The sequence below is a fragment of the Quercus lobata genome, chromosome 7 (assembly GCF_001633185.2).
Source record: "Quercus lobata isolate SW786 chromosome 7, ValleyOak3.0 Primary Assembly, whole genome shotgun sequence".
Taxonomy (NCBI): domain Eukaryota; kingdom Viridiplantae; phylum Streptophyta; class Magnoliopsida; order Fagales; family Fagaceae; genus Quercus; species Quercus lobata.
In genome coordinates this window covers 34086046-34205142 of record NC_044910.1, presented here as the reverse complement: position 1 = coordinate 34205142, position 119097 = coordinate 34086046, and the positions used below count along the sequence as shown (strand labels likewise).

The 119097-nt window shown below is 34.8% G+C and overlaps 13 protein-coding genes and 2 non-coding genes across 16 annotated transcripts; 8 read left to right on the top strand and 7 right to left on the bottom strand.

Moving 5' to 3' along the window:
* Window positions 1-3251: 3251 nt before the first annotated feature.
* Window positions 3252-3333, bottom strand: TRNAS-CGA. The gene has a single exon. It is a non-coding gene; the product is annotated as a tRNA-Ser (tRNA).
* A 98-nt stretch (window positions 3334-3431) lies between these two features.
* LOC115952383 (kinetochore protein SPC24 homolog) lies at window positions 3432-7494 on the top strand. The gene is made up of 5 exons (XM_031069544.1): window positions 3432-3858; window positions 5201-5342; window positions 5436-5537; window positions 6852-6925; window positions 7054-7494. Exons 1-5 carry the CDS (start codon window positions 3681-3683, stop codon window positions 7158-7160), a joined length of 603 nt encoding a protein of 200 aa, XP_030925404.1. The 5' UTR covers window positions 3432-3680; the 3' UTR covers window positions 7161-7494.
* Window positions 7495-11325: 3831 nt separating this feature from the next.
* LOC115954077 (gamma-interferon-responsive lysosomal thiol protein-like) lies at window positions 11326-13403 on the bottom strand. 2 transcript variants are annotated; one of them, XM_031071936.1, is made up of 5 exons: window positions 13096-13403; window positions 12462-12527; window positions 12141-12281; window positions 11667-11759; window positions 11326-11591 (listed from the first exon to the last, which is right to left on the bottom strand). In XM_031071936.1, the coding sequence occupies exons 1-5, from the start codon at window positions 13396-13398 to the stop codon at window positions 11496-11498; spliced, it is 699 nt and encodes a 232-aa protein (XP_030927796.1). In that variant the 5' UTR covers window positions 13399-13403; the 3' UTR covers window positions 11326-11495. The 2 variants fall into 2 exon arrangements, with proteins under 2 accessions (XP_030927796.1, XP_030927797.1); XM_031071937.1 differs by having other exon boundaries at window positions 12141-12248.
* A 1658-nt stretch (window positions 13404-15061) lies between these two features.
* Window positions 15062-18937, bottom strand: LOC115951371 (gamma-interferon-responsive lysosomal thiol protein). The gene is made up of 5 exons (XM_031068590.1): window positions 18415-18937; window positions 16686-16751; window positions 15972-16109; window positions 15745-15837; window positions 15062-15558 (listed from the first exon to the last, which is right to left on the bottom strand). The coding sequence occupies exons 1-5, from the start codon at window positions 18697-18699 to the stop codon at window positions 15412-15414; spliced, it is 729 nt and encodes a 242-aa protein (XP_030924450.1). The 5' UTR covers window positions 18700-18937; the 3' UTR covers window positions 15062-15411.
* Window positions 18938-23089: 4152 nt separating this feature from the next.
* On the top strand, window positions 23090-26951 carry LOC115953595 (protein TIC 56, chloroplastic). The gene is made up of 5 exons (XM_031071330.1): window positions 23090-23934; window positions 24479-24676; window positions 25239-25524; window positions 25939-26101; window positions 26548-26951. Exons 1-5 carry the CDS (start codon window positions 23241-23243, stop codon window positions 26740-26742), a joined length of 1536 nt encoding a protein of 511 aa, XP_030927190.1. The 5' UTR covers window positions 23090-23240; the 3' UTR covers window positions 26743-26951.
* A 650-nt stretch (window positions 26952-27601) lies between these two features.
* LOC115953685 lies at window positions 27602-29944 on the top strand. The gene is made up of 2 exons (XM_031071443.1): window positions 27602-29116; window positions 29648-29944. Exons 1-2 carry the CDS (start codon window positions 28597-28599, stop codon window positions 29707-29709), a joined length of 582 nt encoding a protein of 193 aa, XP_030927303.1. The 5' UTR covers window positions 27602-28596; the 3' UTR covers window positions 29710-29944.
* Window positions 29945-31394: 1450 nt separating this feature from the next.
* LOC115951946 (receptor-like protein 7) lies at window positions 31395-32813 on the bottom strand. The gene has a single exon (XM_031069060.1). It carries the CDS (start codon window positions 32811-32813, stop codon window positions 31395-31397), a length of 1419 nt encoding a protein of 472 aa, XP_030924920.1.
* Window positions 32814-32906: 93 nt separating this feature from the next.
* Window positions 32907-34483, bottom strand: LOC115951945 (receptor-like protein 7). Its single transcript, XM_031069059.1, has 3 exons — window positions 33883-34483; window positions 33438-33815; window positions 32907-33247 (listed from the first exon to the last, which is right to left on the bottom strand). Exons 1-3 carry the CDS (start codon window positions 34481-34483, stop codon window positions 32907-32909), a joined length of 1320 nt encoding a protein of 439 aa, XP_030924919.1.
* An 11665-nt stretch (window positions 34484-46148) lies between these two features.
* Window positions 46149-50737, bottom strand: LOC115952341 (ferritin-3, chloroplastic). The gene is made up of 8 exons (XM_031069500.1): window positions 50306-50737; window positions 48469-48552; window positions 48313-48373; window positions 48117-48204; window positions 47395-47456; window positions 47191-47256; window positions 46548-46611; window positions 46149-46435 (listed from the first exon to the last, which is right to left on the bottom strand). The coding sequence occupies exons 1-8, from the start codon at window positions 50647-50649 to the stop codon at window positions 46383-46385; spliced, it is 822 nt and encodes a 273-aa protein (XP_030925360.1). The 5' UTR covers window positions 50650-50737; the 3' UTR covers window positions 46149-46382.
* A 9202-nt stretch (window positions 50738-59939) lies between these two features.
* Window positions 59940-63238, top strand: LOC115952982 (mitoferrin-like). Its single transcript, XM_031070379.1, has 2 exons — window positions 59940-60884; window positions 62524-63238. Exons 1-2 carry the CDS (start codon window positions 60111-60113, stop codon window positions 62716-62718), a joined length of 969 nt encoding a protein of 322 aa, XP_030926239.1. The 5' UTR covers window positions 59940-60110; the 3' UTR covers window positions 62719-63238.
* Window positions 63239-64089: 851 nt separating this feature from the next.
* Window positions 64090-64160, top strand: TRNAG-GCC. The gene has a single exon. It is a non-coding gene; the product is annotated as a tRNA-Gly (tRNA).
* A 2916-nt stretch (window positions 64161-67076) lies between these two features.
* On the bottom strand, window positions 67077-69849 carry LOC115952983 (uncharacterized protein At5g01610-like). The gene is made up of 3 exons (XM_031070380.1): window positions 69617-69849; window positions 68129-68183; window positions 67077-67634 (listed from the first exon to the last, which is right to left on the bottom strand). The coding sequence occupies exons 1-3, from the start codon at window positions 69701-69703 to the stop codon at window positions 67264-67266; spliced, it is 513 nt and encodes a 170-aa protein (XP_030926240.1). The 5' UTR covers window positions 69704-69849; the 3' UTR covers window positions 67077-67263.
* Window positions 69850-82216: 12367 nt separating this feature from the next.
* Window positions 82217-83292, top strand: LOC115953314 (abscisic acid receptor PYL4). Its single transcript, XM_031070917.1, has one exon. It carries the CDS (start codon window positions 82505-82507, stop codon window positions 83156-83158), a length of 654 nt encoding a protein of 217 aa, XP_030926777.1. The 5' UTR covers window positions 82217-82504; the 3' UTR covers window positions 83159-83292.
* Window positions 83293-91302: 8010 nt separating this feature from the next.
* LOC115953546 (protein trichome birefringence-like 34) lies at window positions 91303-94607 on the top strand. Its single transcript, XM_031071271.1, has 5 exons — window positions 91303-91677; window positions 92089-92260; window positions 92941-93137; window positions 93423-93581; window positions 94152-94607. The coding sequence occupies exons 1-5, from the start codon at window positions 91349-91351 to the stop codon at window positions 94492-94494; spliced, it is 1200 nt and encodes a 399-aa protein (XP_030927131.1). The 5' UTR covers window positions 91303-91348; the 3' UTR covers window positions 94495-94607.
* Window positions 94608-107532: 12925 nt separating this feature from the next.
* Window positions 107533-111284, top strand: LOC115951233 (protein trichome birefringence-like 35). Its single transcript, XM_031068420.1, has 6 exons — window positions 107533-107893; window positions 108079-108355; window positions 109139-109310; window positions 109441-109637; window positions 109740-109892; window positions 110744-111284. The coding sequence occupies exons 1-6, from the start codon at window positions 107701-107703 to the stop codon at window positions 111072-111074; spliced, it is 1323 nt and encodes a 440-aa protein (XP_030924280.1). The 5' UTR covers window positions 107533-107700; the 3' UTR covers window positions 111075-111284.
* The last annotated feature ends 7813 nt before the right edge of the window (window positions 111285-119097 follow it).

The window sequence follows — 119097 nt, the reverse complement described above, 5'->3', positions numbered from 1 at the left end:
ATGGCATATATTTCAAATTAGTTGAACTGAATCAATAAAATAAGTAAGTAAACAGCTAAACACAATTGGCTAGTGCCAATGACATTTGCGTCAATTGACAATTCTTCATATTTATTATAAATTAAATAAGATTATTTATCACTTAAGGGTCCGTTTGGATACAGCTTATTTTGCTGAAAACTAAAAACACTGTAGCAAAATAATTTTTAAATGTATGAATAGTGCTGTGGGACCCATTTTTTATTTTATTTTCTAAATAAAGTAGTTGTGGATCCCGTGAACAGTACATGAATAATGCTTAAGGGTCCGCTTGGATACAGCTTATTTTGCTGAAAACTAAAAACACTGTAGTAAAATAATTTTTAAATGTATGAATAGTGCTATGGAACCCATTTTTAAAATTTTTTTTTTAAATAAAGTAGTTATGGATCCCATAAACAGTGCATGAACAGTACATGAATAATGCTTAATAATGCATGGATAGTAATAGTTGTCCCCTCAAGCTGAAAAGTGAAAAAAAAAAAAAAAAAAAAAAGGAGGCATGAAACCACTGAAATGCTAGAAACGTAGACGTATGTAGAAATAATTTCTATCTAAATGCACACTAAATTGTATTATGTATATAAATGATTATCTAATATGAATTTATACATTCACAATTATAAACACTTAAATCTCTATGTCACAAACAGGAATGAACAAGAGTATTTAATTTGAGATAAATTTGGAGTAATACTTGTAAACCCTATTTATTATTTGAGTTTGAATTTAATAAGGATATTTAGTAAAATTCATGGTATACAGTATACACCATCTAATCAAGCAATGTTGTTTCTCAACAAAAAAAAAAAAAAAATCAAGCAATGCCACATCGATTTTTGTGCAGTAACAAGCATAAGCCTCGTTACAAACAATCCAAACCTCATTAAAACCCTTGAATCAAATTTTAATTAGTCACATACCACATCGTAACAGTCACAATACTATTATCAACCTCACCCAATCGCCAAATACATTGCAACTAAATTAGCACTTTTTTATACACAGGTGCTTTTAGGAGCTAGGGAAAAAGTGTTCGAACTAAAGATGTCGACAAAATAAAATAAAACCTCACCCAATCTGTACCAGTTTCCAACAAGGCAACAACTATCACTGACCACCCTCCACCATACCCTACCATAAAACAAACCCAATAGTCTCGACCATTGTGCACGCTGATTGAATTACTTTTGCCCACCTAAAACCCCCCACAAGGCCATGAGAGGTTGAGGTTAACTAGAGAGAAAGGGGATTCGCAGCAAATGATAGAAAAAATAAATAAAATAAACGTGATTATGAATAGTGTGATTCTTGGGAACTTGGAAGTTATGGGGTGTTGAAGAATGCTACTGAGAGGAACAATGTGATTCTAGTTTTGATGAGGCTCTCGTGGATGAGAAAAAGTGGAGTCTACAGCGGTTGAGTTTGGAGCAGGGGTTCGGCAGTATTTTTATTTTATTGGTTTGTTTGTTTTCTTATCCTACTCTTGTTTCAATAGAAAATCTTATGTGAATTAGTTTTTTGTATTTTCTTATATTTGGTAGTATAAAAAAAAGTCAAATAAAAACTATTTATCTCTCTCTTAACTTCTTTTATTTAGCTAGACATAAGATAAAATTGTTTTTAACTAAAATTTTATGGGAAACAATTATATCTCATGCTAAGCTAAATAAGAAAAACAATTCTATCTTATGTGAAGTTAAATAGGGGAAGTCAATAAATAGTTTTTTAGCTCATTTTAAGGTAGCTACTAGACATAAGAAAATAAGGTAGTTTTTTAGAAAATGTTTAAAAAATAATAATAATTTTCTATAAAATGTTAATATTGAATCAAACAAAGCATTAATACAATATTTGTTTATACCTTAGATCACTGTTTTAAAATCGAACTAGACCAATTGGGAACTAGATTGAGAATCGGTCCAGTCAAAACCTTGAAAACTGGTAAAACAAATCAAGAAAAACTGGTCAAGAATTGGGTTAAATTGGGAACCAGCCTCTTTTTTGGTTCTTTGACTAGTCTAGTTTTTAAAATCATGCTTTAGACTATTAGTTTTTAATGGGTTGTTATCATGTGTTTTGGTCACTAGGCTGTTATCATTTGGAAAAATATAACATATCGATGTTTTATTAAAGAGTGTAAGTAGGGTATTTTACACCACATTCTTATTAAATTTAATCTCTTATTATTTATGTGGGAGGCTAGAAAGATTAGCCCTATTGGGCTTGATCTGAGGAGTCCGAAAGCCCAACCATCAACCCCTCAATTCCAAGTGGGCCTAAGAAAACCCAAAAAGAGATATGTGGCCAAGGAAGCAGTTTGCCTGAGGAAGGTGCTTGGACGAGAGTAGCCATATGAAAGTTAGAGAGAATCGACACGAGGGCAAAGGCTGTGATTTGAGGAAGGTGGTGTTAGCCAGTGTAGATAAGAAGAAGAGGAAACTTTTCAGAAAAGTAATCATCACCTCCGCATTGAACACACTACACCAACCATGCCAACCGTATTTATGGCTGAATGACACTTGAATAGTGCTAGTACATCTTATAACTTACTCAGCATGGCCTTAAAATGAGGGATGGTACAAGTTTATTGATGGAGAATCAACAACCTTACATGTGGAGGGTCAAGATTGAAGTAAGAGCACTATAAGAGGGAATAGATCCCCAATAAACAGGGATCAGATCCCAGATATTAGAAAACATAATACTCACATTTGTATCTTATTGAGTGTAAAAGGTTTCATCGGCCATTCTTAGGACTATAAGTTGGATATTTTTATCCTTAATAAACAATTTGTATGTTAATCTCTTGCCATATTTTCTTATTTAAGTTAGGATTATCATAGAGCAATCCAATTGTTGGTTTGAACACCCATCTTTATAAATTAATTGTGATGGGCCTTGACCCAAGCTCAACTATCTTTTGAGCCTCAAATCTTTAGCCCATACAGTTTCTTTCATCCAATTAGTAAAACAAGGGAGGTAAAATCAATCAATCAACAAATATATCATAGAGATAAATTTGAATAAAATGTAATGCAAATATGAGAAAGATGAGAAATACACTTGAAGGATAAACAATTAGACATCAGATGATGGTTACAGTTTATTTATTTTTACAAATTACCAAAAAAAGAAGAAGGAAAAGCATTAATGCCAATGTTGCACTAAAAATTTGCAGATAAACGAAGCAAAGCAAAAAATAGCAAAAGCGTCGACAGCAGGATTCGAACCTGCGCAGGCATAGCCCAACAGATTTCGAGTCTGTCTCCTTAACCACTCGGACATATCGACCCTCGCGAAGAAAGTAAACTACTTAAATTATCTAACCTTAAACCAAAACGGCTTCATTTTAAATCATACTTATCATCATTTTCGTTCGCAATTAATATTCCATTTTATTTTTTTCATTCAAATCATTTTCCACAAATTCCTTCCCTCCCATTTCCTCGCTTTCCCGCAAAAAAACGATTTCAATTTCCGCCCCCAAAATCCAAATCCGAAAAAAAAGCAAACCCATTTTTTCTCACTTTACTCGAACAAAAACCCAATAACCTTTACCTCTCTTTTCTCTTTGAAATTCAATTACAACTCGGAAAAAGAAAAATCTGAAACCCTAGGCAATCACATTCTTAGGAAAAATGGGTGATTCTTCAAAAAACGTGGACGTGGAGCAGCTGATAGCGTACAGTGACGACCTCGTTCGAGTTCTGAAGGACAAGAGAGACATCAACAGCTTCTCGCAGTGTCTAGAACATTCCAAGTCCCTTCGCTCTTCTTGTGACTCTGATTTCAATCAGCTCCAGAGCTCACTCCAAGGTCCGGTTCTTCAATTTTCATTTTATTATTTTTTTTAAATGAAAAATGTCGTTTTGTGTTCTGTTTTTCCTTTGTGATTATATTTTAGAAATCGATAATAAGTATAGTTAAACAATAATTTTCATAAATGCTGAGGTGTCATGAAGGGATTGGTGCTAATGAAAGCGGTGTTAGTAATGGGTACACATGAAAGTAATGTTAGTCAAGGCCCAAGAGCGTTGTAGCTTAATTGACACCTCTTAGCGATTTCAATGGAGACGTCAATGGTTCAATAAAGCGCACCCAAAAATTGTAAATATTGAATTATCACCCAAAAAAATGGAAGGAATTTGGGCTTGCCTAGTACACTACAATTCCTAGTTAAGCTTTACATGGTTATTGTTAGAATTATGGTTAAATGATTAAATTCACAATTTCCTAACAACTTAAGCTTTTGGGGAGAATTGGTAGTTTAACTGTTGTAATGTTAGAAGAAGAATTGAGGCTTCTCTGTGTTCAATTTGAGTTGCTACGCACTATCATAGTGTGTACTGACAGTAGAGGACTTACAGAAATTTCAGAAAGGTGGATTTTTGTGATAGTATGTGCATATGGAGCTCACTTTGATATGATTCATAGCAAAAGAGGAATTATTAACAGATTGCTCCATAGTAAGATATAGGACAGAAGGTTCCCCATTTTTTTTCCCTGGGGGGTTGGGGTGGGATTTGTTGACTCTTTTTGTTTTGTTGTTCCAAGGCAGTTGAATTGGTTTCCTTTATCCTTTGAAGCTCGTGGGCCGTGATAAACTCTTTCTTATTTTATTGAAGATCTTCTATTATATCTGTTTCTCGTTATCTTTTCTCGATCGGTGAGTCACACACACACCTGTTGGGACACCCTCCACTATGTTCTATATCATTTCTCTTAAAAGTTTTCATCCTAACCTCTAAAGCTTGTAAATATTTTTTATTGTTAAGAGTGGGAGTGTTGTTTTGAGTATATTAGTTGGGATTTGAGAATATAGATAAAGATACCCTTTGTTCTGACTTGACAGAATTGGAAATTGTAATGAACGGTTCAACTTGGGCATATATATTTTTAACTTTGATCCTGGGGTTTTGTAAAGATGTAGTTGAGTATAAGATGTTAGTGTGTAGTTTAGTTTGCTTTGAAAATTCTTTCAAGCAATAAGCATTTTGACAATTGTTTTGTTTCCATGCTAGTCAACATCATGCGCTGAGGTATAGGTTTTCACTCTAGCTAACAGGATGGATCTCAATTGCTTGTATACAAGTCTTGTTCATTTGAATTCAGATCCCGTTGTTGCTATATCATACAGTTTACCTCTTATGTGAAGCAGATTATCAGAAAAAGATAGATGTATGTAAGAAGAAGACAGAGGAGGCAAAATCTGAGGTTGCTGCAGATGCAGAAATTGACCTCCTTCAGAAAGAATTGGAAGTGGAAATGGAGAAAGAACATTTGCTTATGGATGAGCTTAGATAAGTATATTGTCAATTTTAACTGAGTTTTTTCAGATAATTGGTTTTATTTTGATGGTGTTGATTGGCAAGTCTTTGTTTTCCATACAACACAAGGATAAACAATGAGATTAATGATCTGGAACTCCAAAGTATTCCCCTTCAAGAGCGAAGGCAAGCTCTGAAGAGACTTGAGCAGGATGAGATGAGGGCAGAGTAAGTATATATTTCTTGGTTTATGGCATCATGAGAATTTCATACATGTATGTATTCTTACTCAGAATGGTAAGAGTAACAGTGAGAATCTAGCAAAAATTAAAATAACTAATTCTTGAGTGCTTATTTGTTTAAGTATCTAACATTAATGTCTCGAGAAAGAAATTGTGTTCATTTATCAGTGTCAAGTTCTGTAGTCCACCATTGCTATGGCTTTTTGAATCTCTAACAATTGCCGTCACATCTTTATGTGTAAGCATTTGTTTGGATGAGCTTGTTTTCACTCTTAAAACAAACTGCACAGCCTTTTAAAACATTGCCTTTTTCAATGCACAACTGTGCTTTTGCAAACGGAACAAAATAAACAGATAAACTCATCCAAACACACTAACATAACAAGTCAGTGAGGTTGATTTAACTACTGTAAGCTTGACAAATATAAAAACCTTATAAAGTGAATTAAGTTTGTGGGATATTCTTGTCTTTATGAATTTTTTATTGTACACCATAATTTAGGTTCATGAACTTTACTTTTTGAATATGTTATAATAGTTCTGTCCAGCATTTTAGAGATTTGGTTCAAGGCAGTCCATGCTCTTACAACAAGACCACACAGGAGTTGGCAATTGGGTTTTTGTGCAGTTGGATTTTCTTGTATAAGCCTGTACTAGTTATGTTTGTGTTAGTTTCATGAATCTTCATGTTTAAGTCAATGGTTTTGTTCTGTCTTTTTATGTTCATTTTTAGATATGACATCTGTTCATATTTAGAAAACATTTTGGTGCTTGAATGATCAATGCAAGCAAAAGAGCAATTGTGATGGAATAGAAAAGGCTTTTTCAAAACCCAATTCACATGAAAAAAAAAAAAAAAATCCAAGGCACACTTTTCATTTAAATATCTTTTTAGGAACTTTTTCTTGTGTGAGTCTTGACAGGCTAAGTTTATCCCACTAGGAGATGTTTCAGATTCACAAAATATTGCTCAAATTAACTCATATGAAAGATGTAGCGATGTTCTCTAGTATTTGACAATGCTAGAAGACAGCCCTGGTGTTACTTAGTACCACTGGCGTGCCCTTAGAAGTTTTCAGGTTGAGGAATATTGCGATCTTTTGTAGCACTCAACAAGCTATTATTCTTATAAAACGAACTTGAGGGTTGTATCACATTGCCCATGAAAAATACTGTCCTGAATCTTTTGTTGCATTATTTGATGATCTCTCTCCCACTCTCTGTGTGTGTGTGCGAATAAGAGACTAACAGTTGAGTTCCATAAATCCAAAAAATGAAACATTTTTGTGTTGTCTTGCAGGAGGATGCTTTCATTGTATGCTTCTGTCACAAACATTATTCCAAACTTAGATGATCAGTCTAAAATTTCAGGCCGTATCCTTCTATTGTGGTTTGGCATTATTTTTTCATTTGATAGACTTTCTTTTGCATGGGCTATTTTCAGATTCAAGGCTGCCTAATATTGTAACAACTGTGTTCTCCTTAAACCTTATTAATTGCAGATATTGTGGATAGGGAGAAAAAGGTGGTTGAGAGGTTTGAATTTGACCTGACAAAGATAGATCCTGTTGATGCATGTAATGGCATTTGGAAAATGATAAGTTCGTGATAAATATGGGACATTCTTCCTTTCAGACAGTATGTGTAATATAGTGTGCTAACTACCTTTAGAACTTTTTGTCTGGTAATTTTAGGGACTGCATTTTGCAAATTTCAAATCTTTAATCTTTAGTTAGGTTTGTGTTTGTAATAAGTTATTGTAGAGCCATATTTTCCAGTGTTTATTCTAGAATGGTTCTGGTGCCTGCAAGAGGAATTTTAGTTTCAGTTTCCACTTGTATTTTGTTGAAGAAACGTAGTCATGTTTTGTGGAAATGTATCATTCTAGTTTTAAGTGCTACAGACAATTTTGATTAAGAATAAAATAAAGTGAGATTAGCCATACTTATGATACACAATTCTTTGGTGTTAAGGTTGTCACTTCTAATTTCCACAACAACAAGCATTGTCTAGTTACATCATTACAATCCCACCATAAACATTGCTTGCATCTCTATTGTATTGTGATTGGATGAGAATGAATTAGTATTCTCTAGAGTTATTACTATTAGGGTAACTCTACTATGGAGTTCTTAAAATTTTATCCATTTATCTTGAAAACATATGATTGGATTTTATCACATCATCAATAATTTAAATAGAAACTAAAATGGTGATGGTTGATGTTTTCTTAAATGTTGAAGACATGATAACATCTAATACATTTATTTCCAAACTAATGGATAGGATTTTAAGAACTTTATGGTGGAGTCATCCTAAGAATTTTAAAGGATCTTATTACGACAATAATGTGTTCAATATGCTATGACTGACAAGATTTGTTGCAAACTTGCTGGAATTCTTTGAGCAAGGTGTTCAAATGACATAGCGAGATAGCAAAGATATAAATGGCTTGATGAAATGTTTGTAAAAAACATTTATTGTTTGATGTCTTTGGTTTGTAGGGTATGTCTTTTAATTTATTAATTAGTGTTCCCCTCATTTGGAGTCAGGCATGTAATTTAAATTTGAGTAATGTTAGGGTGACAACATTCTTACAATTTTTAAGGTAGTAAGTTGTGACTAGAGCAATATCATTTTCACATAGATATATATTTGATATCAATTTATTATGCATCAATTACAATAGGTCATGTGAAAAATTGTCCCTAGATTTATAGTTTCAATTTAGTGAGTTCTGTAACTGAAGATTATATTATAACTATCAATTAATGCGGGGAGATTCTAAAGGCTTACCAAAGTTACATATGACCCACATAAATTTCTAGTAGAGCCATAAGTACATCCACTATGACATACAAACAGTAGTTCCCTCTTCTCATAAGCTTGCTATATATCCATCTAAACACCATAAACAAGCTGGCAAGGTATTATTATAATAGTAGTAGACCAGCCATGATTGACAGAGCAGAAGGTGATGTAGAACGATATCTGAAATAGGCCAGAGGTTCCATCTTCATATGTCGCATCCATGAAGCTGTTGGTGACCCATGCATTTTCTTTGTTTCACTAGCATTACACAGCGGTTGGATTGAATTGGCATTCTCATCTAAGTTGATCTCTTCTGGAAGTGATTTGCAAGCCTTTATTTGAAGGTGGCCTTTGTAAGCCTTGCAAACATAGGTGACAAAGTTTTTGAAGTCCTGCATCGAGAAGTAAAGAATTAGCATGAATGCACGCGCATGTGTGACACAGAGAGATTAAAAGCTAACTTTGTACAGTGGTTGGTTATCCAAGATCAACCATGGTACAAATGTATGAGGTGGATTAAGATGATTTGTGCAAAAAAAAAAAAAAAAGATTAAGATGATTTGTTTCATCAGTATGACGTAGTAAAAGCTGCATATCGATTCATTACACAAATAGATTAGAGGTTTCTCACTAATGAATCTAATTCAATAAACCATAACATAACCTGATAACCTGATGATACTTTACCTCTCTCCCAAGGCCACTATTGTAGCAATCTGAAACAGGCCTTGGACTCACTCAGTTTTTGACAACAAGATTTCCATGTGTTTTCCCCTATTTGCCTTCCTTCAGAGGCTTGACTCTCAACACACTTGATGAAATTTGAAATGTTGCTTCTGCATTAGAGTTACAATTCATTGTATCTTAGTAGTTCATATTATTTGCAACAGTTTAGGCTAGTTGTACATGTTATGCTAGCAATTTATTAACTAAAACTTGATAACAGTGCAACTATAGATTGTATGATGTATTTTTAAGAGATTTGAGGAAGACTGGAAGAGAGCAGGTTTTCCCACATCTGGCCAGATGTTAATGGCACAGGCCTCTATAGCATTCAGGTTGCATCATCTGGGCTATGCTGCAAAACATTAATACCAAAAACACATAGGCTTAAATGCTTGAGAAAGTGTCCTAATCATTAATCTTAAGTACATTATTAAATGCATGAGGGAAAAAAAAATGAATGAATGAAAATGAAGATCAAAATGTGACCTGGCAAATTATGTTCTCGTTGGGTTCTACAATAAGAGCATTGCCCCATGGGACAAGCCGGAGGTTGACAATGCTGATTAGGTCCTCCATAAATACTTTCACTAGATCCCTTATGATGAAATCCCTGCTAGATGGACACAGTGAATCATAGTACAAAGTCAGATTGAGTTTTAGAATTTTGTTTAGAGACAACTTAGCATTTGAAGGTTGTGGTGGAGCTCGATCTCTGTTGCTATGATAGTCAGCACAACAGAATGGAGGAATTGACATGAACAGCAGAGAAGTTAGAACAATGAAGGAGAAAATTTTAAGATGAGCCATTTTGGGGAGCCTAGCACATTTATGCCTAGCTCTCATGTGTCATGGACATATATATAGCAGCTTGAAGTACCCACTTATGTTATAATTCCTCTTAATTACGAAAGTGCCTACCACTTTTTCACAGTTTAATTGAGCTAATCAAGTTATAAAATTATATCCATAAAAAAAATTTATAAAATTATAATATGTGGTTGTGAGTGATGACTAATAGTGATGCTCTCTATTTATTGTTTTAGTTGGTAATTTTTGAGTTTATGGTTGGGGCTCAGCAATAATGTAGCATATATTTGAACAGTTGTCCATGATCCATCTACTTCTACTACCTTAATTAAAGCAATCCCCTCAAAAAAAAAAAAAAAAAAACCTTAATTAAAGCAAAGGGTGCAAATGCACGTCAAAAATGAATTAACCCCTTCATTAATTATGAGGTTGCCAGACAACTAATGCACTAACCAAATCAGTTTACCAAACAACTAATGCACTAATGCAATTCTATTCCGGAATGTTATGCTTTAGACTGCCTATTGTTTCTCATGAAATATTATCTCTCTGCAATTTCAATTGATAGGGTGTGCTTCTGTTAAGCCACATTAGTGTAGCATTTCAGTAAATTCTGGTCCATTTCAGTCCATTCAGTCCACTTCAGTCAATTTTGATCCAATTCTGTCTGTTTGGTTCACTTTGGTCCATTCAACCTAGTTTGGTCCACTTCGATCCATTTTGTCCTTGATTTCTCTCTCTCTCTCTCTCTCTCTCTCTCTCATAGAGTAGAAGAAATTGCCTCTATAAATTATTAAATTATAAAGTCTTAACGGTAAGATCAAATTTATAAAGCTAAAATTTCATGCTCTTAAAGTCCTCAACAAAAGGATGCTATAAAGTAATTTACATATTTTTTCCTTTTATTTCGTATTTATTTTTTTCACCAAAATTTGAGGACATAGCTTTTGTTTATTTTTGTGAATTCCATTTGCAGAAACCCTTTTTTTTTTTTTTTTTGGTGAAAGTCCATTTGATGACAATGTTATTTTAATTTACTACCTTAATCTTGCCCTTACGCCACCACTTCCGGGATCAAGTTTTAATCTTTTAGTAAACAGGTTTATCTTTAGCCACGGAATTACTATTGTAACTTTATAGCTAACATCTTTCTTGAAAGGTAAGTGTCTGGCACAACTGTGGGTGTAGTAAAAGAAAAGAAAAGTGTGACAGGAACTAACAGGTTCAATTGGAATTATGTTAAGTGGCTATGTTAGATGAGGGAGGGAGGGAGTGGTACAGAACTGAAAGAGATGGATACTCAAACAACTAACTTCTTCTTGATGAAGTATAGTCACTAGTCAATTATAACATTTGAACTTAGTAAACTATTCTGATCAAAATGAAATATGAGTAAATTATAATTTGATGATTAGGTTATTCCTCTTGCTCAGCCTCTGGATTTTTCTTTCATATTAATATTGGAAATCATTTTGAAGCTTCCATCACAAAGGTTTACACATGATATTTTTTGTTGCCTTTAGAAACTGTTAAGAACACCTGCTATTCTTATTTTACATTTAAGGCAAAGTTAATTAATATGATATGCCCTCTAATCTAACTAGTTGATCTTCTTATGTACAAGTGATTTGCAGGCCTGAGGTGCTCCACTGCCTTTGAATGCCTTGCAGACATAGGTAGCAAAATTTTTATAGTCCTGCATTAGGAACAGCCATAAATCAATGAGGGAGAGAAAGAGATGGGGAATGCTAAAAAATTTAGATAGGACTACCTCTTGGAGTGGTTGATTATTGACAACCAGCCATGGCACAAATCTATGAGGTGGACTTAAATGGCCAGTTTCATCAGCATACTTTTGTAGAAGCTGCATTGGAAAGCAGTATATCTCATGGCCTAATGTATATTTATTCAATAATGAAAGATAAAATTAACAAATATCCAAAAATCAAGTTGCAAGCAACAGAAGCCAAGAAAAAAGAAAAGAAAAGAAGAAGAGCACTTTAAAGATGAACAGTCATTTACATGTTTTTGGAGTCTAATAAAGAGACAATTGAAGTGAATCACGGGGGTCCTTTCACTATTTAGAGAATAACTCTGTGGGTCATATCATTGATTTCTTATTCTAAAGCTAATAAATACAATTCAAGTAGTGGTCATAGTAATAATGCTGACAAATAAGTAAAATCAGCATTTAGAAGCATAGATAATAAAAACAACCATAAGGAATGAAAGAGATGAAATTTACCTTTGTTCCATTGCCACTGATATAGCAGTCCAAAACGGATGTCTTATTCAACCCCAGCGTGTCAAAACAACTTTTCCAGTCTTTGTGTTTTCCCTCAATGGCCAGAAACTGAAAGCAGTAAATCACAGCATAATGTATGTTCTGCAAAACAATATGTACCATCTTTAAATTTTGGTTACATGCTCTACACACTTTGTAACTGTACTCCACATTGGTACTAATATGAACATTAGGTTTCACTTGAAAATTTGTCTTTTCAATTCATCAAAAGGTTGTACTAGGATTTACTTAAGTGTAATTTGGGGTAAAAAGCAATCTTACCACATTGGGCCACACGTTGATAGCACAAGCTTCCAAAGTATTTAGTAAGCATTCATCAGGTCCATGCTGCAATTTTTTTTTTGTTAAAAGTCGAGACAGACGAGCAACAATCATGTTGAAAAATTGAACAAGATTTAGTCCATGTAAAATGGAAAATTTTGATTGATAGAAGCGCCATGCCACAATCACCATGTGGGGCATGGTGGCATCTGCCTGGCTGGAATTATATGATTCCAAAATTTTGTCATAAGCAGAAATGAATTACATTCCAAAGGTTAATTAACAAAAAAAAAAGGAGGGCCCATATATCGCTAATGAATAAAGTATGGAACTTTGTGTAAGAGACTTCAGATTGGAGCTTCATGAAACAGTTTGATTTGCTGAGAATCCATTCAACCGATTATAACACTAACATGTAAAGGTTCAAGTCTCTATTTTTATAAATTTTATTCTTACAGACTTTTCAGAACCAAATGGAAGTCAAAATTTTGAACCTCCAACCTCCAACTAATGCCAAGTCAAATCTAATAGGTTCATGGGATCAAATATGACTACATTGTGGTAAAATGGCCTTGCACGTATCACAAAATGCTTGTAAAAATAACAAAAAACCAGATGGAGATGAAAATGTTACCTGACAAACAATGGCATTGTTAGTTTTATTAATGTAAGCATTGGCCCAAGGGACTAGTCTGAGATTGATGATAGTGATGAGATCATTGTTGAAGACTTCTGTGAGATTTGTCACGATGAAAGTAGAGCAATTTTGACACAAAGTATCATAGTAGAGAGACAGATTAACCTTTGGAGAATCAATGGCAGAGACCTTGAGACCATCATCATTTGGAGGATAAGACCAAAAGGAATGAGAAGGGGATATGAACAAGGACAACAAGAAAGCTATTACAAACGTGAAAATTAATTTGGCAGAAGCCATTTTGTTTTGAGACCATAGTAATATCGTCTCTAGAAGGGTACGTGTGGGTATATATAATTTGCGCAAGTTGTTGCTTTTGAATGCGTAATATGACATCAATGACTTTATTTTCATATTCAACGACTAAAAGGCCAGCAGAAACTGACTGCAATAGCTTAACAATTTGATTTTTGGTCAGTTTCTTTAACAATTACACTATTCATTTTGCAGATTTGTCCCTTTCCACTATAATTCTCCAGCTCAAGTCAGCTCTGCGTTTAATGATCCTTATCGTTTACATCCTTAAATGATACTTATCCTATACATTCTACATGTACAGCTTGTAAATCTTATTAATTGGTCTCTTTAAAATGTTAAGTCCAGTTTGTAGTTTCAACACCACATGTGAATGATCTCAGCCATGAACTACTTTGGTCATACTGAATTTTGCAGCCATTCTAGAGTGACAATCTATTACCATTCATGTGAACTCGTTCAATGTGGTCCAACATAAGAATTAAGAGGAGTGTGTGAGTTGAGGAAACTTCTATTCCTATGTACATATATGACAGAAGGATTGATGGTGAGTGCTTCTTTTAAATGCTTCAACAAAAAGAAAAGATTTGCAGGCTTAGGTATGGACTTTAATTCCTTGCAGACAAAACTTACAGGAGTGACACGTTAGATCAAAATTTTCTATTAATGTTATACCTTTTTGGAAGATAGTTCAAACTTTTTCTTTTTCTTTTTTAGCTAAACTTGATATTATTTTTACTGAATTAAGATGTGTGATGACAAACATTACAAAGAACTCATCAATACCACAACTTTTCATTTTCCTCATAATGAATGAAACATTCTCTGCATTTTTGTTCAATGGACATAATCATACTAAGAGTCATGGTATATACCATAGAAAATTCAAGAGGAAATTAATATTCTATGCCTCTTATCTATTAGATAATAGTAAAAAAATAAAATAAAATAAAACTTTATAGTGGGTTTCAGTTAGCCCAATTGGTAAAGTATCTTGTCATCGAATAAAGTATTAAGATTGAATCCCACATACCAAATAAAAACCTATTAGTATCCTGATTTGATGATAAAGAATAATTACCATAAAGTGGACACCGTAGCTCAAAATCTTAGTATATTTAAAAAAAATTTTAAAATTTCCTTCTCAAATTACACATAATAAAAGTTAAGAGAGAGGCCAGATCAAATCCTTCTGATTGCATTTGGGTTTGTAATTGCCTCCAACCAAGTGTGACTTATGTTCTAGGCTGTGCCAAGTAAGGTTTTCAACCTTATATGAGTCTTTAGACCGAGATTCTTGCAGACCACTCATTAGTAGTCACATGCATAAGAATTCATCACCTAATCCTTCACAGTCATTGCCCCTTTACTAAAGATGACAACTGACATCTGACAAAAGATAGGTCTTTTTTTATCATTCTTCATCTTTTTGTCTCATTCTTTATGCAGGGATCATGCCAATTTGAAACAACTTTGCTAAATATCAATTTTGGAGAGTCATGAATCAGTCTTCAAAAAGCTTAATCATCAATAGTCCTATGTTGGTATTCAAACTTTAGGCCTTTTTATTTATTTTTATATTTTTAAAATGCTCACAACAAGGAGAGGAAATCTTTAAAGCCAAGTTCTACGCTATGGGATAACCAAGTACCAAGCAATGCTAATGAGCTACAAGGCTCTTGATAACTTTAGGCTGTTTTCTAGAAACCAAAGTTATAAACAAAAATACATGTTAGGACACATAAATAACCTAAATCAAGAAGGGAAAAAATGAGAGTACTACAACCAGGTTACTTGTTTTACATAGCATGCCAATCAACCAATAAATTACCATCATATTAACATTAGTGAAATACACCATGATGCTGTAAAGTTTTGTATTGATGAAGAATTATATAAATCGTGTCTCAGAGTCACACTGAAAGCTCCTCCTTCATCCATGGTTTGTCAGAGAATCTTTCACCAAACTTGGGATCTTATTTGCCGTTGTTAATGATGTCAAGTTCTTTCTTCATCCACATAGCATACTGGCTGGATAGAATTTGATTTCTCAATTGAGTCAACCATAGGTGAAAGTGATCTACAGGCCTCAGGTTTAGGACCTTTGTAAGCCTTACAAATATAGGCCACAAAATTTCCATAGTCCTACATCAAGAAAGATTTTGTTAAGAAAATAAATGAAGGAAAAGCCTAAAGACTAATGTCGGACCAAAGGCTTTGGTATCTTATGTAACAGTTACATGCAACATCACCTCTCATAAAAAGAATGTTGCATGATGAGATCATTTTTTGTGTGATTGAATATTCATCGAAAAGGAAAAAGGGACCAACCTCTTGGATTGGTTGATTATTCACAACCACCCATGGTACAAATCTATGTGGTGGATTGAGCTGACCTGTTTCCTTGGCATATTTCTGTTCAATCTGTGTATCAAATATGAATATGGAATTTAACTAATGAAGAAAGTTCATGAATTTGAACAATAAAGTAACCAAAAGTAATAAAGAAGAGGGTACATGGTACTGGACCAATCAAAGAACTAGCATGTGAAACTAACCACATTTCCATAACCACTATTGTAGCAATCGATGGGTACAGTACCCAATCCTGACTTTTGAAAGCAATTGATCCACTCCGTATGCTTGCCTTCCAAGGTGAGACGCTCAACACAGTGGATAAATCTAAAATGCCGGACCTGAATCAGACTCAAATTGTACAATATTTTCAGGTCAGCAACATGCTTTCATGACACGATGACACAAGTCTTATAATTCAATAATATTATCTAATTTTCTTTTGATTTCAGGAGAATTTATATTCGAATCCTAATGATAAAAAAAACAATTATCAGGAGTGGACATCATAGGTTTAAACTTTTTCAAAAATAAAAAAAGATTCGAATCCTTCTCTTCCACTTTGCTCTCTTAAGAAAAAAACATGTTTTGTATAATATTTTAAACCATAATCACAAGTTTTTTTTTTTTTTTTTTTCATATTTGCTTATATACAATTTTTTAAAATCTCACAATTTTTATGTATAATAAAGTATACAAGAAAAAAGTTAATCTAAACATAGGTCAAAATTGCAAATAAGCAAAGTTCACTACAAAAAATTAAGAAAACACAATCTCTCATAATTGCATATATCAATTAACCCATTCCTTCACTTTGCAAACAAGAGAATTAGTATCACAAGCCTGATATGCTCACTATAATATAATCAAGTGTTTTTATTTTTATTTTTTTATAATAAAGATATTGGGGGCCTTACCACATCAGGGTAGACAATAATAGTGCAGGCTTCAATAGTGTTCAGCAAGCATTCATCTGACCCATGCTGCAAATATGGTAAAATGAAGATTAGTTAAAACAATTCTACTTTAAGAGTTATAATATAGAATAATGCTATAGGTACAAATTATTTTATAACATTTTTACAAACTATTGATGTGGCAAATTCTTACTAGTTTTAATCTGGGCCATCATTAATATCACATTTTTATTTACCAATAAATTATCTGATAAATGCTAAGCTACACAGCAGTTTATAAAAATATTATAAAATAATTTGTAACTGTAGCATTACTCTGTAATATATACAATAAATCTAATTTCATGGCTTACATACATTTTTTATATTTTATATTTTAAATCATCAGGGCCTTACCTGGAAATTCTTGCACGCGTGGACAAATCACAACAAAGATCCCGGCCCAGAGTATTTACTAAAATCGGCTCCCACGGACCTAACAGCTTAAGGCCTCTTTATAGACTGGCCCACCATGCACTCAGTGCATGTATTTATTATTTATTATCATTGCTATTGATAGTCGACAACTGAAAATTTTCATTAAACCCGTTGGATAGGCTTATTTTTCAATCCCTAGTCTTATTTTTCATCATTATTTTTTTTTAAAGGGATTTTCAACTCAAAACTCAAACTTGTCTTTTCTCAAAAAAAAAAAAAAAAAAAAAAAAACTCAAACTTGACAGGTTGTGAAATTCCTAACTAAACCGTATTTATTATACGTGTGGAAACTAACTTAACCAAATGGGCTGGGCTTACATCTCTCATACCTTATATAAATTGAACTTTTATTATTAGTTATTTAATTTTTTATAAATTATTACAACTCACATAATATGCTTAACTTATATTGTAAATTTTCAAATTTATCAACATTAATTCATAAAATTATAAAATAAATAAACTTTCATATGTGGTGGGTTTAAGTTATAAGTTATATGGGTTTAAAAAACTATCAATTTGAACCCACCCCAACCAACCCACTAACTCATGAAAATCAACTCGAGGTTGGATTGAATTGGTTTTGTCGGGTGGTCCGTTTGATGCACACCCCTACAAGTGACTTGAAAAGATTTTGACACTAGGAAATGAAAGGTGACCAAAAGCTAAAAGTAAGTAGATCAGGAAACGCGCATTGGAACAACTAAATCCTCATTACTCTTCAACACAAGGGAAAAAAAAATGTGACTCTCATTTCCCACTTCTATCAATTATCTTAATGTGTTCTTCTACCGGTTAATTATAGGACTACATACATACTACTACTTAAAAATGTATAAATGAACAAATAATTTTAATTTTATTAATGTGTACCCTAAAGACATACAATAATATATCATTTTTGAGAAAAAATTTATCGAGAATTGAAAAAATTTTGACCCAATAAAATTTTTTCAAAAAGGGATTTGTTAACAGACCCATAAACAAAACCCCAATGGGAAACTCAAGTTTGAAGGTAGATGCACCGTGCATGACCCACTGGTTTAAGTACTATTGTCTCTCATGCTTAAAATCACTGGTTTTCTAGGTGGAGCGAGAGAGCTGATGTGATATGTTGTGATATAAATGGTGGATCTACGTAAAAGTGACATTCCCATCACAATTTACCGTGTCATTAGTTTTGAAAAAGATTGTTGTGAAATAAAAAATAAGAAAAAGAAAGAAAGAAAGTTGAAGAAGATGGAGAAGTGACCTGGCAAATGAAGGAGCCGTCCGATTTGTTGATCCAAGCGTTGCCCCATGGGACCATCCTGAGATTGACAATGGAGATAAGACCGTTCTGGAAGATCTTCACCAGATAGTTCACTATGAAATTCGCACAGTAAGGACACAGAGTTTCATAGTACAGCGACACAGTAACATTCTGTGACTTGGAAGAAGAAGAACAGTGAGTCGGAGTAATGAAAGAGAGCAATGTGTTTGTGAGAATCAAAATGGTGAGTATTTGGCGAGAACCCATTTGTGGCCGCAAAAACATAAAAATAAAAAACGATGAAGCTCACTTCAGTCGGTGGTGGTTTTTGTGTGGTTATATTTTGTTATGGGCTTTACTGTGTGTACCTGTTTGTGAAAGTGATGGTGGATCGATTAGAATACTGAATACTCTATTTATTTGCAGTGAAATTACAATAAAGTGTGAGAGTAACTGCTAGTTTTTAATATGGGCAAGTGAGCGTCAGTGTGACTTCAATTCCTTATCTTTATTAACTTTAGGCTCTGATTGAGTTATGGACTTTTTCTTTTTCAGCTTCTTTTTCTTTGTCAGAACTTGTGTTTATGCTCTAAAGAACATGGTTAGTTATAGTCATCATGGTTACCTTACCCTGGAGTATAAGAACTTTTTTTTTTTTTTTTTTAATACAAATATTTTCTCAAGTGAGTATTGGAGTGAAATTAAGCTGTTTATTTAGCTTATTTAACTTATGTCTAATTTTCTAAGGTTTTCATTTGTTTATACAACTTTATTTTGAAGAGCCTTGGCACCTCTTAAATTATGTAATTGAATGAGTGGATCGATGGACTCTATAATTGTTTCACCCACTGCACTTAGGGTTGTAAATGAACTAAGTTATTTATAAACAATTTGGGCCCAGCTCGATAAAGAGCTCATTCATGTTGGTTTATTTGTAAAAAAGCTAAGTTTAAACCTTAGTTTTAGGCTTGTTTAATAAACGAGTTGAACCCAAGTAAAAAAAAAAAAAAAAATCGTTCATGAACAAATTCATAAATGATAGGGTTTGATAAAAAAAAAAAAAAAAAAAAAGTCGAGTCTAGGCCCGTTTTTAAACTTTGTAATAAGCTTTATATGGGCTTGAAAAATAAATTCATATCATAATATGCCTTTAATTAATTGGGAGTTTGAACCACTCATCCAAACCAAATGGGCTTGATGATATGCTTAAAATTGACTTGATAATGTACTTATGTTGAATCTTGAACTCAAGAGCTTGATAATGAGCTCAACCTTGACTTGACTAATGAATCAAATTGAGCCAATTCGAGCTTGAGCCCAAACATTATTGGAAAAAATAGAAAATAAGCTCAATTATAGCCCTAAATTATGCATTTTATAATTCTCAGATTTTAGAAACAATATATTGGAGTTACCCTATAAATTTTAGTGTTAAGAAACTTAACCAAAAATCTAAAGCTAATCGTAGGTTTTATTTAAGTTAACTGGTAAAGTCTTTTTGTTATCTCTGCTAATTAAAAAGAAAATTTAAACCTAACCCCAAAAATTTGAATGAGCAACCCCATATTTTAGCCTAATGGCATGGTTTTAAAAATTGGATCAGTTGGTTCAATTAGTTTGATAATGAATTGAGCCTAAATTTAGTCCAATTATCTTTAAAAACTGAAAACTATAAATAAAAAGTGAAAAAAATAAAAAAATTGCTATTTCAACCGGTTAAACCGGGAGCCAAATAGGTTAGACTGATTTTTTATTATAATTCTGTGTAATACAAAAAATTTAGTTTTTATTTTTTTTTATATATTTTAAATTTGAGAAATACACACACACATATATGGGGAAAGGGGATGAGATAAGGGAATACACCCACACGCCAACACCAAAACTACATGTAACAGTTAATGTCGCGGAGTAAGTGATAAACCCCTTTTCAATATCACACCTTATTGATGTTGGATGACTCGACAATATTGAGTATCTTTTTTATTTGAGTATCTTTACAGTTTTGGAAAATTGGCTCATTAATACGATTACATTAATGCAATCAAAGGTACTAATGAAAAAGTAGGCTTCAAACTTATTTATTAGGAAATCACAAATATTTTATATTCATGGAATTTTTTTATTTTATTTTATTTTATTATTTTATTTTTTATACAAGATAGAAATTTTACTTTAACCTAATCTAATGGTGTGTTTGGTTGGAGGGGTGGAAAAGTGGGAGGATAGAAATATTTCAATTTTCCTCCTTTTTGTTTGGTTGGGAGTGAAAAAGTGGAAGGATTGGAAAAAATGAATTTGTTTAAATTTACTCATATACCCTTGTTAAAAAATTATGCCCAATTAAAACAAAAAAGTGATAAGCAAAAAAAAAAAAAAAAACAATAACCCAAATTTATTACAAAAAATCATTTCCAAAAAAAAATTCATTTCTAGTTAAAAAAAAAAAAGAAAAAAGAAAAAAAAGCACCACGCCTAGGAAGTCAAAAGAAAAAAAGAAAAAAAAAGGAGGCAATGTTGCCCAAGAATCCATAAGAAGAACAAAAAATAGAAAAAAACAAAACACCACCCCTAGGAAACCAAAAATAAATAAATAAAATAAAGGAGGCAAGTTGCATTGGGAACCATAAGGGGAAAAAAAAAAAAAAAAAGAGACTCACTTTGCCCATGTGCACTGCACGTAAGCAATTTTGTCATTTCACCATCAAACTCCTCTCACCCAGTTTTCTCTTTATTTTAGAGAGACAAACTTTGTGTGGGCTCGGGTGAAAAATGTCTAGACCCCACATTAAAATTTTCTTTCCCCTCTTCCCAACCAAACAATACACAAACCTATTTTCTCTCTAAAATTTTTCATCCACCCTATTTCACTTCCAAATAAACACACCATAAATGTATGTGTGTGAAGTTTCCTCCTGAAAACTTGAACCCCAACTTTTGTTCTCTCCACACCCCATAAGTACTAAAATTTAAGGAGTGACCATCACGGCAAAGGTGCACAATGGTGGAAATTAATTACTCCCTCCGTCTCACTTTGTTTGTCATGTTTGAAAAGTCAAATATTTTAAGGGAACATCATTTATTGTCTTGTTTGCCTTATAAAAATGTATAAGTTTACAAAACTACCCATAAATAAATGTATCAGCCTTTTTTAAAAAGAGTTATTCTTAATGAGGTTTAGGGGTATAAAAGGAACATTAGGAAACTAATAACTTTTATTTTTAGAAACAGGACAATATTTTGGGACATCTCAATATGGAATAGAAGACAAACAAAGTGGGACGTATGTAATATTTTATATTAGGTTTCACAACATTTATGTAGTTTAAACTTTAATGCGACCCACCACCAAGTGTGGCTTAACGGTAAGAAACCCTCAAATGCCCAATTTGCTCAAAGGTTCGAGTCTCCGCTCTTGCAACTTTGTGTTGTTAGCTACTTCGGCATTTGGCCTGAGCTAGCTTGGTATAAAATGTGGGCACAAGTAATGGTATACCCTATTGTGTCCTAATTGTACCCTTGAACTTACTTAATCTATATCTTTAATTTTTTTAATAATATAGCAAATATCAGAGTGGGACCCTTCATAGCATCGAGTGACCAAGTATACAATCTATTCGTGTAGATTCCCCACAATACTGTTTGGGAATATATAAATGGATAATATAAAGTGTAGACTCCCTTTTATATTTAATACTATTTTTTTCAGAAGAATATTTAAAACCAATTGTTATTTAAGTTATGCGTAAAAAATTATTGACATTAACAAAAATATATAAACACTTGTTAATATTATCTGTAAGGACGCGATTTTGTAACAAACTGTAACAGTGTTGGGTTTGCACGTAAAAAGGCCCAAACAATATCATTTGTAGAGCGTGGGTTTGAAAGGTTAAGCCTTGGTCACCAGGCGGTGGGTTTTTCGTGATACCCATACATAGTTAAGTTGTCTTCACCCCTAGAGTCTTTCTCCTGGAGGTGGGTTAGGAGGCTCTGGTTTTTTGGCCATTTTTCCCAACCCCCTTTATGACGCACTAACTTTTACATTATATAGTCCCTCCTCGTTGATCCTATCTCTCCATTTGTTGATCAGGCAGGTGGTTACTTCTATACCTGTCCCATCAGCTGTCCCCTCTTACTTTTCTACTTAGTCGCGAGGATCGAAGTTACACCGTTCAAGCGTCTTTTCTCATTAACATGATCAGGACGTTGGCTGGTGTATTTAATGTGGAGGGGACGTATTTTCCTTGAACCTATTTCGCACCGTACCTCCATGTGGGCCATATTCCACTCACATCCCCTTCAAGGGGCTGTTTGGGGATAGCCTTTACCAAGACGTTGATCTTCCCATTGAGGTCCTGGAGTGCCGAGAACAGGGTAATCCTCAGCCGTTCCCCTTGACATCTCGGCTTTCGATCATTCGTTTTCGGCACACGACATCCTCGGCACGGGCCCTGGGCCCAGATAGAGTTTGGGCCGGATTCTAAACTTCCCGGACCCACAATATCAAAGGTATGCACTTAATTAATAGGCAATTTTTTACTTTTTATAATTTTAAAATTATTAATTAAATTATTTATGACAGTGTAGTCCGGTAACGACTCTCCTTTTCGATTTTAGCCCAATGGGTCCACAGGCCGATAATTGAATTCCATCGGTCCAAACATCATACTGCCCAACAACTCTATGATACTATCCACTGGAGTTCCCTAGTAAGCTCAGCTCAGTCAGTCCTCTTCACTTCACTCCTCCATTGCTCTCTCTCTCTCTCTCAATTCTAAACCCTCTCATTTCTCTCCTAAAACCTTCTCTTTCTCTCTCTGAAAATGGCATCGATCAACTTCAACAACCCCTTCGAAAACTGGTTCAACAAACCCCAAAACCCAATCTCTCCAATCAACCTCCTCTCACTCACCCAATCAATCTCACCCAAACAAACCCCTCCAAACTTCGCTTCCATCTCAAACCCCTTCAAATCCAAAAAACCCAAACCCCAACCCCGAAACCCGGACGAACCCGGCCCAATGCGCCAAATGGTGGACCAATTCTTGTGGGAATGCGAAAATATCCCCGATTACCGTCACACCCCAGAAGTCGAAAAGATCCTAAACTCCGACCCGATTTTCGAACGCAAAGAAAACCCGACCCCGGAAGAGATCCGAGAAAACGAGGAGTTCTGGGCGCGGTTCCGGGCCAGCCCGGTGGTCCAATTCTTAGCCCGGGCCGAGGAGATAGCCGATAAAATAAACGAGATGGAGTTGAAGGAAAACGACACGCCGTATAGGAAAGAGGATAAGAAGCTTTGGCAAGCGGTACCGCACGTGATAGGTTTGGATGGGAGGCCTATGGTGAGGAAAGCTATTAAGACGAAGAAGGAATCAGATGACAAGTTTTGGGATTTTGCTAGACAGTTCTTTTTTGGGCTTTGGGGTTTTAGACAAAGGCCTTACCCACCGGGTCGGCCCATTGATGTTGCTCAGGCTGTTGGGTATAAGAGGCTTGAGAAGCGTTACTATGATTGTAAGTGTTTGAATTTTTTATTTAGTATTGTAGTTCATACATTGAATTCAACACAAGATATTTTTCACAACTGCCGACATGACCTGTAGTTTATTGATATCACTTTTATTATGCACGGATCACAACCGAGTTGTGATGGAACATCTCTATTAATGACACCATTTTTAATCATTAAGTCTTTTTATAATATCTAAGGTGACAAATTGTTATCAGTAGAAAATAAAGTGATACATATGAGAATTTATAACAATTTGCCAACTTAAAAATTGTGAAAAATGTTGTAAATGTTGCATTGCTTCATTCTTATTGTAGACAAAACTAGTGGAATTTTTTGTTGCACTAGACTTACTGTTCCTTATTTGGTGGAATGGAATTTTAGATGATGTGGCATTATGTACCCCCATGAGAAGACTAAATCTTTATAATGAAATGAATTGTTGGACTCTCTTTGTATCATAGAGAGGGTAATGATCATGGTAAAATTATTTTAGATCTTTTGGTTCTATATGTTTTTCATTTATGTTGTTGTTGTTGGTTGATGAAGTTATCATGAGGAGTGGAGGATGGTGGTACAAGGATCGGTTGGGGCGGACTCGGGGACCGTGCGAGTTAATAACACTTAAAACGGCATGGGGTGGTGGGATTATTGATAAGCACACTTTCATTTGGGGTGACGACATGGATGAGTGGGCTCCAATTCACATGGTTTATGGCTTGGAACGTGCAATTGCCACTTGGGAAGGTTTGTTGTTGAACTTAAAACTTTTTCCATGTCTGTTATCTTTTAGTAGTTTCTTACTTTCTTGATCACTTGGTAGTGGCAATGATGTTATAATTTGCCAATTTGTTAAGAAACGGTGGCTGGCAAGGTTTGATACTGGCAATGATCTTGTGATCTTGATTAGATGAAAATATGCTTAGACTATATGTCCAGAATTAGAAAATGGTCATGGAAGGAAGAGGTGATGATTTCTTTCAAATACAATTTATAGCGGACAATTATCTTTTGTTAAACTCTCCTGATTAATATCAAGTTACTCCATGATTTCCTTGGAGATGTTATTAAAATCATATTAAGAGTCATAAGGGAAAAATGCAGATACCTGCTTCTTTTCTGTGATGGGTACATTTTTGGAGGTAGAGAAAAAGTTTATCATAACCAGTGTAACTACTTTAGTTGTGCCACCTAATTAGGCTACTAGAAGTTATTTGGATGGTCCAACCCTTGATGTTGTTAACATTTATCATATGTTGTATTTATTTGATCTTAATTGATTCTTGGTTTACTATTTGGTGATCTTCAGTTAGACTCGGTGCTGCTGCAACAGCTTTTATTCACAAACTACAGAAAGGGATACCTCCAAGGGTTCCACTAAAAGGGCATGAGAAGAAAACCTATAAGCAGCTCCAACAAGAGGCTGTAGAGAGCAAGAGACGTGATTTAGCAGTACTGGAAGCTAATGACGGTGTTTGGCCAGGGGTTAGAATTCCTAGTCATGCCCTATTTCTTTGGGCTAGTGGCTCTGAACTGACTACAATTTTGGAAGAGGATGACCACATGCCAAACAAATACATACCAAAAGATGTTAGGTATGTTTATGCAGCTGGTATATTACCTTTCTTGTCTCTTTTACATCTGATTGATAGAAATTTAATGGTATGCATTGTTGCAAAGAGGAAGCAACTTCTGGAGGTTATATGTCAAGGTTCACATTCTGTCCTAGAAAAGGATTCTATCATCTTCTGTTAGAAGGAAAGATAGGCAGATTGGAGATATAGGCATTAATGCTTTATTAATTAGGGATTGAAGTTAGAAGAAAAAAATTGCAAATATGTTTTTTTTTTTTAACTAAAATTTTTTATTATGATAATGATGTCTTCCCATTGCCGAGGATCACTGTTTTGTTAATTCCCTTTCATCTTTATCACATTTGTCCATTGGGGATGTCATTGCATGTCAAGAACTGGCAGTCAAACTAATATTTTGTTTGTGTATGTGAGCAGAAAACAATTGCAACAAATTATCCCTGGGTTAAGGCCTTGGGAGGTTTTAAGCATAGAACAAGCAATGGATCAGATTACATATGGTGGGGAGTGGTATCGTGAACCTCTTGGTTCATACACAACCGGTCCACCATACATCAGGCATTGGAATAAGGACGTCAAGGTAAATACTGCTTCCTACTTCAGGTTTTGGATTATTTTTCTTAGCTTCCTTGAGCTCTATGGCTATGTTCAACTCTTGAAACAAAACAAAATTTTAGTTCATTACTTTGATGATTTCTGCTTGCTTAATGGACCACCTGATTTGCATCTTTGTAGGCTTCTCCCCTTTGCAAAATTTTCATTCATGTACGATAATGTAGGTCATGGTAAATAGTAATTATAAGTTATAACCGAAATATTCTCTTAGGGAGAAACAAGAAGAAAAGAGAAAAGGGTACATGTTTTGTATAACGTCCTGTCCAATATGTAATATTTGTATGTTAGTTGCTGAACTTTTTGGAATTTAAGTAAATCCTTTCCTATAAGGTTCTCTATATAAAACTATGTGTCTAGTTAGTGCATATTCCTCTATCATCTATATATTCATTTATGGTTTCTTTCTTACAGAGGTTGTTTAAGATTTTCTCCGACCTTAGCAACGAAGTGTACAGCAAATTGGAGGAGACAATTCCTGGTTTCGATAAAGTAATGGAGAAGGTCCAAGCTGATGTTGATGCGAGGCAAGCCAAAAGAAAAGAGAGGAGGGAGGCACAGAAGAAAGCTGAGAAGATGGACTTGTACAGTCGACCTCGGATCCCATAGCATCATGATGATCTCATAATTCTGCAGATTTTATGGTAATGCCCTTACAATCCCACCTGCCCTTCATTTGGCAACTTACGTACTGACCAATCTTCTTTTTGCTGTAAAAATAATGTTTTGTCTCTTCAAAATAGATGTGTTTAATGTACTTCATGTGGGACACTTGGACTGCTGATGATATTAATTCAAGGTTATACTTCTGTTTTGCATGGGATAATGTCTATGTCACACGTGTGTGTTTGGTATTAGCTTATTTAGCTTTTTGCTGGAAGTGTGCTAAATTATATTTGTACTTTGAAAAAAATGAGGTTTTGAAAAACTGTACATAAAAGCTAAAAACTGAAGGAAAAAGCTAAATGATTTTTCCCCCTTTTTTTACCCTAATGAGGGGGCAATTTTCATTTTCTTGTCTGTTTTTAAGAAAGCTGAAAAGAGAAGGTAAGAGGGTTAATGAAATAGATTGCATTTCATTTGCTTTGGAAAAAGAGGTGGGTGCATTCGCTTTCTTTTGATGATTATGATTATGTTGCATGCTAGTTTGGGAGAGTTTTTTTTTTTTTCATTGATTTATTGGGCTTAAAAAATAAGCTAGACAAAAATTAGTTGCACTTATTAAAAAGAAATTTTTTTAAAAATTACACACAATCCAAATCACCTGAAAATGAGCTCTCCCAGGAGTATCAATAATAGATATTTCATGCTATCTACTGCTATACCTTGCCCGAATTATTGGCCTTCACCAGTTTCAAGAGTATCAATAATAGGTAAAGAGTTTCTCAGGAAAAAAAAAAAAAAAGGGTAAAGAAATCAAAGACCATTGTCTCTTCTTCTTCTTCTCTTCATATATATAGATGAAAGATAGCTATAATGTTTGTATAACTTGGGCAAGCAAATGCTAAGAAAACATGGAGAGGTTTCCTCCAATCGATATAGACTAGTTACAACCCTTGTGGCAACAATTACCAAACCATGCGAAGCCCTAAAAATAAATACTTTTCACACAATTTTTCCTCTCAATCCTATTGCCATCATGAAGCTCCAAAAATTGGATTGCAAAATAGATTGCTTTTCAAGCCAAGCATCTAGGGAAGAGCACAGTTCGATCTTTGAAGTCCCACGCATGTCTCGTTTCTATGGTTCCATAGGAGCCAACTGGTGGTGCAGAAGATTTCCAAGCATGGTCCATTCAGGTGGTCTATTATACGAATAGTAACATCAAAGTTTTAGAGACACATCGGCTAATTAGAGTAGTTATTGAGTAGTTCGGCAGCATTGCTCCTTCATTTCACATGAGGGATGGGTCCTATATCTAATAAATTTCTGGGTAATTATAAGAGGAATCCTTGAAGGTAGTTTTAAGGTTTTGGGTAGAAAACTTAATCCAAAATCTCAAGAATCATATCAGCCCTGAAAAACATTAAACCAATCTCTTGGGTTCTCTTTTTCCAGTCATTGCTTTTGGTTATAGAACCAATGAAATGCTAACAGCTTTTTCAACTGGCTAATCATGTGCCCAATTTGAACCATGTTACCTGAAAGTTGAAACTCAAAAGCTGTTCCTAGGAGACATTTCCACCGACTTTGTTCTCGAACAAGGATACTCTTACTTAATTTAATTTGTGTCACGTGTCACGTTCTAATAGGCAAAAAGACTGACATGAGACGGCAGCTACGAAATACGTGTTACAATCACAGCTTCCCTGTGAAATATCTCTCTGGACGAGGACGTGTGTGTTATTTGCTTTGACAAAAGAGATAAATGCATAGAAAGCAAGCGGCAAAGAGAGAAAAATTCTAGAACCCAAAAGAGAGAGACTGAACTTGCTAAAAAAGGAAAAGAAATCCAAAAGAGAGATGGAAGATAGTGTTATAGAAACTGAAAACTTGGTGCATCCCATGAATCTCAGTCCAAAGGGAGGTTCCAAAGTGAGAGAAGATCATGAAGAAGAAGAAGATGATAAGAAAGATCACGAAGCTAAAGGAGAAGGAGAAAGGCAAACTGGATTCATAAACAATCTTCTCTCTAATTTAGTGCCCGGAGGGGAAGCTGAGGAAGAAAAAGAGCATGATGAAGATAGGAGAGGTAGTTTTGGTGAGGATAAATCTGAAGATAAGGGAGTTGGGCTTATAAGCCGTTATATATCTAACTTGGTCTCTCCCCGAAGTCCAAAAGCAGGGAAATTTACTGGACAAAGAGTGGATGATTTTGAAGTTGAAAATGTTGGGAGCTCTAAAGTGGATGAAGATGTAGGTGGTAGCAGAAATGGTGGCCAGCTTAAGCAAGGGAAGATAGAAGAGGAGGAGGGTGGTGGTGGTCATGGTGGAGGAGGTATCATTGACAACCTTGTTTCCCACTTGCCTGCATCACTAAAAGGTAAATTTCTTTAGCCCTTCAAGCATTGTAGGCAAAGTTTACTATTTTGAGAAAAGACAACTTTTTTTTTTTTTTTTTTTGAGAAACCATAAAAAAGACAAAACTTAAGTGCTATATTTGTTTCTCCAATAAATTCATTCGACTGTGAGTGTTTTAAGTATCAACCATTGCATAATAAAAAAGGGTTTTTTTTTTTTTTTAAATTTTATATATATATATATATATTTTAAATTATGGCACATGCAACTAAATGATTTAGTTTAATTAGGGAACCAAAACTTTTTAGTGGTAACCATTTATGACTTACTATTTCAATACTGTTATGGGATTGTCACATATGAAAATTGATAAGGGAGATAATAGCATTTAGCCTTTGTCTGAGACTTGGGAATGGTTTTGATCTTTGTCTGAGACTTGAGAAATAATGAGTACATTAGGGAATTTCTTTGGGTGTATGTAATTTTTGCGTCAAGCATAATCGAATGGGTTTTGCGCATAGATTGACATTGTGATATCACTCTTCTTGACCAGATAATGCGGCTCCCACGGCTGACGAGGCCTCCTTGCTAATACACTCCATCATTCATGACTAAGAGAATTACATTGTGTTTTGTGTCATTGATTGTAAGAAAGAAGTGCAAAATAGAGAGGCTAGAGTATGGCCATTCGATGTGATTTCTTTTTCAATTGTTTGGTTTGTTGAGTTCTTATTTTAAATGTTACTTGTTTGAAAGTCATTTTGAATTTCTGAGGGATCTTTTTCCCTTTATTTGTTGTTACTTGTTAGTGTAAATGGCGCTTGAGAGTTTGAGATACCTGTTATTGACAGTTATGGTACTTCTTCTATATCTAATGTTTTTGACAAATACTTGTGGAATTTGACAATACTTTCTAGCTAGAAGAATTGTGATCGATATGTTCTCTAGGAAAACTTATATCTACGCATCTTTCACTTACAAAATGGTCATATGACAACCACTAAACCACAAATTATAAAAGAGTAATGCTAACTTACCCAAAAAAAAAAAAATCTATAATCCATTATAGTTTAACAGTACTATTATTCAAATTCTATTAATAAGATTCACCAAGTTGGTTTTTACTTTTTACGCGTAACATATATATACGTGTATAGTGTATATAGTATGCGTACGTACGAAAAAATTATAAAAAAAAAAAAATCACATTTGCCATTTTTTTATTTTTTATTTTTTATACAAGATAGAATTCTACTCTAACCTAATCTAAGTGTATATGTATGTAGAGCTCCCTTCTAGAGACTTGAACCCCGGCCCTTATCCCCCACACCCCACAAGCACTTATACTTGTGGAGTGACCATCGCACCAAAGATGTGCAGTGGTGCCATTTGCTTTTCAATTGTTCAGCAAAGTACGCGCTTTGTTGTATTTAAGAGTTTCATTAACGTTTGTCAAGGAAAAATTTATAGTAATTGGCAATTACATACGGTGATTAAATAAGGATAAAATTTTAAAGAGATTGTGGTGTTTACAATAAAGACAATAAGAATTCAAACCCTCCTCCCCCCTATTGTAACAACTACCTGATGTCTTGTAATAGATTGCAATTAGACCTTACAATTATAGAGAGATACAAATACTTTGAACCTTATGAATACATTGAAATAAAATGCATTTGTCATTAATTAATACTTTTACATAAATGCTAAACTTTAATGAGGTGGAAGCTTAGAATGTCATAGAATGCACCAGTAGGACCTCATGCCCTTCCATGAGATCTTTGCTTTTATATAGGCCTCCTTTGAAATCTCTGCTTTTATGTAAATATTGATTATATTATCAAAAAATAAAAAAGTTCAATCTTCTCCACATGTTTGAGATATGATATTACTGATAAAACCTTCAAAAAAAAAAAAAAAATTTAAACTTTTGTAAGATATTAAAAGTTGTGAACTTACAAAGAAACATCAATATCAAAAAACAAGTTAAGAGAAAGTTAATAAATTTAATGAATATGAGGTTTATTATGCTATATTAACTACTCAGTCTTCTTATTGGTATCTAATGTTGGACGACTTCACTATTTAACAACTACACCACTCATATATATATATATATATATATATATCTTTTTTTTTTTTTGCTGAATAAAATTTAAAGTTAATTGTGTACAAAAATAACTTCATTTTTTATAATCTTACAAAGTTACGATAATGTTTAGCAAGAATGTGAAATAGTTACGAATATCTTACTTGAAAAATCTCGTATCTAATTGTTGTATTGCTCTTCATAACAACCATTAGTGCCTTTGCATCAGATTCCTATGTGCTCGGACTTGTCGGTATTTTTTCCCCCCAAGATACAATTGAGGAAAGATCTTGAAAAATATTTCATCAATATGTTTGTAATACCGTATCCTCCACCTCTTCAAAAGCATAAGAGGCATAATCACCATCCCAAATCCAAAAGCAAATCCCAATTCTGCACTTAGGAATTTCCAATCAATTAAAGGCCTAGAAGTCGAATGAGTATCTTCAAATGTTGGAAATGGTGAATGTGGCTCAACAGATCCACATTTTGTCCTCAAATGGGGGCCACATAATCCTTTGTTCCCTTCATAAGAAGCTTCCAAAAATGTAGCAAATTGCTTGACAAATGGAATCGGCCCAACCAATTGATTAAACGATAGGTTTAGCACTAACAAGAAAGTAAGTCCATCTGCAAGTTGCATAGGGATCTCACCGTTAAGCTTGTTGCTTGATAGGTCTAGTGACTCAAGTTCACTCAATTTTCCCAAAGATGGTGGGATTGGGTCTGTGAAAGCATTGAATGATAAGTTGAGAATATACGATGCTTTGAGTACACCTAAATCTTTTGGTTTTGGCCTGTCAAGATTGTTGCATGAAAGATCAATTGAAGTGAAAAGAGTCAGAATCTTCACTAACTCGATCTGCAGACCTTTGCTGACAACAGTTATTGTATCTTGATAATAAGAAGGAAAACCTAGTCCAGCATTATAATGGAGGTATTTGAGCTCTGAATAGGCCTTATTATCAGCCATCATTGTCTTTGAGTTAGCCAAGGATTTTATTGATAGCCTACCACTTAAGTTGTTTGAAGCTAGGTCTACAATTTGAAGCATTGGCCAAGTATCATTTGGTCCCTCACAACCAATAGATCCATAAAATTTGTTTGATCTCAAGACAAGGATGCGCAAATTGGATATTTTCTTCAAGTGACAGGGGAAGGCATCATGTATCTGGTTGTTCCCAATGTCAAATACCTCCAAATTTGTGCAATTGGCAAGAGGCATTGGTATCACTCCTTCAAGTAGGTTTTCGTTGAGATTCAGAGTTTGTAAGCGACAATACTTTGAAAACTTATCAAATATTGTGCCAATGAGGTTGTTTCTTCTTAGATTGAGAACCCCTAGAGTTCTACTCAGTGTAGAGAAGCATTGGGGAAGTGTGCCACTCAAGGAATTATGAGACAAATCTAGAACTCGAAGAGATTTAGCATTGCATATTGATTCAGGGATTTGCCCATGGAATTTATTGCTTGAAAGAGATAAGAAGCTGGCAGAAATAATGGAGCTACCAATGCTAGCTGGTATAACAGAGTTGAAATTATTCCTTGACAAATCCAAATGCATAACAGATGGTAAGGGAGTAGATAGTTGCCCCTGGAGTTGGTTGGAGGAAAGGTCTAGGACTATCATTGTAGTCTTTGTAGAAAAATTCAGATTGAGTAAAGGTCCTTCTAGATAGTTATGAGAGAGATTAAGGTAAAGAAGATGAGTAAATTTCCAAATCTAGTTGGGTATCTCTCCATGAATTTGGTTATCTGAAAGGTCTAGAATGACTAAATTGGATTGGTTTCTTAAGAAATCAGGAACTGTTTTCAACTTGGTAGAAGCCAAGCCCAATGACTCAATTTTGGGAAAGGACAAAGAATTAGCTCCATTATATTCAATCAACAAGCTATTATGTGAAAGACCAAGATTTGAAAGATTTCTCAACTGCTGAAATGCATTAAGCTGCCAGGAACCGCTAAAATTGTTTGAAGAAAGTAGGAGATTCTGGAGGCCTCTGAGTTCAAAGATAGTCATGGGTATTGGCCCTTCAAGGTTGTTGCTACTCAAATCAAGAGTATCTAGTTGGTAAAAAGAAACATTGAAAAATTCAGGGAGTTGACCAGAAAAATGGTTGTAGGAAAGTTGCAATTTTTGCAATAAAATGGAAGGGAAAAAAGGGACATTGGAATACTTCCCTCAAGTGAATTGTAACGCAAATCAAGATTCACTAGACTTCGAAGCTCTTTCAATAATTGAAAGTGATCTGACCTGTTAAATTATTATTTGAAATGTTTATCTCTGTAAGATTCTTTGCCATGATGAATGATGGAACTGGTCCGCTGAAGTTATTGAACGACATGTCCAAATGAACCAAATAAGTAAGCAGTGGTGATTGAAGAGCACCATTTGGATGAAATTCTGGCAGAGAACCGTTAAGTTCATTCTTTGATAAATCAAGCAACTGTAGTGTTGGAATTTGGAGGATCTTTCTTGGTAATGTTTTAATCGATCTGGAAGAACTGAGTTTCAAGGAAGACAAATTTGTGAAATTTGCAAAAAATTCTGGAATCGTAGCATAAAAATGATTATTGTTAAGATGAATAACTGAAAGAGACCGAAGCTTTTGTAAGGAAGAATGAAGAGGCCCTGAAAGAAAACAATATGACATGCTCAAACACTCTTAGATTTGGCAATGAAGATGATAAGGCCTTACACCACTCAATCCCTAGCACTGATATAAATACACCATCAAGATAAAGTTCTGTAAGGTGTGAAAGGTTCTGAACTAGAGTAGCAAAATTTAAGCTCTCAAGGCGCAGTGAAGAAATACTCAAGAGGGTAGACAAATCAAGAGTAACCAACCTTGTGAGGCGTGAAATCTGAGTGGGAACTGGGCCTGAAAAGCCAGAATTTGATAGGTTTAAGTAACTCAAATTCGTCAGATTTCCAAATTCGGGTGGAATCTGAGAATGGTTGAAGTTGTTTGAAGCCAACCTTAGGTTTTGGAGATACTGGAGACGAAAAAGGCTACTTGAATTGTCAAGGCCGCCATAGATTGATTCACTGTCTAGGTTGAGACAAATAATACGTCCCTCACTGCAGGTTACACCTTCCCATGAACAGCAATCAGTACTTTCATTCCAATACACCAATTTTGTGGACAAAGTACTGTTGAATTTGAGACTGTTCTTCAAATCAAGCAACAATGATTGCTGCTTGCCTAGACATTGTCCAGACACCGCAAAGACAAGGAAGCTGAGAAAAAGTGAGCATAAGGGTATCAAGGAAAGCCATGAAAGGAGCGAAATTCTCATTGTAGGCTGTAAAATGAAACAGTACTAATACAGTAAAGAATTTTAAGGGGTTTTGAAACTAATGAAATTACTTAAATTAGTGGTGGGTTGATGGTGAAAGACTCATTAACATGATCCTTTTTAAGCTGTGTTAAAAGTGTTAGTGGACCTAGTACTACCACTCGTCAACCAAAAGTGTAGAATGGAATGAATGAATTGTAAGAAGATGTAGCACTTTTTTTTTCAAGTCTCTTAAATGAAGAAGAAGAAGATGATGATGAAGGGGGCAGTTAGCTAGTTATAGACTTACAGATGCTTCAATGGTAAACTTCTGAAGATATAATTCAACCAATGGACTGGTATTTAAGAAAAAAAACTTATGTTTTTCACGAGTTGCATTGTCAATTTTATGCACTAGCCAAGAAGCCATAATAACCCAACATTTGTGCTTCACACTAATGCTAATTGCTAAAACTTAGACAAAATTGTAAAAGTGGGAATGTGGAGGTTCCCCAATATTTGTGCTTTCAAGTCCATCCAATTACCATTTTCCAACAAGTCCTTTTTTTGTGTGCTGTTAGTGATAAATTAACTACCAACAATTCAAACAATCACTCATAGTAGGAGGTGGTCCATACCCAGTTTTACTTATTTATTATTTATTATTATTTGGGATGAACATTTTGGATGTATATTTTGTTGGTCAAATATGGGTTGGTAATCATTCAGATGCAATAGGATTGGTTCTAGAGAGTGGAAGTTTTGTTTCAATTAGGACATTCATATAACCCTATATACTTGTAAATTTATGTGATGATGCTTTTGGGCATCTCTGCTTGAAGGTATTAGTACCCATAGCTGGGGAGCTTCAATGGGATGAGAATTTTAACTAGATTTAGAGGGTGAATTTTGCATTTCAGCCAAAAATAAACATCTAACATATGCTTGAAAATAAATTACTATCTCAGTGATGAATCCTAAAATACTATCCACACACATATTTCGCTTGCATAATGGTCATATGAAAATCACAAACTTAAAAAGAACCTATAATATTCAGCATCAAAGAGGCATTATGTTTAGCAATGGCTTTGGTACTTGTCCTTTTAAATGTGGATATTTTGAAATTCAACTTGCAAGAGTTGCTATCTTACAAATTGGAGTACCAAATGGCAATATAGTGTGTGTTTGGATTAGCATATTTTCTTCTTTTGCTTAACAAATATAAGCTGTACCTAGAAAAGTGAATAAACTAAAAGTTAAACTCATCTAAACAAGGCTTATAAAATAAATTGAGCTACATTAAGATAAACTAGACATTATGGAAAGTATAGCTAAGGCGATTATTAAATCAAGCCTTGTAGAAGTAACATTGCCACTACAAGTTACCCAACTAAACTCGCAGTTCAAATCGGGCCCTTTAGCTGGGGCTTGCTTGGAATTGGGCCATTTATGTGTTTAATTCTAAAACTAAAAACTACTAGGCCTATCCCATTGTTATTCTAACCACCAAGTTAATCACTCACTCACTTCGTGTATACAATTAGCTAGAGTTTCCTTTTCTCCTTAATCATACTTAATTTGCTTATATGTTTTTTGCCTCAGTATTTCTCTACAAAATTAGGGCTACCCTAGTATCAAAAAGAAAAAGGGGTTAGCCTAGCACAACCACATCAGCTTAGCATTTTTGTCTACTGCAGTCAATTTCGGTCTACTTCAGTCCATTCGGTGCATTTCGGTCCATTCCAGTCTACTTCAGTCCATTTAAGTCCATTCAGTCTGTTTTAGAGGATGACATTTGTAAGAAGCATTAGAAACAAATTTTAATCACACAATACATTATTTACAAAATATCTCGCCTTATATAATAATTGAATGTATAATGTATTATGTTTATTTAAAAAAAAACACTTACAAAATTTTAAACACTTTCAAATAACAAATATAGATAGCTTAATTTAGAAAATTTAGTATATTTTATCAACTATACTTTGTTAGAAAATAATCTCAATATATTATATGAATGGTTTGAAACTAACTCTTCTAAGTCTCATATACTATTTTCATTTTTCATTTAACAAAAGCACAAATTGTTAAATTTTTCCGCCCTTCATGCAAGGCTAAGAGTAGAAATTTTAATGGGAGAAACCCATCAAACAATATGTAATATATTTGATTTTTTGTGCCACTTCCAAAGTTCTAATATGGATAGACTCGTTTAAATTAGTGAAAAGAGAATGTCATAATGTTGGTATTTTGTGTTTGACATCGTTCTAGGTACTGGATATCCTTTTCATTTGCCTATGTAACTATGCTATCTTGTGTCACGTTACAAATTTATTTCTACCATCATTTCATAAGAAAGTGATGCACGATTGAAGAACAATAAAGCCTATGAAATTCAACATATTAGACCCTAATGTTACTTATAATGATAGCAGACACTGTTGCCAGTTGCTTTTCATGTTTTATTATGTTATTAGTTGGACTTGATGGATCAAAAGAATGTAATTGATTTTGATTAATCAATTGAGGTTCATAGCTAACCTTAAAGTTTTGAGATTGAAACTTGATTGTTGTTGTTTATGTCACATTCTATATTTTTCTATGGATAAATAGAGGATTGAAGAAACACTAGATGAGCTTTTGTATTTCAATAAACTTGACGAGCTTTTGCACTTCAATAATTCTAGATATATTATTTTTCACAACTGATCACCTACTTTATCGTGATTGGTAAATAATAAAGGTGGCATCAATGGTAGATCCACATAAAAGTGATGTTGTACCAATCACACCCAACCATGTAAGCAGTCACATTACTTTTGAATTTAAGCTAATTCAATTTGTGTCCCTACTAAGTTCAATGTTGACAAACATTATTTACCACCAAAAAAAATGTTGACAAACATTGGATGCTTGGCAAACATTGTATGTTGACAAACTTGGTCTGTGCTTGCTCTAATTATGTCTTGTTAATGTTCTGGTGTGCAGGCTCCAAAGCCATCATCCAGTCCCCATAAGTCCAGAAAATGCTTGCACTGATCCTTATCCTTCGAAACAGGTTAAAATATGTTCTCACTTATCGTGAAGTATTTGACATCTTGATGCAACAACAAGTTGTTGTCGATGGGAAGGCTAGGATTGATTAGGCATATCCTTCTAGTTTCATAGGTATACCATGTGCACTTCAACCATTTCTCTGTGAGCTTTTAGTGAATTAGTGTATTCTATCTAAGTGACTCAGCCAAATCCTAAAGACAAACTCCATCATAGGATGCTAAATTGGTGTAGTTGTTCTTCACTTTATTGAATGGCTATTGTTAGATTTGTTGTTGTGAGATTGAGAATGATTAAGAAAAGAGAGTAAACATAAGTAAGAATAAATGTGATTTAGTTTGATGGTCTACTTCTACAGCAAAGAGCCCTTGGCAATTATGTCCTTAATATTAAACTATTGTGTTTAAATGGGTCCAATATAGGATATATATATATATATATATATATATTAGCTAATCCCAAGATTATGCAACTTACCCTACAAATAGGATTGTGGTTACTTTGCTTGCTTTACAAGTAATTAGGTAATGACCTACAATGAATTTGAATATCTTTGAGTCATGATATCTCTAATAGCTCTGATTTGGGAAAGTTGGGCTGACCAAAGAGATCTCTGTTGTTTGAAATATTTTGTACTTCTATACTCAGATGGATAATAAATTTAATAACCCACCCTAATGTAATCTCTATTCTGTTATAAAGGAGGCAAGGAAGAGACTTGCTGTCACGACTCAAACCTGTACTTCAGAGTTTAGTGCATGACCGGCATGTTAATATCAAGTTTACCTCAATACTTATCAAGAATTTTTTTCTTGAATTCCTGCTTATTTTCTTGCATAAAAGCCAAAATATACAAATATGATGGAAACCTAGAAATTTCATTTCCTTTGAACTTGGAAAATTACCACCTGGTTGAAACTTAAGGTATACATGTAAATATTACATAGTAAAACGTTTAGCAAAACTCTTATTATAAACCTAATCCCAAAGACATACAACTAGGGTTCAAAACAAACTAAGGTACCGAATTACATCTGTGCTCAAAGGATCAAGTACATATTGATTCCTCCTATACAACAAAAGAGCTAAACTACTATACAACAAAAACTCTACTTTCTAACAAACGAGAAAACACAGAATCCTTGCCACCTCTAATACTCTCGCTGCTTCCAGGAAAAAACTGTGCACTGAAATATAATAGAGTGAGCTGTGAAGCCCAGTAAGGTTTTAAAACTCCATGGGCCTTTAATAAGAATGCATGTAAATCAAATATTTTATGGATATGCCAGCTTCGATAAAATAGCCTTCATACTATTCATATGGTCCTTAAGATAACTTACGAGCCTTTAGATGAAAATACTTCATTTTCCTTTCATATAATAATAAAAGGACATAATAAGGAATATAAACATAATTCAGTAACTTTATCTTTAAAAAAAAAGATTATAAAATGCTTCATCATACTTCTTCTTTTTATGAGAGCTTTTAACTTTTCATAATGCATTTAAACAAAATCATTCTCTCATGATCAATAACATAATATAGCTGTTCATAACATATTGGTTAATCAATATCTGATAAGTCTGTATAGAGAAGGCCTCATCACATTTGGGTGACCTTGTGTGCATGATATTGTCCTCTTTGAGAGGCCTAATGACACATCTCTTCAAGGTTTTATTCCTCATCGCTGTCCGTACACATTGGGGAGAAGGCCTTGTTTAGATTGAGTTACGGGCAACCCCATTTCCTCTACTTTAAATGGCCAAACAGATAACATTTTCCATGGAAAGCCAATAATTAATCCCTACTAGCTAAGTTCAGAACATAACGATGGAATAACCCGAACGCTATATTTTTCTGATAACTATACTTTTACATAATTATTTCATGGCGAAAAACACATTTTCGTCCCTACATTTTCACGCGATTCCCACTTTGGTCCCTAAGATTTTTTTTTACCGCTTTTAGTCCCTATTTAGAAAAACGCCTTCTGTTTTAGTCCTTTCCGTCAGTGCCGTTAGGGCACTGACCTACGTGGCAAATGGAATTATTAAAATAGTAATAAAAAATTTTATTTTGTCATTAAAAAATGCCAAGTCAGCATTTAAATTTTAAAAAATAATTTATTAATTTTAATTAAATAAAAAAATAAAAAACAGAAATAAAAATAAAAAATCACATTAATTGAGATTGAAGTATGTCTTAAGCAAGAACAACAAGAACACAAACTCAAATCTAAGAACACAAAATTAAAATCTAAAAATCACAAACCCAATAAATAAGAACATCAAATTAAACCTGAACAAGGAATTAAACATGAAAACAAACACAAAACACAAACCTAAAACCTCACAAACCACTCCGTCTAACCTAAACACACAAAAAGAAATTCAAAACCTCACAGACCACTCCGTCTAACCTGAACACACAAAAAAAAATTCAAATCCTCAAATTGCGGCCAAATTAGCTCTAACCAAAACTAATTCCCTCAAACTTGAGATCGATTTTGGTATCTCTCTGTTGACTGAAACTTTTTCTCTCTAAGGTTTTTGGATCTTGGTTTGATCTGGGTTAGAGATAGTGAGAGGCTGAGATGGTTTAATTCGGGTTAGAGAGAGATGCTGAGATCAGTTGCTGGCAGCGGCGCAATGCAAGACCAGTGACGGCCATGGTTGGTGGCGGCGCAATGCAAGACTAGAGAGATGCTGAGATCGGTTCTGTCTCTTTGATCTAAATGAAGAGATTCGGTCTCTCCCTCATGAGCACCGCTGCCAAGACAGCCACCACGACCACAAAGCCAAACCAATGACATCTCGGTCTCTCCCTCTCTTCGATCTACACGATTGGAATGGGTTTTTGCTATTTGGTTTTCATTTAGGTTTGCTTTGTTGGGTTTGTAAATTTGGTTGAAGGTGTGTAAGTTCTTTGTGTTTGTTGAAGGTCTTTGTGATTTGAATCTTTGAAAGTCTTTGTGTTTGTAATGAGAATGTGAAAGAATCGACTGAGTAATTGTTGAATGTCTTTGTGTTTTGTAAATCTGTGGGCATGTTGTTGTGTTTTGTAAATCTGAGTGATTCTATGGGTTTGGTTGCTAAGGAAATGTAAGAAAAGAGAAAAAAAAAATGATTCTTTAATTTTCTGGGTAAGGTTGGATGATTGACCGCGAAGAATACATGTTCTTCAAAAAAAATTGTGTTCTTAAATCTGAGTTTGTGTTTTTGTTGTTCTTGCTCAAGACACACTTCAATCTCAATTAATGTGATTTTTTATTTTTATTTCTGTTTTTTATTTTTTTATTTAATTAAAATTAATAAATTATTTTTTAAAATTTAAATGCTGACTTGGCATTTTTTAATGACAAAATAATTTTTTAATTATTATTTTAATAATTCCGTTTGCCACGTAGGTCAGTGCCTTAATGACACTGACGGAAAGGACTAAAATAGAAGGCGTTTTTCTAAATAGGGACTAAAAGTGGTAAAAAAAAAACTTAGGGACCAAAGTGAGAGTCGCGTGAAAATGTAGGGACGAAAATGTATTTTTCGCCTTATTTCATAATAGTAGCATATCCACTTCATTCTGAAATATTATGTTCGTGATATAGGTACTAGCATTAATATGCTAAAATTATTATATATATAAGATTGAGCAACTCAAGAACATATATTTTACTTAAATCATACTTACATGTAATATCTCGAACAAAAAAAGTTTTAATGCATAATAGTTTTCGAAATAATCTTTATACTTATCATGTCACAAGTCCCTTACCTGAAAACAGAAGGCGCGAGAGATTGTACAAGAGGAGCTCAAGTGTCCGTGTTCTCGTTCTCGCCACCTAAATGAAAAACCAAAACTTATTACGGACAAGCTCTTCCTAATATATAAACTTATACCTCAATCACAACCTAACTCTCAAACTCAAGAAAATCTTAATTCCCATCACATAAAGTTCCCCAAAGCATATGATTCAATCATCAAACACATTATACACTCAAACCATAGAGAAACCAATTCATAAAATTTATATATGCTCCAAACATACCAAAGGATAAGCGTATTAAATTATAACTCAAAACATACACCCTAACTTGAAAACTAAATCCACAAAGTTAGGTGTAGCATATGTTGTTCACTGCTCATTTCAGTAGCGTATGCTCCATTTGTAAAATACAAATGGGCTGTCCACACATATCCAATTGTCATGAAATTTTACATAACTACTCCCCTGTATGTCCAGTATATATCATAAAAATTTTAGAGTCAAATAATAAACCCATGATTTATTAAAAATCACGCAAGACAGCATACTCAAATCTGTCCTGACAGAATTTCTTACAACTTAAAAATTAAACCATTATTTTTATGTTCATTTAAATGCTGTGAGACCACTTCCATAACAACCATGTGTGTCTTAGAATTCATAAAAACTACTCCTAGCATCTTAATTCACAAAATATGATTTAATACATTTTTCTTGTTGTAAACATCAAATCTGTCACAGAGACAGCTTCAGTATATATTCTTACAAAATCATCAACAAATAGCAATAGGCCTTAATTTAATTTGGGTATTTTTATACCCATATTATACATATTAAAATATGTTAATAAGCATTCAATTGATCACAATATCATTAAAATTTCAAATCACTAAAACAGAATCATAATTCAGCCTCTAAAATCAGGATAGAGGATAAAGAAGTAGATAAAGAAATGAAGTTTTGATTACTTATCCCCAACAATTTGAAGCTGAAATTTTAGTGTTAACCTTTTAATTTTTTCTTTAGAGAGGGATATTTTGTTTTGGTGAGAGAGGGAAGGCTGCCGTGTAAGAGCAAAGAGAGAAGAAAACAAAAACAGAGAAAAAGGAGTAGAGAAAGAGGGCTGGACTTTCTGGTCTGATGCAGCCAGGAAAATAGGATAAGGAAAAGACTTTTGGGGCACAAAAGAAGATAAGAAATGTGGACAATTGGGGTGGGATATGTGGAATGCTAGAGAAGAAAAATCACACCCCCTTTTTCCCAACTTTTTCAACTTTCTTGCATTCACACTCACTTTTCTACAAAAATAATATTACTTTACACACACACATATATCCTTACCTTTATAAAGTTATATCCATCACATTAAAAGAGCATATATGTTCTATAATATCACAACATCAAAGCTTCATGCACTTAAAAGTAATTAAGATAATAACATGCATATAAACTCTTAAATTAATTATGAAATTAGGTTGGGGTGTTACACTTCCTGGTCAAGCTGCTGCAACTGCATAAATTTTATGATAGAACTTGGAGATGCATAAGCTTTGAGACTGTCCACATTCAATATGCCCCTTAGTCATGACTTTTTTTTTTTTTTGACCGAAATGATAGAATGGTCATGAGTTTTTAACTGGCATCAGAAATGTCTCCACCACTGGAAAAGGGACAAAGCAGTGGGTCTATTCCCTAGGTTAGAATCAAGTTGTTTATCATCAACTAGACAAAGAAAAGGCTTGCAACCCAAGCTGCTGCAACTGTGTAAACCTTGTGATGAACATTCTGGATTTATTTTACTATTAGATTTTCTTATGTTGGAAAAATATTAGTTGGTAATCATTCAAATGCAATAGGTTTAGCTCTAGAGAATGGAAGTTTTGTTACGATTAGGCGATTCATTGATCCCTATATATTGTAAATTCCTGTGATGTTTTTGGGCATCTCTGCTTGAAGGTATTAGTACCCATAGCTAGGAAACTTCAATGGGATGAGTATTTTAAACGAATTTAGACCAATAAATAATATAGGATAACACAATTATCTTAAGGACCAAGCCTTATGAAGTGAGAATTGCTAGTTCAAATATCCCAGTTTCCTAGGACACAATTAAGATTTTATATCAAATATGTGACTATATATGTACGTACAATTCAAATAATATAGTACTTAATACATCTTTAGATTTATAATATTTTATTTTGAACGATGAAATGGAGTTAAGAGTGTCAGTAAAATGTGGCCATAGTGGGTTGCGAGACATGACATGATATAACATTAAATGGGCTATGTTGTTAAATCTTTTGGAGAATCTAGTAGTTTTGGAAACAATGTATTTATCCATAATCTATAAAAAGTAAGTAGCATTTGTTATTTTCCTTTATAAATATCTAGTAGCTATCTCCAACATGATGAGAAAATCCAACCAGAATTCCCAGATTTGGATCATGGTTAACCACACATATTATTTATTCAAGTTCAATAATGGAAACTAACATGTGAAACCACAGTAATATAACTAGTAGTAGTAAGTGCACTGTTGTGTATAACATACAAAATAACGAGTTGGGGTTGGAAGAACTTAGAGCTGGTGAGATGTCATTGGAAACAGTTGACGATTTCACCAGAAGCAGTTGTGTTAGCGCATGCTTCAGTGCTCCTTGTTTAGATGTGGTGGTCAAATGATTATTAAGCATGCTTTGGAATTGAAAATGACACCAAGAGAATCCAGTTACTATCTATGTCTTTCTTTTTGATTTGATGAAAATACATTAATTTTATATAAAGTAATGTTAAAAACACAAAATTTTTAATAATAATTTTCATAATCATTGAGCTGAGGTTTATGTTGTTATTGAAATAAGATAACTTTTGTATAAGCTCATCAGTGACACCACCATTTTTATTAGCACTAATCAAAATATGCCACCTCAACAAGGTTCTTGAAAAAAAACTGTATCCTTAGATTAATGATTTTGAGTAAACATTACCAATTTAATTCAATTTGAATTTATACCATTACCAATGGACAAAGGGAAAGAGGTACAGACAATCAAGAAGGTATTGAAAGAAAAAGCAACCAACCGTTTGACTAGGGGCCCCATATCTCCTACCCTTAATGCTTAAAAAATGAGAATCTTTTGTTAAAGGGGATAATTGGGAAAGGCTAAGAGACTAAGTCCAAATGACCTTTCCTACTCAATGACCATTTCTAACTAATAAGCTCTTTTAATTCTACTATAAACTTAGTTTTATTTTGTCCTATCATTTGACTACACGAGACTCACTGTCCTTACAAATGTTGCTTTGCTCCATGGAGGATTTATTTTGTTGTTTTGCTTTTAGCATTAGTTTATTGGTTGGGAAAGTTGAAGTATACTAGTAAAATAATGAAGATATATAATGGAAAAGTGGAAGAAAAAGATAAGCAACTTTGTGAAGATGGCAAACTGGAGGGAGTGGCTATGTTCCAAGTGCTCATTTCTCTTCCCAACTAAGTGTATACTTCTAAAAGTCACTTCACTCCTTAGACACAAAGCCAAAGGTAAGACACATACAAGATAACTTTTTTATTTTAATAAACGATAGGATTTGAACTCGTTCAATCATTAGTTTCCATTAATTCAAGACATCAATAGGTTTGTTGTGGGATTTGATCTCAAATCCCTTATTAGAGTTACACACTCACACATAACAATAACTTTTTTGATTGAGTTAACTAGAACACACACATACAAGACAATTAAAAAGAACAAGTTGGGTTATGTGAGATCTTCAAGGTGATCTCACTTTATGCTGCTATTGTTGATGTTTATAAAAGCTATCTAACAAGTACTACATCTCTTGAAAGGAATTAAAATCTATTTAGTTTTGAGTGCTTCATTGAAGCTTAAGTACAAAAAGTTTGTCATCTCGTATACTAGAAAAGTCATTTGTCCCACTTTTAAGTGTTCTATTTTATGTTTCACAAACTATAATATGTCATGTGTGTGTGTGTGTTTTTCCCCAATTAAACTCTGTCTCGCATGGTAATAATGGCAGGTAATAGGCAAGGGCTTGTAAGTCTCTACAAAGATATGGAGTCTTGTGGGGGGTATGAAGATATACAAGTGATGTGGGAGATGCTTCACTCTTCTTGTCCTGCAAATGCTTGCAAGACCAAGAGAAGCAAGAGGTCTTATTGGAGCTTCTGTTTTCGGCCAACTTGAACTATGTCATTATTTTTCAGAAAACTAGTCTTGAGGTGAATTTGATTGAAAAGTCCTTTTGTTTCATTACCGCTTCATCTAGATCCTAGAGGTTAAGCTTTCTCTCTTTGATGGAAATTGAAAATCATAGGACAAGAAAATCCATCCCATTATTATGTGACTTATGTAAATACCAGCATCTGAGTATAGACTATAATTTTCTCTTGGCTTACATTGTTAGAACAAACTGCTTAATTCTCCATCATGTACATTCCAAGTCTTCTAAAATGCCTTAGATTAAAGAAAGTGAAATACAATTCCTAAATATGAAATATGACCCTGTTAAAATATCTAGTTTAGAAGATTACATAGTTTGCAATTGATACATTAGTATACAATATTAAATATGATCCAAAGGGTAACAAAGACTTAAAAAATTATAAATGCCATTTTGGAATTGACATCCTTGTATGTCATTAATAAAAGTTTAATCATTAGGCAAAATGCCAATGACATATATATAGGTTTAATGGCATTTCCTATGTCCCACCATTAGGTGATCAAGATTCAGGAGTCAAGTCCAACAAGGACACTGTTGCAATAGGAAAAGGCAATTTAGGCTTCATAGTTATGGTGGAAATTTTTTTTCTTATACCAAAGTAAAAAAATTAAAAAATATTGGGCTGAGAAGAAATTTATTCCATTACGTGAATATAAGACAAGTCATATTCTTCTATGTCTTAGTAAGTTTCAAGTCTTGTACATGTAACAAATTCTTATTCTCTCTATTTTGGAACTCTAATCATCTTAACCTAAATAGCCAGACATTTTTTCTGCAAATAAAACCACCCCAGAACTTCAACAGCAAAGAGCAGACTAGAACCTAAAACTAAAACAACACCACAGTTCTTCATAAAGCAGCATCACCTTCATGGAGAAGCATCTGATCAAAGTGCCACACTCCTACAAGCCACCAATTTACAAACAACACTTAAGCCCAAAAGGTAGCGGTAAAGGTTAAAAACAACAAAAACAACTTGACAGTGATACTTAATTTCTGAAATCTGAATCATACCATGGCCTTTACCGACCATCCTTAATTGAGCAACATATTCTGCAATCTTCTTAATGGCTTCAACCTATAAGAGTAACTTAGTCAATTAGTAATTAATTAAGCTACATTTAAAAAAATCCCACTAGCAAGTACTTGTTCCAAGTGTATATAAAGATGCTTTTCTTCCTCCTTTTTGTTTTTTATTTGTCTGTGTATTGTTGTTTTAATTGTAAAAGACAAGATACAATCATACAAATCTTTTTTTGGCCGAAAAAGAAAAGGAAATCAAAACAAAAAAAGGGCAAAACTTTAGGTATCATTTTGTAGGCAGGTTCTCTAATTAGATTCAACAATGAGTTTACATTGGCCAATAAGTCACATAATTGAATTTAATTGTCCTTGGAAATGATAACATCAGTTGAATTTAATTGGGGAAACCTAGGATGCAACATCTAAGAAACTGTATCTAAATTTTTCCAAAAACAGAAAAGATAAATCAAAGATAAAGGAGTTTGTGTTTTCCTGTTCTTTTGGACATGCATGTTCCTAAAAGTCACCATTTAAACAAAGTCTATTTGCTTCTTAATACAAACCTTCTCATGCTAATAATTAAAATGGAAATTACATGTATGTAAAGGATTAAAAACATAAAGTTGAGGTTCACCTGTTCTGTTAAAAACTCGCTCTCAATGAAGTCTGCCATTTGAGGATCATTGTTATGTTCTGCCACCTGTTGTTCATCAAAGAACAGAGTGAGTATATTGCATAGGAACTAGAAAGACCAAATCACAAGTGTAAACAACCCCGAGTTAATATTAAGCAGGGGTATTAACATGACTCAAAAGTTTGAAGGAAAAGATGCATTTACACTGTGCAAGCTCAGCAGTTTCTCATTCGTTAGTTTCTCCAAAGACAATGCTAATTCCATAGCTGAACCAAGAACCAAGAAGCCACCAAAGTTAATGGAACGAATAAGTTATGTATTGCTTGGAATATAAACACAGCTTTACACCTCTATGCAACACAAAGTTGAACAAACAAATGAAAGCTAAAAAAGAAGAAGCTGGTTTGGCAAGTTCTTCAGGAATTGGCCGAAGAAAGTACACAAAAGATTGGGCAGCCACATACATTTATTTTATTCAACCAAGATACTGAAGCCCTATAATGTAAACAAGATACTGCACCAAATTGCACTGCTAAAACCTTATTTCTTACACATCTATCTTCATATTAATCTACCTATACTGCAAAAGTCATAACTTGTAAAAATTATAGAGATGTTGGCAGGACAACATTTAAGTAAACGAGAGTGATCACACCATAATTTAGTGCACCCTCATGTACATCATTTCCCCCTATAAAGAAAGGTTTGCTTCATAATATGGTTGTATTTTTTGGTGATGTGTTGTGGTCTGAGACAACATGAAGGTGTGTATACTTATTTATCTATATAAGATCAACGTGGGATGATAAAGCCATTCAATTCCCTCTTCAAACAATCAATCTATATGTGATCACTACACTCATGAGATTGCCATAATGCCTTCATTCTCTAGGACTAAAACAACATAGAGATGAGAAGAAACTTACCATACAATGCATCTCCCTTCTCTGCATGTTCAAACTCTGATGGGGGAAAAATTATGGAATGTAATTTTACATGTCCTCCACGTATGTTCTAATTATAATTGGAGTACTATTAGAAACATTTCAACCAAATACAAAATCACATAGAAAATTGAAAGTATTTCTTTTTGATGAGAACTAAAAGACATTTGGGAAGAACCTGAAATTTCATCAGTTTTTCAGCATGCCCTCTTTCTTCTTCACTAGACTCCTTGAAAAACCTGATTGCAACATAAACATACATTAATTAGTACTATTAATGGTAACAATAAATCTTAATTAAGTCCAGGTAAGACATAGGTTTTTGTTTGGTTACTTGGCAAGGCCCTTGAGAGCAATGTTGTCCCTGTCGAAGTACGCAAACATGGCATGGTACACATAAGACACATTGTATTCCACACTACAAGACAAAGGAACACAAACGATGTGAGAAAATGAGTAATTTGAAAAATGAATTTCATTAAAGAATAAGAAAGAAAAGAAACTACTAATGATAACAAAATTGGGAAACACAGATATCACAAACTCATACGGGATTCTCACTATTAAATACCACATTTTTATTTTTATTTTTAAACATTTTTCTCACATTCCTCTATAAAATTAATAGCTTCATAATTGGATTAATTAATTTTACATATTTTATACCCTCTTATTATTGTTTTTATTTTTACACAATTATTTTCTACTGTAACAAAGCAGAGAAAAACAAGAAATGTTCAGTTTAATTATTTATACATTTTCTTTGTTTCATTACTTACCACAAAAATAGAAACAACAATAGAAATGGACAAAGGTATCAAATTGGAATAATTATTTAGCGTGAGTTTGGATGGGGCGTTTTGCTCAATCCATGTGTTTTGCTTTTTTTAGTAGGTCCTATGGGTACTATTCACGGACCACCAAACTTAGCAAAATAGGTCAATTTGGGTCCCACAGCACTATTCACACATTTAAAAATTATTTTGTTACAGTGTTTTTAGCAAATAAGCGATATCCAAACACACTCTTAAACTTAGAACTTTATTTGACAAATTAGAAACTTAGGATCTAATAATTCTAATCTAAAATATGGAATCTTTTTTAAATAATTTTCCCTTATTAAAGTATCCATATCATATCATATCATAAATTGTCAATACAAAAAAACGTGTTGCTCTATTAATCTTGTAACCTATACCTATCCTGTATTCGTATAAGTGTTTCTTGATATAACATCTAAAAGAGTAATTATCATAGAGTCACTACAATAATACAAATCTTATCATATCTTTAAAGAAAGAGAGAAAGAAAGCAACAAAGAAAAACATAAAGTACGAGAGGAGCAATTATCATAGAACATATATTATTATCACCGTTTTCAGACTCGGACTGGATTGGGAGGTCGGATCGTAAAAACCAAGAATCGGATTGAAATCTGGTTTTTTAAGCATAGAGAACCAGGTATATGTGGAAATTCCGTGAACCCCTAAAACCGGAGTTAGACCGCACGATTCATGCAATGCAAGAATCGTGCGGTCCAACCCCTTAGAAATTTTTATTTTTATTTTTATTTTTTTATTTTTATAAAAACAATTTAACACAATTTTATTCCACTTAATTAAATTGTCCATCTCTTACAAGGAATAAAAAAAATTATAATTAAAATCCTTCAAAGATATTCAACTTTACTTCAAAAATTATCATAAATTTTAATGTTTTCATGATTATTATTTTGTTTTATTAACTTTCTTATTTAATTATTAATATATGCTTGAAAATCATTAAATTTCCCTCACATATATAGATATATTAGTCAATTTTGTTAGTTTTATAGATTTAATATCTATATTTAGGTTTTAATTAATTATTAAATTAATTATGACATCATCACGGTTCGACCCGGTTTAACCTTGGTTCGACCTCAAAAACCATAAACCTCTCATTTTTACGGTTCAATAAACGATTTGGATTTCAAAACCATGATTATTATAAGAGAAAAAAGGAAAGCACACATAGAGTATGAAAAACTCTAAAGAAAATATGGTACCTAGAGGAGCAATCATCATAGAACAGAATTTAATCATAAAAAGAAACAACGAAAACGAAACAGACAATACGAAAAACCATATAAAGATACATAAAGAAAGAATAAAAATAAAGAGCATACGCACTTGATTTGGTCATTGATCGCGGTTTCACACTCGTCTGAATACCTCTGGCGAGCGAGAGAGACGTGAGGGGCAACTGGGACAACAAAAGCATTATTCTTGAGCTCTTCAAATGGCTCAAACACCACTCCACTTTTAGGTGCATTAACTATCTCATTGGATGCAGAAACAGTGAATTTTTGGTCACCCTTTCTTTGAGAAGAGAAAGATTGGTTCAAGGTAGAAGAATATGATGATAAGGCAGTTGTAGTAGTACACGTAAATGGGCTTTTATTATTATGACTATGACTATGGAAATTCCCTCTCATGGGTGAGAGAAAAATGGCTGAAATGGGTGTCACAGACATTGTTAACACCAAACACAAAGCTTAAGAACTGAGAAGAAAATGAAGAACAAGAAGATGAATCAAGAATTGAGTGTGTGAGGATTTGTTTGTGTGGGATGAGACTTAAAAAGGAGTTCCAGTTGGATGGGGCTTCTTGTGGACCGTCGGATCAATGACACGTGGGTGGTCAGAGGATGAACACGCATAAGGGCGTGTGGTTTACTCGTGGTCTATCCGTTAAAGTCTGAAAATCTTGCAAAATATCCGGTCCACGTTGTAATCTTCTAACTTATCAAATCAAAGTCTGGCTGGCTTTGTTATTTAGGGAGAAAAAGTCTTTTTTTTTTTCTTTCTCATAGAGCATGCTTGGAAAAATAATGTAACAAACTTTATTTATTTATTTATTGCATAAACAATGTAAACTAAGTTAATTAGTTTGTTGATGATTTACAACCAATTTTTTTTTTTATTATTTAATTTTTGGTAAAAGATAGAATCCAACTTCATAACTTTAAAATAAAGCCTTTTTGTCTTGCAGTATTTAGGAAAACCATATGATAAATTTTCAACCAAAAAAAAAAAAAAACCATATGATAAAAAGATCAAGAAATATTGTTCTTTTTTCTTAAATCTTACTTCTACTTTCTATATTATGATATGGTTATTTGTTTCATCATTAAGATTGTCTAGATGAGAGTAGTGGGGTGTTTGAAAAGTTCCCAATATCCACAATAACCAAAGGAAAAAAAAAAAAAAAAAACTTGATTTGATGAGAGATATTAAAATGGAAGATTTCTTAGGAAGTTCTTATGTTTCATTATCTATAAAAAAAAATTATTATTTATTCAGATAGCTTAATTATGTTTACATGAATATAAAATACAAATTTTTTTTTGATGTACGTTAAGGTAGGCACTCGGCACTCATATCTATTAGCATAAATTGAATTTACTTAATTTCCTACAATTCTAATGTAATGCTTAGAATTATAGGATAAAAATTTTGTGTCATAACAATATTAATAGGATTCATTTAATTTTAATGTATATCAAATCAATTACATTCATATAGGCTTTATAAGTGTAAGACTTTTTTCTCAAAAAAAAGAAAAAGGATATTCTTCTCAAAAAAATAAAAAATAAAAGATATAAGAAGAATTTGATAGACTAAAGGCATATGCTTTATGATTTAGCACCGAGTATATTTAAGCGAGTAGGTTTCTAAATCACACACACTACATGTAAATTTGAATAAAGGCCAAGTCTTTTTGTCTTCCTATATCACAATCTGCCAGATAAACTTGAATTAGAACATTAATTTTTGTCTTTAATGAGACTAAACACACTGAAAATTACACTTTCGTTTAGGTCCACATTCACTCAGCCGCCTTAGTTTACTAGAAGTTTTGCTAGTCCTCCTTTCTAGAGAATTCCAAACAAATGGGCTCTTTATTTGTCTATCCACCCAAAATTTGAAACGATTGGGCCCAGTCCGGGCCAGGTTAAGCTAGCCCAAAGAGAAATAAGAGAAACAAGATGGCTAACTTGATTTGTCCCAATTTGAAGTCAATTGGAATTTGGACCTGTTCTAGTGTTATTAAACTGACAAATTTTTCACTCTTATGGGAAAACTGTTGGGTTACACGTGTGAGTGAAGTCCCACATTGAATAAAGATGAGAAGAATGAGTGGTTAATATAACATAATTGAGCACATACCCATTGGGCTTAGGCCTTTTGGGTTAAAGTGTGTCTCTATATGTTATATTAATTACTCAAGGAAGCTCCCCAAGGTGTTTATCTCCCCAACAAGTGGTATCAGAGCCCATGGTGGTGTGCGGCGAAGGTGGTGAGGTGTTCATGGTCCCTACCCAGCGGGGACAGAGAAATCCTTAACGGCCCACACATAAAGATCTTGGAGAAGAAAAAAAGCCCAACAAATGAATATTGCTAATAGTGCTAAATAATGGTGTGATGCAAGGTTCCCATGGACATGAACGTGCGGGGTTCCTATGGATGTGCGTGCGGGGTTGACACGTGGTTCCCATGGATGGCGTACGAGAGACTCATGGATGATGCATTGATGAAGTGAAAAACCCATTAGGCAAGGAGGAGTAAGTAGGACTTGTTCATGGCCCATAGAGAGGTCTTGAAGCCCACAGAGAGGCAGAGACTCACACGTGAGGGGGAGATTGTTGGGTTACACGTGTGAGTGAAGTCCCACATTGAATAAAGATGAGAAGAATGAGTGGTTAATATAACATAATTGAGCACATACCCATTGGGCTTAGGCCTTTTGGGTTAAAGTGTGTCTCTATATGTTATATTAATTACTCAAGGAAGCTCCCCAAGGTGTTTATCTCCCCAACAAAAACAACCATGTGATTCTTCCCCATCAATAAAAAGAAATGATTTCTTATCAATTTCTAAATTTACGAGTCCCTTATAGTGACGAAACCTACTTCTTATCAATTTCTAAATTTAAAGAGTCTGCATAGTTATGAAACCTACAAATCTACAATAATTTACTTGTATTGGTTAGGAAGACTCTGTGTATAATACAATAGAAATGAATGTATAGATTTTGGTTGAAACTTTATTTTACATCTTATTTCTCTTGCTATATGTGGTTTGAGGGTTGTCCAACATATGTTGAAGTTCATCTTGAGGAGGAGTTAGCCACCAGTAGTGTAATTGTGAAAATTAAAAATGAATTGTAATATTCAAATGTGCTTCCTATGTTATTGGGAGACTCATAGAATATCTCTTTTTAATTTGTCAAAAGTTTTGTAACTCAATTATTTAGTTAACACCTCTTAGTGTGCCTTTGTTCACACTTTTAGAGCCCAAAACGCGCGTTTCCAACCCCAAAATCTAAAATGTGTGTTTGGTAAATTATTGACATTGCGCGTTATCAAAAAGCAGCTTTTCCAAATACAAAGACTATCGCGTTTTGAAAATGGATCTTGGAGCTGCTTTGCCGAAAACGCAAATAAGTTTGAAATGTTATTGTTGGTCATTTTTAGCATTATCCCTAAACTACCCTTATTTTTATTTTGAAATCCCAAATTTACCAAGATCTCTATATATATATATATATAAAAAAAAAAAAAAAATACCGTCATGAAGAAGAAGAACTGTTGCAGGCTTCTTCTTCTACTGCTTGATTCTTCTTCAATTCCAACATAAACCCATAAACCCACTATTGCTGCAGACGTATTCTTTTGCAGTTGCGGCTTCTTCTTCCCTCATTTTTATTTTTATTTTTTATTTTTGTAATATATTTCTTTCTTCTTGTCTTTTGGGTGAAGAAGAAGAATTGTATTTTGGGTGAGGAAGAAGACCTAATGAAGAGACAAGATGGTGAGTGGAGGAAAAGAAAAGATATGAAGGGAATAGGGGAAGAACGGGTGGATGAGAAAAAAAGTGAAGGAAAAAATAAATAAATAAAGGTATGAGTGGGACATGTGTATATCATGTAAAGAAATGTACTAAATAAAAATTACAATTGTGTTAAAACACAACAAATTTTAACAACAATTAAGGTATCAAATTTTTCATATGTCAAAATAAAATTAAATAAATTAATAAAATATTAGACTAGGATTGACCATAACTAAAAACAAAGAGTATTGTAAAAATATTGTGACATTTTGTTATATTTCTAAACTTTTTAAATTAGTACTATTTTTCTTTAGAAAAAAAAATAGTGCTTGTAAGGATCAGATTTGAGTCCTTAGCCCTAACGATGGATGGATCTAGGCCCAAAAAGCCCAAAATAATGAATTTGTAGAGAGTGTTGGAAAACTGGGTTAAAATGAGTTGGACAACAAATAAAGTGAACTCAATTGACAAGAACAGGAAAGTAGATTGAATTAATCCAAAGAAAATCGTTTTCGACACGATTCGAGAAAGTTAGTTCTTATGTATTTCTTACAAGTTTGATTACAAGAGAGGAATACTGTAGCAATCAAGAACCAACTTTGTAATCAAACTTGTAAAAAATACATAAGAACTGACTTTCTCGGACCGTGTCAAGGATGATTTTCTTTGAATTAATTCAATCTACTTTCCTGTTCTTGTCAATTAAGTTCACTTTATTTGTTGTCCAACTCATTTTAACCCAGTTTTCCAACCCATTCTCTACAAATTCATTATTTTGGACTTTTTGAGCCTAGGTCCATCCATCGTCTGGGCTAGGGACTCAAATCTGATCCTTACAGTGCTATTGACAGAATATTTTTATAACAATTTTATAATAAAGTTTACATAGTAAGTTGTTATTGGTTCTCATCTAGACCTATTAGTGACATTTTTTTTTCCTACCATTAACAACTTGTCATATAGACTTTATTGTGAAAATATTGTGTCCATAACTTGCATTAAGAGAGAAATTAAAACAAAAAATTCTCTTTATATCTATCTTGTCATTTTTGGTAATTTACAACTCAAATTGCCACTTTTATAAGTATTAGCCCAACACTTAGCTTTTTTCAAAAGCACTTTTTGATAATTTTACCAAACACCATGCTTTTTATTTTTTTATTTTTTTTATTTTTTTATTTTAAATCCCAATTTCATACCACACTTTTTAAAACTGCTACTTTTTCAAAAAGCACTGTAGGGGTGTCAGGGCCTTGAGCCCATATTTATGTATATATTGGGCCAGGGGCCCAATTCGAGGACATTAAATGATCCGAGGATGGGTAAAAACTTTCGTGAGGAACTGTGTTAGTAAGTGAAGAGGTGAAATATGGTTACAATCGTCCAGAAGGGTGGTTTGAGGGAGAATTCCTCCTCAGCTGAGCAGAGTCGAGGTCAGAGGATGTGGACTGCCATCAAAAGTAACACTAGATCGTTCCATGAGTGAGGATAAGTATCAGGAAGGAACATAATAGAGAATGGTCATGAAATAACTCAAGGGAAGGCTGCTACCACCGTATTAAATGCTCTGCAGCTAACTCTCCAGCTGCATTGATGAGGAAGTACCTGAACAGTAACTTTCAGCCTTACAGCTACTACCTAAAAACTTTAGGAAGGTGCTGATGGGACAAGGATTAACACCTACAATATGATCTACACGTGGAAGGTGGAGACGAAAAGGGGAGATAGTATAAAATGGAAAAGGGACTCTGAGAAAAAGGGATCGAGAAATCAAGAGAGAAATATTGTAGCAATCAGGAACCAAATTTGTAATCAAACTTGAGAGAAATATATAAGAACTAATCTCCTTGGACTGTGCCGAGGACGATTTTCTTTAGTTTAAACTTGTCTATCTTCATTTTCTTGTCATTTGAACCCACTTTATTTGTTGTCCAGCTCATTTTGGCCCAGTTTTCCAACCCACTCTCCACAAATTCATTGTTTTGAGCTTTTTGGGCCTGAGTCCATCCATCTTTTGGGCTAGGGACTCAAATCCGATCCTTACAAGCATAATTTGAAAAAGCTGAACCAAACTCATCCTTAGTATCTTTAATAAAAACATCTAGGGTTCAAATTCCCAAAGTAACGTTATTATTGTTATTTTTTTCATATAATAGTACTCAATTAAATATTCCGAATTGTCTCTAATATCTACAAACTCTCGCCTTTTTCTCCCTTTTATCTCTTATTTACAAGGAGACCCAAAACATTGTATATGTATAAAAACTATAGTGAAGAGAATTGAAGAGGAGTCTCATATAGCCTTTGAACTCTGTGGACGTAGGCACATTGTCGAACCACTTTAAATTCCATCTTTTTCCTTTCGCATGATATTTTACATTCGTGTTCTATTTATAAGATATTTTTCCATATGCAAAGGGTATTGTGTTTTGAACCATATATGAAGGTATTCTTTCATGGTATTAGTGACTAATAACTTTGGTCCAGAATGCAATTAAAAAGGCCTGACCTTAGGGCAACATCAGAAAGCAAGTGAAGAAGATATATCGTTTACCAAAAGAAAAAAAGAAAAAAAAAAAAAAAAGAAGAAGAAGAAGAAGATATATCACTAGCAGGACTGTAAAACCCATTACGCAAGGAATCTAACGCATTGCGAGGGTAGTGTGTACTTGAAGTCGATCTTATTTTGTCTTGATATCAAACAAAGTTGATGGAGGACCCTTCATTTTATGCATCAAGACAGTGCTCTCATTATCAATTACTTGCTGATAAGCAATGAACCAAGCCTCTCTTTCTATGATGTCGAAACTATAAAAGCAAAAAAAACCAATTAGATGCTCCTGTATCTGTATGGGACTTGTGGTCACCATGCTTTCATATGTGTCCACATGAGATTGAGTAGGCATCCTCATCAACTCAGATATTATTTTGTTTTTGTGTTGAATTGAAGAGCTGAGATTGTGATAGTGATGGAATATTGGGAATTAACCTCATCATATCGACACCGCATGCGCTATAAGACTTGTGGATAGCACACGGCCTTTCAAACCATGAATAGTTGAGCATATTGGAATTGTCTTTTGCTATGAAAGAGTTTGTTCTGTAAGATCTATGGAGAAAAATTCAAGCTAACTCTTTTTTTTTTTTTTTTTTATTTATTTAAATGGGGTCTTAACTCTTAAGTGTAGACTTATCTAGTGTATTACTAGGATCTTGATGCTATCATCGTGGACACAACATATTTGTTGAAGAACCACTACTCGAACCAATTAATTTTTACCGAGCATTAAGTAAAGTAATACGAGAACTCCTACCACTAAACCAAAACTCATGGTAGCTCAAGATAACTCATTTAGGAATGTAAAAGCAGCCGTCTTTAATTTAATTGCTTTTTTTTTTTTTTTGAATTTATTTTAATTGCTTTTGATATGGTTTATTATCTTAGTTCTTACCAATATTCCCATCGCCAATCTTGAAAAATATCGTAAGCATTGGAATATTAAAAAGTGTGCCACATCCAGATAATATTGCTATATTCAGGATCATCACCATGTCAACCAATTGTAGTGGCTGTGAATGATAATATGGTTGAGGATTCTTTGGCTTCATGTAGAACCCTTGATGCGATGTCAACCAAGTGTTGTGTGCACGCTTTTTTCTTTCTTTCTTAAAGGTAATTAAGCTCACCTAAAAGATCTTAAAGTCTTAAAGTCCTATTCTAGCCTCAAAATTTAATCCTGAGGTATCATAAATGCACAACAACAGAAAAATAAAAAATATGGACCATCAAATGGTCAATTCTGGTTCTTTTTTTAGCATATACATACTTTCCTTTTCTTCCTTCTTATAGCCAAGTTACCAAAATACTATTTTTAAACTAGCAGTGCAATCAATCCATTATTCACGTAAGAGCTTTCCATAAAAAAAAAAAAAAAAAATATATATATATATATATATATATATATATATAACAACAACAACAACAAAGCCAAAATGACAACATATTTAAAAATATAATGACTTTAATAAAAATTACAAACCAAAATATACCAAAAAGATGTGTTTCAAGCTAACATTTTCTTATGGGCAAATCGATAAATAAATTTTATTGAATACCTTTATATTCAATGGGAAAGAAAAAAGAGATGACACTTTTTAATTAGACAAGAGTCTCTTTCCCTTTAACAAAAATGCTTGGGTTGAACCATAACAACTTTTTTTTTTCCCCATAATTTGATAGTTGGGGTGGGAGAATTTGAAACTTAGATGTCTAAGTTAGAAATACAAAGTGAAGTCAATTAAACTACAAGACCCTTGACGAACTATTACAACTTAAATGTGAAAAAGAGAAACAAAAACCAAAAGTGCTTGTACAATTTTATCTACTAATCGATTGCTTAATGTCATTCATTAAAAAAAATTCCAGTTTTGTTAGACAACATTGTTCTGGCTTGATGAAAGGATTTGATTGGAATGAAATTTTAGGAAATATTTTGTATATTATATTGTTTGAGAGATTAGTAAGAAAACAGAAAATGATTAAATCCATAATCTATAATGTTTGACTTTTAATTGAATTCATGATATTTTGCCATATAAACTTTTCAGTACTCACAATTTTAAACGTTAATATTCTTATAAATACTATTAATAATTACTATAATTACCAAATTTGACATTTAATATTTTCTGTAGGGTTAAGGGCCCAACTCATATATTGGGCCTTAGGCTTTGGCCGAGAGCGTGGTGATCCAGGGACAAATAAATGGTAGTGGCTGGGTCAAGCTTAGAATCTCATGAGTGAGGTACGAATGGAAAGGTGATCCGAGGAGGAATATCTCCTCGGTTAAGCTAAATACAGCTCACGTGTGTATCCTAATAAACAAGGTAACCTTCCAGGAAATTCCAATGATAGGGACGTGCCTCATAAATGTATAAGAAGGATGGGAACTCAAAAATATCTAAGGAAAAGTTGCTACTACCGCATTGAATGCTCTGTAGCTAATTCTCTGGCTGTATTAATGAGGAAGTGATCTCTAAACAGTACTTTTTCAGCCTTACAACCACCCCCAAAGACTTTTGGAGGAGGCTGATGGGACAAGGATCAATATAAGCCATCAATTGTCCACGTGTAGGGTAAAGATGAAAGAAGAGACATAGTATAAAGGAGAGTGGAGACCCCAAAGGAAAGGGGTGGGAAAAGGAGAAAAAGAACTGTAGCAATCAAAATTGTATTAGTAATCTGTTCAATTGATTTATATTAGAACTTACCTCCTCGGACCATGTTGAGAGTGAATTTATTTGGATCAATCCTTCTTGCTTTTGTTTGATTATCTTTCAAACTCATTCTATCCGTTGTCCAACTCATTAGGGCCTAGTTTTCTAACCCATTCTCTATAAATTTATTGTACTTGGCTCACTAGGCCAATATCCCTTTACATTTTGGGTTTGAGTTTCAAAACGTGTCCCCACATTTTCTATACAAACACAATAATTTTTTATTTATTTATAAATATACAAACATAATTATAATATACGTCTATCAAAAAAAAAATTATCATAATTATCAAATTTTATATGTATATACCATATAAAAGACTAAAAGAAAAAAAAAAATTTCAAAGATAAAATAAAATTTTATTAAAATTTTTTTAATGCTTTACACGGTTCCTAACTAGTAAGTATATAATATTCTTCAAAACTTTGTAAAACGATTCATTCCTCATTAATTGTATGAGATTACACTTTTATTGAAACACAAAAATAATATATGATAGACAAAATAATAAAATGACATATTCATTTGCTCATTTTATGTATTCCATTCATTTCTTAGCTTCCTAACATGTTATAAACCTTCCTATAATTCTTTTTTTTTTTTTTAATCTTTCTTTAAATAAATAAAAAATTGATAAAATAAAAATAAAAACAAAAACAAAAACCATGAAGGCTCCTTGCCCATATCTCTAAAACTCTTTTCACAAATAAATGGCGACAATTCTATTCTATTCAACCCGAAAGCGATTCCCAAACCTCAATCATTCACTCTCTCTAAATACACCACTCTCCATTCGCATAATCACCACCACAAGCCCGATACTATGGCCACAGACGCCTCCCCGAAATTTCGGACCGTCCCGAAATCCCCAGAATTCCACACCGAAATATCGGTTTCACCACCAACCCACGACGGCCTCGAGTTCTGGCAATTCATGATCGCCGGTTCCATCGCCGGCATGGTCGAGCATATGGCTATGTTCCCAGTTGACACACTGAAAACTCGGATGCAAGCCATTGGTGCCGGTGGGTCATTTCCGGTTCAACATATCGGAGTCCGACAAGCTCTTGGCTCCATTTTGAAGCTCGAAGGCCTTGCCGGACTCTACCGGGGTATCGGGGCAATGGGTCTCGGTGCAGGACCGGCACACGCAGTGTATTTTTCGGTCTACGAGTGGTGCAAAGAGGTGTTATCGGATGAGAATCGGAATAACTCGGCTGCACATGCAGTTTCGGGTGTTTTCGCCACTGTTGCTAGTGATGCTGTGATCACACCAATGGATGTGGTGAAGCAGAGGTTACAGCTGAAGAGTAGTCCTTATAAGGGTGTGGTTGATTGTGTGAAGAGGGTGTTGACGGAGGAAGGTTTTGGAGCTTTCTACGCGTCGTACCGGACTACGGTGGTGATGAACGCGCCGTTTACGGCGGTTCATTTCGCGACGTATGAGGCGGCGAAAAAAGGGTTGGTGGAGATTTCGCCGGAAAGTGCTGAAGATGAGAGGTTGGTAGTTCATGCCACGGCAGGTGCTGCTGCTGGAGCTTTGGCTGCTGCTGTTACAACCCCACTTGATGTTGTCAAAACTCAGTTGCAGTGCCAGGTATATTCATAACCATTAGTATGCACTTTGTAGTTTGTACACACAACGTTTAGCATTTCAAGCATGATATTCACTTTTTTTTTAATTGATATCTATATTTTAAAAAGTGAAATAAGTAATATGCACGGACGATGTGTGAATCAATACCCTATAGATAATTTGTTCCGACATACATCTTATGTTTTTTTCTCCTAAACTTACGTATTGAAAACTTTTTAGAGTAATTGACTAATCATTGGTTAAGTGTAATATCATGTTCCGTATCTTCGAATAATTACATAGGAAAATTTAGAACCTTATGTTATAAATGACAATTAAACCTTAAAACCACTAAACTAACCCCTTAAGGTTCCACGTAATATGTGCTTGTTTTCTTGTATAAGCTAACTATTATTTTTATTTTGGTTCTCATTTTCTTGGCTTCAAAGCCTAATCTAATGGTCCAATTGTTCCCTTAATGTTACCTTGATTATGTGAATATAGACTGCAAAAACGATACACATGCCCCAAATCCCAAATATTAGTTATAATATCATATTTCAATTGTGATTAATCTCATATAGTTTAATTGACACATCTCCATGCACTAAATGTTTGAGGATCTAGGAGGAAAATGGTTCGAATTGAAAGGTTAGCTATCTCAAAAAAAAAAAAAAAAAATAAAATAAAATAAAATAAGGCTATGATATAGATGTGAGTCATGACTCATGTGAGATAAGGGTAGAATTTTATGTCAAGTTGGTTTTGTATTCACCCCTAGATGATGTTGCAGTAATTATAGAGCACTGACCGACTTATATTCTAGTTAGTGGGTTTGTAGATCCCTTTCCAACAAGTTACCACTTTTTTAAAAGCGAGAAAGGTGATGGGGTGGCCAACAATGTTCAAATAATTGTCTCATGATAACTTATCCATTGGTTTTTCGATAAGATTTTGTCCATCAATACCGATATGTCCAAGTTCTTAAACTAAAATGCATTATCAAGTATACCTATAAAAAAAATGCATTATCAAGTACTGCCAAACAACTGACACTTTTCTTTCATGGTAAAGGGGTGGAGAGTTTATAAATTCAAGATTCACTAGATGTATTGTTTATCAATAAAAAAAATTATCAAATACTAATGGTCCGTTTGGATTGAGGGAGAATACAGTAGAGTTGGCTCAAAATTAGTTTATTTTCAACCAACTTTACTCTACTTCCCTCCACTCTTATTTCCTCCCCCTCAATCCAAACAGGGCCTAAGAGAGAGAGAGAGAGAGAGAGAGAGAGAGCTTGTGTTCAGTTTTTCAAATGCAAGGTTAGATCCCTGGAACAAACTTAGCTCAGGCAGCATACATAGATAAATTTTTAGTCAGGTGAATTAGGCTCTCTCCCATTGCATTCAACAAGGCTCTGTGACATGCTGTCTTTGCCAATATAAATTTCTTTCCCAAATCTCAAGTCTCAACTTACATTTTCACTTTTCTAAATATGTCTTGTTGCACCTTGCATGTTCTAATTGATCTGTGCTGGCTGTAGTAGTTCTTGTCTTGTTCATTCACGAGCATTTTACTTGACTTTTTCTTGGGGGTGGATAAGATTTGATATGCATATCATACCGTTATTGATTCTCAAGGTCCTCTTCTGATTGCACAGGGCGTCTGTGGTTGTGATAGATTTTCTAATTGTTCGATTAGGGATGTTATAAACAGCATTGTTAGAAAGGATGGATATCATGGGCTTATGAGAGGTTGGGTCCCCAGGATGCTCTTCCATGCACCTGCTGCTGCAATCTGCTGGTCTACTTATGAAGCATCAAAAAGCTTTTTTCAACAACCCAATAAGTACTAATTATGTGGGTGGGGAGGCAAAATCACTGTAATATCTGCAGACAGCTCTATGAGGTGATTACCTGAAAGAAATTGCTCCACCTGTATATAGCTAGTGTATTTTGACTTGCACATAAGCATAAAAGTATACTGGTGCATAGAACTCCCACTTTTACGGGTCTTAAGAGGTGATTGAGTTACACGTCATCAATTACTCAAACCCAGCTATTGTTCATATTGGTGGTGCTGGGATATTCACAAAAGTGATTGGTTACATATGTATATATATGCTACAGATTGTTGGGCCCAGATGAAACACTTTTTATATCATGTATCATTCAAGGAAGGAATACTGGTTACTGTATTTTCCAATTGTATATTTGGCTCTTTGCCATCAGATGTGGAACTTCTAAACCATATTGCCCCAGTGATGCCGTTAATTTTGGAGGTTGACATGTTGTTGGGTCATATTGGGTATCATGTACTTTTTAATTCTACCTGGAATTTTATGAATGTAGAAAGTTCCACTATTTTTAATTCTAGTTTACTTTTTCAATTGATTATGATATTATTGTTATTGTTTCCTTCTAAAGCGTTTTTCATGGAAAATAATTTTTTTTTGTATATGACATGAGAAGATATCTAATGCATCTAGTATATATAGCATCCCTCTCAAAACTTGTAGGTTCCATATAATTGTGGGGTTCACTTGTTATGAGAGAAATGCTACATATGTCGAATGCATAAGATAATTATTGTTAAGATACGGTAATCCCACTAATCACAATATTTTTATTGAAATATGTTAGGAGAAGTAGAAAAAACAATTATCATCAAGATAAGATTTGGACTGCTTAAGGAATCATAAAAGTTTTTATTATTGAATAACAAATTTAGTTTCAAGTCTCCCTTGTAACAAAAGAGAAGCCTATTGGTGTCTATTCAGCAAAGTAGAATGAAACGCATTGTTTCTAGAATTAGCATACATTGATTCCAACTCATAAGCACGGTTCTTTGTTTTCCAAATTAGTGGGTAAAATGATAGTTCCCTCGAATAGATGTTAGTTCTAAATTCTAATTCTGAAATGTAGGAAACTACCACTTTCTTTTCTCATTTTTTTTCCAATTGAAAATCCTCCAAATTGTATACAAATACAACGGAATTTACTGTCTTAGGGGAAAAAGAATGGCCAAATTTACATAGTGTTGTCCCTAAACTTTTGTTATATTGTGAGTTTCTGATAATATACTGTAGCTATTGAAGCAATTCCCAATAGGTAACGTTCAATATGGGTCAAGCATCGGCGGAGAGTAAAAGAATCAAGAACAGCATAATTCGAAGAGAATCTACCAATCTATCCAGTATATTCTAGTTCAATATCTCTCTCAAGAAGCACCAGTGGTCTAGTGGTAGAATAGTACCCTGCCACGGTACAGACCCGGGTTCGATTCCCGGCTGGTGCAACGTATTTTTTACTTTTTTGGCAAATTTTAACGATCAACTGCAATTTGGAATATGGGTTATCCTCGACCATCTATGTCCACAGGATTCATTTGTTTTTGTTTTGTTTTTAATAAGAGTAAAGAGTTTTGAGCTAGACATATATCTGTAAACTTGATTCCAGACTGAGCTACTCTACAAGTTAAATGAATAAAATAATTTTAGTCAATATTTCCAAATGGATAGGATTAACTCCTATGGTGTAACCTTTATTTTCTTTTGCAATATACTTATATAATAATATATTATAAAATTTGTTAATTAAATAGTGCATATGTTAGAAATAATTTTTTATTTTTATAAGTTTTATGTAATGGAACATATAATATGTCTTGCAATATGTTTTACATTCAACAACAATACAATAAATGTTACACTTTAATTTTTAGTTATTACTAGTCACAAACCCACGCAAATATGATATGATTATTTTTTATTGGATAATTATTGAATTAATATATTAGATTGTATATTTTTAAAAATTCAATATGTGTTATTTGAAGTTATGTTTTAAATTAGAAGTTTTTTGTAGTGTAACAAAATATATTTTGTAGTAAGATATTATATATAGTGAGATATGTATGAAAACACAATGCAATAATTTTATTTTATTTTAAAAAAAAATTGATAGTGTGAGAACTATCAGACCAAGTTGTAACTATGTATAGTTGTATACTTTGTTTATTATTATACAAATATATGCAATTTAACTCTTATAGATATATTTTTCTTTAAATCATTAGATCCACGTCTCTATCTTCCTCACAATTGAAACTAAGTGAAAAAGTAAATAAAGATAACTATGCAATAGATCATTATCAATAAATCATATATCATAAAGTGGAAATATAAAATAAAATAAAATGCAAAAAGAAAAAGTTCCTTAATTATCTATACATAAAAACATTAATAGCTTAATGATGCTATAAAGTAAATTATATTTTATCTTATTTTATTTTTGGCATTTTCAATAAAGATGATCAACTAAGCAAAGTAAAAGCTTACCAAAAAAGTTCATATTAACTAAAAATTTGATGGTGGAGATGCTAATTATTTGTAATAAAATTACCAAAATAAAAATAACAAATAGATTTGAGAAAAACACATAAAATTTCTAAAAGTAATTTTACCAAACACATGGGATGCAACCATACAAAATTACTACACTAAATATTTTTTGACTTTTTTGATACTCTACAAATAAAAAAACTTTATTCACTTTTTGTCACAGTATAGACTATAGAGCATTTACAAAATAACAAAAAGTCAAGGAATTTATAGCAAAAGACTTTCTATACAAAGTTCTAGTAGAAGGGAGAATAATTAACCCCCCCCCGGGGTTTCTTCAAGACAAAAGGGATTATAAAAGACCATACATCATTTGTCTACCCTTTCCTCTTTCTCAAATTCACATTACCAAAGAAGAATATGAAGCTAAAAACATTGTAAACATATCTCTATTCTATAGAAGGTCATTGGTAGGCACATTCAAATTTGTAACCATGTATATTTTGTTTTGATATAAACTCAAATTTCTATTTTTTAAAAAATAATACGTATTAACATTTGTAATGAATATTAAACATGTGCATATATCCACTAAAATGATAATGAATTTCAATTTTAACAATTACTTGAAATTAGAAAGAAGAAAATAAAAAGTTGAAATCAATTTAGGTAGCTAAATAATCAAATATTTGCATTTAAAACAAATGAATAGTAACATGTTGAATAGTAATGGAGTGCATTAATAGGTTTGTCCATTAACTATATTTAATTATTTTATATAAAATAAAATACAAAAATCATAAAGAAAAATGTTTTTTTTTGTTTTTTTTTTAAATATGACGTGGATGATGAGGTGACTCAACAAGAGTACAACAACATTAAATTCTATGTCTCAGCTTTTAGATATATATAGATATAGATTATATGAATTTTTAATGCTAGTATGCTAGTCCACCAATGGACCCAAGAGGAAAACTAGAAGAAAAAGAATATAAAAATAAATAAATAAATAAATAAGTCCAAATTACAATTAGATAGTTAGGGAACTCGAAGAAGGCTGGTGGAGGAGCTGTGATCAAATGTAGTAATGGGGATTGGATTGCGTGTTGCTTAAGGAAACTTGGGAACACGTCTTGTATATTGGCTGAGTTGTGGGCGCTTAGAGATGGGCTTCTTTTGGCAAAACAGCTTAGTTTAGATAATATTTGTGTGGATATAGATGCTGAATATCTTGTTTATTTGCTTGCTAATACTTTTGTGATTAACCTTAGTCTTGAACCTTTATTATCCGATTGTAGGAACCTAATGAAGACGTTCCTTAACTGTATTGTGACGCATGTTTTTAGGGAGGTGAATAGGAGTGCTGATAAATTAGCTAAGTTAGGGGTTGATCTGCATTCAGACCACCTTATTTTGTATAACCCACCGCCTGTGGTGGAAGATCTCCTAGCTAGTGATAAAGCTGGTCATTTTTGTAATAGACATGTGGTGCCTTAGTTGTATAATACTTGCATGGTTTATCCCAAAAAAAAAAAAAAAAACAATTAGAATAGTCACAAGTCACAAAAAAATAAAATGAAAAAATCTTGTTACACGGCCGATATGTACACTCTTTGAAATCATGTTTTCAATATACGATTTCAGTTGTGGCCGTGTGTGTATAGTGCAAATGCATTAACAAGTGTAATAATCACTACCCAAACCAAAATATGTTAGTCAAATGTAGTTCGTGCTGTTCATCGGGTTCAAGTTCATATTGGTGGCAGTCTTGCAGGGGTTGAAAAGACCATCACCTTTCACCTAGTGCTTAAAAGAAATGCTACCCCCTCTCTGCTTTGACCTATTCTGAATTGGCCTTATCTCACAGAATAAAAACGCAAAAAGAAAACATAAAATACATTTTACGCAATAAAAAAATATCCACTGCATCACAGCCATTCAACTTCCACAGGAGGAAACATTTATGGTTTGATTCAACCGGTCTTCGTCCTTACAATGAAGGAGGCATGAAATACAGCCACAGCATATGAACATATTACCACACAAGCATGTTCTGCTTTAGAACTTATCTATAGTTACACCATCTCTAAGAACCTCATAAGCCTCTCTACTCCTGCTTTTCTTCATACCGGCTGTGAAATGTAGCTTTGATCCATCAGATGAAATAGCGGTCACTTTTACCCATATCATCACCTTTGTCTTAATCCCATCTACGTCTGTTAGCTTTCCTTTTTCCAGATACCCGGAAACGATGGTGGAAAAACGCAACACAGATGAGTCTTTGTAGCCCACTTCACAGACCGCTGGTATGTAGACTATAAGCTTCCCTGTTGCTTCAGTGAACTCATAGTTTGTGGCGTCACGAGGGAAGATCCCTACAGCCATGTCATACTCCTTTAGCAGTTCTGGCAATGGCTTTTGCATTTTTCCTGCACAGAAAATATTGACAACAGGTTAGAGGAATGTATGGCAATGTTAAATGCAGAGTGGGTTTTAGGAAGTAAAAATTATGTTTTATAAAGTCCCTAGCACAGCAGTGAAGAATGCATTCACATATATCCTAAATCCTAATCTTACCTCCTGAATTTCATCAATGTCAAATCTGATATCACACTGCTCTTCTTTGATGTTCTAAAAACATTAGAATTACCAAGAGAGGGAATCTAGTTTGTCTACGGAGACTTAAAAGAATTAGAGAATATGAAAGCCTTGGCTTAGACACAAAATAAATCATGTTGTAAGTGACAACTCAAACACCAATCTCCATCACTGAACAAATTGTATACCAATATGCCAGTGTTCTAGTAACTTAATTTGTAGCAAAATCAACAATATTCACAGAGTTAATTCTATAAATAAGAAAAGTATATATCTTTTACATACAAAGGAATAAAAGAGTGCAAATGATGTACAGAGCACAAACCTTTGAGTTTATTAACCAACCATTTTGTACCTCCTTCAATACTGGTCGACAGAGACTGATGGCAGTAGAAAAAATGTCAGTAAGAAGTATACCTCAAATAAATCAAGCAACAACAGTAGTGTGCAAAATAAGAAGCTGTATGTGCTTGGCCATGTCTTAACATGCATCATTGGTGCATGTAAACAAATCTTTTTTCAAACTAATCCAGTTAAACATTTTACCAAAGTTGATGCTGGCATCACCCATGGATATGAAATTGTGTTTAACTGAAACTTTTTTTCATCAGTATGTTTAATTGAAACTTAGAAATAAAAGCTTAGATTGAACTGAGAGAGACACAGAAAGATTGAAGCTCAACCTTGGTTCATGGAAACTTCTGCATCTTTTACTTCTCATGTTTGGTGTATTATAGTCATTCTCTATTATTTTCACATAATGATTTATTTTTTAATTTCTCGAGAAAACAAGCAATGATCATATCCAGAATGAATTTCATATATAGAAACAAAGCTGTATTTGTCTATATGAAAATGAAAAAGAATTAAACACATTGCATTCCTAAGCACATGGATGCATCTGACTGGGACCTTCATCAGCCAATGGTGCACCGAGAAGATCACCAGAGCACTGCTCGTAAAACAATATAATACGAAAGGCAACGATAAAATTAGAGTGATTCATTCACTTCATTTCAGTCCCACACCTAATTTCGAAACTTTTGCCAAGTGGTACACGAAGGAGAAGCACATTGCACAACAAAACAAGGAAAGAAACCCCGGGATCCTAACTACTATGTAAATGTAAACACTCATTTACAAACCCCCCACAACTAATGCCTCATCCAACACCCCATTGCTACAAGTAAACACCTGTAGACATTAGATTAAAATCCTCTTGTGTTCTTAGGGTAACTCAAGAACATGACGTTCTTGAAATCCTAGCCATCTCTGTCGTGAAATGAGTGGATCAGATTTTGCCGCATCATCAGCATTTAAACAAACATTGACTAACACCGCCTTGGTATCTATTACAGCCAACGTGGCAAAATCCAATCAACTCATTTCACAATGAATGGAATGGAATCTTAATCCAATTTTTATTTCCTTATTTATTTAAAAATTTAATGCATAAAAATTATAATTTTTTTTATTATTAAAAAAAATACCCATCTTCCAGCAATATTACATAAATATAAAAATTGACCTAAATGTTAGAAACATGTAGCTAGACTGAACAATTTGTGCATAGAGGTTACCAAAAATGTGATAAATCACATTGATCTACAAATTTAGGTTATTTGAATTACTATCCCATAAATTAAAATCTAGTGTTAAGTATCAAATTCAAACTACCAAACCATTTCCCTATACAGAAATCATTAAAAACCCTAATTTAATTAACATTTCTTAAAGCAGATCGATATTATAACAGAAATTTAAAACAAAATCACAAATTCAATTCATAGAGAGAGAGAGAGAGAGAGCTCACGTTGATATCATCACCGACGGAGTTGATCTCCTTGTTAGCTCTCTGGCTGAACCAGTACGAGCCGACCTTGTTCAATATCTGATCCATAGCGTTGATTTGAGCTGCTTGATTTTTCTGATCTCTCTCTCTCTCCTCTCTTTTTTCGCTTAAGAGGGAAGGAAAATTTCTAGAGAGAGAGAGAGGTCGTGTCGTTGTATTCTCTGTGCGGACTGGTCAGAAATTATCACCGCTTGTTTTTCTCTTCCAAATGATGAATGTCTTGGCCAATCATATAATGCCACGTCGAAATTGTCCTTTTTTTTTCTATTTATCCAACACGAATTTTTTTTTTCCATAATAAAACTAACTCAATTATTTATTTATTTTTTTGGATGAATAAACTAACTCAATTATTACAACAAGGGAGAGAAAGAGGATATAATTTTTGGTGCGACTCTTATCTACTTAATGATAATAATAATAATAATAATTTTATGATGATGATGTTTTGTTTTGTTTTTATTGTTGTCTTAAATAAATTTTAGTATACAATTTTTATTTGATTTTTATAATGATTGAATTAATATGATATGTTGTAATTAGGGAATAAAAAAAATAGTTAAATGACAAGTCGGTATAAAAGCAACTTAACAGCAACTTAGCATTATAATGTAGATTTTTAAGTATCTCAACATAAAGTCTATTGTCCTCAAATAAAATATCTAAGTTCATATCTTATTTATATTTAAAAAAAATCCATTTATAATTTCTTTAAAAAAAAAAACAAACGATTTAAGTGTCTTGATTTGAAGATGAAGCAATCATATGAAATTAATGTCATAGGTTCAATTTATATCATATGTATTAAAAAAAAATTTAATTAACACATCTATTGAAAAAAAAAATGCTCTTCTCCTTTTGATATTGATGCATTTCATAGTTTAGATTAATTATTACGAATAAAAAATGTGATATTCATAACACATCATTTATAATTTTAAATGACATGAAAACTCGATAAATAAAATCTTAATTATGAAATGAATTCTCTCATTTTCGTGGACACCCAATAAATAAAATCTTAATTATAAAATGAACTCGCTTATTTTTCAGTGAAATTGAAAGGAATCTTGTTCTATCTCAATAAGGAGTTCAAGCATTAGTCCAGAGGTTTTAACACCCTCTATGGTGTGTGATGTTTGAGATTCAAAGTTTTGAACCCCGCTTCCTCCCTTTACTTATTTACCAAAAAAAAAAACACCTTTTAACATTTTAATAAGTAGTGAAAAAGTGGTGTTCTTAAGATTAATTTTGCTTCTCTCTCTTAATTTAATTAACTAGAGAAAAAGTAGAGGATGATAAGCTCTATAAACAATATTCAAAACCATCCAAAAGGAGCATTTCATTTTTTGTATTGGTATCTTATAAGGCTTTTCTTTTTTAGTTAATATATATAAATATATATATATATATATATTAACAAAAACTTTGGTTTGGTTAAAAGCTAGTGGTTTGTAATGAAAGACGTTCAAACACAGCTTTGAAAAAGAGAGAATCGTCCATTATCAAATGCGAAAGACATTGAAAGTTTCAAACAAACAATATTTTCGTGATGGAACTAAAAGAAGGTTCCTAGAAGAAAATGTCACGTTTTTTTTTTCTATTCCCTATTATATATATTGGTCTGAAAAAAGCACGGTTGTTTGGTATTAGATTCTTCCTAGAATTCATATCTATATTCTCAAAACAAAGACAAAACAAAAAAAAAACAAAAAAAAAGAAAAGAAAAGAAGAAGAGAGTTATTTCTTTCATAGTTTGTGAATTCCAGGCCTGAGTTCTCTTCCACAGGATTGAGATTTTAATTAGTAGGTAAAATGCCTTAATTTATGTAATCCAATGTATGTTGTGGTTCTAATAAAGCTTAACAACACGCGTGTGTTTTAGAAAGTAGAACAAAGAAGAGAGAGAAATAGAGGAAGAACATTTTTTTTTAGGACATCAATGTTTCCTCTTATCCATTAAGTGACAACTCAATAAATTATATTATGCACATAATCATGTGATATGTTAAATAATTTAATAAATCATGTGGTTTATATAATAGTTAACAGTTAACACACATGGATTATTATTTTGAGAAAAAATCTATCCTTTTATTTAAGCCATCCATTCTTTCTTTTTTTTAGTAAATCCGGATAGTATTAACAGAATCAACAACAACAAAATTCAGAAAACTACTTACCTACACTTCCGATAATACAAACCTACAGTGTCATAAAACAAAAGCAAACATAAGTCCATTCTTTGCTTAAACTGCCTTCCCGTGCTTGCATGAGAGGTCATTTCATTGGTCAGTGTCCATATATTCATAATCATATATGGGAAAGAAATTAAAGAAAACAACCAGTACGGTTTTGGAATCTTAGCCATATATACCAAACAACCTATATACAACTGTATCGACTAGAGGAGAGGACTCTAAGATCAGTTTCTATGGTCCAAGAATACGACACTGTCCAGTAATATCTGGGGAAGCATCTGAGTCCATTGAATCAAAGGCATGCATATATATCTGCACATTGCCACAGTCATTGGATAACGTAATGTATAGTGTTCGCTGAATCACTAGGTAGTTGGTACAGGAGCATCAGCATATATATTTTACTCTCTTTTTTACTTTTTTGAGTTTCTCTTGAGCCACTAAAGCATATATGCCTTTCTAGCTAGCTAGCTTAATGCATTTGATTGGGTTATGTACTTCAATGCTTGAATATAGCAAAGTGCCAAAGAGAACGTCTATCCGAAATATCAATGTTAGTGTCTTCAACGTATCTATATTATTGTACTTTCCGTATTACTGTACTATAGTATATAAATACCCCTTTTGTACAGTTTAAGAGTGCAATACAGAATAAAATATTGATTTTTGATTACATGATATCAGAGTTAAGATTATGAATGAGACCCTGCTCTCTTTTGCATTCCTTTTATCTTTTCTAGTGTTCTACTTTAATAGCGTCTTCCTCCAATAACAATGCATTTACTACTGGTTTAGCATGGTTTGTACGTTTTTTTTTGGTTGGTAAATCAGAATAGCATTAACGAACAAAATCAACAACAATAAAATTCGATGACTACACCTTTCATAATATAGACCCATATTATTATAAAACAAAAGCCAATATAAGTCTACAGACGGACTATTAAAATACATTATATCTTGATCTAGAGCTGGACCTTTTCTGGCCGAGGTATTAGCACACTTGTTTGTTTCATAAAAACAATGACTCATCTTCACTTAAGGAATCTAATTAATGAGAGTCCTGCAATCCAAGATAAGAGAAATATGATATAAACTGCTACTATTCTCCTCAGCTATCCAACCAAACACAATTTTAACGTCTAATTCAATTTCCACTACCTCTAAATTCAAATTTGTATACATTATAAACCCTTCCCTTAGAGCCTATAGCTCTACATCAACACTGATAAAGATCCCAATAGATCGAGTGAAGTCTTTTTATCCAAGCCCCATTATGGTCTCAGATAAGGCCCCCTCCACTAGCCAAACCCAAATTGCCTAAAGAGGACCCATCCGTATTCAACTTTAACCCATCTAATTTCAGCTTTATTCCACCTTTAATCAGTCTAGTTCGAGCGGTACAGAACATAAACTCACTTGCCACAAGCCCACAACCCAAATCTCCCTGCATAGAAATAAAGTGGTGTTTAAGAACTCTCCTCTAAACCGAGAGCTATGGTTTGTATGTATTAGATGTTAACCTTCCGAATCTCTTCGTGAGACTACTTATTAATCACATAACTTGAAAGATCTGACGTCCGAGCTACAAAATGTTGTGAAACTTATCCTAAAATTCCTTCACATGTGCAGCCAAAGTGTTCTGTCAAACTAGCCCGCACTCTAGTACGCTACCACTTGTCGCTAGCTAGCTATAGGATTAGGAGCACTCACGAGCCATGCCGGCCCCTCTTATCGTCTCCACATGCATGCCTCACAAGTTTTCCCATTCCAATAACCCGGGAAATGATCTCATCCAATTTCTTCCTATATTTAGACGAAGGTACTGACACATTTTTAAAATTAGAGGGAATTGGAGGGATAACGCCTCACCACATACTTTATGCCAAATGTCAAATCTGAAACCAACCAAGTACATTACCCATGCCATATCTTTTACCATGTAATGTGCTACACGTCACCAGCCGTGCAACGACGCAATAATAGAGTTTTCACTTCGCAATATTTTATTATTTTTTATATAGTTGTGCGCATGATTAATTGAATTGGAACCCATTGCATAATTAAATTTACTAATCAAGTTGGTTAATGGACTTAAAATAAATCAATTGGGTTTTAAATTCACTTTCACTATATAGCGTACCTCAATATTGTAATTTATCTACTTATGCTTTAGCTATGTCTCTAATAATAGGTTAAGGTCTATGTTTGGTTAGATAAAATATTCCCTAATGATATTGTTACTCATGTACTTTCTGATATTCAGTAATTTTAATAAAACTATCGTTTACAATTTTTTTTTTTTTTTTTTAACTATATATCGTATCAAGGTTTAATATTTTTTTTAGAGTTTCCAACTAACTCTATCATGAAATACTTATAATCATATTTATTCATTACGAAATACATGAATTGAACCAACTACTCACTTTCTTTACATTTTGTAATGGATGTGAAATTTACACAAGCATTCACATAAAACCAAAAAAAAAATGTATCTTTTACTACCTTTTTTATCCTTTTCACATAAGCAGATACTATCTTAATACTTTCTTGTCCTTCTTTAATTTTAACTGCATCAAACCTTTGTACGAGCTTTTCTCCTATAGGGCAATAGGCAATTTCGTTAAGATTTTTACCTCGTAATTTTCCATTATACGATTTATGAAAATGACACCCTGCCGTCACAACCCAGAGCTAGAAAGCTTAGCATCGGGTTCATATATAGATGCACGTCTTTTGAATTTCACCCTATGTCGTTGTCTGATGAAACTGAAATGATTCCCACGTTGTTTCTCATCTTATATATTGAAAACACAATAGCTATCCATAAATTTGATACCAACCCCACGAGTTGAAACACAAACAAAGAAACAGAAAATCATGAAAATGATCTAAACTCTTGCTAAAAGTAGCTTACTATTTTTTTTTTTTGAGAGGAAAAGTAGCTTACTATTGGAGATTACCTTTGGGTATAAGAAATCCTAATTGTTAATTAACAAGAAAGACATTATAAAATATTGCTAACAATCCAAAAGCGGCGGGCAAGTTGCATGATTGTTTAAGGTTTTTTTGAAGTACAACTTGATTATTTAAGGTTTGCTCTATGGAAGACCTTGAATTGGTTTTGTTAATTCCCCACTATGGTCATAGATTTTTAAAATGTCAAGTGGAAGGAAGCCGGTGACAATAAGGAGTTTTAAAAAAGAGAGAGAATCAAATCTAGCTGAAAGCAGTGGGTGAAGTTTCAAGGTAAAAAAATAAAATAAAATAAATAAAGAAAAGAAATAGAAAAAAATTATCGAGTGGGTAAAACTTTGGAAATACGTGACATAGACAGGATAAATGTCTAAAGATTATTACCTTTTGGTCTCAAATGTCCGTTCTTGTATAGTTTATTGGCTTTACAATTACAATTGTGTGAAACTCACATACAGTTAAAAGGAGGATGCATATTTTTTATGGATAAGATATCTTCTAAGTGCATTATAGCATTGAACGGAAGTCTTATCTTAAACTTTCAAAAGTTTTAAAAGTATCGTTAATGATGTATTATTTTTTTTCATTATTCTTTTTCCTATTTATAATTATGAATTATTGTAATTAGAGTAGTATCATTTTCATTTGTGTCCACTACAAATGTGAATTTGAAGGAGTACTCATACATCAAGGAAGTCATGCATGAACATTCTGATGGCTCCATCAACGTCCATATCATCCAGGTATACATCAGTAGGACCCAGACCTCAGACTGCAAGCATGAATTATGCCCATGTTGTGCATCATGTGCTACAGGGTTTGAGGGTCCAAGTTTTTTAGCCCTGACCCTCAGTGCTTGGACCAGGAAAAAGTGAGTCACGTTAAAGCTAGCGAAGGGTTATAAATTAAAGAAAGCAAATTGTTATAGAAACACGGCTGATTTGGCGGGGCATGGAAGTAAGAGTAAACGCTGGCTAACTTTTCACAGAACAAATTAATTAAATAAAATGTATAGAAAAGAAAGGGAATTGGTCCAATTTTTCTTCCTTCAATTCAGTCTAACCATAATAAAATGAGTGTAAATCCTTATCTTAATGCTTCTCTAGCAACTTGATCGCCCATTTGCAAATCTTTTTGGTAGCGGGTGAGCCATATGTGCCTTTTTGTGCTCCAAATTACCAATGTACCATTTCACTTGGAATGGATGGGAAATTGGGAATGAGATTGCGGGGGTAACAAATGACACAAAGATCCTTCCAACTTGTACAAGCAAGTCTTTTTGATAAATCTAGATGTGATTTTTTTCACAATAAATTTCACAATTATTAAATTAATAGACTATAAGTGAACAGTGATGGACACAACTAATATTTCATAAGCTCATCAATTTTTCTTCATCACTCACAGTCGATCAATTAGACAATTGTGAAATTTGTTGCGAAAAAAGTTACGTCGGTTGCACCTCACAAAGCAAGATAACCGTGGGGGTGGGTTTTTAGTTTTTACAATTGGACCCTACACCAATACAGACTTAACAATCACGTTCGCTCCTGACTAATTCGTTATTCCTCAATTGCGTTTCATTTTCATCTCATGATCAAAGTTAGATTTGACTGGTTTTTCAGTCATATGATGGGTAGAAGAAAAACGAATGCGTAAGAGAGAGAGAGAGAGAGAGAGAAGGAAATAGTTCTATCTTTGGACATGGGATAAAAACAGATACATGATATGGAAAGATGAGAAATACACATGCTAAAGCAACATTTACATTCCAAAACAATTCAGTACATGCATTCGTCCCTTGTGTGAGATATGAGACATTATTACTTACATGCAATGTACTACTCCTCCCTCATAACTAAAGGTAGGTTTTGCGTGTGAGATTTATAGGTGTGTGATTTTTTTTTTTTTTTTTTTAAGAAATAATTACAACATGCTGCTAACTCTACAACTTTAACCCTTTCCCTCCTAGACCCTCAAGCATTTTGTACATGAGGAGATGTCAATTCAACTATAAGGCCTTTGGCATAGGTGTGTGATTTGATCACTCTAATGAGGGGAGAGTATAACACATTAGATGTACTGTACTGAACAATGTCACTTAAGATAAAATAATTACATTTTTTATTAAAAAACATTCAAAACTATAAACTTCTACATTTTCATGTCAATTTATCTTATATAATTATAATCATGCTAAAGCAACATTTACATTCCAAAACAATATAGTACATGCATTCAATCCTTTGTGTGTTAGATATGAGACATTATTAGGTACATGCAATGTACTACTCCTCCCTCATAACTAAAAGAAGGTTTTGTGTGTGGGATTTATAGGTGTGTGATCTAATAACTCTAATGTTAGAGGAGAGTATAAATATAATACATTAGGTTTACTGAATAACGTCACTTAAGATAAAATAATTACTTTTTTTATATTAAAAAAATATTTGAAACTATAAACTACTACATTTTCATGTCAATTTATCTTATATAATTACAATCACCGGTGGAATGGTATATATATGTATGATAATCTTAAAACCATGATTACACAGCATTACAAAACTATTAAGAAAAGATATGTTCTAACATCGAAATATTTGAAAGATATTACTTATTAATTTTGAGAATTTCTTCTCATTATTTTTACTAGTGTGTAACCCCGTGCATATGTATAATAAATTTAAAAACAATCACTATTATATAAATATATATATATATATATATTGTGTATATATATATTTATATATTGTTTGCTTATTGATTATGAATTCAAAAATAAATTGAAATTAACATTTAGAATAATAAACGTAAAAATAGAATTAGTCATGCCAAGACAAGATTTCCTAAGGGACCAATCCCTTCACCAAAATAACTTGGAAAAGAGTTTGACAAAGACCATCTTGTTAAGACGTGTAACTTTGTTAGCATTCCTATACACCCAATTAAACTCCAGCCGGTCAAATCTTGCATATAACAATCTGACTTCAACAACAAAATTAACAGTTCTCTAGTGCACTAATTTGGATCTATTGGTCACTATCTCAACTCAAATTTTGGAATTACCCTCAATTAGCACATTCTAAAGCTACTTTTGACCTGCTAATTCCACTGCCCACAAAAAAGCTTTGGCTTCCACTTGAATAGGAACCTTAGCATTCACTTTTTTTGAGAAGGTGAATAAGCCACACTATAAGCCACATTTCATAGGTGCATGTAGGAGCTATGCTTCATACATGATTCTGATATCAAGTTCAACATGACATAAAATGACCATGAATGACAACATTCAAGAGAAAAAGTTTTGTCTTAAAAAATTTAAAACTCAAAGCTTGCCTTGAACTATGGACAATGAGAATGCCTCAAGAGTCAAGGTTAAGTTATGTACATTTGATTTGCGAAGCTTAAGGTTAAAGATACAATTATCAAATGACATGCACCCACTATTATCCTATAGCTCTCAAATCAAACTTTAAAGTATCTTCTCTCTCAACCATGGCATTCATCCACTGTTATACTATGCTATATGATTCTCATATGAAATATTTCCAGATTCATCCATATGTGAATCTTCCAAACCAAAATTTGCTCACGAATTAAGACAAATAAATAGCTTTCGTTGAGAGCTTTCATTTGTTCCACTATATTTTCTACTATATGATACCATTGTTTCTAGCAATGCTTAACTTCATTAAAAGTCACACATAACTAAGCATATACTCTAAAGAGCATTAAAAACTATGAAAAAAAAAAAAAAAAAAACCTATTATAAAAGCTCGTAAACTAAACAAATTTCTTTAAAAATGGCCACAATTTATAATTTTCTTATTTTTTTGGTTTGTTTGTTTTTGGATATGATCTTTTCAAAGATAAGTAACAAAACTCATATGGAATGCTATATTTTAGCTATTGATGAATATTTACCGCTTTTGAGTGCCATCCCCCATATTGGATCTAAGTAAATACTATATCTCTATATTTACCTATTGAGAAACTAAATATATTTTAAATTTTTAATCGATAAATCTAATCTACCTAACTGTATAAAAAGACTTGTATTAAAGTCTAGTCATTGTGAATAATTGTATAACTAAATTCAACTATATATTTTTTTCATTATAGATCTTATCTCATGCAATATGAAAAATATTTAAAACCTTCTCCCCTCTCCCCATGTGTATGTGTGTGTGTTAAAATATTTAGTATTCTCCACAAAAAAAAAAAAAAAAAAATTGTGTCTCCCAAAAATAAGTCATGTACATTGGACTTTGAAGAAAAAGAACTACTAGTCTTGCCCAATCATGCCCTTATATTCTTACCACATGTAATTGGATTACTGGCTTTGTTTATTGTTGAGATGCAACCCACAACAAAAAAGGCATACAACAACAACAAAATTAATAATAAATAAAATCTCCAAATAGCATTATAATGAAGTATTGTTTTAAAAAACCATATTTTTCAAATTCATATGGTTGCTTATTTTAATCCTTATACGGGATTTAAGTTTCATTTATACATTTGAATATTGAAATTGTTAAATTCAATGGTTTGTTATGAAACAAAAGTGTTGTTAACCATTAAAAAAAAATGTGAGAAAAGGAATTGACAATGTTTCATAAGTCAATGAATATGAATAGAAAAGGGGCTACAAGTTTACTTACAAATCTGTTTGATGTACATTGGGGGGGTTGGTGGTGTGTTGATAAGAGTTGTTTGCCAATGGTAGCAAGTAGTTAGGGGTTGAGATTATATTTAGAGAAACATTTAAGAGAGAGGGAGAGAGGAGCTTGAGAGTCTACATAGGGGTTGTTTGCCAGTATGTGAAATGTTCTTATTTAGGTTATTTTTGTGGTCTTGGTTTTTGTATTAGGTGTTAATGTATTATTTATTTTGGCACAAAAATTTTAAAAGTTTAGATAGGACACATGATGCAAAATTGAGAATTCAATTGAAATCTAATTGGAGTTTTTTTCATCTTCACCTATTATTATTGATGATGCCAAAAAAATTACCAATAGGTCACATAGCACTCGCACACTCAAAGTAGACCTGCACAACAAAATAATAGAAGACCTCAAAGAGCACCGGTGTGGTGCCGGTCAAACACCCTCCGAAGGTCAAGTTAGAATTATTCTCACAACTCTAGAGTGCTAGAGAAGGTAAATTATGCATACCTTGACTTGTGAGGGTATTGGGCCTTTTATAGTGGTAGAAAGTAGACCCCTCCTCATTGGCGTGGAAGTATTTTCCTTATAGAACTCTACTTGAATATTTATGAACGTGGTGAGCAAGGTCTTTCCTTGTAGAGGGGATCTTCCCTTGGTGTGAGTATCTTCTAGAATCCCCTTTGTGCTAGGATTTCGATTTTGGGGTTCTAGAGTGATTCAGGTGAAAACAGCAAAGACTCTACATCCAGGGCCTTTACTGTATCTCTCAGTGATAGGCTGTAGCGAGCGTTGGGCTAGTTCCCTATTGGCCCATGGACCCGGATCCGTCAGGCCCATCAAGTCATATTTTATCCTCTTCAATTATATATATTTTGATTATTATTTTTTGAGAATGAATTTCTTTCATTTTTTGATACAAGATAGAAATTCTACTCTAATCTAATCTGAATGTATATGTGTGTGAAGTTCTCTCTTTGAAACTTCAACTCTGTCGTTTGCCCCCGACACCCTATTAAGATACGTAATTGTTGACATTTTGATAAAGACAAGACAACATTTAATGATTCGTACCTTGAGAAGAAATGAATTGTACATATGTACGAAAGTTTACAATTGTGTATGCCTTAACCTACCTAACCTTCATTAAAAGGCTATAATAATAAAAAGAGAAAATGTTAAAGCTATTATCTATTTTACTATAAATATTTATAACTTGAAGTGAATATAAATGTGATTAAGGCTGCGTTTGAATCGATTTCAAAGTGATTCCGGAAATGATTTTCCGGAAAATAGGGGTGTTTGGTTGTTACTTCAAATTCGGTCAAACTGAAAAACATTTCCAGTTGACCGAATTTGAGAGCCAAAACAACGGAAATGATTTTCCGTTTCTATTTTCACTTCAAAGTACTTCCGGCCTTGGAAAATAGAAGAGAGAGAGAGAGAGAGAGAGAGAGAGAGATCGCGACATCACCGGCTGGCACGGTAGCGCCGATTGCGATCTCCGCTTCGATCTTCGTGCGATGCGTTGATCTTCGCGTGATGCTTCGATCTTCGCGCAATCGCGATCGCGATCGACGCATCGCGCTGCCGATCGCGATCGACGCATCGCACTACCGATCGCAATGCGCCGATCGGAGAGATCGTGATCGCGCGAACGCGTCGCCGATCGTGATGCGCCGATCGCGATCTCTCCGATCACGATCTCGCCTTCGTTTGTCCGGATTTGATGATTTTTTTCTGGGTTTTGTTTGTGTTTTGATGAATAAATGATATTATATAATCGTTTGGTAACCAAGAAAATGTGAGAAAATGTGAAAATGTGTTTTCTATGCTATTTTCAAGAACACAACCAAACATCAGAAAATATTTTCCGAAACATTTTTTGAAATGCAACCAAACACATGAAAATATTTTCCTTTACGGAAAATAGCATTTCCGGAAAATAGAATATTTTCCGGAAATACTTTTACACGAACCAAACACAGCCTAATTTCATATCAACAATATAATAAATAAATTTATATTTTAAATTTTAGTTGTACAATTTCAAGGGATCTATATGTTGAACTTTTAGATTTAAAATTGATATTTTATTTTATATTTTAATAGTTTTTTTAGGATGAATATTTTAAAAGTTGATATATCAATTTGTAAACATCTATTTAATAAGATTTGTATTAAAAGCAGCATCACTCTAATAACAATAAGGTTAAACTATAAATTATACTCTTTAACTTTGAACTAATCTCATTTAGTCCTCTAAGCCTCTCTTTCTTATTTATTTATTTTTTATTTTTTTTGTATTTCAATCCTTTAACTTTAATTTTTTTTTCAATGTAAATCTATTTCTTTACCTCCCACCATTAAGTCTAAACAAAACAATGCCATTTTTAACACACAAAAAAATATATACTAAAACAAACAACAAGATTATAGAAGAATTAAATTATAAACACACTAAAGGTAAATGACCAGAAAAAAAAAATAAAAAAAAAACAAAACAAAACAACACGCGCGCGCGCGCACACACACACACACACAATTGAAAGCATGTAAAAGATTGAGAATAATGGTAGAAAAAAAGAAAATCTTATCTTTATGGTTGCATTCAAAGGGTGAACATGTAATTTAGGATAAAGACAAGGTGGGGCTAATGTTGTAATTTCACATACACCCACTAGGCTCTATTTTATCTCCCACATGAATTTAATTAACACTTTCCCTCTTTAGAAAATCCAACCAACCCACCCTTCTCTCTCTCTCATCACCCACTAGAGAAAGACCACCCATGGCCACCTCTTGTGAATGGTTGGAAAGCGACTAACCCAACTTCCATCCTCAAATATATAAACAGAAACACACACACGCATACAATATATACCTCCACATATAGATACATACAAATCCAATCCAAACCAAACTAAACCCATCATCAACAACAACAACAACAACAAAAAAAAAAAAGTGTGAGAAGAGAAAAAAGAGAGCGAGTAAAAATGCTATCGAATCCGCCGAAACCGTCACTCTTACTCCACAGAATCAACACCAGCACCACCAACATCGCAACGACGCCGTGTCAAGATGAGTTGCTGTTCCAGAAGCGGACCCCACAAGCTTGCCCCGAAATTGTGGCGAGGTATCACGCCCACACCGTGGGGCCCAAGCAGTGCTGCTCCGCCGTGATCCAGGAGATCGACGCCCCCGTCTCCACCGTGTGGTCCGTCGTGAGGCGCTTCGACAACCCCCAAGCCTACAAGCACTTCGTCAAGAGCTGCCACGTCATCGTCGGAGACGGCAACGTGGGCACCCTCCGCGAGGTCCACGTCATCTCCGGCCTCCCCGCCGGCAGGAGCACCGAGCGCCTCGAGATCCTCGACGACGAGCGCCACGTCATCAGCTTCAGCGTCGTCGGCGGGGACCACCGCCTGGCTAACTACAAGTCGGTCACCACCCTCCACCGCTCTGCGTCGACCGCGGGTGACGGCGACAGGACCGTCGTGGTCGAGTCCTACGTGGTGGATATTCCGCCTGGGAACACCATGGAGGACACGTGCGTGTTCGTCGACACCATCGTTCGGTGCAACCTCCAGTCACTCGCTCAGATCGCCGAAAACGTGTCGAGACGAAACAACAAGTCCCTGTCACAATAGAGTAATCTTTTACTATAAAAAATTGTTCTTTTTTTTTTTGTTCATTTTATATATATACTCCGTGGTTTTGTCATTTGTGATTATCCGATGTGGGTTTGTTTACAAAATGAATCGACGTTAATAGTGTTTTGTTTTTTCTTCTTCTTCTTCTTCTTCTTTTTTTTTGGTGTAATATTTTTCATAATAATTCAAGAATTATGACATACTCCTCCACCAGTGCCTTTGTTTATTCATGACCGACTTGATAAAATATCGTTTTTTGTGTATAATATTATAGCACTAGTAATGTTGAATATATGGTTTTAAAAAAGAAATGAGAAAGAAAGATTGGGTGAGAGGGAGACACAGTGGAAGTTCGGATTTTGGAAGCTATTAAGGTATATACCCATATTGGGGTTTGTGACTTTATTTTTTTTTTTTTTTTTGAGAAGTGAAATACTTGCTGATATATTAATCAAGAAAAATGATAATCATCCATTACAAAATCATAATATCTGTTAAAACACACTCCAACCAGATTTGAGGTAAAAAAAATTATCTCACTTGCTGGACTAAAAGGTGTGCAACTGCATTACCTTACCGACTAACGTGAACGAACGAAATACCTAAAAATGAGTTTGATTGGGACTGTACGATTATATGGTGTCAGAACTCAGAACTGAAAACTCGGAAAATCAGAGAAAATCAGAACTGAGAAAGAATCGCTGTACTTTTTTTTTTTTTTTTTTAAATAATAGAAGTGATTGGTATTATAATTATAAGTTTCTACGCGAAACGGCAGCGTTTGAGTTTGATAGTCCAGAAGTTAAGGCGTCCATGACGACGGCGGTTATGCCAGCTCTTCGTTTTTTCAGTCTAAAATATTTAGGTAATAATTATTAATTTGGAGGTTTAATTTTAAACAGAGAAAATAAATATTAACAAGGTGCATTTCTTTGTCTATTATATGTACAAGGACCACACAAGAAACTTAGTAGTTAGTGTAACTCCGTGGCCGAATTCGTGCATGCACATGGTTTGTGCTGGTACTTAAAATGTACAAGAAAGCAAAGAAATCATTAGGTTTGATGTGTAAATAATTAAGTATAAATCATAATGGCATTCACGTTAACCATCTAGCCCAAGAATAATATTGCACAAGCTCGAATAATTCTTGGATTTGTTTTTTGGGGTTCTTTACGAGCGTTGAAAACTTGATTCGTGCCTGTGTTTAGTATTATATATTCTGTTCACAATTAGTAATTTTAAATTTTAGACCTTATATGTATTTAAATTTAGAAAGTGGATAAGGGTTGATAGTCAGTGTAAAATTTAATTACTCTGTTATGAATGAATAAATGTGTTTTTGATTTTGATTAATTTGATGAGAATTCATAGTCTTAGTTAGTTATAAGGTTTTCTGACTTCCTTGAAGGACCTCGCATCGTTTTTGTTCCGAGAAGTTTCAACTCTATTCAAATTTGGCTTTTAGAAAAGAACAAATATTTTTAACTTTATTCTTTTACCTTTTTTTTTCCTTTTTACCGAGTGTGAGGTAGACCGTTGAAGAGGTAAATAAAGAAGAAGTGAAAAGAAAGAAAGAGAGAGAATGAAATGAATGAAACTTTAGCAGAGAGATGGTGGAACCCCGAAATTTCTTGTGTAGAAAAAAATTGCATGGAGTGAGTATTGATTATTGAACAACATGTTGCATTAAAATAAAAACAAAATAACGTGATGGGAATCAACAGCTGCACTGCATGCCTGGCTGCAACTTGACTTTTTGATAACTCAACTAGCTGTTAAAAGAAACGAGCAAGTTGCAAATTGTTTCTCTCTCTCTCTCTCTCTCTCTCTTTCTGTGCTTAAAGAAATGCAACTTGCTCTTTCTCTATCTCTAAAACTATCTCTCTCTCTCTCTCTCTCTTCGTGAATGCTGCTTTTGAATGGGACGGTTTTTGCAAGTTGGTATGCAAGTGGTAGAGAGAGAGAGAGAGAGAGAGAGAGAGAGAGAAGCTTTGCTTTTAATGATCCCCGTGCACTCTTGTTTACTTTTGAATGCGTTCACGCCACTCTCTCTCTCTCTCTCTCTCTCTCTCTAGCTTGACCTTTTGAGCGTGGTTATAGAAACCGCGCAAAAAACGTTATAATTTTTTTTTTTTTTGGGTTGACATGTTTAAGAAGGAAATGTTTTAGATAGTCGGTAGGAGCAATTTTAGGGAGCTAGGAGAATAATGCATTTTTCTCACACATTCATGACGTGGTTCAGTAATTAAATTTATGGTGACGTTTATCATAAATATGAGAAAAGTAAGTATTATTTCACTATAATTCAGGAATACTTAAGAATTTTTCAAGTACAGTAAAAGAGAAATGATATGTCCACAATATTTCCACAACATTTTTACAATAAATTCTAAGTGGTAGGTTGTTACTGATTGTTATTGTTAGGGCCAAAAAGTAATCTTAGTGTTAGGTTCAAATTTGAACCAATAACAACTAACCACCTATGATTTGTTGTGAAAATGTTGTGAACACATAGTAAAATGATACTCTTTTCTTTCACATTTGTAGTGAGCCCTACTATGAATTTAACAAATGAACCCTATCAAAAAAGTGAGAGGATAAAAGGAGGGAGTATCATTCACCATACTCTGAGAATATATAAAAATTACTCATTTAAGAAATTGTTACAAATATCACTGCGCACTCTTGACATAATGATTACTCCACAAGTAATAAATTCCTATGCTAGAGTTTTAGTTTATAAAAAAGAGTTTCACACACACATATATATATATATACACTTAAATTAAGTTAGAGTAAAATTTCTATTTTATATTAAAAAAATATTACAGACACCAATTAAGGAAATGGGTTAGTAAAAAAAATGGGTTCTTTTTTTATATAAGGATCGTGTGGGTATAAAATATTTGAGTAATAAAAAAAATACTAATACAAACAAGTGTGCAAGCCTGTTTTGGTTGTCTTTATTCTTCTTGTTTCATTTTGTGTATGTCATGGCTCTCCATATTTTAGTGGAGCTTTATATGGATATTTTCTTCCTTTCACTGGTTCAATCGATGGGATTTGGTTTAGATGACATCCAATGTAGGGATGGCAATTTTTCCTCGCCCCGCTTAACCCGCCCCTCCCCGCTTCGCCCCGCATGGGTTTTTCCCGCCTCGCAAAGGCAATGGGGCAAGATTTTAGCCCCACATCACGGGGCGGGGTGGGGATGGGTTTAGACTTTTTAGACCCACCTCGCCCCACCCGTCCCCGTCCCCACCCCACCCCACCCCGCATTACTAAGGGTTATAATTGTAAATTTTTCATACCCTAAAATCCTACTATTTAAACAAATATATTAATATTAGCATATTTTATTCTACCCAATGTGATTCTCTATCTTTATTTTATTATGTGTTATACTATGAGATTTTTTATTATTATTATTATTATTATGATTGTCTTGTTAAACACTTGAATATATTATTCAATTTTTTCTAAAAATTGATTTGATTTAATAGGATAAATTTGTAATTTTAAGTATATTTTCATTAATGAAATAAGTTTTATTAAAAAAATTGTACTAGTTGTAGGGCAAATTAACAAAAAGTAGAGTTTTACGGGATGGAGCAGGGCTTCGCGGGGCCTCAAGGGGTGGGGATAGGATGAGAAAGTATTCCCCATCATGCGGGACGGGGTGGGACGGGACAGGGATGGGGCAAGACAAAACCATGCGGAATGGGGACGAAGACTCCATCCTTCAGCCCCACCCCGTCCCATTGCCATCTCTAAATTCCAATGTGCAATAAATGCAGAACCAGAGTTTTACGTTCAGTTCATAGTTCATACACACTCGAATCATAACATTTGAAACAAAACAAAAATATTTTGTACTTTTATGAAACTTTTTAGGAAAGAGATGAGGGCTTCATTTTCTTTAGCGCAATATTGTTTTATTATTGAAACAACATGACAGTTTGTGATTTTGAAAGATTCGTATCCGTCTCTTCAAAACATTTTTTTAAATCAATTTAAAGAGCATTGTAACCGGGAATCTAAAATAAATAAAAATTAAATCAACCTCACATCCTATCCTCCAATATTATTCAATTTTTTTTGTAAAATTGCTCAACAAGTTTGGAGAGCACTCTAGTGTTTTGTACAAACTTCTCTCTCTCCCCCCCTAAATTGCTTTTTTTTTTTTTTTAAATGATGAATTGATGTATAGAAATATAAAGAGAATAGTGTGTATTTGAAAGTGGATAGCTAAAAAAAATTATTTCTATTATAAAATTTGGTTTTTTGATGAACAAAAAGGGGGACGGGGGCGATCATTTGTGACTAACCCCCTAGAGCGTGACCTAATAGGGGCACCCTTCAGGAGGAAATGTTGAATTGAGTCATAACTACTGTGACCGGGAGTGCCACAGGCCTCATCCTAGCACCTCAAGAGAGCCAGTAGGAGAAGCACAATGCAAACTAAGAACCCTCCTCCCACATGGTACCCGCCACAACTCGAACAAGAGACCTTGTACTTGCATGCAGGATCTCTCTCAACTGGACCACCCCTCTTGGGGCATTATAAAATTTGGTTGAATTAGCAAGAACGAATTTGAATATTCTAAAATCCATCATATTAAGGGCCCACTTCTGACCTATTCACCGGCCCCCTCCCCTAAATTGTCACTTACAAACCTTTGTAAATCGTGTAAATAAAAAAAGAGATACATAAATTTATTTAGCAAGTTGTTAATATGATTATAATACCAATCACATTTGTTAATACCTTCACTTGTAAATTTTTATAATATTATGGCCAATAATTTTGATATTTAATGAATAAAAAAGTGGTTTCAAAATATATAGAATTTATAGCATTTTGACTTTCTACGATGGCTACCTCTTAGTTGATGCCTATTTTTATTCTTCCAAAGTAAATCAGAACGTGATTGCATTGTTTTTAAATCTTGCCCAACCCAATTAATCAAATCGGTAAACCAATAACCTAGTACATTCTTCTAAAACAAAAATAAATAAATAAATAACCCGGTACATATATACCTAGACAAGTTCAAGTCTTTAATTAAATTGTTTTATGTATATGGCCCAATCAAACTTGGAAAATACTTTTTAACCCGTTCAACTAAGACAAGTTCTTAAAAACATCCAGTTTTTCATCATGTATTCTAAATCATTCATCTACCTAACTTTTAAAGTGTTTCTTATATGGACAAAACTTAGGTATAATATCTTAAATGTTGTTCCTTAGTCTCTCCTCTTAAGATTCAACTATGTAACTACTTAACTAAAAAATATTTTTCTATTATATGAGAAAAAATCCATATGGCATAATCTTAAGAAGGGAACCTAAAGAATAACACATAAATACTGTACCTAAGTCTTGCCCTTCTTATAAATACATTGACATTTTGGTCTCTATAAATAAAAAAATAAAAAAAGAGGAAAATTTACAATATATTTCATTATTTATTTACAATTTTTTAATTTATTTGAATTTATTATGAAGAAAATTATAAAATTTCAAAATAGTTGAAAATTATTTTTATTTCAATTTTTTTGACTTTTTAATTTCAAAATAGGTTTCTTTGAATGAATTATTCCTACTTCAATTGTGTTGACATTCTTAATATATGTCTAATTTTTCTTTCATAATTGTATTTTTTTATTTTATATATATATATATATATATATATTCCTTAATAAGTTAAACTCAATATTACTTTAACTACAAAGGTTAAGCCCTTTTATAGTTGTACTCTGGTTATATAATGTATTATGAACCTGATCTAAAACACTAGTATTACTATTTTCGTGTGTGTTCTAATAAGTATTACTATTTACTCAAAAAAAAAAATTACTTTGTGGTTTTATCATGTAAGTATTTGTTGGATTATTAATTCTATATATTTATATACCATAAGTCTATAACTTTAGGATCTAATGTTAACAAATTTAATATATGTATAAAAAAATTATTGGGTTCTAAAAGTGTACCTTATATAAAGAGCACTCAGTGTTTAAGTATTGTTATTTAGTTTTTAGTATTTTGAAAATACGTATTTGAGTGTTATAGAAATACATGTCAGAAGTATTATTGTTGTTTAAACAATGAAAACTATTGTTTAAACAACAGTGCCAAACAACCCGTAACATTAATACGTTATTATGAATGTTTTATATAATGCTTTGTATTTTAAAAAAATTGATCTATCAATTTTTTATATTTTATAATATATTTGTAATTATTATTTACATTTTTATGATTCGACTAATAGTCTACTAGTTGAACTAATGATTCACCAACCCAAAACCTATATAGGTTCAAGTTTCATTCTTGGTTTAATAACTACGTATGGATGTTTATTTTTATTTTTATTTTTTCCTCCTTTTGTTTGTGGAGCACTATGGAGAACTAAGTTGCTGAAAACAAAAATGAGTGGTCCAATTTTCATCTATCAAAATTAAAAAGGATATATTATTATGAAGCAATCAAAGGAGTTAGAATCAGTGAATCACGCATCTATACTGAAATAAGTTGAAATATATTCATTTCATCTTAAAAGCTCAACTGATACTTTTCTGTATTTCCAATAAAAATGTCTAGGGTTCAAATACCTATCTGTTTTATGTATATATTAAATTATAAACAAGTAAGGGTAAGGGGTGGATCAAATCTGCCAATGTACTTGCTCCAAAAAATTAAAGTGATCACACACACCAAAGACAAATAGCACATATTTTCTAAAGTTTAAACAAAAGGGCACCACTTGCTTAGTGGGCAAAAGAGATATAGAACTAGCTGAAGCATGAGCTACCAACCATGTTTGGCTTTTAGGGACTGTATAATCAAGAAGCACAGGGAACAAGCAGAAATCGGATCAATGCACACTGCCATATTCAGAGACAATTGGCTTAATGCATAATGTTGTGCGTACTATCACACCGTGTTTTGGATTCAAAATCAAATCCATGGGCGTATCTATTTACATGGCGGTTTGAAGCTTTGAATTTCTTGAGGTTCCTTTACGACACATGGATGTGGAGATGTCAACATCCCTAACCTAATCCACATATAGGCCACTAGAACTGTTAGGCCTAACCAGTGCACTAGAATATATATATATATATATATATATATATATATATCTTTGGTTATTTTTTAAAGGGTCCAGTTAATGTGCGTCTTTAGAGCACATATTAACCATTTATTTTGGGAAAGTTTTTATGAGAAATTGGAAAAGTTATCAAAACAGTGAATTATTTTTTCGTTTTTTTATAAAAAATTTCCTAAAATAGATTATTAATATATATCCTAAGGGCACACGTTAATAAATTTCTTTCTTTAAATTACCAATATATATATATATATATAGGTCCATTATCTAGGTGGAGTTTTCACTATGGTCATAGTCATAAACTATCAAAATCCAACTTGTCAATAATTTTTTTTTCTTTTTTTAGCAAAACTTGTCAATAATATTATCATACATACATATCAAAAATTTTAACTAGTTCTAGCCACTTTGTTATCAAATGAAACCCTTTGTCTTAATGTGTGTGATCTATTTTATGTTTCACTAACTATATAACTTAATTATCGCGCATCTTCTTCTTTTTTTTCTCTTAAAGTAATCAAAATTTAAAAAATAAAACACGTGGTATATTACAAATCCTAGAGTATAAAACGGAATAATCTTTAATTTCATGAGATGGTCCGATGTTCATGTCTTTACTACCCAATTAGCAATTCTTGTATCTATTTTCAAATCATCTTAGGTTGGGAGACAACTACAATGCAGTGTGCACTGGACTATCCAATTAGCCCTTTGGCATTTTGTTTTCTCTGAAGTTAAGAGCTTTAACAAATTGGATGGTAATCACTATGAAAACCAAATCTTATCCACAAGGGGGTTATAATTACTTATTAGTAGGGCAGTAAATAGAATTAAATGGTCCATTTATCCTCTCAGCTACAGTGTTATTTTGGTCAGTGGAGCGTGCAAATTAAACTTCCTATAGCTTTCATCAAACTACCCAGAAATGTACTTCCACCTTTCCTAATTATTTCAAGGAAAGTATGATCATGAAAATGATTTTCACCAACCGCAACAAGAAGCTTCAAAAAGGAGGAAAAACCAGAATCCCACACACAAAGGCATAGGAGAGAGAAAGTTGATTGGAATGGCAAAGAAACACCAAATAGTTCTTGGAATATGGGGAATCAGAAGCAGCTTCCGTTCCCTTATAGCCTTACTTGTGACTATCCTAATAATCACAGCAGTTTATCTCAGCCAAGATAGTGGAAGATTCTTTGAAAATAGAACCAATGTTGAATTGTCACAGTGCAATTTGTTTTCAGGTAAATGGGTGTTTGATAACCAAAGTTACCCTCTATACAAAGAGAAGGAATGCACCTATATGTCTGATCAATTGGCTTGTGAGAAGTTTGGAAGAAAAGACTTGAGCTATCAGAACTGGAGGTGGCAACCTCACCAATGTAACCTCCCTAGGTATATATTTTCTCACAATCGTTTATGTCTGATATAACTCTTTACAGTGTTACAACCATTCTATAACTTTTTATAGATTAATATTTGGAAAGTTTTATTGTTGTAATATATGACATATTCACTTCATTCTTAATTAATATTTTGCGTATAATGTTAAAATTAAAGATACATGAGCTTTAAACATTATATATGATGAGATAAATGGTTAATGACTTTCAGTCATCTTGGTATTTTACAAGCATGTATGCATATTATAACAAATAAACATAATCTAATGTTAATTTGTCAAAATACTTGTTCAATAAAAAATTATGGGGTGGTGTAAATATACAAATATATATACATGATGATGTTAAAGATGTCTTTGTCTATGGTTTTGAGCTTTGTGGAACTTTTTTCTATGTTAATAAGGTTCAATGCCACAGCGTTGCTGGAGACGCTAAGGAACAAGAGGCTTATATTTGTTGGGGATTCACTGAATAGGGGCCAGTGGGTTTCGATGGTCTGTCTGGTCGATTCAGCAGTCCCTCCAACGCTTAAATCCATGCACACCAATGGCTCATTGAGCACCTTTAAGGCCACTGTGAGTAATAATATTTGCTGCAAAAAAAAAAAAATGTTGTAGAAGTGCATTATACACCTTGTGCTGTGGATCTGGGATATCTGGGCTTGGCAATCCAACCACTCTGGGATTAGGCTTGAGTTTCATAGTTGGGCTAACAGTGAAAGCTAATTAAGAACCCAAACATACCCTCTAAGAGAGATAGTATCTCATAGAGCCATTGTATATAGTGGCTTCTCAAATTATATGGGGCCCAAAGATGTATGGGACATACTGCTGCGAGAGTTGTTGCATATAACAGTTCCATCAGATAGTTTTTCCAAAGAATGGATTACCAGTTTGCTTAAAAAGTGGATGATGAGGGATTCAAACTAAAAAAAAAACAATTTTATGTTCTCTCACAATTGATGGAGACCACACACCAATATACCCCAAATATTGTGAAATGTTAGTTGGATATATCTCTTACACAAGATATCCTAAATTTTAATTAAGACCGACCGAGCACGGTTATTAAGCTATAAGGCCCTTAGTAAAGAAAGAATAGCTATTAGTTATTATTTGAAATAACTTAAAAGGTTGATTTTGCAGTTCCTTACAATTGCTATAAATAATTAATATTGAAATAATTCTCTTACATTTGTGCTTTTTATAGTTGTAAATTTTACCAGAGAAGCTAATGGTTAATTAATCTAATGAAGGAATACAATGCCTCCATTGAGTTCTACTGGGCTCCATTGCTAGTGGAATCAAACTCTGATGATCCATTGAACCACCGAGTACCAAATAGAACTGTCAGAGTCAAGGCAATTGAAAAGCACGCTAGGCATTGGACTGATGCAGACATACTCGTCTTTGATTCCTACCTGTGGTGGAGAAGGCCCACAATGAAAGTTCTGTATGTACCTTATAAAGCCCAATTAATTTTTTTTCTTAATGATAACAATAATAGGAAAGTCAGAATTTGAAGCCTTGACGTCTCCGTTAGAAATATCGATAAATGAAAATTGAGTTATAAGACTTTTAGATAATTAATAACATTTGCAATTATTTGATTATTTGCACCTTTTCTATTCCAAGAAGAAAGATCACGTATAATTTTATAGTATTGCGTAACTTATTTGTTGGAACCACCATTGACTTAGTATTGATCTAATCTTATTTTTTATGTGACAATGATTAGGTGGGGATCATTCGAGAGCCCAGATGGGATATATAAAGAAGTTGAGATGCTTCGCGTCTATGAGATGGCTCTAAGAACATGGTCTGATTGGTTGGAATTTCATGTCAATCCAAACAAGACCCAATTGTTTTTTGTTAGCATGTCACCAACTCACGAAAGGTATCTTGACTAATTCCTTTCTCCTATAACTCATTTATAATCTGACCCTTCTCCAAGGTATTGGTCTGAGTAGTTTTGAATTTTTATCTCATTTATATGAGGTCTTAGGTTCAAATTTCTTAATCAGCATCTTCGGGCCACCCCAAAGGAAAATTAGGTGTTTTAAGAATCCTAAATGTCCACGTTAACAAAAACATACATCAACATTTTACATTAAAAAAAACAAGTCAGCTCTTTTAAGTAATTGAGAAAGCTGAATTCATGAGCAACGTTAGGGAAATAAAAATTTTCACTACTTGTTTGAGTAACAAGAGCAACATCAATTTCACATGAACATGCCATTAACAACTTTTTTTATTATGTTCATTATATGTTATGTTAAATTTATCATGTATCCAAACATGGGAAGCATTTAAGCTCAAATTATGGCATATGGTCATTTTATTGTTTTATTTTCAAGGAAAAAAAATACATCACTTTTAATAATTGCTATTGATTTTTTTGCTAATTAATAATTGCTATTGATATTGCATAGAACTAGTGGAAATCTAATATGTATGTATATTCCAGTGGTGAAGATTGGGGTGATGGTGAAAATTGTTACTCAGAAACAGAGCCAGTTTTGAAAGAGGAATTTTGGGGAAGTGACACAGATCCAAAAACGATGCGTGTAGTTGAAAATGTGCTAGACGATTTGAAAACAAGGGGTGTAGATGTACAAATGCTCAACATTACACAACTCTCAGAATATAGAAAAGAAGGCCATCCATCAATCTATAGAAAGCAATGGGAACCTCTAACCGAAGAACAAATATCAGACCCAAGTACTTATGCAGATTGTATACATTGGTGTCTCCCTGGAGTACCAGATGTGTGGAATGAGTTCTTGTATGCTTACATTGTTCATCAATGACAAATTGGAATTAAAAATAAAATTCAAGAAAAGTTTGTACTTCTTTTTCAATTTTAATTGTAAGTTTTTTATTTGGGTTCAAGCGTGGTAAAGTCATCTTTTGTTGTGATAACCCAATGATTGACTTCATATACGGTGATTGCAATTTAACCACATTCCTTTTAAAAATAAGGATCATATAACTACAAAGTAAAGAGAGTGATGCCAATATTACATATTTTACTATATAGGTCTTACCAAATGATGTGTCACTAATAATGAAAAGTAATTTAAATACTCATTAATTATCTTTTTGAAGTGATGCCAAGTTTGTGGTGTCACATTCATTATTACATTAGTTTATGATAAATTACATTTTTTTCACCCTAAACTATCACATCGACTATACTTAACTCTTTGAATTATTGAAATGCACAATTAACCCCCCAAAGTTATAAATCTATTTCAATGTCCCCTCTACACTCTATTTTACTGTTACTGACAGGAATGACGATTCTACATCCCACTGACGAAGATAACATTAATGACGAAGGGATCATCTATAACGAGGTCATCAGAAACAACGAAGATAGCCATCATCACTGACGAAGGCAGGAGGTCATTCAATGCAGTCAATCAATGACCTGAGCAGTTACTAAATCGGCCAAGCAGACCGTTGGGAGCCTCTTAAAAGTCTCATTACTGGACTAAGGGCGTTACTTCAGAGAGCATTAACAGCCCCAACGGCTAGCCCCCAAGGTCTCAGGTATAAAACTTTCATACAACCAACAGTAGAGGATATATGCAAAAATACTCTAAACATTACATTTGACTTCTTTACTGTGTTTGATTGGTATCCTAACTTTGGCATCGGAGACTTTGTGGCAGGCACCACACCGGTGGCCCTCATCGAGCAAACCTTCACATTCTACAAGGGATTCCATCCACTCACTCTTACTGACGAACTTGTGTTCCATCAGTTTGGTGCCATCTGTGGGGAACGAGTTTTCAGATTCACATTCGAAAAAGTAGTTTCCATCAATTCTCCATATCTAGATGGAATCCAACCCAGATTCAGCAACCTTGGCCCAGCAAGTTCAAGCCCTTGTAGCCACCATTGAGGAACTCACCAGACAGAACCAGGAAATGAAGCTGCGGCTCCAGCAGGTTCAACAAGCTCAACAAGAAGAAAACCGGTCCAAATGTGACAAGGAGGGAGAGGGGGATAGCCAACAGAGGGAAACCCCCCGGAGACCAATTACTCCGGACGAACAGAACTCAGATCTTCTTCGGGAAATGAGAAAAGAGATGGACGAACTAAGGAGCGCTATCAAAGAAAAGACAGACCGGAGCGTAGACAAAATGATAAGGGCTACAGATTCACCCTTCACTGCAGCAGTACTTGATTGCCCCGTGCCGTCAAAGTTTCGCCTGCCTCAATTAGAGCCATTCGACGGACTCAAGGACCCTCAGGATCATCTTAATACCTTTAAGACGACTCTAGGTCTTCAGCAGCCACCTGATGAGATATTGTGTCGTTCCTTCCCTACGACTCTCAAAGGAGCTGCAAGAGAGTGGTTCACTAAGTTGCCAAACTCGTCCATAGACAACTTCGATCAGCTGAGTAGTGCTTTCTTGCGCCACTTCATAGGGGGACAACGCCCAAGGAGACCAGTAGATTACTTACTCACCATAAGACAGGGAGAGAAGGAGACTCTGAGGTCATATGTCAAGCGATTCACCCGGGAAACTCTGGAAGTGGACGAAGCTGATGACAAGGTGTAGCTGATGACCTTCAAAGCAGGGTTGAGATCTAGAGACCTTGTGGCCTCTCTTGCAAAAAACCCCTCGAAGACAATGGCTGAAATGCTCCTGAAGGCACAGAAGTACATGAACGCGGAAGATGCTCTAGCTGCCATAAAAGATACTGAGAGACTAGGGGATAAGTCCAAAGGGGAAGACGACCGCAGAAAGCAAAAGAGAGACAGACCAGAACGTCGGAACAATGACTGGAATAGAAGGAGAGACGACAAAAATCCTCGTCAGGTAAAATTTACTCCTTTGGTTATGCCTGTTGACAAGATTTTCACGCAGATCAAGGACAAGCATTATCTCAAATGGCCCAGGCCATTACACTCGTCCCCCAACGTACGTGACAAGAACAAGTATTGCCGGTTCCATAGAGACCACAGCCACAACACAGAAGATTGCAGAGACCTGAAGGAACAAATAGAGGAATTAATACGGAAAGGAAAGTTACAGAAATATGTAAAGAAAGGAGAATATAGCAAGTTCAGAGACGACAACAGGACCCAACATGAATTCTTTACTCGGGATGACAACCATCCGTCCCAGCCTCCACGCAAAGTGATCGGGGAAATAAACACGATCACGGGAGGACCATCCTCAGGAGGATCATTTAGATCACTCAAAAAAGCATGCCACAGACAGGTGAACAGCGTCCACACCATGCCTCCGTCCAAGCACCGACGAACATACCAAGACATGTCCTTTAATGAAGGAGACGCCAGGGGAGTAAAGCAGCCTCACAACGATCCCCTGGTCATAGTGCTGAATATAAAAGGGTTCAATACCAGAAGGATCCTTATTGATAACGGGAGCTCAGCGGATATCATCTACCTCCCAGCCTTCCAGCAGTTGAGATTAGATCCAAAAAGGCTTCGCCCTTTTGACTCTCCGCTCGTCAGCTTCAGTGGAGACAGGGTCTACCCCAGAGGAATAGTGACTCTGACGGTGACGGCAGGGACCTACCCATTGCAGTTGACCAAACAAGTAGACTTCCTGGTCCTACAATGTCATCATTGGGAGGCCCACCCTAAACAAGTGGAAGGCGGCGATGTCGACCTACTGTTTGAAGGTGAAATTCCCAACAGACAACGGCGTGGGTGAAGTGAAGGGTGACCAGGTCCTGGCAAGAGAATGCTATCAGGCCATACTGGCAAGGAAGGAGAACCACACGTGGACGATTGAAGAAAAAGAGGAGGACGGGATGGAGACCCTGGAAGCAGTGGAGTTGGTAGAAGGAAATGCGGACAAGACGACCAGGATAGGGACGACGCTAAGCCCCGAGATGAGAACGAGACTCATAAAATTCCTTAAGGGGAATCTAGATGTCTTTGCATGGAGTCACGAGGACATGCCACGCATATCTCCAGAAGTCATCCAGCATAGGCTGAATGTGGACCTCAGCAGGAAGCCCGTTCAGCAACGACGAAGAACCTTCGCTCCAGAACGAGATCAGGCAGTAGCAGAGGAAGTAACCAAACTCTTGACGGCTGGATTCATCCGAGAAGTATATTATCCAGAATGGCTCACCAACGTCGTCCTGGTAAAGAAAGCAAACGGAAAGTGGAGGATGTGTGTAGACTTCACCGACCTGAACAAAGCATGCCCAAAGGACAGCTTCCCTCTACCAAGGATAGACCAGCTCGTGGACTCCACCGCCGGACACAAGCTACTGACGTTCATGGACGCCTTCTCAGGGTACAACCAGATAAAGATGGCTGAAGAAGACCAGGAGAAGACTGCCTTCATCACAAGCCAAGGACTCTACTGTTACAAGGTGATGCCTTTTGGGTTGAAAAATGCTGGAGCTACATACCAAAGATTGATAAACAAAATGTTCAGCCAACAGATTGGCAGGAACATGGAAGTATACGTGGACGATATGCTCGTCAAGAGTAAGGAGGAGCTCACTCATCTGGACGACCTGGAGGAGACTTTTGCAACCCTGAGAAAACACCAGATGAAGTTGAATCAAAGCAAATGTGTTTTTGGGGTAGTCTCGGAAAGTTCTTGGGATTCATGGTGTCCCAGAGAGGAATAGAAGCAAATCCAGAGAAAGTATGAGCTATCATTGATATGGCCTCACCCAAGACCGTCAAAGATGTACAAAAACTTACAGGAAGGATAGCAGCTCTAAATAGGTTCGTCTCTAGGGCCACAGACAAATGCCTGCCCTTCTTCAAAACCCTCAAGCAGGCTTTTGCTTGGACCGACGAATGCGAAGCAGCATTCCAAGAGCTAAAGCAATACCTGAGCAGTCCACCTCTCCTGAGCCCGTCCAAAGGAGGGGAGAACCTATACTTGTACCTGGCGGTGTCAGCTTAGGTAGTAAGCGCAGCCTTGATTAGAGAAGAAGGCAAGAAGCAACTTCCGGTGTACTACATCAGCCAAGCCTTTCAAGGAGCTGAGTTCAGGTACCCAAGGATCGAAAAGATTGCGTTCGCACTTATAGTAGCCTCGCGCAAGCTCAGGCCGTATTTCCAGTAAAATCCTATCCTTATGATGACGGATCAACCAATTAAGAAATCAATGAACAAACCAGAAGCAGCAGGGAGAATGGTCCAATGGGCAATCGAACTCAGCCAATTTGACATCGAGTACCATCCAAGAGCAGCTATCAAGGCACAAGCTCTGGCTGATTTCATCGCTGAATTCACTCTTCCAGACGAAGATGGAATTACAGACGAAATTGATAAATGGACAATACAGACAGATGGTTCGTCAGCCCAAAAGAGGGGGGGAGTAGGGGTCGTCATAACCACCCCCGACGGAGAAGTGATGAAATATGGGGTTCAACTGAAGTTCCCAGCCACCAATAACGAAGCCGAGTATGAAGGAATATTGACGGGCTTGAGGCTTGGGAAAGCTCTTGGTGCCAAAAACTTGCTGATCCAGAGTGACTCAAAGCTGGTAATCGGAAAGATCAGTGGAGAGTACGAGGCAAAGGAAGAAAGGATGCAGAAATACCTTAAACTGACAAGGCAACTAACTCAAGAGTTCGACACAGTGGAGTTCGTCCAGATACCAAGGAGCCAGAATATTGAGGCCGACGAAGTGTCAAAACTAGCATCATCAGAAGAAGGGAAGATGAGCACAGACATGGCAATAGAGATCCAGAAACACCCGAGTATTGAAGAGGTGGCGGTGTTCTCCATCCAGAGCACAGACACCTGGATGACGCCCATAATATCTTTCCTCCAGGACGGGCACCTACCTCAGAATATTGACGAAGCCAGAAAGGTCAAAAAAAGGGCAGCCAGGTTTACGATCCTGAATGACGTCTTGTACAAGAGAGGCTTCTCTATGCCTTATCTAAAGTACGTCGACGAGGACGAGGCCAAATACATCCTGGAAGAAGTACATGGAGGAATCTGTGGCGACCACGCCGGCTTCAGATCCCTAGTCAACAAGGTGATAAGAGCGGGGTATATTTGGCCAATCATGCAGGGGGATGCTGTTGATATCGTCAGAAGGTGCGACAGATGCCAACGGTACAGGAATGTGCAACGGCTTCCAGCGGAGAAAATGACGACCATAGCCTCCCCATGGCCGTTCGCACAATGAGGAATCGACATCGTCGGTCCTCTACCCCAAGGAAAAGGTCAGGTAAAATTCCTTCTAGTTGCTATTGATTATTTCACAAAATGGGTTGAAGTAGAGGCCCTAGCAACCATCACTGAGGCTCGGATTCGGAGCTTCGTGTGGAAAAACATAATCTACAGGTTCAGGATTCCCTTGACGATCATATCTGATAATGGGAGGCAGTTCGACAGCCAAGGCTTCAGAGACTTCTGATCGGACCTCGGGATCAAGAATCAATTTTCATCCCCGGGACATCCTCAGGCAAACGGACAGACGGAAGTAACGAACCGGACGCTGCTCAAGATAATCAAAACCAAGCTGGACGAAGCAAAAGGTGCCTGGCCAGAGGAACTACCTAGTGTCCTGTGGGCATACCGGACTACAGCCAGAACCCCAACAGGAGAGACACCCTTCAGGCTTACCTATGGCACAGAGGCAGTAATCCCAGTAGAAGTTGGAGTAACAAGCATCAGACGAGGAACTTTCAGAGACGGACTCAATGACGAGGAACTGCGGCTCAACCTGGATTGCCTGGATGAAGTAAGAGACAATGCGTCTGGTAGAATGACAAAGTATCAAAAAAAGATGGCCGAGTATTACAACAAGAGGGTCAAACTAAGGCGTCTGGACATAGGGGACCTCGTCCTTCGCAAAGTCACTATAGCGACTAAAGACCCTACTCAAGGGAAGCTGGGCCCTACATGGGAAGGGCCTTATCGCGTCATTCACTACTCTAGACAAGGAAGTTACCATCTGGAAACTATGGACGGACAAAAGCTCCCTCGTCCCTGGAAGATTGAGCATTTAAAGAAATACCATGAGTAAATGTAATACACGAATGCATTCGTTATTGAAGTTAATAAAAGTATTATTCCTCTGATGTTTTTGTGCAGGCAGTACTGGTCAACCATGAAGCCTATAAATCACTAAGTAACAAGATTCCGCCTCGACGGATGTAAGTTACTGACGACCATCGTAGTATGGTTGAAAGGCTGAGTAACAAGATTCCGCCTCGACGGATGTAAGTTACTGACGACCATCGTAGTATGGTTGAAAGACTAAGTAACAAGATTCCGCCTTGACGGATGTAAATTACTGACGACCACCATAGGATGATTAAAAGATCAAGTAACAAGATTCCGCCTTGACGGATGTAAGTTACTAATAGCCATGATTAAAAAACTAAGTAACAAGATTCCGCTTTGACGGATGTAAGTTACTGACGACTATCGTAGGGCGGTTAAAAAACTTAACAAGATTCCGCCTTGACGGATGTAAGTTACTGACGACCATAATATGATATGATGGTTAAAAAAAAAAAAAAAAAAAAAAAAAAAAAAAACTAAGTAACAAGATTCCGCCTTGACGGATGTAAGTTACTGACGACCATAATATGATGGTTAAAAAAAAAAAAAACTAAGTAACAAGATTCCGCCTTGACGGATGTAAATTACTGACGACCACCATAGGATGATTAAAAGATCAAGTAACAAGATTCCGCCTTGACGGATGTAAGTTACTAACAGCCATGATTAAAAAACTAAGTAACAAAATTCCGCTTTGACGGATGTAAGTTACTGACGACTAACGTAGGGCGGTTAAAAAACTTAACAAGATTCCGCCTTGACGGATGTAAGTTACTGACGATAAAAAAAAAAAAAAAAAAACAGGTGACAAGAGTCCGCCTAAACGGACACGAGCCTCCCAGGCAACACCCCCTGGCAGTTGCAAGTGGCAGAAATCTGTTTGACAAAGAAAAGAGTGCAGTACATCAAATCAAAACAAGATGCAACAACTGATTAACAAAGCACAAAAGCTGTAGACGGATGTAAATCAAAACATCTAGAGAAAAAGTAAGTACGCTTTCATTCAAGCCCATAACCACTGGGCCACTATCATTGTTTTCGAAATAAAATTAACTGTTTTGAAATTAGATTTACAAAAAGAAAAGGCCCAAAACAAGACGGGCACCCACCATAAAACAAAAAGGAAAAATTTCTAAGTATTAAATCAGGCATCAGCTGTGCCTTCACTGGCCACTACGTCAGCAACAGGCTCAGGCACATCGTCACCGGGGACAGAAGATGAAGCCGCCTCATCCAGAGCCATTTCCTTGTCAACCTCTTCCAAATCGAGACTCTCCAAGTTGACTCCAGAAGGATGCTTGATCATATACCTCCGGAGAAGCTCAAAACCTTTGAAATACCAACTGAAGAGCACGGTATTGTACTCGTCAGTGGTCTGGAAAGCCTCCACGGACCAAGCAGCGATGGTCACAAGTTTCTCCTTGGCTGCAAGAAGCTGCTCGTCCTTCTCATGAGTCAACCCGCGCTCAACTCTGAGGTCGTCCTCCAGCACTTTGACCTTCTCCTTCAATGTTATTGCCTCGTCCATAGAAGTGATCAGGTTCGTCCTCAGGTCAAAGTTCTCCTTCTCCAAGGCCTCCATCTGGGTTGTCAGAGACGCCACCTTGGCTCCTTGAGTGAGGTACTCAGCGGTAATATGGAGGCTCTCTCCCAACACCTGTAGGGAATTATGAAGTCGTCTGTAAAAAAATAAAAATAAAAATAAAAAAAAATTGATGAAGAAGGAAGAACCCCATACCTGGACGAGTTTATGGACATGACGAGAGGCCACATCGTTTAAGGACAAGTCAGAGAGAGCCTTCAAGTCCGCTGAAGTGACGACCTCGTGAGCTCTTTCTACGGCCAATGACTCGTCATCCCATATTGTGGATGAACGAGTGTCAGTCTTCTCCTTCCCTTTGCCAGCCACACGCGGCCTCTTGGAGCCAGGAGTAGGAATCTCCTCTATTGAAGCGGTCGGGGAGGCAGTCCTCGTCGTTTCGGAAGCTATGGAAGGAACGATACTAAGGGGAATGGCTGCAGGACCCTTCCCAGTGACTCGCACAGCTTTCTTCCCCAGATTGGACAGGGGTTCGTCCTTCTTTGATCTCATCTTTGCGTACATGTCCTTGTTGAATTTTGTCGTCATCTCTGCAAGAAGAAAATGCCTGTCAAAAATTGCTTAAGTGTACATGAGAAGAATCAACATTGACGAAGTTAAAACTTACTCTTTTTGCCTTCAATGCCAAGCTGACAAAGAACGAAAGGAGATGGGTCAGGACCAAGATTGTAGAATGCAAGAGACCGGGGGTCAACCAGTTCGTCCCAGCTTTCAATCGTCTCAGCGTACCCGATCGCAATCTCTATGCGTTCCTTATACCGGCTATTCAGTCCAGGCCGTCTCTTAACTATACCAAACAAAGAAACAAAAAAGTTAGCAAGACCAGAGCCTCAAAATTGGCAAAATTGAAACGACGGGGAGAAATACTGACTCACCTAAGGTCGGGGTTCCCCACCGACGGAGCAACCTCGGGATATCACCCCAATCACTGCTGGATTGAGTCTCGAAGTCATCCCCAGACACAAAGAAAAAGCGCGACTTCCAATACCTGAATGACGAGGGCAATCCCTTGACGATCCTAGTCTTTCTTTCCCAGGGGATTAATTCATAATACCCCCACTCCTTAGACTCTTTCAAACGATACAGGTAGGTGAGCTCGCCTATCCTAATCATATCCCCGTTGGAGGCCAACCATATTTGCATACAGTTGATGACGATCCTCCACGAGTTAGGCATGAGCTGCCCGGGAGCTATACCAAAGTGATCTAAAAGTTCCATCAGGAACGGGTGGACGGGGAGCCTAAGCCCGCAGGTAAAGGTTGACTCGTAAAAGCATATCTCGCCTGGAAAAAAGTGACAGGCCCTATCTTCTTCCCTAGGTAGACGAACACGAACTCTAGACGGAAACTGAAACCTATCCTTGAATCTATTTACGGTCTCGGCATCCAGACCACAAATCTCATTGAGAGCATAAAAAGCCCTAACCTCTCGAGGGCCAGAGACGGCTGTATCTCCTTCAGTCGGGTCGCCATTGGATGATAGCCCAGTCTCGAGGTCACTAGACCTAACCCCAGACATTAATCCTCTCCCTCCTAAACCCTCGAACCAATTGAGCGATTGACGGAGTAAGGGCAACAGTTCGCCCAAAACCACGCTCAGACTATTGCCCTCGTACACAAAATTTTCTAAAAACAGGTAATTACCCAAAGACCCCCCTAGACGCGCAAAAAGGAAGGAGATCGACGGACAAGCTATCCTAACCTCCAAGCTATCAACCATGGAAAATGCAAAAATCGGAGGGCAGAAAAATAAGGTACGAAACTAAAACCCCAAAAGAAAAACAAGGACCAACAACAGAAGAGAAGAAAAAAGGAAATAGCAAATCAGAAATTATGCTACGGTAAAAGAAGAAAAAGAAGAAAGAAAAAGGGAAAGAGAAACGTACCTCCAACGGCGGAACGGCAGAAGCACAGCGCAAGGTAATTTGGAGAAGAAAGGAAGTCCCAAGAAAATGCTCAGAGAATCACTAAAGAATTGGTCTGTTTTTGCTCTCTGAGAAGTAGAAGAAAAATTGAAGAGGAGAAGTTTTAAATGTGGGCCAAAAACGATTGAAAAACCAGCGGGAAACCCAAGGGTCATGCCATTAATTCCACAGATCATCACGCGCCACGTGGCCATGATTGCGTGTAGCGCCGCCACTAAGCATTAAAAGCGGAACAGAACCCCAAGAGTCACAAGAAAAACTTTTCATCTTCTGTGATCGTCATGACGTGTCACCGACGACCCCAGAACTTGGGGGGCAACTGACAGGAATGACGATTCTACATCCCACTGACGAAGATAACATTAATGACGAAGGGATCATTCATGACGAGGTCATCAGAAACAACGAAGATAGCCATCATCACTGACGAAGGCAGGAGGTCATTCAATGCAGTCAATCAATGACCTGAGCAGTTACTAAATCGGCCAAGCAGACCGTTGGGAGCCTCTTAAAAGTCTCATTACTGGACCAGGGGCGTTACTTCAGAGAGCATTAACAGCCCCAACGGCTAGCCCCCAAGGCCTCGGGTATAAAACTTTCATACAACCAACAGTAGAGGATATATGCAAAAATACTCTAAACATTACATTTGACTTCTTTACTATGTTTGATTGGTATCCTAACTTTGGCATTAGAGACTTTGTGGCAGGCACCACACCGGTGGCCCTCATCGAGCAAACCTTCACATTCTACAAGGGATTCCATCCACTCACTCTTACTGACGAACTTGTGTTCCATCAGTTACATTTGACGAAATTTAGCATTTAAAGACCAATTTATCCATCTCTCCAAAATAGAAGCCTAAGGGGTAAAATTGGTTTTTCAATACTAAAATTCGTTAGAGTTAAAAACAAAACAAAAGGCAAGGGGTTAAATGTGATGTATTTTTCAAATTGGGGGTCGATCATGTGTTTTAATAGTTTAGAGGGTTAAATATAACTAAGATAATAATTTATGTTGGAAAATTATAATTGGTCCTATCAATTTATAAGTTTTTTTTTTTGGTAATATTTTAAGGTAAGATAGATAAGATAATTCAAATATCAAGTGTTTAAGGTAATTATTAGGGGAATAGGGTTTGTGACTTGGTGGGTCTCCAAGATGTTCGTGCATGGTCGTGACAACACGGTATTTATGGACTGTCTTTGAACTTGGTGATTGCGAATCCAGTTTTGTCCACAACATGTCTTCAACTCTTCATGTAAGAACAAAAGGCAACTTGAAATTAGATTATTATTTCTAATTTTTGGTAAAAGATAAGATCCGAAAACACTTCAGCTGGCCTACTCAAGACTTGAGTGGTTATACTTTAGGAAAAATGTCAAATTACTGCAAATTAGGTGCAGAAGAAGTGCTAATTGTACGATATTTTTATAATATTTTCACATCAAATTATAAGTGATAAATTGTTACTGATTTTAATTTGAATCTACAATTTAAATTACTTTTTTACTCATCCATAACAGCCAATAACAACCTATTACCTAGAATTTCTTATGAAAATATTGTGAATACAAGAGTTCCCATGCATATATGGTAAATACAGTTCTCACGCATATATGGCATATACAACTCTAGGAGGAAAATTCTAAGAGCACAAATAAATGGGCAGTTTCTTCTCTCAAACACCATATCAATTGATTCCAACCGTTTCTGGGACCAACAGCAACCGTACATTCATTTTCATACATAAAATAGTACATTACAACTGCGACATTCTAATTCAGTCAACCTGCCCCAACAAAATTAATGATCCAGCTAATTATGACCTCGCAAAACTAAACAACCCACCCCCCCCCCTTTTTTTTTTTTTTTTTTTTTTTTTTTTAGGATTTATTGACACGTGCACTTAAGATATATATTAGTAATTCATTTTAGAAATTTTTTTATGAAAAAACGAAAAAGTAATTCAATGTTTTGACAGCTTTTTCAATTTCTCTAAAAAAAAAACTTTTCCAAAATTAATAGTTAATGTGTGCACTCGGACCCTTTTTTTTATATGGAGTATCACTCTCTCCCACATTCTTATTGTTAAAACAAAAGTTTGATTACTAATTTAGTTCTAATGTTTGTCATATGTATCAAAATAGTCCCTAATATTTTAAATGCATAAGTTTAATTCTTAACTTTTTAGTATTGTGAAAAAATAGTATTTTCACTTTAAGTGATGAATGAAAAAATTGGTGTGATTACTGATTGAAAGTAAAATTAAAATATTAACTTTAAATGTTTTATTTTAAACATTAGCAGGTGGAAATCCACGTTTGAGCCCAAATGGCATAAAAAAAATACTAAAATGTTTGTCCATGTTAGCATTTCAAGAGTTATTTTAACCTAATATTAAAATGTTAAAAACTAAAGTAACACATTTATACCACCATGCAATTTTGGTGCAGTGACCACTCTACAAGTATAAGTGCTTGAGAAGTGTGGGAGACAAGAATCAAATTTCAAATTTCTAGAAGAAAGTTTCATACACATATACACTTAGATTAGGTTAGAATAGAATTTCTATCTTCTATAAAATAAAAAATATAAAAAAAAGTAACACATTTACAACTTTAGCATGTATTATTGGCATGTACTATAGAGACTCTGGATTAAATATAAGTTGTCTATTAGCAAATTTAAAACTTTATGACCATTTTTACATGTATCGCCAAAATAATAATCTCCCATTTATAATAACTTTAACATTTTCCATCAAACAATTAGAGGACATGATTGGCACATTTATAAGTGCATTTAGTACCCCAAAGCACCGAATGGTTCGAGTCATTGTCTTAAGTCTTAGGCAAAAAAATGTATCGCCAAAGTCTTAAGCACATTTATAACTTTATGTTTGGATTGCACTGATGTGGGTCCTGTGCATTATTTATGGACCTATAAATATTTTAACAAATTTTTCTTTAAAATTAGATCACATATTACTATTTATATATTTAAAAATAAATTATTTTTCTACGGTGTTTTCAGTTTTTAGTTTTCAGTAATAAACGGTATCCAAACAGATCCTAGTGTGAATTTGGATAACAATGCGTTTGCATTGCATCTAACGTCTGCATTTTTTAGCTGGATCTCGTACTCTGTTCACAAGACTCTTAAATGCAAAAAATATAAATCTAACTATATGGTTGAGTGTCACGTTACTATTTACACTTTAAAAATTATTTTTTTAAAATTATTTTGTCACGTTATTTTCTGTAAAAAATTTCAGTTTTCAGCGAAAAGTTTTGCTACACCTGTAAAGCTGAAATCTCGGACCAAAACCAAATATCAAACCCACTTCGTGTTCTTTCCAATGTTGTAGTCAAAATCTTTTACCAGACAGACACACACACACACAGAAGATAACCTGGGATTTGCTTCATCCGATATTGTATTATACCATGATGCTGCCATGGAATAGAAAGAAAACCCATTTCCCTCTCATAGCAATTCTCTCTTTAGTCTTCATAGTTTTCACAATCCTCTACAATGAACGTAGCATAAGGCAAATCCAAGAAAACCCAGATCACGTTCATCATCACCAAGAAGCTCCAGTCACTTTTGTTAAAGCAAATCGTATAAACCCAGCTCAAGGTATAGTCCATATTATCTTCTTCTTCTTCTTCTTCTTCACCACAATATTTAATGGCAATACACAATCTGGGTCCACTTAAAGTCAATACCTTTACTTGGTTTCAAGTCAATTTCATTACTGTATATTCGAGTTAATTTCTTTACTGGGTGCCGTGGATTTGAAATTTTTGTTTGTTTGGTTTCAGAGGTTTTGGATAGATTCAGTAAGTGCAACTCCACCAGAGACTATAGTGGTCGGAAAATCGCTTGGGTTGACCGTAATGACGGTCAACGCCGGAGAGTGGCATCGGAGAGATGCGACGTGGCTTCGGGCAAATGGGTGTTTGATAATACCTCGTATCCACTGTACAAAGAGTCGGAGTGTCCGTACATGTCGGACCAATTGGCGTGTCACAGGCATGGGAGGCCTGATTTGGGGTACCAGTATTGGAGGTGGCAACCCCACGGGTGCAATTTGAAGAGGTACTTCTTCTTCTTCTTTTTCTTGTTGGTTTCAATACAGTTCTATCAGCGTTGAATTTTTCTTTTTAAATATAAGCATGGAATTTAAGGAGGCATTTCTGAATTTACAACTTGGTTTCTTTTTTGTGCTATTGAATTTGGACTAAATTTGAATTGTGTGATATATGTAAAGTATAAATTTAGAATGTAATCAGGATTTTATTATGGAACTTGTGACTAAATTAAGGTACAAGTTAAGTTCACTATAAATGCCGCCTTACTTCTTCTCAAAAAATAAATAAATAAATGCTGCCTTACTAATGTGCTGAAAAAGAAATGGTACATTTAATTGGGATTTTGGAGTTCTTTTAATTTGGGAGTCTTGGATTTGAAAGTTGAGGGCTTTTTTTTGGTTAATAGAATCAAGCATGGAATTTGAGGCTAATTTCTGAATTTACACCTTGGTCTCCTTTTTGTGCTAGTGAATTTGGAGTGCATTTGAATTTTGTGATATGGATTAAACTTGTTGGTTGGAAATCATGAGACTTCAAGTCACAATTTCAGTTGCTTTGGGGGTTGCGACACTACTCTTGTGATACATGCAAAGTATAAATTTAGAGTGAAATCAAGATTTTTGAATTTCATAGAATTGGAAGTTGTGATTAAATTAAACACAAGTTCACATTAAATTCTTCCTTACTAAAATACTGCAAAAAATGGTATGTAGTTTATTGGGATTTTGAGGTTCTTTATAATTGGAAGTAAATTGATTTTTTCTTTTTTTTTGGTGGGCTTGTTTTGTAGATGGAATGTGATTGAAATGTGGGAGAAGTTGAGAGGGAAAAGGCTAATGTTTGTAGGGGATTCATTAAACCGAGGGCAATGGATATCAATGGTGTGCTTGTTACAGTCAGTGATTCCAGCCAATAAGAGATCTATGTCACCAAATGCGCCTCTTACCATTTTCAGATCAGAGGTAAGCAAGATTGCCCCCTCTAGAAAAGCAAAATTGTTTTTGCTTATGACTGAGGAGAAGATCGTGACTTTTGAAAGATATTGAGAATTTCATGTTGTTTCTCATTGTTATATCTTTGTGTGATTTGCAGGAATATAATGCAACTGTGGAATTTCTCTGGGCTCCATTACTTGTTGAATCTAATTCTGATGACCCAGTGAATCACAGATTGGATGAACGGATAATCCATCCTGATTCAGTTCTGAAGCATGCATCAAAGTGGGAGCATGCTGATATATTAGTTTTCAACACGTACTTGTGGTGGCGACAAGGTCCAGTTAAGCTATTGTAAGTATGGTAAAACCAACTAAGCATTTAACTAGAAAAATGAGTTATATAGAAAAAATTATTAATTGGTATCCTCAAACCTTTTTTTTTTGGTGTGTGTAGATGGAGTGCTGGAAAAAATGGGATTTGTGAAGAATTAGATGGACTTGGAGCCATGGAATTGGCCATGGGAGCATGGGCGGACTGGGTTGCTTCTAAAGTGGATCCCCTCAAGAAGCAAGTCTTTTTTGTTACCATGTCCCCAACGCATCTCTGGTGAGCGCCAAAACCATTTTTTCCCATCCATCTCCAATATTAATTTGCAATTTCTTTCAGTTTTAAGCAAAACTCATGCATATTCCAAGGCCACTTTTGGATTGTTTCTTCCCTCGAATATTATGACTGCATTTTTCATTCAAAAAAAAAAAAATTAGGAGCATCTAGCATATTTCCTGGGTTTGTATTTAAAGCTGGATATAGAATCGTTGATGCTCAGAATGGTTCATAAAATGATACTTGAAGTCTGATCTAAGAAATTTATATTTGATTGAAAATAAATTACAGTCATATTTGGCCATGGGTCCAATATAATAGGCTTAGATCATTGTGTCAATATGAACATTTTCTTGTCATCTATTCTTAGAACTCTTTTAAAATTAATGCTTGCTGTTTATATAAATTGTCTCGACCTTCTGTTAATCCTGTGTTTGTAGCCAGTTTATTAAACAAGGCACTTGTATCTTGTTAATTGGAAACTAGACCATAATCCAACCTTCAAATTATTAAGGGTCCAGAAAGTTCAAATAGAAATGGATTTCTCATATTTTGGATCAGTATTCAATAATCAATGGCTTACATTTTGATCTGGCCACAGGATAAATAGGAAGAAAAAAGGTCTAGATAATAGTTGGGGAAAATTTATGACAATTAATGGCCTAAATAGTCTATCCTAATATTTTATAATGGAGCATTCTAAACTGTCTACTTAATTTCATGTGTAAGGACTAAGGACATTGTCATATTTTCAATATCCTACTTCAAAGCTTCATATCCCCACTACCGCCGTTGGGTGGTAGGCTCTTATAGCATCTTCTCATCATTTTCATAAAACTTGTGTTATAATTCAGGAATCGAGAGTGGAAACACAGAAGTGAAGGCAATTGCTATGATGAGAAAACCCCTGTAGATTTTGAGGGCTACTGGGGAAGTGGTTCTGACTTGCCTACAATGCGCATGGTGGAGAAGGTACTTAGCAGGTTAGGTTCAAAGGTTTCTGTTCTTAATATTACTCAACTCTCAGAGTATCGCAAAGATGGCCACCCTTCAATTTACCGCAAGTTTTGGGAGACACTGAAACCTGAACAATTGTCAAACCCTCCAAGTTACTCTGATTGCATACACTGGTGTTTGCCAGGTGTACCTGATGTATGGAATGAGTTGCTATTCCATTCTTTGTAAAAATAAATGTAAACTAGAAAGGTCTTTTTAGTTGTTTCCTGTAGCAAATTAGCAATTGAAAAGGGAATTTTGAGTTTTGTTTCCATTCACAAGGAGAATGGTTGCTTGTAACAATTGATATTCTATTGATTTATGCAGTTAGAAATGAGGATTTCATTGCTATTATCACTAGTGAGAAGTGAATATGAAATTGACTCATTTGAATGCAAATTCATTGGGTATGTTACCACTTAACTATGGTGAATTGCATGTTTTCATTTGGAGGCAATTTGCTTAATTTATTATTAAAAATGTTTTGAAGCTTCTAAAAATTTTTGGTATTGAGTTTTGACTTGTCCAAAAGTGAACTTAAAATGGATAAGGATTCTTTAAGAAAGAGAACGGAGAACTGCATACATTCAATTGTGATCCAATAGCCTTAAGGGCAACAGGAATTCATGTTGCACTTCAAATCATATTCAATTATTTATTAAAAAGTTGATTAACACCTATAATTTTGTACGCTCATCTTCTTGTCTGTTTACTTTAACAATAGACAACCATTTTCACAACATTTTGCACAAGATAGCAAATTGTTATTGATTTTTATATAAGCCCATCATTTACACTACTTTATTGTCTATTATGTTGTTGAAAATTTATAATCTCAACAATTGTAAATAGAAAATTGTGACTTAGCTGTCTGTATATTTATTGATCATTCATTGATCATTTATCGAAAGTTTGTTCTAGGTCTCCTAGACAACAAAAGTGGTAAAGCCTCAATGAAAATAGGAAGATGATTTTGGGCCTGGTAGCAAAATTGTGATTTGGAGCTGGAGTAGTCTCATTTTCATCCATTCGGAGCATGATTTTAAACTAGGCCTGGCCTGTGCTCTGGGATGGACTGACATTAGTTAGACCCTAATCAAAATTGAACCCAAGGGCAGGGTCAACCATAAATGTTTCCCTACAAATAAAAATAATGTACCAATAAAAGTATTACACCATAAAAATCTTTTCTTTTCTTTTTTTTCCTTTGAAGAAGGAAATAAGAAAAAGATGTGGAGATCAGATTCCAATTAACTCGTATACTTAATTTATTCGCATTAGTAGCAGGCACGTTTTAATACATATAAAATCTTCAGTTAGTTTAAATTATGATTCATATAAAATTTTATAAATAAAACAATAGTTTAATCAACCAATCATTTGCTTTAAAATATCTATACTAGCAATAATTTCCTACATAAATAATATAAAAATAAAATTTCTCCTGGTAGATCAATTTTGGAGTGGGCCAAGTTATAACTTTTTTTTCTTTAATTAACTGTTATTCTGATTTGTAAGGACTGAATTTGGATTGGACCCAATAAAGGACTGGGTTTTAGCCCAACAAGCCCAAATAATGAATTTGTAGAGCGTGGATGAAAGAACTAGATCTACTCCAGAAGAAAGACAATAAAAGTTGCTGATTTAAGATCATTAAACATAAATAAGATAAGAAAATCTGTCATCAGCCTGGCCTGAGGTGCTTATATTATAATGTCTTGTTGATGAACAAAGTTATAAGAGTTCACAGTATTATTACCAAGATTTCTTGATTTTTTTCCGATCCTCTTCTTTAGGCCATCTTTCCATGCTATATACTACAATCTTGATATCATCCCTACCATACACGTGTAGGTTAGATTCTAGGAACTCCTTCTTGTCTCATCCAACACCTCCCAGAACTATTAACTAGTAGCTGTAAGGCTGCTTGACCACTGTTCAAGTATCACCTCCACATTAATGCGGCCAAAGAGTTAGTTGGGAGGCATTTAATGTGGAGGTGACAGCTTTTGAAGATATTTGTTCCCTTCCCTTTGCTTATCTCTTATCCAATGTCCGACTCTTAGTTGTGATGCAACCTTGAAGAGTGTCTAGGGTGATAAGACATTCTTACTAACCTCGGATCTCCGTTTCCGAGATGACTTTTCTCCTCTGACATATTTTGAACTATCACATACAATTTTTATGTCTTCTTCTTATATCATTCCCATTATAACTTTATTTGACCATCCTCGGATTGGATAATATCCCCAGATTGGGCCATAGGCCCAATTCATACAGTTTTAATAGTGCCTTCTAGATAGTTGGCCCCCACAATAGCCCCTCAAAATCTTGCTTTCTGGCTCCTCGGGAGGAAAGGAGGATTTTGATATCCTTAACCCATCTCATTTATGGTTATGCCCTCCCGAGCTCCCAAGTGTCTTTTTACTTGCTCAAGGCACACTCCTGACGCTTCGGCATCCAGAACATGCCATCATTAAATTTTGGCAACTCCCTTGTCCCCCACGTTCAACGGCATGATGTAAATCCAACAGAGGAGGATTTTCCTAGATTTGCGAGCGGGAATTTTCCCGCTTGTAACTTCTACGCCACTATAAATAGCTTTTCAAGTCAATTCCTTTTCCTACTTTCAACAATCACACAATCCTAGAGCTCATACACTGAACCTATCATTCTCTCTCACCTCCCTGTGTGTCTACAAATACTAAAAATTTGTCCGAGGACCTTTTTTTCAAACCTGTAAGTTTCCTTGAATCCTCTTCATTTTCGTTTCAAACTTGTTAATTTTTCTTCAAAACTTCTTAGAAAAATGGGTAAGTTCAAACGTTTAGTTGAGTCCGAAGAGGGTATGGAAAGTTTTAGGGCTAAGTATAAGATCCCACCAACAGTGGGCATGAGATATGCTACCCAGGGGGAATGGGTAGGTACTAGGAAAACAGGAGAGGTGGTAATCCCCATGATCACATTCATAGAGGGAGGGATGACCATTCCCATGGGCACTATCACTAGGAACTATCTTAGGTTCTTTAGACTATTACCCACACAGTGCACCCTAAATATGTTTAGGGTATTGGGTAGTATAGAAGCTCTAAACGAGAGAATGAACCTAAATTTGACCCACCATGATTTGAATTAGGTATACAACTTACACCATCTGACAGGACAAGGATATTACCTTAAGTCTAGGTATCCTGCAGTAAGGTTAATCCAGTGCCTCCCCACATCAAACAAAGGCTTAAAGGAAGACTTTTTAATCTTTTCTAGAGAATGGCATGTTGGCCTACCCTGTTCGACTAAGGAGGGAGAATCAAGTGGGGGTATAGCCATAGATTTATGTGTCTTGGCTTGTATTTCTCTTTTATTTCCCAATATCCCTGCTTCTAACAAAATTTTCTTCCATTTTAATGATTTTGCAGATAAGCGTTCTACTAGACTCCAGCTCAGCTTAGTCAACAAAGAGAGCTTAGATAGGATTTTATGGGCTGAGGTGTACGTAAACAAAGCCGACGGTCAACTGCGAGCGGCACACTTAATTCTTGGGTACACACCCATTTCTCTCACATTTCAAGCCCCTAAGTACGTGATAAAAGCCAACGATTCTTGGCTCCACCGTATTAGTGTTGCCTACGAAGGATTCGTTGTCCCAGAGGGTATTCCCATTCTTGAAGGTACACCCCTTACTCGCCCACTCTTCGTAGCCACCCCTTCCGTAGGAGCATCCTTATCTCAACTCATCCTTAAAGAAGAGGAAGAGGAAGAGGAAGAAGAAAAAGAAGAAGAAAAAAAAAAGTCCAGAGGGGATCGTAGATTTGTCAAATTCCTCAGAGGAGTTTGAAGTGTTCAACCAGGCTCCATCTCCCGAGGGTATACCGGCTGGCGTTAACCTCCAGCATCAAGCAGAAGTCACCACTTCGGACAAGATGGGTATCTAGAGGAAACCCCAAAAGAGTTTGATGGAATTAATAGAATCCCAGCCCGGAAAGGGTGCAACGGGGAAACCTGCACAGCCAAAGCTTCCTCCTCCTCCTCTCAAATCTCCTCTTCCTCCTCCTTAGCCATCTCTGCCATCCAGACCTAATCCTGCTGATCCGAAAAGGAAGAAAGAGCAGAAGGGAAAGGATGTAGTGGATGTTGGGAAGTCTCATCCTGCTCATGAGGACGAGACCCAGAGAGCTGCAAAGCAGCAAAGGACTAGCCATACATTGCAGAGAGGTGTGGATAGGGGGGATAATCAGCCTCCAGGGCCTCAGACTTGGCCTCCAACACTCATGCTAAATGGTGAACCCCTGAGGGATGATGCATCACTCAGGGATTTCAATAGGGGTATTGGATGCCATGTTGCCTCAACTCTGGAAGGGGCTCTGTTACTCCCGAACGATATGGCCAAGCTGAGGAACATCAGGAAGAATGAGGTTTTTCTCAACCTCAAAAGATATTTGGGCATGGTATGATGCTATCCTTTTTTCTTTTTCTTTTTTGTTTGTTATGTTACTAACCATTTTCTTTCAGGCTGTCTAAGCCACTTTCAGGGTTGAGGAGATAACCACTCTTGCTATCAGCAGTTGGACGATGAGAGGAGAAGGTGTGTAGCAGCTGTGCAATCGTTCAACTTTGCTGATCAATGATGTGCATGAAATATATACAATAAAGTACTCACATATCTACATATTTAGCCTTACTTTTATGTTATTTTGTGACTGATTATATAATATCTTTGTGTTGTAGGTAATAAGGGCTTTACATACAAAGTGGGGCTAGGCCAATTGAATCAAGCCAACTTACATCCAACCAGGTATGAATTCAAGAAAAGACCAACCCAATTAAATTTAAGTCCAATTGGAGTAAGGAATCAAAGGAAATTTGCACCAAATCCAAGTCCAATTCGGATTAGGACTCCAGACTGCACATTAGTTAGTATTTTTGGCATAAATTTCGGCTCAGATGTCCAATCGAGATGATTTAAGTTGGGCTGGAACGTTAACTTAAAGGGCTACAACTTTTTAGTTTACCAAAAGTCCAAATTCTGACGTTAAATGGGCCAAAACCGTCAGTTAAATAAAGCTTAAAAATCTGGGATTTTCTCCAAACAGGAATTCAACTTGTAATAGGATTCCTTGAACTATTTAAAGGCTCTTTAGGGCAAATTTCAGGGGGGCTGAGGCTAGTGCTAGGGCTGAGGGCTGAATGTATAGATAGCTGCGGCTACCTCTTCCATGACAGTTAGTTCTATTTTATTTGTCTAGTTTAATGTTTAGTATTTTATTTTTGTGTTTTCTTTCAATTACTATGAGTAGCTAAATTTATAATTAGGGTTGAGGATGAAACCTTGTTAAGGATTATCAGTAATATTTATGTGATTTTATTTTTCCCACAATAATTGTTCTTTAATGATTTAAATTATTCTTACTTCATATCAATTGACTAAGAAGGAATTCTAGGTATGAGTTCAATCATGTTTTTCTCATGATTTAGGATTCGTCTTAATTAATTGAATGCTTGGTTTATTAATTCTTGATTATAAAATTGGATATCGCTTGTGATTTGTCTGTTAATGGATACAATTTATGATTTGATTTTTAGAATTGGATATATCTTGTGATTTGTTTGGTTACGGATACAATTGATGATTTTATTTTATACTTAAGAAGTGAAGAAGAACATGCTTTTGATTTTTAAAATAAGGGTTTAAATGATGATATTTTCCATGATAGCAAGATTGATTTCTAGATTATCATGTAGTGAGTTAGGAAAAATTAATGATTATAAATATATGCTAATATGATTTACAAGGCGGATTCCAAAACCTTAATTCATTTCCCTTGATTGTTTACATTTTTTTATTGCTTTATATATTTTGCTTAGTTTAACTATTTGCTTAATTTTATTATTTGCTTAGTTTATTTAATTGTAAACAACCAATTTTTATTAAACTAGATTATGATTAATTTGGTTAAGGTTTAATTAATTTTCCTACGTTTATACAAGTCCTTATGGGTTCGACCTCGTTCTTGTCCAATTATACTTCGGTTCGGTTCATACACTTGCGAGTATTTTAAAATTTCACAACAATCAAAGCAATGCAGATTTAAGAAAAAAGCTGACTGAGGAGGAGAAGGCCCAGAAGAGTGTTGACTCGGTTCTGGAGAGCGTTGAGAGACAAGCCGAGGATCAAAGGCAGCGCTTTCGTGAGGCCAATGACCAGCTGGCTTCTTTCAAGGAACAAATAGCAACTCTCAGGAAGAAATTGGAAGAAGCCCAGAAGCTCAAGGATCAGGCTGAAAAATTGAGAGCTGAGGCCAAGAAGGCAAAAATAGAGACCAAGAAGGCTAGGGACGAGGCTGAACAACATGGTTACGATGTCGGCATAGTTGAGACCGAGGATGCCTTCCGAGCAGAGGTTCCTGCCGTATGTCGAACCTACTGTACTCAGACTTCGGAGAAAGCTCTCAACCGAGCCGGGGTTGAGGCTTCTTCTGAGCTAAGAAAGCCAAAAAACATTTACTTCCCACCAAGCATACGAGCCTCGAACCTTCCTTCCACTCAAGGTGAGGTGGCTTCTACGGTTGCTGACCCAGTTGAGGAAGCATTGCCTCAGGACCCTCTTCCTCCCAATCAGCAGGAGCAGCCAAAGGAACCTGAAGTTTCAAAGGAAACATCCTCGAACAAGGCCGTAGAGGTTCCACAAGATGGGGTAACTTCCCAAGGTTTTGAACAGGCCTTAGCTTAAACTATTATACCTGCCGAGGGAGCCCCTAAAGAGAAGGAGAAAACAATTCCTACTGAAGCGGATAAACTAGCTAATAAGAACTCCAAGGACAAGCTTCAGATAAAATTAAAACATTGAATCTTCCTTTTGTAATGTAATTATGACTTCTGCAATGTAATTTGTTTTCTTTCAAGACATGTTTTAATGATATATGCATTTTTACTTTCTCGAATTTGTATGAGTTGTTATTTATTTTATTTTTACTTTATTTGTTTTGTTTACTTATATTTGTTTTATTATTATTATATTTTTTTTTAGTAATTTTCATTTTGATTGTCCTTTGTTTGAACATAATCATATGCCAGGAAAATACAAAGTTACACAAGAGAAAAACAAAGTTTACACATATTTTTAATTGGTAATCAGAGTGGATTGTAACCATTGAATCCATAGTACTATTAAGAAATAATTTGAATCTATCAATTCTAACAAGTTTAACTTCAAGAAAAATGTTCTAATGTTTGATCAAATAAAGCTAAGTCCAGGGCACCCCAAAATACTTTAAGTGATGCTCATGGGCTTACTGCGGTCTATATCTTTATTAAGTGATAACAAACTTTGTGATCCGAGAAAGGGAATCAGGGATTCATTTCCTTTAAATGCTTAAGTTCATGTTTGACTAACATGTTAACAGATACCATAGTGTATTAATTTCCACTAAGTTTGTGGTCCGAGAAACCTGACATAACTTAGTTTCTATTCAATATTTCAATAGATGTCAAAGGGTATTAATTTCCACTAAGTCTGTGGTCCGAGGAACCTGACATAACTTAGTTTCTGTTCAATACTTCAATAGATGTCAAAGGGTATTGATTTCCACTAAGTCTGTGGTCCGAGGAACCTGACATGACTTAGTTTCGTTCAATACTTCAATAGATGTCAAAGGGTATTGATTTCCACTAAGTCTGTGGCCCGAGGAACCTGACATGACTTATTTTCTGTTCAATACTTCAATAGATGGGAAAACACACTATACATGATTGGAACGAATTAAAGAGGAACTAAACAAAACTATTTTTTATTAATAATAATACATCTTTAGGTTGTTTACATTCCAAGGATGGAGTACAGTTTTTTCATCTAGATCCTCCAAATAGTACGTACCTATTCCTACTACTGAAGTGATTCGATACGGCCCTTCCCAATTAGGCCCCAATTTTCCCTAGACTGGATTCTTGGTAGTTCCCAAAACTTTCCTCAATACCAAATCTCCTACGACCAACGGTCTTAGCTTTACATTGGTATCATAACCTTACTTGAGTTTATACTGATAGTAGGCCAGTTGGACCATCGCGTTTTCTCTTCGCTCTTTGATCAAGTCTAGACTCTTTTCCAACAACCCATCATTGCTGTCCGAGGTAAATGCATTTGTTCTCAGCATTAGGAAACTTGTTTCCAGAGGGATTACAACCTCAGGCCCATATGTCATTGAGAAAGGGGTCTCTC

Bases quoted from the DNA above. Each gene is read 5' to 3' on its own strand.
- LOC115952383 (XM_031069544.1), top strand. From the start codon at position 3,681: ATGGGTGATTCTTCAAAAAACGTGGACGTGGAGCAGCTGATAGCGTAC. The intron at 5,343-5,435 runs ATAAGTATATTG...TCCATACAACAC, and splicing joins TTGCTTATGGATGAGCTTAG to AAGGATAAACAATGAGATTA. The intron at 5,538-6,851 runs GTAAGTATATAT...GTTGTCTTGCAG, and splicing joins CAGGATGAGATGAGGGCAGA to GAGGATGCTTTCATTGTATG.
- LOC115954077 (XM_031071936.1), bottom strand. From the start codon at position 13,398: ATGGCTTCTGCCAAATTAATTTTCACGTTTGTAATAGCTTTCTTGTTG. The intron at 12,528-13,095 runs GTAACATTTTCA...AAAAAATTGCAG, and splicing joins ACAATGCCATTGTTTGTCAG to CATGGACCTGATGAATGCTT. The intron at 11,760-12,140 runs GTAAATTTCATC...TTTCCAATGCAG, and splicing joins TCAGTGGCAATGGAACAAAG to CTTCTACAAAAGTATGCTGA.
- LOC115951371 (XM_031068590.1), bottom strand. From the start codon at position 18,699: ATGTTTTTGCGGCCACAAATGGGTTCTCGCCAAATACTCACCATTTTG. The intron at 16,752-18,414 runs GTCACTTCTCCA...CCATATTTGCAG, and splicing joins ACGGCTCCTTCATTTGCCAG to CATGGGTCAGATGAATGCTT. The intron at 15,559-15,744 runs GTTGGTCCCTTT...TTCTTGATGTAG, and splicing joins ATAATCAACCAATCCAAGAG to GACTATGGAAATTTTGTGGC.
- LOC115953595 (XM_031071330.1), top strand. From the start codon at position 23,241: ATGGCATCGATCAACTTCAACAACCCCTTCGAAAACTGGTTCAACAAA. The intron at 24,677-25,238 runs GTTTGTTGTTGA...GGTGATCTTCAG, and splicing joins TGCAATTGCCACTTGGGAAG to TTAGACTCGGTGCTGCTGCA. The intron at 25,525-25,938 runs GTATGTTTATGC...GTATGTGAGCAG, and splicing joins TACATACCAAAAGATGTTAG to AAAACAATTGCAACAAATTA.
- LOC115953685 (XM_031071443.1), top strand. From the start codon at position 28,597: ATGGAAGATAGTGTTATAGAAACTGAAAACTTGGTGCATCCCATGAAT. The intron at 29,117-29,647 runs GTAAATTTCTTT...CTTCTTGACCAG, and splicing joins CTTGCCTGCATCACTAAAAG to ATAATGCGGCTCCCACGGCT.
- LOC115951946 (XM_031069060.1), bottom strand. From the start codon at position 32,813: ATGATAGTCCTAGACCTTTCCTCCAACCAACTCCAGGGGCAACTATCT.
- LOC115951945 (XM_031069059.1), bottom strand. From the start codon at position 34,483: ATGAGAATTTCGCTCCTTTCATGGCTTTCCTTGATACCCTTATGCTCA. The intron at 33,816-33,882 runs GTAAGGCCTTAT...GTTTTCTTTCAG, and splicing joins AGTGCTAGGGATTGAGTGGT to GGCCTCTTCATTCTTCCTTA. The intron at 33,248-33,437 runs GTCAGATCACTT...TTTACCAACTAG, and splicing joins TTCAAATAATAATTTAACAG to ATACTCTTGATTTGAGTAGC.
- LOC115952341 (XM_031069500.1), bottom strand. From the start codon at position 50,649: ATGTCTGTGACACCCATTTCAGCCATTTTTCTCTCACCCATGAGAGGG. The intron at 48,374-48,468 runs GTAACCAAACAA...TGTTGCAATCAG, and splicing joins GCTCTCAAGGGCCTTGCCAA to GTTTTTCAAGGAGTCTAGTG. The intron at 46,612-47,190 runs GTGAACCTCAAC...TTACTCTTATAG, and splicing joins GCGAGTTTTTAACAGAACAG to GTTGAAGCCATTAAGAAGAT.
- LOC115952982 (XM_031070379.1), top strand. From the start codon at position 60,111: ATGGCCACAGACGCCTCCCCGAAATTTCGGACCGTCCCGAAATCCCCA. The intron at 60,885-62,523 runs GTATATTCATAA...CTGATTGCACAG, and splicing joins AAACTCAGTTGCAGTGCCAG to GGCGTCTGTGGTTGTGATAG.
- LOC115952983 (XM_031070380.1), bottom strand. From the start codon at position 69,703: ATGGATCAGATATTGAACAAGGTCGGCTCGTACTGGTTCAGCCAGAGA. The intron at 68,184-69,616 runs GTGAGCTCTCTC...TACTGCCATCAG, and splicing joins CCGTCGGTGATGATATCAAC to TCTCTGTCGACCAGTATTGA. The intron at 67,635-68,128 runs GTTTGTGCTCTG...TTTTCTGTGCAG, and splicing joins GTTGGTTAATAAACTCAAAG to GAAAAATGCAAAAGCCATTG.
- LOC115953314 (XM_031070917.1), top strand. From the start codon at position 82,505: ATGCTATCGAATCCGCCGAAACCGTCACTCTTACTCCACAGAATCAAC.
- LOC115953546 (XM_031071271.1), top strand. From the start codon at position 91,349: ATGGCAAAGAAACACCAAATAGTTCTTGGAATATGGGGAATCAGAAGC. The intron at 93,138-93,422 runs GTATGTACCTTA...GACAATGATTAG, and splicing joins AGGCCCACAATGAAAGTTCT to GTGGGGATCATTCGAGAGCC. The intron at 93,582-94,151 runs GTATCTTGACTA...TGTATATTCCAG, and splicing joins ATGTCACCAACTCACGAAAG to TGGTGAAGATTGGGGTGATG.
- LOC115951233 (XM_031068420.1), top strand. From the start codon at position 107,701: ATGATGCTGCCATGGAATAGAAAGAAAACCCATTTCCCTCTCATAGCA. The intron at 108,356-109,138 runs GTACTTCTTCTT...CTTGTTTTGTAG, and splicing joins CACGGGTGCAATTTGAAGAG to ATGGAATGTGATTGAAATGT. The intron at 109,893-110,743 runs GTGAGCGCCAAA...GTTATAATTCAG, and splicing joins ATGTCCCCAACGCATCTCTG to GAATCGAGAGTGGAAACACA.